The sequence below is a fragment of the Monodon monoceros genome, unplaced genomic scaffold, assembly GCF_005190385.1.
Source record: "Monodon monoceros isolate NGI ecotype Baffin Bay Population unplaced genomic scaffold, NGI_Narwhal_1 Super_Scaffold_8, whole genome shotgun sequence".
In the NCBI taxonomy this organism is placed as follows: Eukaryota; Metazoa; Chordata; class Mammalia; order Artiodactyla; family Monodontidae; genus Monodon; species Monodon monoceros.
In genome coordinates, this window is record NW_021703785.1 from 71,122,399 (window position 1) to 71,266,577 (window position 144,179).

The following is a 144,179-nucleotide window of genomic DNA, read 5'->3' on the forward strand; positions in this document are numbered from 1 at the left end:
GCCTCACCCCACCCCACCCCGGGGCTGGACTCCCCACGCACTCCTTCTGCTGCTCTGTGTAGCCTGGGCCATCCGCTCACATTTTTATGGGGAGGTGAGGCCTACTGGGGTGCGGGGCCGATTTCTGGGCCATTCAAGCCACTGGCTTCCAAGCCTTGGTGCATCCAAATCACCGGGGAATTTAAAATACAGATTCCTGAGCGCAGCCTAGAAGCCAGATCTCTGGGGTGGAGACTAGGAATTTGATTCACACCCTTCCCTACTCTTCCTTCGCTCCCTGTGGGCCCATTTTGTTTTGCTTTTAGTGTTTGTGAACTCTGGAGGGTCTGACACTGGAGTATTCGGTAACCCCTGGGTTTGGTGATCACCTGTGAATTTTACTTGTGGAAACACCTCTGCCCCCATGTGCAATTAGGAGTGAACAACACCAGATTTATAGCCTGATGCAACCAGGATTTTCTTCCTCATTTCCACGAGCTGAAATACAAACTGAACATAGCAATCATTTTAAGGCCACGGAAAAGCTGATGCCACGACCAGAGCTTTGGGCAACCACAGAAAGAGCAGGACCTGCCCCAGCACCCAGGCATCTGTCCTGCAGGGTGGGCGGGCACTGCCCAGACAGTGGGCATCCGGGCGCCCCCGACCCTGCAGGTTCTGGGACCACCAACCCCTGCCCAGGCACAGTGCTGGATTCCCAGCCAGCACCTGTGGGTGACCCGTGTTCAAATCCCTGCACTGCAGCTGCTCAGTGGCACCTCTCAGGTTCTCATCTGCAAAAGGGGGCGCTGGCGGCTACTTTATACAGTGCTTGGGGCAGCCCTGCCTGCTGAGCTGAGCTGTGAGGCTCAGGCCATCACAGTGTCCCTTGGTGCCTGCCCTTGAAACCGCCTGGCTGAGGGCCCTGGGGTTTGTGTATCACAGAAGCAAGAAATGCCACCTCCCCACACCAGGCTCGACCGAAGTAGGTCTGACCCCAAGGATTGCACACAGTCTGCAGGGAGAGAGGTGGGTTTACAATCCATTATAACGCAGTGACTTGGTGCTGAGCTAACAGGCGGGGAGGGTGGGGTGACCAGGGTCAGGAACAGAAGTGCTAGAAGTGTCTTCAAGCTCCACCAGGAGTTTTAAGGCGAAGACCAAGGGCCGAAGGGTCCGCATGCTGGGCAAGGGTGCCACGTGTGACACGGGACAGGGTGTGGGAGCTCAGGAGGTACGGCCACTGGACTCAGGGAACAGCCAGTCTCCACCGGACCCAACAAAGGCTGCTGGAGAGTGGGCGGCACCAGGAGGGTGGCGTGCTCTCGTTTCCTCCGCAAAGCAGGCAGATAACTGTTCAGTGGTAACCACACGGCCCGGGGACCACTGGCTGGGAGACGGCTGGGGACGCGGAGGTGAGTGCGGGCCAAGCGCCTGTGACAGTGTAGGAGCTCTGTGACCTGTTCTTTGATTTGTGGACCTGGATCTTGCCCTGGGACCCCCAGGGTTACAGGAAAGGGTTCTCTCGACGACTGCATTAGCCCTAGATTCCGAGCAGCTGGCAAAACCCTCTGCATCTTTGCCTGATTCTGCGCTGCCTCCTCCTCTCCCGGCCCGGATTCCAAGCGCAGAGCCTCAGCTAGGGCCACACGCTCCTTCCTCTACTCCCCTCAGAAGCCCTGTAGGGCAGCGTCTGTATCTGACCCTCCTGGAGGCCAAGGTCCAATAGCCGTCCCGGCCTCTAAGCGACGGACTCCCACCTTGGTCCTCTGGCCCACACCTCTCCGGGGCTCTCCCTGCTCCTCAGGGGCCCTTCACCACCCCCACCCCCCATTCCCGGCCACCCCCAGGGCCCCCTCCTCCCCGCCCCCTTCTCCATCCCTCCCCAGCCCCGCCCCTCAGGCCTCAGTAGCCGCTCCCCCGACCCCACGCCGCCCTGGGGAGCCCAGGGACCCCCTTTCCTCCAGCTCCCACTTCAGGGTGGCTGTTGAGGCCCGCGAGCACAAAGAGGAGACACAGGACGCGGGGCCCTGGCCTGGAAGTGGTGGCGCCAAACCACAGCCCTCACGCCTCTGGCCGGGCCTCGGCCGCCGGGAACCCAGCCGCCCCGCCGCCGCTGCATCCTCCATCCTCCGCGCGCGCGGCGGCGGCATCCCCCATTCTCCGCGCGCGCGGCGGCAGCACCCTTCCCGCGGCGGCAGCATCCCCCATTCTCCACGCGCGCGGCGGTAGAATCCTTCCCGCGGCGGCGGCAGAATCCTTCCGGCGGCGGCGGCAACCTTCCCGCGGCGGCAGCGGCAACCTTCCCGCGGCGGCAGCATCCCCCATTAAACGCGCGCGCGGCGGTAGAATCCTTCCCGCGGCGGCGGGCTCCGCTGAGCCGCGCCCCGCACTGTCCTCTCCATCAGGTCCCGGGCCCTCGTTGGTCCCGGGTGCAGCCTCTGTAGGTGCTTTGTTGGTGACCGCGAGAGTGTTCAGCTTTGGGAAGATGCAAGTGGAGGGTGTAACCGTGAGTCAGGACAGCCGGAGGAGCCGGGCAGGACAGCTGCTTCTTCCTCTTTCCTGTCCAGGAACCAGCCACTGCGTCCCACTGACTATACCTCCTTAACGCTTCTTTTTAATGCGGTAAAATATACGTAACATCAAAGTTACCATCTTAACCATATTTAGGTGTACAGTTCAGTGGCATTAAGGATATTTTCCTTGTTGTGTAACCATCACCCGCTCCGTCTCCAGAACTCTTTCCATCTTGCAAAACTGCAACTCTGTCCCCATTAAGCATGAAGGCCCCATCTCCGCTGCTCTCCAGGCCCTGGGAACCACCATTCTACTTTCTGTCTCCAGGAATTTGACTTATAAAACAAGAAAGAAAGCAAATTGCCATAGAGCTTTTATTGACAAATAAAAGTCAATAAGTGGTAACAGTATAATTTTTTGTGAATGAGGGAGGAGTGGCTGGATCTGGGAGCCCAGGTCTCCATGACCTTCACCTTCCCTGGGGGGCTCTGTGCTGCCTTGGAGGGGGCTCACCCCTTCACCCCAAACAGCGAGGGGCCCAGTGCTGGGGGACAGAGCACTGGACACATCTTCTCCTGTGCTCCCTGCGGCTGTTAGGAATCACTGGGTGATCTTATGCAAAGGTGCAGTCCGTGTTCTGAACAAGTTCTAGGCGAGGCAGACCTACTGGCCCAGGGACCACACTCTGAGCAAGGCCTCTCTCCACCTGGGTGAACCTTGCCACCCAGGCCAGGCAGGACCTCTTTGAGGTTCAAAAAGGCCAGGCCCGATTCCTTTTTTACTTTTTATTAAATCACCTGATATATTTTTTAAAATGAAGAATGCCAAAGCAGTTACAAAAATATTGGAGTATTTTAACAGTTCACAGTTTAACAAATCAACAGATTTGTCACGCCTGCACAGATACAATGCATATAATTGTGCCTGTCACAAAATAATTACTGCGCTAAAAAAAAACAGATTAATTCCTAGGGCCCGGTGGGTGTGAGGAGTGGGGATGGGATGCAATTTTAAGGTTATGGGATGAGTAGCTTCCACTCTTGTCAGTTTTCTCTGGGTCTGCGTGTGTAACTTCATTGGGAAATAGTGTTGAAGGGTCTGCACTGGAGGCTCCTCAGGCACCAGGGGGCCCAGCGGTCCTGCAGGCTCCCGGGCATACACCTGGTGAGCGAGGCTCGGAGACCAGAGGCCTGGCCTTTCCAGCGGGGCTGTGGTTGTCCTGGTCCCGGTTTGGGGACCCTCTCTTTCCAAAAGATTGTCACAAGCCATGTCTACTTCCTCCAGGAAGTCCCGACGCTCTTTCATCCGCAGAGGTGTGGGCTGACTCTGGCCTCAGCTGGACATTGCAGGCCATGTCACAGCAAGTGGGAGAGATTCACTCGGAAACCTCCGGGAGGGGGCCTGGAGGCCATGCGGCAGGCACTCTCCAGGGGCTGGGCGGGGTCTGGCGCACATCTGGAGGATGATTTCAGAAGCTGAATCCAGCTGCTCTAAGGCTTCCCAGCCCCTCCGTGGGCCTGTTTCTCAAGCCCCTGGTGTTTACAAATGGAATGACTTTGTGTTATAAAATTTCTCATTTTAGGAACGGATTAGGACAACATTTCTGTGAATAAGAAGCTAGTTTAGCACATGCAAAATATTATTCGACTCGTAACACAGACCACCTTCCCCTCACCCACCCAACAAACACACACACTTATTCTCCTTCATCCTTGGAATCTAACACGATGTCTGGCTGGCCCCAAGGAATGAATGAAGTTTTAAGGGCAGCCCTAGGAGACTCTAACATCACAGCCGCTGTCTGTCTTCAGTCTTCACCTTGCCGACTCTGTGGGGACAGGGCCCTCCTAAACCCACAGAGGGGTGCAGGCATGTCAGGACCATGGGCCAGGGTCATCTCGCCTGGTCAAGACTCCATCAGGGTGCCTGTCCTCCTGGAAACACCTGGTTCCGTTGTCCTGTTCGCTGGCTGTCCTTGTCACTTAAGCAAATCTGAGCCATAGCACTAGGGAAATCAGTCCTCTGTGGGCGCTGGAGCCCAAGGTGCTCCCCCCACAAGAGCTGGGCTTGCTGTGAAGACCTTCATTCACCCACATCTGTAGGTCTGTCTTCTCCAGGTCACACGCACCATGGGCACTGCCGGCTCATGACTGCCTGCTCACCCCCCTCTCTCCAGCCAGGACAATTAGAGCTACCCGGGGTGTACCCATTTGGAAGTGTCCGGAATCCTTCCCTGCCTGCCCATCCAATTTCCCAGGCAGGGCTGAGCAGACTCCTTAGTAAATAGGTTAGCATAATACCAAACTCTTTCAGCATTCAAACCCATTTTCTCCCAAGCCACAGCTCACCTGGCTGTGTGATTACCCTTTAGACTGCTGCTTTCTCCCATCCTCGGGGCTGGGAAACAAATCAAGTGCTTCCTCGTGGACTGAGAAGGTGGGTTCTGTGTAAGGATAAGAGCACCATTTAGACATAATCAAGGATCCAGAAGAGACTTGGCTTGGACAAAGACAGGCCATTTCTAAACCTGTCACTGCTGTCTGAACATGGTGGACTCTTCCCACAAGGCTGCGACTGTGCAGCTCGCAAAGAAATAAATCACCCTGCAAGTGAGTGTAAAAGGGCTTTCTGCCCAGACAGCATGCCTGTGACGCGCCACCAAGAAATGAATGTTACCTCTTTTTCCATGTAGAGCCGGACAGTTTCATAAACTCTTAGGGGCATGAAATAAACACAGAAGTTGAAACAGAAAAAAAAATATATTCACGAGAACAAAAGCACGTGAACACATTTTTAATCATGTACTGGTGTAGTTTGATTTCCAACTGGTATATGATAAATATTTGCTAACATTTCATTAATGAATATGTTCCTGCGGAAAAGAAGCACCTCTGTAAATAATTAGTAAGTGGAAGACGCAGCAGTAATGAAGGACTGCAGACCCAGCTTGCCCAGTGTATGTCAGTAAGAGTACTTTCTATTACAAATAGCCAAACACCAACTTAACATGGCTTCAAGAGTAAGGCTAGGGCTTCTCTGGTGGCGCAGTGGTTGAGAGTCCGCCTGCCGATGCAGGGGATACAGGTTTGTGACCCGATCTGGGAGGATCCCACATGCCGCGGAGAGGCTGGGCCCGTGAGCCATGGCCGCTGAGCCTGCACGTCCGCAGCCTGTGCTCCGCAGCGGGAGAGGCCACAACAGTGAGAGGCCCGTGTACCACAAAAAAAAAAAAAAAAAAAAAAAAAGAGCAAGGCTATTTGGAATTTGCAAGTCCAGCGAGGGGACAGCCTTCCAGCGTGGTAGATCCACCTCCAGCCCCCCGGCTTCTTGTGGTCTCTGCTCTGCCATCCTCGGGGTCAGCTTTGTCCCAAGACTGCTGCCCCCCTCTCCATTGACTTAATGGAACAAACTGACATCACTGATTCACTGTGGAGGTAAAGATGCCAGCTCCAGAGGCAGCTGGGCCTCAGTGGAATCCTGGCTCTGCCGGAGCTGTGCATCCTGGGTAAAATGCGAACCTCCTAAGCACCAGCTTCCTCATCTGGAAAATGGGAATAATAATAGGGCCTGTGGCCTAGGATGGCTGTGAGCATTAAATGAGATGGTGAGATGGTGGCTGACATGAACAAGGCACTTATAAATGTCAGCGCCCACTGTGTCTTTACGGAACGTATTCAATGCTCACAGAGCGTGGGGCATCGTGCTGGCTTACGGAGACAAGAGCCAGGGAGAACACAGGGGAGGAAGTAGGTGCCCTACCCTTGATACCCTCACCCCCAAGACAGGAGCAGGAGTGGGGACCTGACGGCACCTGGTGAACAGTGGACAGAGAAGCAGGGAAGCAGGGGGGAAGGCGACACTGGCCTCCAGGGCTGCTCTCAGGCTTTTGGGCTCCTTTATGTTCGGCACAGACAAACCAAATACAGCCAGACCTCAGAGACAGCACGGGTTCTGCTCCAAACCACCAAGAAAGGGAAGATCACAAGAGAGCAAATCACATGAATGTGGAGTTTCTCAGTGCATGTGAGTTAATGTGTACACCATACTGTGGTCTATGAAGTGTGCCGTCAAATAGCATTATGTCTAAAGAAATGGACATGCCTTAATTAAAAATAATTTACTGCTGAAAAATGCTTACCATCGTCTGAGCCTTCAGTGAGTCACAGTGGTAACATCAAAGATTCCTGATCACAGACCACCATAATCAGACGTAACAGTAACGGAAAAGTTTGAAATATTGTGAGAATTGCCAAAATGTGACCCAGAGACAGGAAGACAGGAGCAAATGCTGTTGGAAAAACGGCTCTGACAGACCTGACCAACACGAGGTCGCCACAGGCCTTCAGTTTGTAAAAAACATAGTATCTGTGAAACACATTAAAGCAAAGTGCAATAAAACAAGGTCCGCCTGTACTGGTATCGTGAAATTAGAAAAGCAAAACCCTCCTACACTGTTGCTGGGAATGTAAATGGAGCCAAATGTAAATGCAGCCACTATGGAGAACAGTATGCAGTTTCCTTAAAAAACCAAAAATAGAATCACCATATGATCCAGCAATCCCATTCCTGGGCATATACCCGGAAAAGATGAACACTCTAATTTGAAAACATACATGCACCCCAATGTTCACAGCAGCACTATTCACAATAGCCAAGAGGTGGAAGCAACCTAAATGTCCACTGACAGAGGAATGGACACACACATGAATACTGTTCAGCCTAAAAAATAGAGTGAAATATGCCATTTGCAGCAACATGGATGGAGCTAGAGATTATCCTACTAAGCGAAGTAGGTCAGACTGAGAAAGACCAATATCATATGATATCACTTACTTGTGGACTCTAAAAAAATGATAAAACAAACGTATTTACAAAACCGAAACTGACTCACAGACATAGAACACAATCTTATGGTTACCAAAGGGGAAAGGAGTGCAGGGGAGGGATAAATTAGGAGTTTGGGATTAACACACACACACTACTATATTATAAAATAGATAAACAACAAGAGCCTACTGCAGAGCACAGGGAACTATGCTCAATATCTGTAATAACTTAAAATGGGAAAGAACCTGACAAAGAATATATACATACATATGCATAACTGAATTACTTTGCTGTATACCCGAAACTAACACAACATTGTAAATCAATTATACTTTAATTAAAAAAAAATAAGATAAATTTTTTTTTTTAAAAAGCAAGAAAGAATTTTCTTGACTCAAAGGGACCAGAATACCCTTTTTTTCTTATCCCAACACAAAGGAACACAACATTTTCTAGGATTGGAGACAAAAGCAACCACACCCTGCTCAAGCCCAGAGAACCTGTGTGGTGCAGAGCCACGCGAGGTAACAGGAGCAGGGAAATTATGTCCCTGGTTATTTATTCTGGACGATGTTAGGCAAGTACTTAACTGTGCTTGGAAATGTTCCATGCTTTTAGTACATAACGAAAATCAAAATTTTTGATATTTAAGCAACTTCCCCCAGGAAGAGAAAAAGCAATGAAAATCTATTTAAAATAACCATAGAAGTGAAGACATTTGACCTTGCATCTACTGCTCCCTTCTCCCTGCTGCCCGATGCCCCCCATTCTGAGTTCTGCTCCGTGCGGGGGGGCGGGGGAAATGTCGACTAGAAACTGTAGCTGTAAACATCATCTTTGTAGATGAACTAGTTAAACTGACGTTTAACCATCAAGTGCCCCCTCTCTGCCTGCTGCCATGCCGGCTGCCACCCCTGGATGCCAGAGTCCTCGGGGAAGCACATCAGGCTGGGTACTGCTCCTGTGAAGCTCGCAGAGGGTGGGCGGTCCACGCAGACAGAGAATGCTGTGAGCTCAGGAGATTCCTGCCCCAGACCCTCTGGGAGGCTCAGCTCGCCCATGCACACGGGTACTGGGACTCTGTCGAGACGCCAGCCACAGCTTGGAATTCACGAGCGGCCCTGGAGTCCTCCTGTTTGGACCTGTTACTCTCCACACTCCCTGTTTCATGCAGGAAAACCCGAGCCCCAGAGCAGCAGACTGATTTGCCCCAGTGCTTCCCCAAGAGACCAGCACAGGTCGGAACACAGTTCCACATTTCTTCCTCCAGAACTTGCCATTCCCTTGGGCAAGGAGCAGACGGCCCATTTTCAGTCTCACTCTGGACCACAGGTCATCATTCAGTATAAACTACTGTGAAAGAAATCAAGTTGTAAAGGAAAGACCGCCGGGCATCTTTTCAAGTTGGCTTGATAGTTACAGGATGAGAGAGGATGCTGTGAACACACTGGCCCCGGGAGCACTTGCCCTTAAGAATGGAAACACCAGAGCACCAAGGAAGTGCCATTTGTTAAATTATAGTTTAAAAAATTCTTTCTTTAAGAATGCTGAAATCGATCGTATAAAATGAGTCACCGGTGTGGGAGAGGGTGACAGGGCTGGTAGGGCTCTGGTTAATGTCAGTTGTCTGGCTGGTAGGGGAAGAACTGTGCTGGAAAGGAAAGCAGGGATGCTCTTTAGGGATAGGAATGTGTTGGAAGAAATGCCTTTTAAGCCAGGGCATGAAGAAGTTTCTGGCCCAAGCACTCAGCTCCCCCTACCACCTTGCATCAGCCTCCAAGGTGGGGAGCTCTCGAATTTTCCTCAGAACTAGTGGTGTCATCTGCCAGCAAGATCAGCAGCTACTTTTCTAAGTAAAAAGGAGGAGGAGGAGGAGAAGAAGAAAGTAAGCAAGCAAGCAAGAGAAATCACTGCATTAAAGAAGGCAGTGAATATTTTCACTGTGTGGAAAGGATATTTCCAGCACATCTGGGCAAGAACTTAAACCCTCCAAGTGGTTAATCTAAGATTCTCATGGTTCCCAGGGATGTTTTATTGTGTTACTTCCAAGTTTTATCACTTTACTTCCAATTTGTATCCTTGGGGATGGAACAAAAATGATTTTCTGAATCATAGGAAATGATTCAAGCCGGGTACAATTTGATATTAACCGAGGGTATTCAGGAACCACAGATGAACTTAGCAGTTTTTCATAGATTCTAAAATGGGATTCAAAGTGGCAAACATTATTTTTTCCTCCTAATTCAATAAAGTGACAGAACGAGTTAAGTTATTAAAGATCTGACACCCCACCAGGATTCCGCAGTACTGGGGTAAACTCAATTACTCTTTCTAAATAATATAGCAGGGGGAAATGAAAGCATTATTGTGACCATGCCCAAGAATAAATGAAGAAAACATGTTTAGTTTTATGAAGAAACTCAGTCCTCAAGACTTATGTTTTTGTAAAACAAAAAGAAAAAACAGTCAATTGGATTAAAAAGATTCTTTAATCCTAGACTTCCTCCTAGATCCTACCGACTTGCTATTTAAATTGCCTCGCAAGCATGTGTGGCTTAGGAAATACCTACCTACACTTTGTGCAGTCAGGATGGTGGTGAGAAAGATGACATTTGCCTTTGAAAACTGTCCGTGTGCCGAAAGGCTCAGGGAAAATAAAGCTGAAAATATGAAAAGAAAAGTGAGCACGCTCACCCAGTCCAAACCCGTGTTAAGGACATCGTGCTTGAATTAGTAATACGGGTTCTGGCGGCATATTCAGAAAATTGGTGAACTGAGTTTCCTAATATTTTATTCTCTGAATTAACTTCCACCTTCCAGCAAGGGAAAATGCCTGGAAATATATTTAAGGGTGCTTATGGCATTACATACTCAGGAAGAAAATGACGGAGGACATTACTGTTCCTGCCTAAATATAAAGTGAGGTCGTCTCTCAATATTATCACTCAAAATAGAAGGAATCATCTGATAAGCAATATCTTAGAAAGATTAATTGAGGTAGGCATTGGTCTAAAACAGGACTGTCGGATTTGACAAAGAAAAATCTGTAGTTGGGCATTCTGTATGCCCAGTTAAATCTGAATTTCAGATACAGAACATTTTTTTTTTCAGTATAAGTATGTTCCAAACAATATGTGGGGCATTTTTACACCAAAATGTATTTATTGGTTACCTGAAATTCAAGTTTAAGTGGACACCCTATATTTTATCTTGCAAGCTGAGTCTAAAATGACCTTAAAACACTAGCTTTGGATGATTATAGAGGTCATTTGATGGAATGGATTTTGAAAAACAGAGACAAAAAAATTGAACAGGTTTAGTATTTAGTAATTATTCTTGGGGCTGTGACACTCGATTACAATTGTTTATATTGTTAACAATGCTTATAAAAATCACTTACAAAAGCCACAAAGTAAGTGTTTTACATGTGGTGATCACTAAGTGAAAACAAACAAAAAAAAGACGAGCACAGAAAGGCAAGCCATTTCCTTGTGGCCTGGGTAAAATTTCCAGAGAGAGCAACATATATTGAAAGTCGAAAAGGGCTGTGCTTCATACAACTCTGATGATATAAAATGATGTTTTAGGAAACTCAAAAAGAGATAATAGCAAGGACAAAATTACTAAAGCCAAAGACGCATATAAGTGATCGAATAAAATTATTTCATGTTAAGTGAGAGCAGGAAAAAGCAATATTCTAAAACCATGTTAGTTTATCTAATGTGTAATTTACATACTTATAACTGAAAGCAGACATTTAAGCATTCCATCTCCGTCTCTTAAAGGGTATCTATATCCACGTCTAAATCGCTATCATCCATCTGTATACCCTCTATCTATCCATCTAAGCTTTTCCTTTTTTAATCTTCTCTTTGGGAAACTAGAGGATCACATTATATACCAGACTGCCTTATGTTTGGTCATGTATGACACAGAGTACACAGATTTTAGGAAAATGTACGGACTGTCTTATCAAGCTCAAACTCACTTATATCATGATGCTAATAAAACTTGTGAATCTGCCTAACGTTTGACCCACCTAACAAACTGTTTCCGGGTGTGACCGCTGCTTCCAGCCAAGATGGAGTAATGGGACCAGGTTTACCCTTCCCCCTTAAACAATTCAAAAATTGGACAAAATATATTTCAAAACTGGTTTTCAGACATCAGACAATGGACAGCACAAGTACTGTTTCCCCAAGAAACAAAGTGAGTCTTACTGTTGCATGAGCTTACTGCTTGAAAGCAGTTCCCAGTACAGGAAAGAAGAATCTGAATAAAGTCCAGTGTGCTTGGTGTTTTGAGCAGATGGAAGTTGCACTGCATGGAAGCTAAGGTGGCTGGAATTTAAGGGCAATGTTTTGGAGAGCGAGAGCTGCACAGAGAGCGAGCTTTGGAGATCTGCAAAAGGGTCCCTTCAAGTCAAAGTGATGCATGAGAGGCCTCTACCAGAGGTTGAGAACCACTTCCTTGAGTTCACACAGGGCTGAGAATAGTCTGTGTCCTACCAGTCAGAGTGGTAGCTGGGGCTTCTGGCAGAATTCTCAGAAGGACATTTCTTTAGTAGTGGGGACTAATTAGCCCTAGACTTAAAGGCAGTTCTAGACTTGATATATAAGCTTAGAAACAAGTATCAAAAGGATCCAGTTAATTTAACAGCGTGCCAAAACAAAATTCAACACTAAACAAATATAACGAGGTCTAGCAACCAACAAAGCAAAATTCAAAATATCCAGCATCCAATTAAAAAAATTACTAGGTTGAGAAATTAAGAAGATGATACCATAACAATGCATCAAAAAGAATAAAATACCTAGGGATAAAGTTAACCAAGGAAGTGAAAGATCTGTACACTGAAAACTTTATGATTTGATGAAGGACAGTGAGACACAAATAAATGGAAAGATACTTTGATCGTTTTTTTGAAAGAATTAATATTGTTAAAATGTCCATACTACCTAAGTAATCTACAGATTCAATACAATCCCTATCAAAATACCAAAGGCATTTTTCACAGAAACAGAAAAAATAATCCTAAAATTTGTATGGAACCGTGGAAGACCCAATTGCCAAAGCAATCTTGAGACAGAAGAAGAGCAAAGCTAAAGATATTATCACACATCCTGATTTCAAAATATATTACAAAGCTATAGCAATCACAACGATATGGTACAGGCATGAAAAAAAGACATATAGATCAATGGAACACAATAGAGAACCCAGAAATAAACCTGTGCATATACAGTCAACTTATTTACCACATGGGAGCCAAGAATATAGAATAAATGGGGAAAGGACAGTCTCCTCAATAAATGGTGTCAGGAAAACTGGACAGCCACAAGCATAAGAATGAAACTGGACCCCAATCTTATACCATGCACAAAAATCAACTCAAAATGGATTAAAGACTTAAATTTAAGACCTGAAATCATAAAACTCCTAGAAGAAAACAGAGAGGGTAAGTTCCTTGACATTGGTCGTGGCAATGATTTTTTGGATTTGACACTAACCAAAAGAAAAGGCAACAAAAGTAAAATAAAAGTGGAAGTATCAGGTTAGCCAAAAAGTTCATTTCGGTTTCTCCATAAGATTTTGGCCAACCCAATACACCACGCTAAGAAGCTTCTGCACAGCAAAGAAAGCCATTAATAAAATGAAAAAGCAACCTACAGAATAGGAGAAAATATTTGCATATCATATCTCTGGAAAGGGTTTTATATTCAAAATATTTAAAGAACTCACACAACTCAATAGCAAAAAACCAAAGAATCCAACTTTAAAATGGAGAGAAGAACTGAGACATTTTTCTAAAGATGGTATACAAATGGCCAACAGGTATATTAAACGGTGCTCAACATCACTGCTCATCAGGAAAATGCAAATCAGAGCCATAGTGAGATATCACTTCACACCTGTTAGAATGGCTATTATCAAAAAGACAAGAGATAACAAGTGTTGGTGAGGGTGTGGAGAAAGGGAGCCCCTGTGCACCTGCTGGTGGGAGTGTAGTGGGTTGGCCAAAAAGTTTGTTTGGGTTTTTCTGTTACATTATCTTATGGAAAAACCTGAACTTTCTGGCCAGCCCAATAATTGGTACGGCCACTATGGAAAAGAGTATGGAGGTTCCTCAAAAAATTAAAAATACAACTACTGTTGTATTCCCACTTCTGGGTATCTATTTAAAGGAAATGAAATCAGTATCTCAAAGAGATATTTGCATCCTCGTGTTTATTGCAGCATTGTTCACAATAGCCAAGGTATGGAAACAACCTAAGTGTCCATCAATGAATGAATGGATAAAGAAGATGAGTGTGTGTATATATGTAAAAATACACATACACACACATCTTCTTTGTACACACACACACACACATTGTTCCCATACTGTTCAAGGGCCCCAACTTCTTCATAATCCAATCCAATGACCCACCTGTAGCTCATCCCAAACTACCACAGGGAAAATCTTAGTAAATTGATACTACTGCAAAGCACATCCTAGCATGACCTACTTGACCAACAATGGCTTCCTCACCGCTGACATCTTTTGAACACACTTTTTTAGCCTGGATTCCATGCTACCCCAGTGCTGAAGCCAAGACAAAGCATTGTGCGCAGTTGATTTACGTGTGAATGTGATCTCAGGGAGCAGTAGTGTGAGGTGAGGGAGGGAACAAGGAAGGAAAACCAATTCAAGGATGCATTATTCGGTTGGCTGCCACCGTGGGTGACTGGTGCTCAATTCTGTCAAGACCTTCTAAAGTGCCTTACGAAATGCCTCTCCAAACTGTTCTGCTTCGGGAAATCAAAGGAGGAAGCATCTATATATTGATCCTTTTTTAAAAAAATTTGTTTAACTCTTTATTTTATTTTTCAATTTAATTTTATAAATTAATTAATTTATTTTTGGCTGCGTTGGGTCTTCGTTGCTGCACGCGGGCTTTCTCTAGCTGCGGCGAGCAGGGGCTACTCTTCGTTGCAGTGCGCGGGCTTCTCATTGCGGTGGCTTCTCTTGTTGGGGAGCACAGGCTCTAGGCACGTAGGCTTCAGTAGTTGTGGCACGTGGGCTCAGTAGTTGTGCCTCACGGGCTCTAGAGCACAGGCTCAGTAGTTATGGCGCACGGCCTTAGTTGCTCCGTGACATGTGGGATCTTCCCGGACCAGGGCTCGAACCCGTGTCCACTGCATTGGCAGGCGGATTCTTAACCACTGCGCCACCAGGGAAGTCCGCCATTGATTCTTTTAATCCATTAGTCAAGGGTAACCCCCTGGGCATCAGTTGCACCTCGTATCCTGAGTTCAGAGTGGGTCCTACGAGCATTCTGCACGGATGAGGCATCAGAGAAGCTCCACTGCCGTGGGCCCCGGCAAAGCACCTGCCCAAACATGGCTGCAGCCCATGTGGACACAGTCACTGTAATAGCAGCTGGAGGAAGAAGGGGCCCGGAGGAGTCTGACGTGCACAGGAGTCCTGCGTAACTTGGCACAGTGAAAGCCTCTGACGACATCAGAGAAAAATTTTAGTTGTCTGTTTTTGCCTATGTAGAGCATATTTTCCGCCAGTGCAGAAATTCAACTGGAAAAGCAACTACCGCATATTAATCAAGCAGATTTTAGGGCCTACTGAACCAGCGTCAGGTTTTAAAATCCCTTATATTGTTGAGTATGCTTTCAACAGACATTATCAGTAACTAGTAAAATACAAATTCTTTTTGTATTTGTATTCTTTGTAATTTAAATGGGAAAGCACACCAAGAAATGACTTCATTTGAAAATAAAACAGCCCTCGCTGGCAGCCCACAAGCTTATTTATTTCATCTCTGGCTACTGCTGCCCAGGACATGTTCTGTGCTCTGGACAGATGCACACTTCACCCTCTATGACATTCCTAGGCTTATTCCTTTCTCTGAGTCCTGGAAGCTGAGGTAAAGCAAATCTGACTTGGTCACATAGCTGAATAAGTTTGAGCAGGGCAGGGTCTCTCAGAACTTCATTATTCTCATTTGCAGAATGGGGGAAAATAATACTTAACTCACAAAGCTTTCGTGAGGAGTAATTCTACGTGTAAAGTGCTTCACGTAGTGCCTGTCACATGGTAGGCATTCACTGTAACTTTAGGGTCCAGGCGAGATAATAAAGCTAATTACGCAACTTTGAAGCGTGATGCATAGTTTGCTTTACACAATGCCTTCTGGCATTTCTGTGACAGTGAAAACATCATTGTTACTATTACAATTCTTATTATTGACAGGGGCTTGGAAAAGGTGAATGACTTGACCAAGGCTGACATTAAGTAAGCGGCAGGGCCAAGACCTAGGTCTTCTGACCCCAAGCCCCGTGTTCTTCAGATGCTCCACACCAATCCTCCCCACCCCAAACCCTTCCCACGGTGCCGCTTCCTCTCAAGACGGGAGAGTCATGGTTCCAGCCCTTTGCTTAGTGCTTGATCCCGTCATGGCGTCCACTATTGTGTTTCCTGTGTGTATCCTGACTCCTCAATTAAATGTAAATGTAGTTCCTTGAGTGTTTGAGGACGGCGATTGAGGTTTGTTTCAGTTCTGTTTGGCTACAAGTCCTAACGGACTATCAAACACATACCAAATGCTCAGTAAATATCTAGTGAATTCAACTCTCTTGCTCGCTCAAAGAACATTCAGGTTATGAGCAAATTCATACGCAAGATGAAGATTGTATTAATTGTTTAGTAACACTTTAGAAAAGCAGGAGCCCCAAACCCTTGCAGAATTAAAAAAAAAAATCTTAATGAAGACTACTGAATTCAGGGGGACCTTTGAATATTCCAGCCTTGGGATTATCAATGCGCTAGCTCTCCGTTTCGCTCACTTAAACACTCTAAGCTGATTCATGAGAGGCTAGGAAACGTCTGGTCATGAAATGACTCCAAATTTAACTTACGCTAGAACTAGGTCATACTATAAGTCTTAAGAAAAAAATCGTATTTCCATTTGGAGAAAACACTAATAATAGCTAACACTTATGCACGCTTAAAAGCTAGGCATGTGCTAAAAGCTTTACAAATACTAAATTTTAAATCAAGTTTAAGGCGCAATTTACATACAAATCACCAATTTAAAGTGTACAGTTTGATGAGTTTTGAAAAACGCATATATGTGCACGTGTAACCACCACTACAATCAAGATTCTACCAAACTTTCATTTTTATTGCTGAATAATTTATTTCACTGCATGGATATCTCACAATTTATCTATTCATCTGTTAATAGACATCCATTTGCGGGCTATAATATAAGGTATTTTGAACATGCATGTACAGACTATTATGTGGACATGCTTTCACTTCCACTGGGTAAATACCCTAGAGTGTGATTGCAGGGTCATATGGTAAGTATACGTTTAACTTTATAAGGAACCATCAAATTGTTTCCCAAAATGGCTGTTTTTTATATTCCCACCAATAATGTATGAGCATTCCAGTTGCCAACACTAGATTTTGTAGGCTTTTTTTTTTCCTTCTATTTGTTTTTTATTAAGGCTGAATTTAAAGCCACTAAGACTCACCTACACAGTTCTGAGGATTTCTGCATTCACTTGTGCAGCAAAAATCAAGACACAGAACGGCTGCATCACTCAGAGAAATTCCCACACGTCCTTTTGCAGTCAATCCCTATCTCACTCTTGCACCCCGGCAGCCACTGCTCTGTTTTCCGACCTCATGGTTTTGCCTTTTCCAGAACGTCATATAGGTGGAATCATGAGTATCAAATCAACACACTGTACACTTTAAACTTACATAGTGTCGTATGTCAATAATATTTCCATTTTAAAAACAAAACCAAAAACCTGTCTTTGTGGAGTTTACCTTCTGGGGCGGGGAGAGGAAAAACAAGAGGCAAGTGTACGTTAGTGATGGTCAGTGCTATGTAGAAAATAAAGCCGGGCCAAGGGGGCAGGATGCTGGCTGGGGTGGGGAGACGAGGACAGACTGCAGTCTTATACACAGTGCAAGGGGGGAACCTCTAATAAGATAAGATCTGAGCAGACCTGAAAGAGGTGAGGGAGGAAGCTGAGAAGCTGGGGAGAGACAGATGCAGATGGAATAGGAAGTGCAGAAGTCTCGAGACCACAAGCGCGTGGCAGGTTCCAGGAACAGTGAGGACAGCGCTGGAGCTGGAGCAAGCAGGTGACGGGGTGGGAAAGACACGGCAGGACACGCAGAGCCTTGTTGGGCACAGTAAGGGGTCTGGCTGCCACGGATGGGGGTGAGAGGAGGAACGGCAGGAGGACCACCCAGGCTGCTGTGACGAAGCAGACAGGTGCGCGGAAGGGGGAGGAGACAGCAGCTGGGAGCCACTGAAGGAAAAGCCGGGTGTGGGGTGGGGGGGGTCGTGGGCGTGCGCGTGCATGGAACCAAGGTCTCCCTGTAGCTTGGACAACTGGGAAGGCCGGTAAGTCTGTAGGACGGCAGGCTAGACAGTCGAGGCAGGAGGCAAGTTTGGATACGTTCAGTCTAGAGAGAATCTGAGTCATGGGTCAGATGTGCCAGGCAGGTCTGGGCTGGGAATCTGGGACTCGGCAGCCAGGGAGCAAGTGTGAAGAGGAGAGGCCTGGGATGGAACAGGGAAGGGACAGAAAGCAGTCAGGTGTGGATGAGAGGTGCTTCGTGGAGAAGCAGAGCCAGGGAGCAGGCTAGAGAACCACGGCAGGTGTGGGTGTCTGTCGTCTGTCACAGACGCAGTTAAATATATGAGTCTGCAGTTCAGGGAGGAAAGAGGCTGGACTTGTGAATTTGATGGTCACCAGCAAGACTGGGCAGGGCTGCTCAGCGAATGGGGGTTGATAAAGGAATAAAGAAATCTGAGGACCGTGCCCGAGACGTTTCCAACACTTCAAGTGGAATTTGTTATTGTGGGTTTTGCTTTTTGAAATTCACGCAGGAGAAGATGGCTGTCAACAGAGCAGCCCTCTCTCCGAGCCACTTAACTGCTACTGTTTGCTCAAGCTTTAGACCAGCCTGGGAGCGTTCCTCGTGCGTGTCCCTCAACTACTGCATCGGAACCAACTGGGGACCCTGTTGAAATCGAGGATTCCATGTTCCACCCCAACCCTACCAGAACAACCTCGGGGGCCAGACCCCGAGAAGACAGAAAACTCCAGATGATTCTCATACACACTAAGTTTAAAAGCACTTCATTAAAGGCAGGGAGAAGAAAGCAGAAGACAATCAGAGCGGAAGGGAAATACAGGTAAGACTGACGGCAGTGACACAGCGGGGGAACTCTGTAGCCAGATCTGGGGATCGTGTGCAGAACTGGGGCAGGAAGACTCAACACGGAAACACGGGTTCAGCTCCTAAAGACCACCGTTACCGTTAGGGTCAGGCCACTCACTATCGGAATTCCTCAGTTCTTAACATGTTTTAGAATAGCTTTATATGAATGAGTTGAATTTTTAAGAAAAGGAGTATGGTAGTTTCTTAATCTTCTGTATTTTGTGTTGAAGGAGGGAGTAAAAATAATTGTTTGGGATAAAAGAGTCAAAGTAGGCTCAGCATATCACAGAATTCAGCATTATTCTAGAAATGGAAGGCTCATTATGATTTCTTTCTACTAGAAAGGTGTCTATTTCACATCTTGTATTATAGCACTAAGTGTAACAGAGAAACGAATCCGTATCTAAACCATAAGTCATTAGTTCATTATGGAGGCAGAAGATATAGATATTATTAATGAAAACAGCTGAAGAGATTTATTTGGAGGCCACCTGTTAAGGCACGTTTTAAAATAAAACACCTTTGTGTATATAAAAATACAACTGACTCCATATTTTGATTTATGAAAAATAAATTTATTACATAACACCTTGTTTTTAACAATGTTCAATTTCTTTAAATTCAGAATACTTGTGTCATTCATGTAAAATAGTTTGATACAGTACATTGTATGTTATAGGTTTTCTTTTTCCTCAAAAATTCTAAGGCTCTCCTACTCCTTCTCCTTTGCTGAAGTAAGGGCACCCTAAACAACGTGCGAACAAGTTTTTAAAAAGAAAATGAACTGAACAAAATTTTAGTAGCACTACACCAACCAGCTTTCAAATCAGGACAAAGTATCTGAATTGGATGCCGCACCTTTTTAAGGAAGTTATCATTCATGCTTTTTTCATCTTTAAAGCATGCTCACAAGTCAGCAACACCAACAGGAAAAATGAAACACCGTCTATGACAATCAGTTTAGTTTGTTTGCTGAACCAAACAGGTTTATATCAATGACAACATATTTAATTACTATCAATAGCAGCTTTAATACCAGTCAAGTCATAGATTAAAAGTAAAAACAAACTCATAAGTTGGAAATCAATCTTTGGGAGTTTTGAAACCTTCCTGGAAAAACTATGTGGCTTCTTGTACTTTCAAAAAATTCCAAGCAGTATTCTTGGTCAAAAAACACTGATTAATGTAGAAAAGGAATCAACCCACTGTTAAGACACTAAAATGAACGGTGTACCGAAATAATCTCATTTTGAGTCTTGGTTACTTTGTTAACATATACTGTATGTTTCAAGTACCAGTTAAACTTTTGTGTGTGTGTGTACTATTGATCAGATAATGTTGTTACACTGGAAGAATTCACCACATACAACGACAAATGCTCGCCCCTAGCACGTTTCACAGCTTCAACTGCTACAGACTGTCACTGAAAAAAATGCATTGGTCAGTCTGAACCATGTCAAGTAAACTATGGAAGTAGCAAACCCACAACACAAACTGTGCTAGCACTTTCTTCTCAAGTCTAACTCCAAAAAGGTACAACTTGGAAGCCACTACCCCAATCTGTGAAAAGTGGTGGAACTCGGCTACCGGACATTTGACTACGTGGCTGCACAGTACATTCTCATGGCCCATTCCAGGTTCCCGCCGAGAGCCGCAGGCAGCCCTGCAGCACAGCGACAGTGCATGGACAGTATCCGATGCAGCTCAGTACCGGTGTGTCTGATGAGAGTACTGTGGAGGCTGCTGGGAGGTAGTTGAGTATCCCATGCTGCTCTGTGGCTGTGATGTGCTTGGTCCAGGGTTGGGATAGGCAGCATGTGGATTGGAACGCTGGAAAAGGAGAGGGAGGGCAGATGTGACTCAGGTGTTCTAAGCGCTGGCTGTATCCTGAGCCGGCAAGGCTTATGTGTGTTTGAAATGTCTTCTATTTTACGGCAGTAAGAATTTTAAAAGTCTTGTGCTATGTATTGGCTTTAGAATTAAAATGACAAAACCCCCAAATCTTTTAATATCAACTTTTCTTTATGAAGGTCTGAAGTATTTCTGGTAAAATAACACTAAGCTGAGTCTTACTATTGTGCTGTGCAGTTCATTTTTTTTTCTGTAACAGGAACTCCCTTTTATGCTGTTTTGTATCTACCTGAGAAATGATAACTAACTTGCCTGGGATGCTTACTCTTGAACTCAATGATGTGTACATTAAGAAATTCAAAGCTAATCTACATGCTTGTTTCTTCAATAGAAAACTCTCAACACACACGCATGACTAAAGAACAGAAATGAATGTGACAAAAAAGGGGACCGCAGAATCGTTTCTTCAGCATTAGGTATTTTTATGCCCTTTACATTAATGAATCTTACTTTCTGCTACAAGTGATATACAAAAGTAAAGTTACAATTATTAAAATGTAGGAAGAGTGGTATTCTCAACTCTACAAGCAGCGCAAGGGGCAGCGTTCAGAGTCCTCTAGTTTTGATCTCTCCTATTGCTACTCCCACTCCTGCACCTCTCTCTCATACTGTTAGTTCCCCAAGACAAACACTACGAAAGAGTAACCGTGATTTAATACTTTCTTCTTTCAAAGCATGTTTAATAAATCATGTAATTTGAAATTCTGCCAACCCTAGCGAAAATAACATTTTAAAAAGAGTGGACATGTGAAATTGTAGTCAGAAATGCTATTTTTGAAACCACCACAATAATAACTTCAACAAACAGAAGCACAGCAGCATGCTCCACCTGCTCCATTTTCATGCTCAGGATGCACCACCTGAGCGTGCAAACAATCCTTGTGCCGAGAGGTGCGTTCTTTCCCTCCAGGTGGTGAGGAAAAGGTAGTGGAGCAAACATCAACCCGCAAGACGCCTGTCTGTGAGCTTACAGGAGGACAATTACTACTCGGGCAGACAATGATTCCCAGGGTTTGGTGGGCTGGACCTCCCGTTAACCATAGCAAAGAGTTCATGTCTAGTTCTTGAGGTGTAGCCGCAGGCTCTGGGAGCCGTATTAGTTTACTAAGACCTCTTTCTCTCTTTTAGTAGGGAAATAACTCTAACTGGTCAAGTTTTCAGTATGCTTCCACACTGAAATCCAGATCAGTTGAGAACAGGATTAGAACCAGCAGGGAAGTGGTACACGATGTTCAAAATGGGTCTGTCGGCAAAGGACCTGACCATGTCACTTGAGAGGACCCACAAGTGGCATCGGAGCCACCCCCAGCAGATCTGAGTCTGCGTCCTGAGTCTACCTCCAGCTCGTGGGGTGAACACGGGAAAGGGGCTTAACCTCTAGAGCCTCAGTTTTCTGAAACGACAATAATGCTGACCTCACAGAGTTGTAACGCTTGGAGGAAATGATGTCTGTTTCATACTTAGTAGAAGAGCTGGCACATGGTAAGTACTCAGCAAGCTCTTCCCATGATTACAGTCACCACCAGCACCACCACCAGCACTCAGGAAGTGTGTCCTGGGCACTGTGAACGCTACTAAGAATTCTAATGATGACGACGATAATAAGAACGAATAGGTGAGTGGTGTCATCTACTAAATGCCTGTCAGTCAGGCCGGCCACTGTCCTTAGCTCACGTCCGCTCATGGAATCCTGACCACAGCCTCACGCTGACCATCATCCACATCCATCCGACAAATGAGGAAACTGAGAACATCTGAACCACCTACTCAAGGTTGCCCAGAAGTCAGTGGCGGGGCTGGGATTTGGAAGCCTGAGTCCTTAAACACTGTGGTTTCAGAAACGACAGGCATCACTTCCTGAGCGCCCACTGTACGCTGGGTGCTGAAGTTCACCACAGCTGTTCCCACGGCAACGGCAGGTTAGGCTTCGCCCGTCTCATGTTACAGATGAGAAGCTAAAGCCTTGTCCAAGGTCACAGAGTTAATGAATGGCATAATTTACATCTGATCATGTTAAGTCTGGCTAAGCCCCCTCTACTGTACCACCAAGTGCTTTCAATGCCAATAACTCTTCATGTCAACGTGTCTCCCAGGCATGTAAAGGTCGGTATTTTCTTAACGACGTCGCATTTTCCAGTGGTCACAAGCCCACATGCAATACTGACAAGGCAGGTCAATGCGAAACAGACGGGAAGTACCTGATAGTCTGAGGTCATGATCAGTCCACCTGAGGTAGTGGTAGGAGGGACGACTCTCACTTTCTTCAGCGGGGGCCCCTGGGTGTGACTGCTGTCTTGATTCCCTGGGTGGCCGGTCCCATTCGTGTGGTTATTGCCCTGCTGCTGCTGCTGGTTCTTCTCAAGTGGTTAAACACAAAAATAAAGCTCAGCTCAGGAGGAGAACAGAACATGTCCAAGCCAGGAAATGGCAGAGTGGCACCGAATCAAACAAGAAGCGGCCAAGCGCACTTTAATACTTACTTTGTCTCCTTTGTCATCAGGCTCCTCTTCTGTTAAAAATTCTCGCTTGGGGTAAGGGATTTGACAACCGGCAAAAACGCTGATCATAAGAAAAAAGAAAAGTGATTTCGGGTATACTAATCAATATTTCAAATGCTGCATTTAAGTGGTTTTTGTTTCCATCTTTTAAGATGGACCCTCTGCCTGCTTATTTGTGATATAAGCACCTTTCATGCCGCTGTGACACAATGAATCTCTTCTTCTAAGCAGTGACGTCACAGCAGGCCAGGGGAGGGCTTTTCATTGTATAAAAATAATCAATGATCATCTGATAGGACTCAGCTTTCTTCTTTGATCCCAGGCTCCTTTTTTATCACCACAACCAAAAGATAGATTTCAGCTGGAATGTCACTATTTTACTCTCCAAACTGCATTTAAAATGAGAATATGGAAACACAAATATACTTGGGAATGGAGTCTGCAACTGGAACACAATACTGTAACTGCAAGCAGTGAGCCAGCTCAGGGAGTCTGAAGGAGTGACAGCTGTAAAACCCCTGACGACACTTCAATCATCAGAGCTCATTTTTCACTTCTCATAAGGATTTCCTTGGGTCCCCATGTAAGAGCAATGGCAACTTGGAGCTGACAACTAAAATAAAGCATGCACCAAAAAAGTCTATCATGCTAGTGAGTTAATAAATTGATCACTTACTCTGATGTAGGAAGTGGGTCTTCTAGGAAATAGGGGTCCTGCATAGCCTGCTCTGAGGTAATTCGCTTTATTGGGTCCATGGTAAGCAACTTCTGAAGCTGAAACCACAAATCATAAATACATCACTGCATTACTTCTCTTAGTTTTATACTCTTTGGCACATTTTTGGGAGGCATGTTTTCTGATGAATAACACCAGAATTTGGAGGGTATTTATTCCCCCAAACTAACAAAAAAAAATCTCCCAATTGTCCCATTTAATGTAATAATTTACATTTTAGTCATTCTAAGACTCATTATCTCACTTGGTTCTCCTACAAGAAGTAACTAAACTTATGTCTTCTTACTCTAAACCAATGACCTTCTCCCTAAACTGCTATATCCAATTTAAAATGAGACTAAAATTCTTGTATTTTCTGTTAAGGGGAAAACTTATTATAACACAAATAATACACCAGCCACATGTGGCTATTTAGATTTAAATCTAAATGAATTATAACTAAATTAAACCAAATTAAAAATTAATTAATTAATAACCAATTAAGAAATCAGTTTCTCAGTCATGCCAGCAAGCACACGTGGCTGGAGCTGCCCTACCAGACAGCACGGGCATCCGAGTCCTCCTGACAGCTCTGCGCTGGTCTGAATAAATGTGGTGGCTGGCACAGAGTTCGTAAAGTGCAGAGGTGTAGCTATGAATTTATTAGTTGAGAGATTCTGAACAAGTTACTTAACCACTTTGTAACCCCATTTCTCAAATGGAGATTAAAAACAGTACCTTTTATCATAAGTTTATTTTCAGAATTAAACAAGTTAATATGTGGAAAGCAATTACAGCAGTGCTGGGCACAAAGAAAGCACTATATAAGTGTTAGCCATTATTATTACTATTATTACATAAAGCAATGTCACACTAACGTGAAAACTCAGTATCTTTTGGCTGAAATATAATTTACTGAAGGCTCTATGAACTAGAGTATTTGATGTAAATATGTGATTTAAGAGATCTAAACAGTAGTCTCTTAGCTTAGATCTCTGATCTAATGCAGTGTTTTCCAGGCTTTAGAGTACACCAGAGTCATCCCTGGAGCACTTCCTAACAACTCCCAGATGTCTCTGGTGCCGCTAACCTATGACCATACTCTGAAAACCAAGCAACTAGCAGACATGTGGAGACAGTGGGAGATGACACAATCAGAGAACAAATGGACAGAAAATATTTTTAAATGCAGATGAAATCCTGGGATGCTGAGGCTTTAATTTTAATGAGCTGATATTTCAGTGGAAGCACAATTTATTTTGAGATTGAAAGGAAAAGCATGCATTTGCTACTTAAAATACTCAACAGTTTTAATGGAATTGTATTAGAGCTTTCAGATGGAGCCACCCAAGATAGGTCACCCTAGTAAAAACAAGCAAGTAAGCTGTAAAGGAAGCCTATCTCTCTACACTTTTTGGTGGTGGTGGTAGCGAGAGTCTCCTCAGACTAGACTGAGTAGCAGTGAATTGGGGGGGTGTAAGATAATTCCCCTAAATTGTGACTTTTGTTCTACCACTATTATCATTATTTTGTTAGAATAAATAAGGCCATAACCTTGAAGGATCTAACTTACCTTCCAATTTGGGTACTATTTTAAGTACATTATAAGAAGCCATGATTTGGATAATAATACACTGTGTGGTAATATGGTCAGTTAAGCACTGCTTTTTAAATTGCTGATTAGATATGAAATGTATGATACACAACATGATAAAAAATTACTGAAGAAGATGCAGAAGCAGAAGAGGAGAAGGAGAAGAAAAAGCAGAAATACAAGAAATATTTGCCAAGGGGCTGGGTACTGTAATAAAGGAAAGCTTAATCCTTTCAAAGTAAAAGAATTCCCATTTAATGAACTCATTTAAAAATACTGGGAATAAAGGATTAAAAGAATTTAAAGCCAAGCAAAATATAACCCGCTTCCCCAAATTCCCCCTTTATATTACTTTTTTTGAAAACCATAAAACTGAAAAACATTTTTAATTGTTATGATGTAAAAATGGAAAGTTTACTGTAAACAAGTTTAAATTGACAATAGTTGAATATAATGTCACAAATTACCTTGATAGCGCAGATTCATTTAGATTCTAGGTCAAATCATTTTTCCATTATATACTATCTACATACTACATTTCTCATATTCTTCCAGAAAAAGCACATAAAGGTCCCTGAAGGACCTTTAACAGCCAAGTCTATAAGAGGTAAACTTATAAAGAGGTAATCTGTAAAACTTATTTCTGAACAGTGGGATTGTTTTCATCTTGATTCTTCTTTGAAATTTTAAAGTAACTGATGAAAACCAATAAATGGAATTTTTAAAATGACTTGACAGACTTGGTACACTGACTCTCTTTAGAAAATCTAATGTAACCAAACATTAAGTCTGTGAATTAATGTTTAGAAAAATTAGTATTAATTTTTCTAATTAGTTAGAAATTCTAATTAATTTTTCTAATTAATGGGTTTAGAAAAACAAGTATTTGATATCTTTACTATATGCACCAGCGAGATCTCTGCATTAGTATTACTATTAAAGAATTCTAAAAGTGCTGAGTAACCACAGAAATTGACTCAAAAAAGCCTCAGTTGGGCTTACCAGGAGGAAGAAATGCATTAGTACTGTTTAGTACTTTTCTCTAATGCTTACCAAGTGGAATGCTTTACTATCTGGTTTAACTTTATGTTTTTCCATATACTTGATAAGGCTGCAGTTGGTATACCTGAAAGAGAAATACTATGAAATAGCTATATTAGATATGAGGTTAATTTTACATTGGCTGAAGTTTTTCCGAACAGAATTATTTTAATGATAACCGACACAGAACATACATTGAAAATGGTATTCAATCAATTTTATATTTCATTCAGTATTCACACTAGTCACTTCTGAATGGATACTATGGATTAAATGCAAGATAATTTCATGAATAATATACACACTGTTTGGCTTTGTTCACATGAATGCTATCTCAACAATTATCTTAAATAACATATGGGTCAAGAGTTTAACTCAGCCTTACTAGTAAGTTTAAAATAAATACAAATTTAAAAAAATCTGTCACAGGTCTATAAAATCCCTCTCCCAATCCCCTTGATCTTACATTGAGAATAAATGAAATATTCCTTCTTCTCCATTAAAACGTACTTAAATTTACAACCAACCTGGGTGGGTAGGCAGGTGGCTATCAGCAAGGTTTGTTTATTTCAGTCTCTTACTGCTTCAGCTATGATACTTTCCATGGATGCACAGCTTCCAGAAAGTAATAAATATGGAAAGAAATGAACTGACTTTTTTTCTCATATCCAAATCAGCTGCTAATATAAGATATTCATCTTCTTTCTATCACCATTCAAACATCTTAAGAAATGAAGACTATCATAATGCAAAAGTATTTATTAGACTAAATAAGTAAAATTATTTAATAGAATGATCTTGTGTTGAGTATTCTACCATGTTGAGTATTCAACCTTATACTAAGAATTCTAGAAAAGCAAAAATCAATAAAAGGTCTATTTTCTTTCCAACTTACGTATTTCTTCTGAAATCTTTCATTAATGTTGAATGTTCAGGCATCTTTTTTATATCTTCCCAATCTTTATCTGTGAAATACATTGATATAATTTTATATTGTCTAGGTTCCTATTCTCAAGAATTTTAATAAAGGTTACTTCACTTTTCATTACCTGTCCTATACTTTTAACTTCCATGAAAGCACAGACTTCAAATAAATGGTCAGCTATAGTAAACATCTTAAACATGTAAATGCAATTCCCCATACCTTGTACTGAGTTCAATCTATCTCTTTTTAACTTTATTTTTTGAATGCCTACTTTCTACATGTTTTACTATAAGTTACCTCAATTTCTGTAACAACAGAGGAACAAGTTATTAACAAATATTTCTGTTATTTAATAGTTCTATTTCTATTCGTAAAACCACTCTTGTCCCACCAAATTTCTTGGTTAAATCAGCACCCAATCTCCTCAACAATAAGTGTACTATCTTCCCCCCTCAGTAGCTTTAAGCTGTGCCTCTTTTCCCATGGCCCTCCTCACTTTCCCCTCATTAAATACACTGGTTTCTGTGGTCATCAAGGTAAGCAGGAGCAGCTCTTTGAAATGGAACAGAATAGGATGCAACTAGCATATTAACAAGTCAGCTGGTGCCCTGGCTAGTTTCCAGCTACTGGATACATTAGGTGGGAAATGCCTAGATCAGTCTTGCTGGCATTAGAGCTACTCAGACACCACACGCTTTTTTAGAAGCTTGCTGTCACCCTCAGGGCACTTCACTGCGAGCCTACAGGTGCCCGCACTCTACCAGGTAGCTTCACAGCACTTCAGCTTTTAAATGACCTTCAGAGGTTTGCTTTTCTTTCAACTGACTTATAAAAATATTTGCTACCTAACCTCCAGATATCACATATTGTAAACTAAACACATGCTTTAAATTCCTAAATGGCATTTTCTCCTTAACTACTTCCTTGTTCAATTTCTCTGTTTTTGTCAATTTCTCAAGCTAGAAATCCTGAGATAATCTTTTATTCTTTCCTCAATTACATGCTTCCTGTCAAAAATTATATCTTTATTCTTTCTTCTCCATCCAAATCACTTTATACCTGGAGTACCGCTACAGGTAAGCAGCTGGTTTCCTGACTTGAGTTACCTTTCTTAAATTGATTTTTACATACCCCTGCCATACTAATCTAAGATTGAACATAAGCCGTGTCACTAGTTCTCAAGAACTTATCACAGAGTCTCATTCTTTAGCACAAGTCTAAATTTTGCTGCCTGCCTTTTAGGTTCCTTATAAGCTAAGCCTACCCTAACTGTGGAACCACATACTAAGAACCATTTTAGAACCATCACCAATGGAGGCTGCCCCCCAACTCCACCCCTGTAAGCCATGCTCTTTCCCCTGGGGCCTCTGAAATGATGGGTACATTCAGAGGTGGGAAGAAAAGGCCATTCTCCCCATTACTCGAACTACTCCCATTCTCTCAACATTCTCCTTAGAGCAGTTCAATGTCAACTCCAAGAGGGCAAGAGTCATGTCTGTTATATGAACAATATTTCATATTTAACACAGTGCCTGAAACATGGCAGGTGCTCAATAAATAAATATTTAGTGAATAAATGAAATTCCCATCACAACAAAGCAATCTTTGTAGAAATGTCAATTTTGGAGAAAGATAGTTATTCTGCATTTACTGATAATTAACACTTACAAGGGATGTGGAATTATAACTCCCAGATATTTCTGTATTAGTTTTGAGTTACAGACCTAAGAAAAATTCATAATAAGAAATAACTTCTAATAAGTACTTGACTAGCCAGAACTATGTAGGGATTTTAAACAAATTTTCTTTATTCTGGACCTCTGGGCAGAGTTTCTGGTGGGTGATGAACGGCTGTCTTGTGGCACAAGGGACAGGGATGCAGCTAGAGATCTAAAACCTGTGACGGGACACCCAACAACTCCCTCCCTGCTGCAATCAGTGCAGGCATGGTCACTGTGCAATGTGAGCCCTTCACTCACATCCTGACTGTTCTAACTTCAAAGAATGTTCTTACTGACAAGAGTTATATAGCAAAAAACGCTATTATTCAATACAATGTACTGCACAGTGCCCTAAACAGAAATACTGTTCAAAATTTGAAATCAAATACCAAGTAATGAAATTATTATATATACTGCCAGACAAAAATATATACTACTGAATTTTATTTCATCTCCAATGGTGAGAACTAAAGGCACCTTTTAAATACAGATATTGCAATCATTTTAAATATGAAACAAAACAAAACCCCAAACCAAAATGAAACAAAAATACACCCTGCAAATTCAAGAAACCCCTAAATATTTTATGCTAATATGTGAACTCTACAAATTTTGCTATTTCTATGGGTCTTTGATTAATGCAAGTCATCAACACAGAGAATTGAGTAAGAGTAGCTTTCATCAGCTAAAAATATACACCTTTCCAATAAAGATTATCGAAGTTCAAACAACAGTGATTTAAAAACAAAAACAAAAACATAATGTGTACCTGCAGGAAATCCCATTACATTGAATATTCTGTCCAGCTGGTCATGGTGATAAGGATTACTAGTTTTGATGTCCTCTTGTCGACAGTGAAATATTGGTTCTGACGTTAGTAGTTCTGCAAATATACACCCTATAGCCCAAATATCTTTAAAACAAAAAGAAAGAAAAAAAGGAAAAGAAAAGAAAAAAAAGGAAAGGAAAAAAGAAAGGAGGAAAATAAAGTGGTTCTTTCCAAAAGAAAATGCATTTTTATGTTGGCAGGGAGTGTTTTTTAGTTCTTTTTCTCCCCTAATAAGCCATATTAATTCCTAGCAATTATAAATATCAAGGAATATTGTCTGTACATACATATTCCCACCCCACCCACCCCAGTGTTTCATTCCCTGTTAAACCTCCATCCCACCCAGTGGTCTCAGTCCAAGTTTAATCGAATTTATTACCTAACAATTTTGGTGAGTTTTAAGTGCTTCAAACATTACCTTATCTGTGAAATACATACAAAGCTGCAGATGGAACATGGGAACCATAAACAAATAAAGCGAAACAAAAAAATAAACAAACAGAAAACCCAAACAGCCTGTGAAATTGTGCATACTTGTGCAAAATTGTGCAAATTTTGTGCACAATTGCACAATTGTGCAAAAAACAATCAGCACCATTTTTTGAGGTAAAAAATATTTTTTATTCCTATCTAGTTTATGTACTTATTAATTTGTGAAGCTTAACAATTATCCTGCCATGTTAGCACTAGTTAGCAAGGTACTGTTCCAACAAGAAAAAGACAATGCCTAGCCTCAAATATTCTAATGAAACAGTATTTATACTGGAAGAGCTTTTTGTTCAAGTGTTTCTCCATGCTATAGCAGAGTCAGACTTTGCAAGTTTAAGTGTTTTATAAAGACAAGAAAATATGGGGCAAAATACTACCTTTAAATAGGCACAGAGGTGACAAATTCATAAGAATTATTTAAAAGCCAGGCAAATGGATTCCTCTTTATACAACAAATTTCCTTCACTCACTTTAAGATACAGGCTAACTTTCATTCACATTAAATTCTTACTAAGAGAACTATTGGCAGTGGAAAGATATACATGCCAACCTGGAATCTGAAGCTGAAAGCCTCCATTTCTACTCAACAAATCCCTAAATCGACCACGGTAACTTCCCTACACTCAGCACAATGCTGTGCACACAGCAGCCACTCAGTAAGTGGTTTCTCACCGACCTAACCAATACCTGTGGTAAACACAGCTATAGAAGGACAAAGTAACATCACTATTTTATTAAGGCCGATTATTCAGGTATGTTAATAATGGTCACTTAAATAGAAAGTGGGGAAAATGTTAATTTATAAATAACTGAAAATTCCTAAAATCTACAACTGGAATATAGATAGTTAATTTAATGTAAAATTATCACACTTACATTTCAAAGTAACAAGGTAAACATCTATTTACTTTAAGATGACCAACGAGACCACAGCAGGTGATTTTAAAAATGACACTGTCTGCCCATCAGTTTTCTCCCCCATCAGAGAACCAAGTCTGGCCAACACTACCATATGGAAAAGTCTCATCAAGAAATAAAAGCCAAGCTATTTTCGTTTTACTACCAGAGAGTAAGCGGGAAAATTAATTATTTTGTGATTATTCTTTATACATGGTTATCCCATAGGAAGCTAACCTTTGATCATCTCAATCCAAGGGAAGATAGGCAAGCTGAGTGGGGTCACCAAGAGGGCCGGGGGGTCAGTCTGCATCTGTAAAACGCTACTCATAGCACCCAAGAGACACTGTAACAACTCAGCCTCGTTATGAAAACTCGAACAAAAAAATAAAACATGTAAAGGAAGATGAGAGGTAAGTAAATAGTTTAGCTATCCTATGTTGCTTTAAAAAAAAAAGTCAGGAAAGTAGGATTTCCATAATTACTTTACTGAACCTTGCTTAACTTTACCCTAAATAACCTCTCTTCCTATCTTTTCTATTATCTTTCACCTTCTATCAATTTCACCATCCTTCCCTTCTTCAAATCCAGACATTAATCACGAATTTGACTTAGCTGATCAGGCTATTACTTCGGATAAATTTCTAAATCTTTGTAAACAAGTCTCTCCTATCTTGCCTATTTTTTCAGATTGTGCCAAGGGAAAAGTCCCTTCCTGCTCACCTACCTGTCAAACTCCTTCTAGAAAGACTTTCCAAATTAAAAACATACAAATCCCATCTATTTCTCAAAGTATGTGATGTTCATGTGTAGCTACTGAGCTAACCAGGCAAAGTGGACCGCAACTGGGGGCTACACAGAACCAAATGGGGGGCGGAAAGATGTGTTAAATTTGTTTTCATCAACAAGTGTACTAACAGTTAGCCTCTATCTCAACGAAAGAGTAAACTCACATCCTCCCGGTTTCATTGAAGTTCAGACTTTAGTAAAACTTTTAAGACTGCCCTAGTTGACTATTAATTAAAGATTGATACCCCTCTTTCAGCCTTCTCCACAAGGTCAATCAAACAAAACCCCCAACAGTCAAAACTGAATTAAACTTTGTCCCCAGGAGCACAGTGTTGACCAAGCTATCATTTTCTCTCTTGGGTTTAATGACTCAGCCTGCAGTTCCATACAATAGAGTGAATGAGCACAGCACTAAGATCTATTCGCCACGAGGGTGGGAACATGCTGGCTGATGTGCTCAGATTTCCCCTATGCTCTCTTGCTTCTTCTTAGCACCTTCAGTCTAACATAACCCACCAAACTCCACTGGCAGATTTAACCCTTCTAAATGAGACCACTAAAATGAACGTATATCCAGCAAATAATAGGTAAATTCAACCACAAAGGTTCTTCTATCTGCTGAGCCTACTACAACTACCAGACAGGGAAGTCAAAACGCTAGGCAAGTGCCTTCAGGGTGGTGGTGGGGATGTGCTGAGTGCTTTACTGCACGCTCAGGCTACCCACCTGTGGAGCTGGACGAACGAACCGTGTGAGAGAGACTGGAAGCAAGGAAGAAGTTTCATTTTCTACTCCTGGATTCTGTTTTTTAAAATTTATATTTAAAATGGCTTATATATGATATCTGTCTCTCTCTCAAACAAAAAAGCAATTTGTAAGATATCTACATTATCACTTTTTTGAGCAAACATTTTGATAGAAGAAAGCATTTTCCAGTATTGCTCTGGGCCAGGCCAGGCATATGCGGAGGGACTGGGACTGACCTTGGTCTCAAGTCATCTGCCCTCAAGTCAGTTCCCTCTGTGCTCCCGCTACCTCAGAAGGCAGTGGTTTCTATCCAACGTCACAGAACTTTCAGAGTTGAAGGGGATCTAAGAGATGATTTAGGCTAAATTCTCATCTTCAAAAAATGAGGCCATAAAGGACTAAACACCCTGCCTAAACACCGTCCCCCTCCCCGAGTGGCAGAGCTAAGGCTACAAGTCAGAGCGTTAGTCTTGGTTACTTCTGTTGTTCAAAGATGACAACATAGTTTATGCACACAGTCATACTGTTGTCTCAACTGGATGGAGAACCCTTAAGGGTAAACGACATAATCTGCGTTCATTTTGGTTTCTCTTAAGTTTTAAAAAGTCTAACGGTTATCCAATAAATTTTGATGCTGATGAGAAGGAGGAAGCCCTTCTCTTTGCTAAATTATAAAGCCATTTGAACAAAGGAATCTGTCTAACAGCTGGTAGTCTAGCTTTGTGACAAACAGCCCTGACCTAAAACTGCTAGACTGCAGACTGTCCTGGTGAATAACAGCTTATACAATTCTCAATGCTCACAATAAAATATAGATTTCTTAAGAAAAAAGTAATAAATGATGAGCCAGAGTCACAAACCTATGTTATAGTTTATTTTTTACTCAATTTAAACCAATTCAGTGTTGAGTTTTCTGTTAACAGCAGCTGAAATTAGGTAATTATTTCCTTATTTGTATAGCCTCTTAATATGTCTTACCAAAAGTAACACTGCTTTTAAATATTCATTTTCTAGGTGGAAAAAATACCTATGTATCATATTAGTTTTCATGCTTAACCATTTAGAATACCTTTGTAAAAAAGATAACCAAATGTGTGCTTAGGTAGTAATATACATTCAAAAACAGGGCTAGCTTCAATAACTTTTATTTTTCCTCCTAATTGGCTTTTAAAAAAATAAATATTTTATTTTGGAATAATTTTAGATTTTTAGAAAAGTTGCAACGGTATAGTACAGAAAAGTCTTATACCTGACTAACTTAATCTACCTTTATTTTTCTATACAATAAAATGTGATCTCAAAGCAGGTATAAAGATTAGTGAACATAAAAGATTTTGTGAAAAAAGACATGCTGGATTCAAGATTAATATGGGGGAATGATTACAGGTATTTTTCCTTTCCTCTTCTTGAGTATATATTGAAATGACAGCAAAGAAATAAAGGTCCAAATCCACAGTAATAGAGAGAACCAGAGAAGACAATCAGGGACAAGACCCATTCACTCACTCAGCAGAGTACTCAGTTCTCACCATGCAGGCAATGGCCTCCAGTGGTGAACAGCTGGTCAAGGCTTACCCATGTAGGGGATTTCAGACAGGAAGACGGAAGTGTGATGGGTAAGGCTGATGGTGTGACCAAGGAAGTTCTCTCTGAAGAGGGAGTATTTTGACTAAGATATGGATGAAAAGAGACTGGACATATGCAGACTTGATCTAGCAGAGATACAAATAAAAACATTTCTGCAAACAGTTCAGAAGGCCCCAGCCCGCAGTATTACTGCTGAGTGGGAAGCAGACTTGCCCCGCACTGCTCTGGGGAGATTCTGTGCTTGGAGAATCAGCTACAAAGTCTGTATTTTGAACACTTGATCCCTGCCCACCCACTACTGCCCTGGGGCTACCAGGTACACAAAGCTTGGGCCATAAGTTGGAGATTCTTCCCTTAAAGAATCTGAACGTCCTCAGTGCAAAGACTTGTGCATACTGGCATTTAGGATTCCCCAGTTAATGGTAGTTCTCTGCTGGATCACCCTGAAGTAAAGCCTGCCAATCTATGAGCCCTCTGATCCATGTACACTAAGTTCCCAAGCAGCTTTTTGTAACCTGATTCTCAAATGCAAAGAGACATCAAGGGTCAACAAACAGTTCAAGAACACCAGCCACATGAAAGGGAGAGAACAAGACATATCAGTAAAAAAAAGCAACTACAAAGAAAACACAGATAATTATTCCAGAAATATAGCAAATTACAAACAATTCAAAAGCATCTTTATCACTGTCCTCACAGTGTATTTAAGAAGCTTTTTTTTTCCATAAAGCAATACAATATGTTAAAAAAAAATAATCAGAGAATAAGAAGGGGTTCTTAGAAATAAAAAAGACAAAGGCAGAAAAGCATGAGAAGAAAAGTGGTATAAAGGATCAATCCAAGAAATCCAACATCTGCCTATACTCAGTTTAGGAAAGAGAAATAAAAACACAGAGGAGCCAATCAAGACTAGCTCAAGAGGATTTCCCACAGACATGGAACATAAACTTCGAACTGAATGTGCCTACCAAGTGGCCAGCACACCACTGTGAAATACAAGGGTGAGAAGTCCTATTTGTTTTCAGAAAGGACAAAACCCCAGGTAATTCACCACTGAATGAGAACAAGATCAATGTGAGACTTTCCATTAGTAACACTGATGCTAGAAGACAATGGATGAGCATCACCCAATTCTGAGGGAAAATCATTTTGTACCTATAATTTTAATCCCTACCAAACTGGAAAGTATCATGAAGGCATTTTTTTCAGAAATACAAGAACTAGAAAATTTACCTCTAAGATAGGTTACTTAAGAATATGCTGTAGCAAAGTAAGGGATGAAATAATGAAATCCAGAAAGAAACAGATCCCACCCAGGGGAATAAAAAACGGAAAAACTGGGATGAAAACCAATCCAGAATAGAGCAAAATACAGAAGACTTGTGGGTGGAGTTATCCAAAAAAAATAAAAATGGGTTTAACACCATCCTGGAGAACACAGAACAAGTTAAGTAAGCAATAAAGGCACACAAAAAAGGAAAAAAGAAAGGCAAAACACATAAGAAAAAACTACATGATGATAACATTCTACCAAATAAAATGAAGCAGAATAAAGATGTCATTAATGGAAAAGTTGTGATAAAAGGATTGTGGTAGCTGAACATCAAATCCATTACAATATGTAGCCTAAGTATAAACAACAGTGGGCATTACGGTTTGCAAACAGAAAATAAATGCTGTAAACATCAACAAAGTGGTAATAATAATAATGATGACAATGGTACTATAAAGTGAGAGGTTGGTGGGGGAAGAAGTAGAAGAGCACTAATTTCCTAATTCTTCAAAATAGGGAGATAATCAATACTATCAAAAATTGAAAAGTGAACTAAGATGTTCTAAACGCCTACTTATTTTCATAATCTTTTTTCCTTAATTTTAAGGGGATGTTTTAGAAGCTAGTATTTCTTTTGGTGAAAGAAACATTTGTCTGAAGTTCAACGATTAAGAAATTTTACTGTATTTATTTCTCTTTTCAAGTAAAATTAAAGTACTTTTTACTTAGAATTCATAGTACAGTCCCATATATTTAAAAACTTTTTTAGCATCTATTTATCTATCAGAAAGGGATGTCTGGAATGGTACACCCCTAATGCTAATGATGGCATTTCTAGAGAGTAGAATTTTATGTTAGCTTTTGCTCTTACTTTTATAATTTTCTATATTACTTGATTTAAAAATATACAGAAATATGTATACTTTACAACAACAAAGCCACTTTTAAAAAGTCATGGAATTTTAATTAGTTCTACTCACCAATAGCTTTGGTATAATGTCTTGCTCCAAGAAGTAATTCTGGGGCTCGGTACCAGAATGTTACGACTACTGGATCCAAATCTGCTAAAGGCTTCAAAGGTGAATTAAATAATCGGGCAAAGCCCATATCAGCTGTAAAGAAATAACGGCAATGCTAAGGACACAGATTTTTACAAATTTCATTGATTACTCTAATTTTACTATTATTATTAAGATATGAAAAATGTGAATTCCGGGGGGAGAAAACTAACAAAACCAACACAACATCTCACCCCTTTCAGAAGTCTAAATATAAAACAAGTTTGAGATCTTCATTCATTGCCAACTGTTGTCACTCGCTCCTCCACTGGGTTACAGGCACACTCTGCTGCCAGAGGTCAAGGGTGACCCTACCCTCCGGGCAGCTTCTTTCCATCTGCCTTACCACCATTGGGACGGGGCTGTGAAGCTGCATTCCCATTCTTTTCATCGGTCACGAGCACCAAGAAACTAGATCGGTTAGGGTGAGGCTTTCCATTATTTGCACCAATAAGCATGTTCACTGGTATGACCAGAAGCTGACTGTACAGTATCATAATGCCACTATTTCCCCCATTTATCTGGGTGGAGTTTTTTCTTTAAAGAATCATGCTTGTTCTTTAAGCTGGAAAAGATTTTAAAGATCATATAATTCAATCACCTCCTTTTTCAAATGAGGAAACTGAGGTTAGAAGAAATTAAGTGATTTGACAAATGTCATAAACTCGTATCTCGGAGCTGGAGCTGTAATGAGATACAGTTCACGGCATTTCACACGGTTTAATATACAGCGTGGTAATTCGGGCATGGACATTTTTCCTAATAAACTGCCACCTTCTCATAGGCAAAAACTGTCTCTTTTTCATCTCTCTCCCCCTTTTAGCATCAAGTACAGTGTCATTACACATTGCTTTTGCCAAACACACGCTGAATGAACAATCACTATTCATACCACCTATTCGAAAATTTCAAGATTCATCCACCATTTGTTTAATTTTGCTCTCCTAATATATATTTTTAACGAAGTAGGCCCCAGTCTAATCTACTTAATTACAGAGGTTAAAAAGAAACCCACAGAAATTTGGCAAAGAATTAAAACCATGAGTCAGATTACTAAATACTGGTTTACAGAAGAACTAATATTTCTTCTTAAATGTGAATACTTTAAGCCGTTAGTGGCCCCCAAACCTGCCAACATCATACATGTTACACAGAAGTATAATTCCAAACTAGATTACTTTTAACATATAAAATTCCCCTAAATCTTACAGTAAAGAACACATCTGTAAATACTGTTTGGCTGGGTCTTTTAGATTTTGCATGCTTGGAACTTACATTTGACTTTGATACCACCAAGGTGGATTGGATGAAATCCTTTAAAAGCACATGTAAGGACTTAACAGGCGTTTGATACTATGGTAAGCACTGACAGGGCCTGGTTCTCAAAGCAAGTCAATGACTAGGAGCATTTCGAGGTGCGTCAAATGTTCGCACTACTAAAACACTTGCAAAATTTATATCAAGAGTATTTCAAGAGTCTAATTAGAAGTAGAAAATGAGATTTGGGGAATTTATAGGGGAGGGTAGGGAAGAAGGGTTAAGAATACCTGGGTTTTTCTTTGTTGGTGAAGTGGTACAAATCAGCTGATTATTCTAATTCATATTAAATCTTACAATCAGAAATTCCTATTTACTTTGTTATATACTCCCATAAGCCTGCTTGCTGCTTTTAAATTAATATAATTTAGTTACTACATTTCTTCTATCCACACACAAAACAAACTGAATAAATGTGACAAACACAACTCTGAAATGACAATGAAAAAATAACCAGTTAGGAAAAATAAATCTAGTTCTATCCTTATAGGTTATCAGACCAGGAATGGGTAAAATTTTGCATTGATATATAAGAAAACAGAGCTATTAGAAAACATGCCGAGGTAGAGAACGCTTGTTAATTTTTTCCCTTCAGGCAAAGGCTCATTAGAACCTACTCAGCCTCAGTGGTATCCTTAGTTTGTAATTCCTAATCTAGATGAGGCTAACAGAGGCATATGTTCTGACCTAATGTGGCTCAGGTAAACAGAACCGATGGTATAATTACTAGTACACTGTATGCCCTTGTGACTAAAGGTGAGGCTGGCTTCTAACATGGATAGAAGCCACTCACCTCTATAGGCTATTTTTAATGAGAGCAAAATTTCTAAGAAACTTGCATGGCTTATTTTATAATTAGAACACTTCAGTCTCTAAAGATTGTCTGACACCTTTCAAGAGTGTGAAACATTTTTCACTTTTAATGTATACTCTTTAGAAATGGCTTCGATCACATGGAACTATATGAATAAATGCATATTATTACAGCAAAAATTAGAAGTGATAAAGCTGCCTGCAAAAGTTTTAAAAGAGTGCTACACTGTGACTTATCAAAGATATAACATACCAATTTTTACTCTTCCTCGCTCAGGACCTTCACCCATAACTAAAATATTAGCAGGTTTCTGTGGAAACAAAATAGTGTTTTTTTTCAGTAGACAGTAGTGGTTTCTTTTAAATAGACAATATGCCAATATAACATAAATCCACCTTTAAAAAAACCACATTTACTCAAAAATTAAAATCAAACACAGGAAGTCACCAAAGAAACTTTATGTGTATATATGCAAAGCAATATGCAACTTCATGAAGGCCAAATATGGCAGTGCTTTTCTCCAGGCAGAGCTAAGGCTTTTCTTGGCCCTGTTATCAGTCTGCTTTCACTACTGCGGAACAGCTGGCAGAAAGTTAAAATGCTGTGCTTCCTTCTAACTCTTTCAGTTACATAAAATGTCCTGCAACTTCAAGGGAAAATGTATCTTCAAATATAATTCAACACTAAGCAGCAAGTTAATTACAGGGAAGGGACCACCTGATACCCTTTTTTGGAAACCGCATAATATGTACCTATGTTTCAAATAAATTATAGAGAAGTCAATTTAATAAAGTCTTTTCTAAATGAGTTAGCAGAGTAACAGGAATTTTCCATGACCTGAACATCTTTGAGGTTTTCATTTTTAAATAAAAAAGGAAGCTAACATTTAAAGTGAGATTTTACAAAAGTAATATTTCAAACAGTTCTTAAGTCTCTAAAGATAACAAGATTAACTGCCATCTAAAATCTGTCACAGTGGCATCTACTATACTAACACATAAGGGTTATCCCTCTTCAAGGAGGAGAGAGGGAAAGGAGGAAGAGGCAGTCCCCAAACGTCTCTCAGGCTGCCACCCTGCCATCCGCCTGGTCTGACTGCAGTTCTACCAGTCTGCCAAATAAAAGTGAAACCAGATCACGACGCCTTTCAAATACCCATCAAAGCAATCTTGGAATCAAGTTAAAGATTTTAATGAAGGCTGTTTACAGTGGTAACCAATTCACAGGCTTCCCTGACCATATTTAATGACAGCCCCTATGCTATTACTGATAAAACATAACTTACAGTACATTATTCTACCAACTACCAAAGATCAAAATTATTTTTTTATCCTCAGTGAAAAAACACTGCTGAAACGGTAGCACATACATTTCAAAGGCTGAAAATTCCTACAGTTTTTAAGATGAGGAAACTAGGCACCAGAGCGAGTGCATGACTTGCCCCAAATACAATCACAGAGATGGGGGTGGGGGGCAGTAGCAGGATGAGCCCCGTCTCTGAGCAGTGCAGTGCCCCTTCCTAATAGACCCTTCTGAAGGTAATTTATGTAGCAAGCTTTAAATGGACGTGTATTACCATAACTATAATGTTTTGTTCAAGAAAATGTTTTCAGAATGTCCATCATCACACACACGCTCCACGCTCCCGCCCACTGAGATAGCTGGTGAAGCACCGAGAGGAAGTGCAGCACTAACAACATTCCCTGTGAGCCACGTGGAGCTGCCAACAAAGCTGCTCATCACGGACACTGCAGAGCTCAGCCTGCTTCAGAGGAAACCAGGTCTCAGAGACTCGTGCGAAATGCCGACAGCATGGCGGGGGGAGTGCCCTCCAAGAGAAGAGGCAGCCCGTCTGTCTGGCTGAGGGAAAGGCCTGCTCTCAGTCACAGTGTGGCTCAGGAGGGGACTTGATATTTGGGCTAGAACTCTCTTCTCATGGTTCATCAGGGCAGGACTCCCTAGACATCTCTTGAACCCCATTTTGATTCTCCTCCCGTCAATTCAGTCTTCTGTACTATTGCCAGGGTTACCTTCCTAACAGACAAAGCTGATCACATCATCACTCCCTTGTTTAAAATCTTCCACAGTAACAGAGGAAATGATTAGGAAAACAGTGGAACAGAAAATTATATATAGACTGTGATTACAACTGGGTTAAAAAAAAAAGTGTTGAGTAAGGACTAGAAGAACAAAAAAGGTTAGAGTGACAGAGGTAGGGACGACCTTTTCAAAGTTTCTTTGAATGCTGTTGCTGTGCTTTATTACTAAAGTATTTCACCTTTACGTGGCCCCTCACTGCCTGTGAATAAGGTAGAAGTCTTTATGATGGAATGCCAGGCACCTACAAGCTCTTACCCACTGAGCTCTCCTGCCCCACGTGTGTTTGCAGCGTTCTGTGACTAGACCTTACACAACTGTGTCAGTGCTAGCCCGTTATTTCTACCGTAAGAACTCTCCTCTGCATTACTGGGGAACCTGATTCTCCATGCCTACCCTCTAATGATGTAAGTAACACACGAATACACTCTGATTATAAACAATTCAAACTATGAGGCCACACAGAGTTAAGCGTTAAGGGCTCTTTTACCACCCATCACTCCTCCACCACATCCCGAATCCCACTCCCTCCTCCACAGTTACAAGCTGATTAACTGGCTTGCTGTGATGGATTTTTCTAGCACTTAAGTGCTCCTAAAAGATTACTTCCATATCTGGCAAAAGCACAAGCACACATGGGCATCACTTTCCTCCTATTTTAGATGGAGTGGAAAAGCTCGCTCTCTCTCTCTTTTGCTTTCTTACTCATTCAGCAGCCGGACCCAGATATGAGAAGCCCTGGGATGGGTGGTACTGGTCAGCCTGCTACTAGGCAAAGGGGGAAAAACTCCCTCTCTTGGTCTTCATTTTATTATAGACTCACTGGACTGGCCAAGTCCCAAGCCTGGGTTTGAGCATTGGTGGGGAACAGTTTCTCTGTCAAAGTCTTTCCTAGTATTAGGGTTTGGGGCCAAAGCTCCAGCTAATAATTAAAACTTGCTTTGCAAGACAACTCACTGCCTATTGCATGATCTGAAGTAGATCTTGGGGCCGAGAGTCACCACGCACACTTAAATTAATGGATTTAAGTTCAGTTTGGGCATGGTATGTAGTCATAAACAAAAGAGAATGGTTTTAAGTGCTGTTTTAATAAAACTGTTTTTTAAACAATGAGTCCCTCCTCATGGTGTCTCCCATGGTGGTATCCACATGCCCCAGGGCGTGATACTCTGATTTAGTAGACACATCTCACACTAAATTTCTTTTGTGAATGTGATCTAATGGAAATCTCAAGAGAAACTGGCCAAAAAGCCATAGAGATCATGAATACTCTTGTCAGTATTTGTTTTGCTGCTTAATCAGTTTTAAGGAAGTCTTCAAAAGACTTGACGGGTAATTTTTGTTTTCGTACTTAATGCCACGTTGAAACAATATTATATTCTCCAAAAAGCTAATTTCTTTTCTTTCTTTTTTCAGTGGGAGAATTCGGTAGCAGTTTTAAGCTCTAGAGCCAAAGCATCCAAGTAACTGGTGATAATTCATGAAACAATCAGTAATAACCATGACTTTGGTAAATAGTCTGCGATCTTTCATGTGCCATCAGACATAATCACCTTAAAAAAACATACTTTGCTGGTGACATTTTGATGAGGCACATACTCCATTAAACTATTTGTTGCTATAGAGAGCAGAGGTCCAACATGACTTAAAAGTATTATAACATCATGATAACATCTTCGAGAATAGTTATCTTATGCACAGAAATGATTACAGAACACCCTTTACTGCCTGCTGAACAATGAAATAGATCAATGAGATACTTGTTTGAAGTATAATTATTTGATTGTTCGAAACTACGATAGCCTTCTCTTGCTTTATTTCTCCCAGAAAAAAACTGTTTGTAATTAAAAGAACATGCCCTTGTCTTACAGTCTCATGGTTTTTCTTCTTGTTTTATGTTGTTGTGCTCCAAAAAAAAACCCCACTGACATTTCCTAAAGCAAGATGTCTGTGTTACAGAGATAACCATTCCTGTAGAGGCTTTCTGTTCTCCAGGCTCTGTCACGATGGGAAACAGCACACTGATGATTCTGGCATACAGCAGGGATGGCGAAGTAGTTTCATTTAAGGGGCCAACTCTGGTAGAAGACTAAGGACCAAAGGGAGCTGCATCTTGAGAAAGACAGGAATTGGGCTGGTCCGGAAACTTCCATCACCAATCAGAGGTACCTCACACAGGTACGGAAGTGCAGAACACTGGCATCTCTGTCAAGTTAACAACTTGTTATTCTAGGAGTAAAACCAGAGTCTTCATATTCACTAACGTTATCAAGGCAAAATGGAGACTCTGAGTCAACAAGAAAAGCTGGTTTTTAATGGATCTGTCTATGAAAAGAAGACAGGGATCCCTAAGAAACCACTGTTAAGTGCTGTTCTCCAAGATTTTTTCAGAACTAAACTTATACACTATAAACAACACAACCTGGTGGCACACTTTCTGGACACTCAATGACTTTGTTTCAGTTTGGTTGTTAATCATTTTGTACTACGACACATACTGATCTGTATCTCAAATGGCACATTTTCAATTGATGTCTAATAGCTAAAAAATATAATTCTGCTTTTACTTGTTTTTTTTATTGTGTTCTGAGAGATTAATGTAGAATTTGTGTCTTTGTGAATACTTACCATGAATATCTTCATCTTCTAGTACACACTGAACTTTTCTAGACATACATTTTTAGCAAATGGTTTTTCTTTTTTTTCCTATTCTTTTTATTTTTTGGCTGTGCCACACGGCTTGTGGGATTCTTAGTTCCCCAACCAGAGACTGAACCTGGGCCCTCGGCAGTGAAAGCTTGGAGCCCTAACCACTGGACCACCAAGGAATTCCCAGTGAACATTTTAAAATATGTTCTTTTATATAGTCCTAAATGCCAAGCAATTCTATTATATCACATTGCTTCATTCTATAATTTTTGCTCATTCTTTATTTAAAAAATTTTGTCAAAATCTGATTTAAAGAATGTCAAAGTACACAATTATATATTTCTATTCCCTTTTGTACAACTGCCAAATTGAACAAACCATAATTCTTTGGTGTATATCCATTATTTTAATCATTCTGCTGTTACAAAATATGTTTCAGTCTTTTGAAATAAAAAATACTTTATCTGACACTATAATTTTTTTCTATATTTGAATAGACACAGACTTTAGACCAATAGTTCTCAACTTTTTTCTTCCACTAAACATTTGAGGAATATAACAGACTTCTTCAGAAGATGAGGAAGTATGGTTAAATGGTTAAGAACAGGCTAAAAGAAAATCAAGGATGCTATCAGCTATTAGTTCTGGGACTTTCACCTCCATTTTCTCATTTATAAAATATGGATAAAAATAATGACAAGTTAGTGTTGCAAAGATAAATGTTACTAATGCACACAGAAGACTTAATATGATGCTTGATATATTAAAAGTCCAAAATATATTATAATGACAGCTAATACTATAATCTGTTAATAGTGACTCACAACTGAAGTGATTCTTAACTGAAGACTTCTGGGGGGCGAGGTAACCATGCATGACTGGATAATACCTCCAAGGTGATTTCTCTACATCACCCTATGAGATGTCCCTAATCGTTTTTGATCACCTTTCTAGCTTCTAGTTACTTATGCCTTTTATTGATTAAAAAACTGTTTATTATTAGCAACAGCTTTTTAAGAGTTAAAGTAATAAAAATACACATCTTGTAGGAAATTAAAATACAGAAAAGTACAAAGAAAGTAAAATTTATCTGAAACCTCACCTCACAGAGTTAGGTCATTACAAGTATTTTAGTGGACATAATTCCAGATTTCTCTATATTATTTACATTTATATAAATATCCTAGAAAGGCTTTTTGTTTTTTTGCGGTACGCGGGGCCTCTCACTGTTGTGGCCTCTCCTGTTGCGGTGCACAGGCTCCGGACGCGCAGGCTCAGCAGCCATGGCTCACGGGCCCAGCCGCTCTGCGGCATGGGGGACCTTCCCGGACCGGGGCACGAACCCGTGTCCCCTGTATTGGCAGGCGGACTCTCAACCACTGCACCACCAGGGAAGCCCAGAAAGGCTCTTTTGATTCCTGTATTTGATCACTCAACAGTGAACAAATAATAAATAAATGCATAGTACTATTGTATTGATCCTATTTTATTTAGCCTCCCCTATCATAGTTACTTAGGTTACTTTTAGACCAGAAAAGTTTCAGGACATTGTTAAATAATAGTGGTAACAGAAAGGTTAGAACAGAGGAGATAACAGAAAAGGTAACAGAAAAGATAACAGCTGTTGATTTGGTATGTACACTTTTTATGCTTAGAAGTTTCCTTCTTTCCTTATTTTTATAAAGAATTTCAATCAGAAATGAATATTAAACTTTGTCAAACACTGAATTTTGCAAAAGTTTTATATTTATAACTATTGAGATAACCACAGTGTTATTCTCTTAGCATTATTAATATGAATTCTGTTAATAGGTTTCCAAAGACTGAATCATCTTCACATTCTTGAAATGAACTTCATTTACTTGGAGCACAGTAGTATTCTTTTAACATTCCTCTGGATACTATTTGCTAATATTTTATATAGGATATATGTATAAATATTTATACATGACACTGACCTACTATCTTTATTAGGTCTGTGTCAGTGTTATGCTTTCTTCCTACAAAGTTATTAAGGAAACTTTCTTTCTGGAACAGTTTATATAATGCAGGATTAACTGTTGCTTCATGGTTGAAGCAACTGTGAAAAATGTGCATTTGTTACATTTTTTTAGAGGTAGCCCTGGGACAAATGTCTTTAAGTCTTCCACAGTTGCTAGTCCATTTAGTTTTTCTACCTTTTCCAGGGTCAATTACAGTAATTTGTATTTATATTAAAATGTTTATTCTATCCAGGGTTTTGTAGAACACCAGAATAATTTAACAACTATTAAAGAAATTTAAATGATAGTCAAAAATCATCCATCCTCATTTCAATGCACCAGAATCAGTTTTACAGATGACTTTTACCAACCTTTCAAGAATAAGTAATTCCTCTATTATACAAGCTATTCCAGAGACTAAAATCATTTTCTGAAGCTAGTATAATCATGATAACAAAAAAAAGAGTACAAACAGATCACTGACCAACTTCACTTGAGAATATAGACACAATAAAGTATTGGCAAAGGGAATCCAACAGCAACTGGAGAAAAAAAGATCAAAACCAAGTAGGGCTGATCTCACTAAGACAAGGATGGTTCAACATTAAAAATGAAATAAAACCTTATAAATGTAAGCTACCATATTAACAGATTAAAGGAAATAGCCATATGACCATCTCAAAAGATGCAAGAAAAGCATTTAATAAAATCAATTCTTGATTTAGAAACAAACAACTTAATTGGATACAGAAGGGAACATTTTTAACCTGATAAAAGGTAACTACCAAAACCCTAGAACAAACATCACACATAATGATGAAACTTAACAATTCTTACTAAAGACAGAAAAACAGTTACCTCAATCATTTGCCACTGCACTAGTAATTAAGTCCTAGCTACTTACCATTACCAAATGTCAAGGGAAAAATGCACTTTATGTATTTTTACTTTCCTTTTAAAATTTTAATATTTCTGTAACTGGGTTATGTCTTATAACTTCCATGGTATGACAGTCAAGTTGCCAGCATGTTTTCTATCTTACTGATATATAAAACAATGCTGCAGCTTTCAGTTCTCCAGTCTTTGCAGCAAGAAGATATAATAAATGTTTAGGATAGATTTTGAGTACACCTGTCTCACAAGTAGGAGGCTACTGAGGAACTTTAGGTAGGGGAATGACATGGTGTGATTTGCTTTTTAGAGCGATCATTCTGATTGCTATGTAGACACTGGACCATAGGAACATAAGACTGCAAGTAGGGAAGATTCACTTGGACATTTTTTCAGTAATCCAGGTACCATGGATTAGGACAGTAGTGACAGAAATGATAAGAAGCAAAGTCAAGAGGCAGTAAGTGGACTGCAAAAAACTCAACTGTGTAAAAAACTCAACTGTGTGAACTGTATGAACTGGGAGGTCAGGTTACTGTAGGGTTAATGAACAGGAATTCACGAATGAGCACACCTGGAAGTCCACCTGGAAAATCCAAATCCATATCCTGGCAGTGAGGGGTTTTGGAATCTCCCTGTTAGTCGGCACCTGTTCATTGGACTGACCCAGAGACACTGACCCAGAGACACTAGGAGGACTCCAGAATCTCTGCTAATTTGCTCTTCCCTTCATGGCTGTCTCTTCCCACAGCTGTTTCTCCCTGAAAACAAACACTACAGGTCACTCTTATTTGAGAAAAGACACTGGTCAGATGACTGGGACCAATGCCAACTGCGCCACATTCAAATCTCAGTTATAGGACGGTCTTATTGTAGTTCAATCTGAGATATGTTTTGAAGGTAGCATTGATAAGAATCCAGTTATTCAATCAATAAATATTTATTGTGCAGCTAATATGTGCTACTCTGGGTAATAATGATACAGCAGTAAATGAAATGGATAAAGTTCCCACCCCTAAGGTACTTATTCATAGTTCTAGGGCAATGTGATGATGGACTGAAGTAAAATGCACTTACTGAACATTTATTATGTGCCAGACAGTCTTAATATTTCAGATGACTCTGTATCAAAGAGATGAAAAGACAGGTCTGGCTCCATTTTATGTTAAAAAAAGAGAAAAGATACCAATGTATGTGACTTAAAACTCAGATAATCCTCTACTTCTAGTCAATTTTTAGGATTACTCAAAAGATATTGTCTTACACTCCATTTTTTAAAAGTTCAATTAAATTATTTAGAATATCTGTTCTTGATTGGTGAGAAATCTGACTTAAAAGATTCTAGCATTGTGCTGATAAAGTGTCTGAAAAGACTCAGACTCTAAGGAAAGTAGATTAGGAGCAATATGCAAACTAAGTAACATAATATTTTCATAATCAACTTGTAATCTGCCCATATAAGCAGGTACGGTATTTGCAGCTGTGCTATACAGTAAAATTAAGTAGGCCACTTTTTCATTATGTAAAACAATAGAACACAGTTCACTGTGTATGCTCAACATCAATATCAAAATTACACAAACATGGCACATATCAAGAAATCAAACAGACTGTTTACAAACAATCAAATACTTCCAAGAAAGAAAACTGCCCAATTGGTCATTTAAGTAAATATACTATAGAATAAACACAATTCATTATGTTAACTAAAATTAATGCAAACCTCATTTAAGTTTGCCTTAACCCATTCTTATCAATAAAACCTATGCTTTATCTTCAAGCCTAAATTTTATGATCACAATTTTACATGTTTTACTAGTTATACAATTAGACAAATAAGAAAATTAGAGTAAATCCTTGGAGATTTATTTACTTTCATTCACTCCCAGTAAATGAAGCAAATCTCAAGTAATAAGCAGTGATTAAACCTGACAGTCACAAAGCATTTTTCTTCAAAAAAGCTCTGTTGTAAAGAAACATGCTTAATATATTCCCAACACTCATTTCAAGGAACTAAGCACAGAGAAGGGGCAACAGCAGTTAGAGCAGAGGCCAAGAACGCAGGCTCCTTTCTTCCCAGCTGGTCAATTATTTTGTTGCTTTGCCTCTTTCAGCATTTGGACAGTGGCAGGGTCCTTTCTGCCTTTTTCTTTCTTTTTTTTTTTTCTTTTTTCTTTTTTTTACCCTGAAGAAGGTACTGTCCTCTTTTTTTAGGCAGAAAAAAAGTGTATGCATGGCTTTTTTTTTTTCTTAATAGCAATCATCCTCTACCATAAAATAAATACACTAAAGCACACTCAATATTATGTGTGAACTTTTAATAAAGACTAAATAGAATCTTCCTCTGTTTTCTTCTATATAACAATAATATATGTTAACTGCAAACTATGCAGACAATTTAGAAAGGTATTAAAGGAGGAAGGTGAAATTTGCCTGAAATTCTCCTACTCGTAAATAAACCCTACTTAGAAAAACATATTTCCTACAGGGCTATGGCTATTCAAAATTATTTTATTATCAATGTCAAGAAATTTGCATAAAACATTAAAGTACTTATAATTTGGGACAAAGTGTTTTCTAAAGATTTGACTACTTTTTTTTCCTTGATGTTTCTCTTTTCCTAACCATATCAAGTACCTTTTGGGAAACAGTCTAGCGCAGCAGCTTTCAAACCTTTTTGAACACAACCCACAGGAAGAAAATCACTTAATATTGTATGACCATATTCACATATACCCATGTATAACTGAAACAAAAGTTTCATGAAACAATAATTTCCCTCAAGATATATGATGCACTCTGATATTTTCTCTATTCTACTCTACTCCATTAAAAAAATAAAAAGGCTGGTTGTGTTGTGTGATTTCCCAACTCATTTATGGCTTTTACAACCTGCAATTTAAAAATCACTGATCTAGAGGAAAAATTCCCTAAATTCAGTGACCCAGCTTTGAAAACAGTTCTCTTAAGTAACCAGAATCAGGTCACTTAACCTCTTTCATTCTGAGTCTTCCACTTATTGTACAGAGCTCAACAGTCAATAAGAAAATGCATCTAGGGAGATCAGCTCGGTGCTTTGTGTCGACCTAGAGGGGTGGGATAAGGGGGGGGTGGGATAAGGGAGGGTGGGATAAGGGAGGGTGGGAGGAAGACGCAAGAGGGAGGTGATATGGGGATATATATATATATGTATATATACACATATATACGTAGAGCTAATTCACTTTGTTATACAGCAGAAACTAACACAACACTGTAAAGCAATTATACTCCAATAAAGATGTGAAAAAAAAAGAAAGAAAGAAAATGCATCTAAAAAACCCAACAAACCAACTAACCATATCATTGTGGGCAAACTTTAGTATTAGTAAGCAAAACTAATAAACCAGGCAATCTCACTCAAGAAGAATCAGATCCAAAATACCCCAATAATTCATCATGTTACCATCAATACATAATTAGGTGCCTTCATAAAGTAGGCCCTAAGAAACTGAGTTTGAGTCAATGGCTCACTCCAAGATTTTGACTGTATTGAACAGGAAACCAACTCATCCTTCACCAAGCAGCTAAAACCCCACCAAGTGATTCCAAGTTACCCAGTATAATTAAAATAAACTGCATGGCAGCGGCACTATCAGATTTTTTTTTTAATAAGTCAGATTAAAGCTCTGAAATAGCTCCAGCATCTTTTAAATACGTTTATGCAATGGCCCACTGGGCTATGTCACATCACATACTACACATGACAGCACATCCCCACTGGGATACTCCAAAGGAAATCTCTACAAAGATTTATTTTCTAGGAAATTTTACTATGGCAAACAACCACACAAAAAAACAAAGAGCCTATTTTGCGGTCAAATGCTCTGCCACTGAGCTATACCCCCCCGCCAAAAAAAAAAACTACTTTGAATTGGTTTAGGGCAGGAGTGACCAACTAGCAGCTAGTTGTAATACTCCAAAACACTCCAAAGTTTGTATACAGCCTTGTAATGCAGCTTAAATGAAAAAAGAAAACAACACAGTGAAAACTCATATTACAGTATATCTCACTTAATACTATATTATAGTATATAATACAATACACTATGTTATATTATCCACTTAGTGCCACAGGACAAAAATACAACCCTATGTGTCTGGTAGTTCCAAGTTAATTACCACTATGATAAAACCATTAAGGTAATAATTCAAATGAAATTTTGGACATTAGATTTTTTTTAAAAGTAGAACACATTAATGATCATATGAGAACCTGATATATACTTAACGAAAATTAATGGTAAATAGGCCAGTCATCATAACTACTTCTCCACTTTCTATTAAGTTCCTTAGGAAACATGCCAAAAGCCCAAGTCTTTAATACTTACTTAAATACAAGTCTGATTTGAGTGTAAATCATTTCTATGGTATATCTGATACACTGGATGAATATTTTCAACAAAAAGCACAAAATTCAGCCAACATTGAGTTCACTAGAAAATTTCAAATGAACAACTATTAGCTAGAAATTAAAATATTTACATTGTGATTAGTAATGAACTGGTCAATTAAATGTAGTATTAAAGTGAAACATGAGAGCTGCCAAGTTCAGAACAGCTGGAATGTACAGGAGAAGGGAGGTATGGGCCCCTCACCTACAATTAAAGAATAATTCACACAGAAGGTACTTTAAGACGTTCTTGAAAAAAAGTGAGGGATGTAAACAAACTATGATGGAAATGTTTGACCCTTAAGATTAAAGGAAAAAATTGGAAAAAATAAATGACATGAAGAGAAGAACATCAGAACAGACAAAGGGCCAGGAAATAGGTCTCAGTGGAAGGAACAAAAATATGGGGTAGATGAAGAGTGCAATGGAAAAGGTCAACAGATCAGTATCATTAGCTGAATGGTCTCTGAACTGACTGCTAAGAGCGAGCTGAGCTCTTTTAGGTGGAAAGAGGAAGGCTACTGAAAGGACTTAAAATGTAGTATGAATAGAAAAGAACTTTTTCTGCACTGTTCCACTGCACTGAATCACAGCAGAGATAAGAGGGAGTAAAAGGAAGAAACACAGCAGAGTCTCTGTGTGTCTGCAGATACGGACCAGCATCAGGTAATATCAGAGATAAGCTATGGAGAATAACCTTGGAGGCCACTTTGCTTCTGTTACAAATGGGCTAGTTCATTCATTCAACAAATATAAGCAATACTGTATACATTAATGTGCATTTTGCTAAGCGCTGGGCAGGATACAAACATATACAAAGTCACAGTCTTTGCCCTCAGGACTTACCATCAAACAGAGGACATACAATTACCAAAACTAGCAAGTGCCCCAGGGGTAGTTCAAAGTAACTGCTACAGGGTGTAGAAGTAAACATTCTCCCTCCCAGCTAGTGTGACTGGGGTGGGAGTTGGGGAGTGGAGGTGGAAGAGGGGTGCACTTTACTGATGAGGTAGCAGGAGCAGAGCTTTAAAGTATGAATAGAATTTCAGATGCTGGAGATGAAGGGAGCAGGGATTCAGGAAGGCAGGGCAACCTCGGGGTTGGCTGGAAAATAACTATAAAGAAAGACAGAAAAGAAAAAAAGGAGACTAGAGCCAGACTGTACTGGTGTGGGTTTTTTTTTTTTTTTTTTTTTGCGGTACGCAGGCCTCTCACCGCCGCGGCCCCTCCCGCCACGGAGCACAGGCTCTGGACGCGCACGCCCAGCGGCCACGGCCCACGGGCCCAGCCGCTCCGCGGCACGTGGGATACTCCCACACCAGGACACGAACCCGCGTCCCCCGCAGAGGCAGGCGGACTCCCAACCACCGCACCACCAGGGAAGCCCTGTACTGGTGTTTTTAATCTCCAGTTCACTAACACCAGCATGCATACGTTTGACAAGCATTTTTCAAATTCTTAATCTATCACAGAATTTCTCCTAGGAAAAGAAAAATTAACTTTGAAATTTCACGATTTCACAAGAAAACCATCCCTAAATTTAGAAAGTTTTATAAAAAGTAATCAGTTCTCGGCTTCCCTGGTGGCGCAGTGGTTGGGAGTCCACCTGCCGATGCAGGGGACACGGGTTCGTGCCCCGGTCCGGGAGGATCCCATGTGCCGCAGAGCAGCTGGGCCCGTGAGCCGTGGCCGCTGAGCCTGTGTGTCCGGAGCCTGTGCTCCGCAACAGGAGGGGCCGCGGCGGTGAGAGGCCCGCGTACCGCAAACAAAACAAAACAAAACAAAACAAAACAAAACATCAGTTCTACTGAAAGAGGCCAGCTAGAGTAAACTGGCTGGATGTCCTCACACAGGTCACAGTGGAGTCACTGTTAGTGAGAACTTCTCACACTCTGTCCGTGTGCTTTAACTCAATCCAGGAGGACTACCTCTCACAGGAAAGAGTTCAGTCACTACTGCCAAATCAAATTTAGCTTCTACACAAAAAGTATCAAATATGATTTTGGTGCTTCAAGTTTTTTACTAGACTGGGCTCAGAAAAAAATCACCAAACTCAATACAATCCGGCTAACAGACTTCAAACCTTTCCTTATTCTGAGTCACTTAAACATATCTTTATTTGAAGCTTTCATAATATTTCACACTTAGTTTCTCTTTATGGTATCTGGCAAAAAAATCTTAGTATTCCTTAAGCCAACAGAACACTCCTATTTTAAATAAACAGCAGATAAGGGGGTGGGGTGGGGTGGATGGACGACGTGACCCAGCAATGCCTTTTCTCACATTACCTTAACGGGCGTCTTGGCTAACCGACTTGTATGGGGTGCTTATTTTATCTGTCACCTTGGCTGGACCACAGTGCCTGCGTATCTCGTCAAACAGTATCCTGGATGTTTCTGTCAAGGTGGTTTTGGATGAGATTAACATTTAAATGGGTGGACTTTGAGTTAAGGGGATTACCCTCCATAACGTGGGTGGCTCTCATCCACCAGGTGAAGGCCTTAATAAAACAAACTGACCTCCCTGAGCAAGAAGGAATTCTGCCAGCAGACTGAGTTTGGACTCAACTACACCTCTTCCCTTGGGTCTGTCAAGCCTGCCAGCCTACCCAGCAGATTCTGACTAACCAGGCCTCCACAACTGCCTGAGGGAGCTGCTGAAAAGAAGCCTCACTCTCTCTAAGATACACACATTCTGCCTCTCTGGAGGGCGCTGGTTAATACAGATGGTAATGCCAGAACCAGGACTACAGGCTATCAGTCAAACGAGTTTCATTTCCAAGGAGAGGAGAATAAAGAAGAAAGGAGAAGGGTGTAGTCAAAGGAAACAACATAGCTAACTTACACACACCTCTGTTTTTATTTCTCTCTACTTACAGCAAACAGGTTAAGTGTATAAGCAAACCAACTTATACATACATATTTTAATGCTCTAAAACTAAAAAGTTTACGTTGGATTCATAAATTATCTCACAAAATAAATACTGAATGTTTTTCCTTTCTAGCCCGTTTTTCTTAAAGCATCCACACATGTGTACACATCACCACCTTCAGCCCAACAAGAGTTCCAGAATTATTAGATCTCTATTTCCTGCCAAGGATGACAGATCCCAGTTACTGAGTTACTGATCTGCTACTACATAATCATTAGTAGTGACAAAATTAATCTTTATTTATTAAATAACAACTATATATATCAAAGAACTTCATAACTCTATCATCTCAAATCAGTATTTCTATTAATAATAAAGCCAATGCTATTAAGCAAAAGCTTCAGTAACATTCTGGGCTATTTTCAAATGGTGTTTTTAGGCTGTCTATGCCAATTATCCACCTTAATATGAAGTTTCTTGTGGCAAGTCAGCAACTTAACCAGTTGGTTCAATTATTAACATTAGAAATCTATGTAGGGACTTCCCTGGTGGTCCAGTGGTCAGGACTCCACGCTTCCACTGCAGGGGGCACAGGTTCGATCCCTGCTTGGGTAACTAAGATCCTGAAAGCCATGTGGCACAGCCAATAAATAAACAAACAAACAAACAAATATCTACGTAGACCTATTAAGGTTGGTATCGCCTCATTTCATCTAAACCTGACTGAAAGGAGCACAGAATATAATTAACTCGTAATTATATTCATTCTCATAGGGTAAATATCTCATCCGCAAATCATAACAACTATTTGAGAAGGGGTTAAAAAAAGGCATATCATACGGCTTCTAAAGAATGTTCTTCAGAGTAAATACTTGATTACTCCATATATGAATATCTTATGTAGCTATCGTTGAAAAACTATATAATATCAAACTCCAAAATTTAATTTTCAGCTGGCAGGAAGGTGGGCACGTATTTTTAAAAAAACTATGATAATGAATCTTTCCTTCAAGAACTGAAGAATAATTCAAGAGGCAGGTACCTGAAACAGTAAGATCCAGCCTGGGACAGAGGTTATAGTTTTAAGGAGACGATGGTGCAGTGTGCCTGTGATGCACAGAAGGGTCAGGAGTTTGGAAAGATCACTAAGAAGTCACGCACAGACAGTACAGGAAACTGCACTTCAGATGGGAAAGCCAAAGGAGGCAGCAGCAGAAAAACAACCGCTTACATTTTACAAAATATTTTGGATGAACACACTTTTAAACAGAGAGCAGTGGCATATCAAGAGGGGCACAGGAGTAGGAGCGGTTTGACTCAGTGAACAGGAATATTTTATCACTGATACTGTTCAGAATTGCCAGCATACGGTAACAATAAAAAGTAACGGGCCTCCCTGGTTGCTCAGTGGTTAAGAATCCGCCTGCCAATGCAGGGGACACGGGTTCGAGCCCTGGTCTGGGAAGATCCCACATGCCGCGGAACAACTAAGCCCGTGCACCACAGCTACTGAGCCTGCGCTCTAGAGCCCGCCAGCCACAACTACTGAGCCCGCGTGCCACAACTACTGAAGCCCGCGCACCTAGAGCCCGTGCTCTGCAACAAGAGAAGCCACTGCAATGAGAAGCCCGCGCAGAGCAACGAAGAGTAGCCCCCGCTCATGGCAACTAGAGGAAGCCCGTGGGCAGCAACAAAGAACCAACACAGCCAAGAATAATTAATAAAGAAATTTTTAAAAAGTAACTACTTTTCGTCTGTTTATTATTTTTAAATCAGCTACAGACAGTGCATCCCTCTGTCACCTGCACCTAAGTGCACTGCTCCACTGCATCTGTCTCCTGGTACACCACCAACAGAGACTTCTGAGATAACCTGCTCTATACTGTCTCTGTGCCAAAGACAACTTGTTCTGGCCGTATCAATAGAAAGAGCTCTCCCAAGAAAGACACAAAAGAAATCAGACTTTGAAATTATTTTCACTACTGTAGTTAATACTAATGTGAGTAGTTCAGGGATATTATACATTAACATAAAAATTAAATACTGGTTTAAAAATCAGTTTGTATTCATCTAATGAACATACATATTTTAATGATGAGAAAATACTTACATTAGAAAGAAAATGCAGCGTTATCGTAGCATAATTAACTCTATGGGGAAAAACCAGATTCTATTCTTCTAGAATCATAAAAAAGGTCAGTAACTCAAAAGTAGTAATAGTTTTTCCCTAAGTTGACTCTACCCCTAAAAGCTGAAATTTATATTCAGCTTCACAGAGCGACAAAGGATTTTCTTTTTTTTTTTTTTTTTTTTTTGTGATACGCGGGCCTCTCACTGCTGTGGCCTCTCCTGTTGCGGAGCACAGGCTCCGGACACGCAGGCCCAGCGGCCATGGCTCACGGGCCCAGCTGCTCCGCGGCATGTGGGATCTTCCCGGACCGGGGCACGAACCCGTGTCCCCTGCATCGGCAGGCGGACTCTCAACCACTGCGCCACCAGGGAAGCCCACGACAAAGGATTTTTCACATTCATGTTCTATAAATTCATTGTTTATAAATAAAATAACCTAATTCTATTAAAAATAAAGGAAAATTTTTTGCATAAGGGAAAAAGTTATTTCAACCAAATTTCTGATGTGTTATTGGTCCTACTCTAAATGGTTTCTAGATTTGACAACTGGAGATAAAATAACTACCACTAAACTTATTTCAAGGAGATTTACTGAAGACAGATGAAAGAACTAGAAACTAAAACACCTGACTGAAGGCCAGAGACTGAATGCATTAAACACAGAGCAGCCTGGAAAGAATATCTGCGTGAGGGGCAGAGCAGCTCCACCTCCAAGTTGGCGACGGGTTTTTTCCTAATGTACACATGTGACTAGAGACCAAGTCATCACTTCCAGCATTGTGTTTATAATTGTTTGAAATGAAGGCACACTTTACTAGAGTTACTACATTACGCAATATGAAAGGGGAAAAGGGGAATTTGAGATTTACATAATTTAAATCTATGAAGATTTAATGAACAATGCACCATTTAATCACCAATTTAATGCTATATGGGTTTTTTTAAAAAGGGCATAAACTATTCTGCCATGTGAAATAAAAATAAAGTCAGTTTCTGAAGTTTCTAAATTCGTAAAAATTTATTGCAGCTTAACATGACAAGGCACTCAATAATGTACTCAATCATGATTATTAAAGGCTGTTGGCAGAGAGACTGCTACTAACATAGTGGGTTTAAAAATAAGCAGATGAATGCTCCTCTTCTAATATACAACTTAGGATACAGTAGGCTCCAAAGGGTTATTTTCAAGTTACTCATAAACATACCAACTTCTAGAGTTTGTCTGGCATATAATATTCAATGTAAAGCAGGCCAATACGTTATTTACAGACTTGAAAAAAACCCCGAAAGCTTAGCAAAACAAATGTGCCCTCTTTCACCTCTTAAGCACCAGCTTAACGTATGTCAAGAAGCAGGATGCATTACACAAAAGCACAAGGCTAGGCTAGTTTTGAGACTAGCATTCCCACTTCCTCTATAAGGTTTGCAGGCCTGTATAGCACAGATATCTAGAGACAACTAAAAAATCATCCAACTCCAAATGCATCTTTCTGGCTTAAACCTAACTACATTTCAACTTACCAAATCCCTGTGCAACACCCAGTTAGCATGCAGGTAGTGAATCCCATCTAGGATCTGATACAATAGTGACTTCACCATTCCCCGAGGTAACTGTACTGGCTTCTTGTTTGCTTTAGACGCTCTGTGAAACTTGATTATATGCTGAAAGAAAGAAAAATATCACCAGAAGCTTAAAAAAGGAAAGACAGTTTGATATATAATATTTTCCCAACAGAAAAACACTCAGGGATTTCCGAAGATTTGAAAATATAATTTCACGTTCTGCTGGATAACATAAATAACCTTAAATTTTCCAAATAACTAGAGCTAAAATGTCATTTCCTAAGCATATGATACAGTCTCAGAAAATAAATGATGACAACAGAGAAGTAATGTGATTTTATTTTTAAAGTATAATTAAAAATTACTTTCAGAGTTACTTGACCCCTGTTTATCTGGTGAAAATTTTCAAGAAAAGAGTATTTTTTATTCTGCAGTGATTAAATGAAAAAAAAAAAGAACAGATAGAGTTCTGGCTGGCTGACATAGCATAGATGTGGTACCTATTTACAATACATGAGTTATAAAGAAAGCAAATGGGAAAATATTTCAATTAAGTACACCCAAGCACAAAGGAATAACACGTAAATGACCAATTCACACTGGACATAATTAGAAATATGAAAGCTTCTTCAGACGAGAAAAAAAAACAGCCTTGTAACATCCATCAAAGGTTTCTAGGTATCAATATAATGTTAGTGGACATCCAGTAAACACAATACCACTTTATAAACAGAAAAATCATTTTACAAATAAATGTACCTCAACAGAAACAAGATCCAATGTTTCAAACTCTTGACAGGTTTCGTTTTAATTAAAGCGCTCTTAAACTGCAAGAAAATCTACAAGTCAGCTGCAGCCAACTCTGCTGTGTGCACCACTGTGCACATGCCTGTGTCTAACATGCGCAAGAGCAGACTCCTGACCAGTATTTGTGAGGGAATATCAGGCGTATTCTTGAACTTAATAAAAATAATTAAAAGAGGAGTGATATATTTAATATTATACATTAACCTTTTCATTTCTACTTTCTTATGATATAGAGGTAGAAAATGGGTAAGAAACAACTAATGACTAATGAGTGAAGCAGTTTTATCTTCCAAAGAAAAAATAAAAAGCAAAGGTATATTTCAGAAGGTAAGGGGTATCAGTCAGTACATATGTAGTATGATTAATCTATGCTTTCGTAGCAGCATTACATTATGTTAACTTCCTTCTCAGTAATTTTTTTAAAGTATTTAATAAAAGGCAAACAAAACAGAGCTACAATAACTCTTAATGATCTAGACTGTTTGTCACCTATCCTAAGAAATGATGTGACAATCAAAAGTCTGTTCACCTTAAGAAGAACCAGTGGCCCTCAGAGCTTAAAAAAAAAAAAGACTAAAATACATTAAAAAAAATTAAAACCTGCGAGAGTAAGAATGAAAGGAACAAATATTTAGGGAGGTAAGATAACCAACTGATGCCATATACCACTTCTTTAGTTATATTCTCATTAGGGTATTACTTTTTAACCAATATTTTATAACTACAAAAAACTACAGTAAGAGAATTTTTTACCTTCATTTTTATTCCAGGGCAATATAACAAATATGCAATATGTATACCATAAGATTTCACCAACACCTAAGTGATTTTTTTAAATGACTCTTTTTACTGCAACTGTTTCCTTACCCTCTGCTGCCTTACCCCATCTAATTCATTTCAATATTCAAATTAAAATAAGAAAATAAAATGGATAAAGAATAGGTTTTAATAAAATTGAATCACCATTTGGTTTTTATTAAAATGAGCATTTAAAGTACTTATCTGGCTTAAATGAGTATTAATAAGATGATGATGAAGCCAATGGTGACTATATGCACAACATTACACGCAGTATAATCTGCGAAAGCATAATTATACCTACATATAAAATTAAATATTACATACCTGTTTGTGAGAAACCATAGTGAATACAATGCGATCTCCTACGCTCAACTATGTTTTATTACAAATCACGTTTATAAACCAGCCTGGATATTTTCTCATAAATTTGGATTATATAATTTGATTTTGTGTTAGATTTCAGTATGATGAATGTTCAATTCAATACTGGCCACCCTGATGTAATGAATTTTTATTAACAGAATCCTAATTTGATTAGATTAGATCTCTTTTAAAAGAACAGAAGCCAACAAGAAAAAAATATTTACAACCAGTATGAACCTTGGACAATAGTTTCATAAAACAGAGAAAATTTCATGTGTCTATTTTCTGTTTGAAAACAGTTCTTTCCAGATAACTTACAAAAATAATTTGAATCAAACCACATTTAGTCATGGAAAACAGGAATCTACAAACAGTATGAAAATATTTTTTTCTAAATCTGAAAGCATATGACACCAAAATAAGTTTCAGTTTCTGAAGTCTGTTAAAGTTAAAATTATGTAAATGAGGATACTTCTGGAAATTAGCAAAAGAGTTTAAAACTATTTAACTATTTTCAGAAGGTGAATTTACTTTTAAACAGTTTTACTAGGATTTGTGCTAGTTTTATTTCAAAATTTTGTATTTGCATTTACGAACTACAGCTGAATGAAAGAATTATTTTGAAGATTTTGAAATTGAGCCAGGATACTATAATCCCTTGCATATGTTTTCTCTTTTATTTAGCTCAATAAATGCACAGTCACGCTAATTTAGTAAATACAGATAGGATGCAAAACACAGTGAAATATTTAAAGACCTTATTACTTAGTAAATATCAGAAAAATATATCTCACAGTACTGAAGTAGTTGCTAATGAATTAACTTGATGTAATACTGGGTTTTGTTTACTTGTTTTGTTTTTTAAACTGAAATCTGTGTTAACAGGTTCTTCACCCAAGACTGATCAGGATATAAGTTTTCTATGTTTCAAAATTATTTGGGCTATCCTATTATAGATTTTCATCTATATATATCATTAATCTTAACCCCAAGATGGCCTTTCAGGTTTTTTTAAAAAAATGTAGCTGTTATATTTAATAAAGGAGTAAATTTTATAGTTACTTAAGGCTTCTGTAAATCCTATTTTAAAAATAATCTGCTGAGGGCTTCCCTGGTGGCGCAGTGGTTGAGAGTCCGCCTGCCGATGCAGGGGACACGGGTTCGTGCCCCGGTCCGGGAAAATCCCACATGCCGCGGAGCGGCTGGGCCCTTGAGCCATGGCCGTTGTGCCTGCGCGTCCGGAGCCTGTGCTCCGCAAAGGGAGAGGCCACAACAGTGAGAGGCCCGCGTACCAAAAAAAAAAAAAAAAAATGTAAATCTCATACAAAGATGAGCTCCCAAAATTGTTTTCAGTCAGTCCCTCTTAATCTCCAACTGAAACCATGGCTCCATGTCCACCAACAATTCACCTTACCCAGAGGTCATGTTCAGCGTAGTCAAACAGAAGCCATACTTTCCTATCAGCATGAGACAGAAACACCTTCTGAAGAGAGATGACATTTGGATGCTTAAGTTCTCGAAGTAACTGCAAAACAAAGGAGATTCATTAAAAATCTTTGCCATAAAAATAGCATTAAAAACCCCATACCATTTGTAATTCAAAGGCAATACAAACCTAATGGCAATCAATCCTAAAATTCTAATAAGTACCCATACAATTTTGAGATGCCCATAAAAATGAGTAAAAATCAGTGGAGAAAAGATACTGAAAAGATATAACTGTGTAAATCTGTCTGTATGGTTGCTATTGTTTAGTTGGTTTCTTTTTTTGTTTTGTTTTAATGTTTTTATTATGGTAAAATATACACATAACATTAAAAACCACTATTTTAACCATTTTCAATTCAGAAGCATAAGTACACTCACCATGTTGTGCAACCATCCCCACTATCCATTTAGAACTGTTTCATTATCCTAAACAGAAACTCTGGACCCATTAAACAATAACTCCCCACTTTCCTCTCCCCCTCAGCCCCTGGTAACCTCTATTCTACTTTCTGTCTCTATGAATTTGCCTATTCTAGGTACCTTATATAAGTAGAATCATACAGTATGTGCCCTTTTGTGTCTGGTTTATTTCACTCAGCATAACGTCTTTAAGGTTTATCCATGTTGTTGCATGCATGAGAATTTCATAGCTTTTTAATGGCCAAGTATTGGGTTGGCCAAAAAGTTCCTTCGGCTTTTAAGTATAAATTAAAGACACATTTTTCAATTTCACCAAGAACTTTACTGAACAACGTATTCACCGTTTTGCTCCACTACTTCTGCCATTTTTCAGGCAACTTCATAATTCCATCTTCCCAAAACTTTTTATCTTTTTGAGCAAAGAACTGTTCCAGGTGCCTTTTACAGTCTTCCAGGGAATGGAAATTTTTTCCATTAAGAGAATTTTGTAAAGACCGAAATAAATGGAAATCCGAAGGTGTAACGTCTGGTGAATACAGCGGATGAATCAGAACTTCCCAGCTAAGCTGTAACAGTTTTTGCCTGGTCATCAAAGAAACATGTGGTTTTTGCATTATCGTGATGGAAGATCATGCATTTTGTTGACTAATTCTGGAAGCTTTTCGTCAAGTGCTGCTTTCAGTTGGTCTAACTGGGAGCAGTACTTGTTGGAATTAATTGTTGGGTTTTCCAGAAGGAACTCATAATAGAGGACTACCTTGCAATCCCACCATATACACAACCTTCTTTGGATGAAGACCAGCCTTTGGTCTGGTTGGTGGTGGTTCATTTCGCTTGCCCCACGATCTCTTCCATTCCACATTATTGTACAGTATCCACTTTTTTTTTTTTTTTTTTTTTGCAGTACACGGGCCTCTCACTGCTGTGGCCCCTCCTGTTGCGGAGCACAGGCTCCAGACGCACAGGCTCAGTGGCCATGGCTCACGGGCCCAGCCACTCCGCGGCACGTGGGATCTTCCCAGACCGGGGCACGAACCTGTGTCCCCCGCATCGGCAGGTGGACTCTCAACCACTGTGCCACCAGGGAAGCACTAGTATCCACTTTTAATCACCCGTCACCATTTGTTTTAAAAATGGAACGTTTTCACTACATGTGAGTAGAGAATCGCCTGCAGAAATACCTTCAAGAAGGTTTTATTCTCTTTAACTTATGCAGAACCCAAACATCAAAGCGATTCACACAACCAAGCTGGTGCAAATGATTTTCAACGCTTGATTTGGATATTTTGAGTATGTCAGCTATCTCCCAAGTGATGTACCGTTGATTGTTCTCAATTAAGTTCTCGATTTGGCCACTATCAACTTCAACTGGTCTACCCGACCGTGGAGCATTGTCCAGAAAGAAACCTCCAGCACAAAACTTCGCAAACCACTTTTGACACGTTCGATCAGTCACAGAACCTTCTCCATACACTGCACAAATCTTTTCTTCGTTTCAGTTGTGTTTTTACCTTTCTTGAAATGATAAAGCATAATGTGCCAAAAATGTTGCTTTTTTCTTCCATCATCAATATTAAAAGGCTACACAAAAACTCACCAATTTTGATGTTTTTTTTAAAATGCATACTAATATGACAGCTGTCACAATACAATCTAACAAAATTGTTTCTAATGAAGTTAAAGACAACTCAGTGTTACTAGAGCTGTCTTACGGGAAAACTGAACAAACTTTTAGGCCAACCCAATACATTCCATTCCATTTATATACCACATTTTGTTTATTCATTCATCAGCTAATGGACACTGATTGTTTCCTCATTTTGGCTACTGTGAATAATGCTGCTATGAACATTGGTGTACAGGTACCCGAGTCCCTGCTTTCAATTCTCTGGGTAAATACCTAGGAGTGGAATTGCTAGATCATATGATAATTCTATGTTTAATTTTTCGAGGAACCACCAAACTGGTTTTCACAGCAGTTCTACCATTTACATTCCCGTCAGCAATGCATAAGAATTCCAATTTCTCCACACCCTCACCAACTTTTAGTTACCTTTTTATATTTTCTTTTTGTAATAGTCACATCCTAATAGGTATGACGTGGTATCTTGCTGTGCTTTTGATATGTAATTCCCTAATGACTAATGATAAGCATCTTTTCATGTGCTTACAGGTATATCTTCTCTGGAGAAGTGTCTATTCAAGTCTTCTGCCTAATATCTAATATGCGGGCTCTAGAGTGTAGGCTCAGTAGTTGTGGCGCATGGGCTTAGTTGCACGCGGCGTGTGGGATCTTCCCGGACCAGGGCTCAGACTGTGTCCCTTGCATCGGCAGGTGGATTCTTAACCACTATGCCACCAGAGAAACCCTCTCTGCCTATTTTTGAATTGGGTTTTTTGTTGTTGCTATTGAGTTGTAATTCTTTACATAGTCTAGATATTAATCCCTTAGCAGATATATGATTTACAAATATTTTCTCCCATTCTACTAGTTGCCTATGTTTTGACATCACAAAACAATTAAACTTAAAACAAATTTGTAGCTTTAATTATTTTAAAAAACTATCTACAGTCGTCCCTCAATATTTGAGGGGGACTGATTCCAGGACCACCCCTCAACCCCACCCTGCCCTAGGAGGGTACCAAAATCCCCGAATGCTCAAGTTCCTTATACTTTAAATCATCTTCAGATTACTTATAATATTTATTACAATGTAAATGCTATGTAATTAGTTGCTGGAGCATGGTAAATTCAAATTTTGCTTTTTGGAATGTTCTGGAAATCCCCCCCCCCAATATTTCCTATCCATGGTTGGTTGAATCCATGGATGCAAAGGGACAACTGTAACAGCAACAATAGAAAATACAACATTCATCGCCACCAAATATCAGATAAGAACTAAGATCTGTAACTCTGTGAGATACAGTACGTATTTTTTCTATAAATTACAAAGGAAAGTTGAATAAAATTTTGTAAACTTTTCACAAAATAATAAAGAGCTTATACAGACAGAAACTTGCAAGTAGAACACATTTGCATGGGTTTATTAACCCTTCTCATCTCCTAGAAAGACATTCTTCTATTTAAAATCTTTTATCTCCTTATTTTATCTCCATTTAATAACCCAAGTGGCCCTAATGATCCGTAAGTTAAAAAGCATTCCCACCCCACCATGCAAAAACAAATACAACAGCAACAATGACAAGAAAAAACTTCTCATGAAGCCTGATATTCTGTCTCTATCAGTTAGAACTGACTTAGTGCCTTGCAAATGTGTTCCAAATACATGACAGACATGTGAGAAAGTCAAGGTTTTAGAACTTAGGACTTCAGTACCTTTTCTAAGAACACTCTTCACCAAAACAAGTATCAAGGTAAATGTAATGTTAACAATATATTAGGGGCTCTGAAATGAATTCAGCAAAGGAAAGACTATGAATGGACTATATATTAAGTCATTTATATTAATGATTACTCACTGGAAGTGATGGTTATTTTATTCAGGAGCAAGATTAAATTCAAGTTATATATTTCTGCTTTTAGAATATAATTTACAACTTATGAAACTCCAGAGATATACACAAGTTCTCAGAAACTTAAGGTCAATATCTAAAACTGACCATTTGCTAATTAATAAACAAGGCAAAGAATGTGATACGGGAAAGCCTGGACTTCAGGGTCGCCCAAGCTCAGCCAGTTGGCTGGAAGAGTGGACCTGGCCCTAAGTGCATGTCAGTTCTGGGTCAGGGTTTTCTCCATTACCTCGCAACTGGAACACACTTCTCAGCTGGGCAGCTATTTCAAATCCTTTCTGGAAATCAGCAGGGTAGAAATTATAACAAACAAACTCCAAAGCTTTGGCAAAAGCTCTCTCCAATTATTAGAAACCTACATATAAAGCTATTCTTAGATGTCACCTCCATCTCACCTCCAAGATGAGGTTTAGCTCTTGTATTAAAAAGGAAACAGCAGCAACCATTTTATTAAGCTCTTCCTAGGTGCCAAGTATGGGGCTAAGCATATGACATGCACTATCTCACTTAATCATGAATTACCCTATGAAATATTTATACTCTTACTTTACAAAGAGGAAATGGTGGTGTAAGGGGATTAAATAATTTGCTCAAGGTCACATTCCTAGGTAGTGGTTAGAATCAGGATTCAAATGCTTTTAAAATTAATTAATTTCTAAAATACAAAGCCAGTAATTTGGTCTAACAACAACACGTCCCAAGATCTAACACCCAGGGGGAGTAATTCTTATCATCCAGAGACACAGATATTTTAAATATATACTAGGTTATGAACTGGACAATGGTAGGCACTGTGTCTAGCTCAGCACCGCACTGCTAGTTTCTAGCACACTGCCTGGTACGTGCTCATTAAATACCTGGTAAAGACATGAATAACTGAGTTCACGAATAAAGAAAATACACCAACTAAAGGGCATCATACAACACACTCTTTGGCTTCTAAACTGTGGACTAAGATCAATGCTTTCATCAAAAAATCAATCCACTTTTATTTTTAAAAAATCTGATTAGTCAAATATTAAGTCTTTGAGGGCAATGATTTTAATAGTAAGTGCTATTACTATGGTAGTAAGTAATGGTAAGTGTTATGGGCTGTCCTCCCAAAATTCTTGTGTTGAAGCCCTAACCCCCGGAACTTCAGAATGATTCTATTTGGAGATAAGGCCTTTAAAGAGGCAATTAAGTTAAAAACAGGTCAGTAGGATGAGCCCTAATCCAATCTGAATGGTGAGCTTACAAGAAAAGAAGATTAGACGCACAGAGAGATGACCACATGAAGAGGCCACAAGAGGGTGGCCACTTGCAAACCAAAGAGAGAGGCCTCACAAGAAACAACTCTGCAGGTGCCCTGATCTTGGATCAACAGCCTCCAACAGTAAGAAAATAAGTTCCTGTTGTTTAAGCCACCCAGTCTGCAGTATTTTGTTATGGCAGCCTTGGCAAACTAGTACAGTAAATAGCTATTACTACTGAGTAAGTACAACACGCTATGCTGGGAGATGGGTCTCTGCGGGATTGGAGATGGAGCTGAGAGTCTCAGTGGCGAAATGCCTCTAAGTAAATATTTACGCTGAAGCACTTCCAGAAGACCAGGAAGCTGGGCTACATTTAGCAGAGCTAATGCCTGCCACATGCCAGGCCCTGTGGCAGATGCTGCACTAGGTGCCGGGATATAAAATGCGCTGAGACCTTCCACTGAAGTCCTCTGGCAGCAGACAAGTTCAAGTGAGCAGGCAGTTCGCGTGCTGTGGCTGCAGCAGTGCTAACTGGCATTGACTGAGGAACTAACGTGCACCCAGAGTTTCCTGTGTCCCAGAAGTGACCTACGCTCCTCATGCACTAAAACCCTATGAGATAACTATTATTCTCATTTTACAAAGAGGAAACTACAACACGGGGAAATTACATCACCTGCTTTGGGTCCTACAAGCCAGTTGAGTGGTAAAGCCAGAATGGGAGCTCAGGTAACCCGGGGAGGGTCTTAAGTGCTCCATGGAACCCCGTGAGGCGGGTGCTCAGACACTGGGGGTGGCGAGCAGTTTTCACACCTGATGGGCTTCAGCACCCCACACAGAGCCCATGGGCTGCAGATGCCTCTTCTTGGCACTGTGTAAGATGTTTTTGCCTTTTTGAAAATTTTATGTCCAAAAATGTTTAATGGAAAAAGGTTTAAATAAATTTATACAATGGTTTCATCACAGAAACCACCTAAGTTTTCCTAATTCTACTGGGAATAAAATCTTATAATTTCCTGAGTACTAAGATCACTGGTAAAAATACAAATGTTTTAAAACATCATTCATCATAAACTTAATTCATTCTAATTAATGCCACACAATATCACACTTAATCTGAACTCTAAAAGTACAAATAAAAAATAAATAGCATTTAAAACTATCTTGTCAATAAATACCACTTACATGGTGAGAAATAGGTAAGAAAACCTCTAATATTCTCAAAATAACATTGATTTCTAATACTAAAATTTTACAATATAGCAAAAATAATAAATTCTAAATGTATGCCCTAAGTATGAGAGTTGAGTTGAAATTACTATAAAAGCATCAGTAAAATTATTCCAAAATTATTTGTTTTTTTTTAAACTGTGGAAACTTTTCTTCAATTGAATTCTTGCAAATTAATTAAAGAAAAATTTTAAAAACCTGAGGTGCCTAGGTTAAAGCAGATGTGGGCTTTAACAGCAGCTGAACTACAAGGCAGCCCCTTGGTACACAGAGAGCCCACTGAAGAGTTCTGAACACCACTAAGCTAAAGGGATCATGACTCACAGAAAGCTCTGGAAATACACAGCAGGCCTCTTAGAATACAGTGAGGATGAAGACATGCAAAGCTCTTCACTTCAGTAGAAAGTCTCAGAGTTCTTTCCTTCTTCCCTCCCTTTTACAATTATTTACTAAACAAAAGACTATGTGTAAGAGCTAGCACACACTGGTGAAGAAATGCATTCCAGTCAGGCAAAGGTAGGACCACAAACAGAAAATAAGTTAACAAAAAATAAAAAGAAACTCCTTATAATTTGTAATAAATGCTATGAAAGGAACAAACTGGGTGTAGATCGTAAGAGAATAATGGAGGTGACTGGTGGGGAAACCGGACTTCTCAGACAATGGACTTCCATAATAAATGTGAGGTCTGAGAAGACTTGTCAGACAGATGGGATCCTTTTTCCTTTTGAATTTTTATTATAGAAAAATTTTCAAAAGTAAATAGAATAGTAAAATAGAACCACCCCCATGTATCATCATCCACTCACAGCCTATCTCATTTTATCAATATTCATATCCGCTCCTCCCACCCCACCCTGAATTATTTTGAAGTAAATCTCAGACATATGATTTCATCTATAAATATTTCAGTATATATTGCTAAAATATAGTCTCTTTTCTCTGACCGCAACAGAAAAAAATTAGTAGTTAACAACAATAAATTATCTGGAAAGCCTCACATATTTAAAAATTAAACAATATATTTCTAAATAATCCATGAATAAAAGAAAAAAATCACAAAGAAAATGTAAATTATTTTGTACTAAATGATAATAATAATACAATGTGACAAAATTTGTGGAATGCAAGTAAAACACTACTTGGAGGCAAATTTATAGTTTTAATTGCTTATATTAGAAAAGAACTGTTTTAAAAAAATCAATGACCTAATGGTCCACCTTAAGAAGATAAAAAAGAGGGACTTCCCTGGTGGTCCAGCGCGTAAGAATCCATGCTCCCAATGCAGGGGGCCTGGGTTTGATCCCTGGCCAGGGAACTAGATCCCACATTCATGCCGCAACTAAGAGTCCATGCCACATCTGAGAAGTACGCATGCCACAACTAAGAAGTCCGCAGGCCGCAACTAAGAGTCTGCATGCCGCAGCTAAGCATGCCACAGCGAAGATCCCATGTGCCGCCACTAAGACCTGGTGCAGTCTAAATAAATAAATAAATATTTAAAAAAAGAAGAAAATAAAAAAGAAATGCAGGCCAAAAGTAAGTAGAAGAAATAATAAAGATAAGAGCAAAAATCAATGATACAGACAGAGAACACAAATTACCAAGTCCACAATGAAATAGGGACACCACTATAGGAGCCACATTTGTGAAAAGATAATAAGAATGTTATTAGCAACTTTGTGCCAATAAATTCAGTAACAAACAAAATGAACAAATTGCATAAAAAATAGGACTTATCATACACAAGACCAAATATTAAATGTGAAGAGCTCTATATCTATTAAGGAAATAATACTGGTCGGTGAATTCTGTCCAACATTCAAGGAAGAATAACTGCCAGCCATACAGAAACTCTGTCAGAATGCAGAGGATGAAGAAAGGCTGCCTAACTTTTTCCGTGAGGACAGCACAACTTCGATACCAAAGACAAAAACATTACAAGAACGATAATCATAGGCTAACATTCTTCAAAAGACCTAAAACTCCTCAGCAACACCTTAGTAAATCAAATCAAGTGATATATAACCAAGCAGGGATTATTTCAAAACTGCAAAACTGCATAAATGTTAGAAAATTAATCAATGTAGTCTACCAATATAACAGAATAAGAGAAGAACTATATAGTCATTTCAGGACATGTAGAAAAAAAGCATTTGATAAAATTCATTACCATTTACAAAAAAATAGAAGGGAACTTCCTAAGCCTGACTGATGATATCTATAAAAAACTTATAGCTAGCATTTAACTTGATGGTGAAACACTGAAAACACTTTCCCCCAAGACTGGGAACAAGTAAGATGCCTGCTCTCACCACCATTCAACATCTTCTGAGAGGCTCTAGCCAATGCAAAAGAAAAAAATCAAAAGCATAAAGAGAGAAAGAAGTAAGACTATTCCTATTCATAGATGACACAATTACTTATGTAGAAAATCCCAAAGACATCACCAAACCTACCAGTGAATTTAGAAATATAATTTATATATTTTTTAAGAATCAATTCTGAATACAGAAGCAAACAAGTGGAAAACAAAAATTTAAAAATAATCCCATGTATAATAATGTCAGAAAACATAAAATCCTTAGGAATGAATTCAACAAGTGTGTAAAGCCTCCACACTAAAAAACTATAAACATTGTTGGGAGAAATTTTTTAAAAACCTTAAAAAGTGGAAAAGTATGTCTTTCTAAGCCATGAAAGAAACACATACTTTCATGGCTTAGAAGTTCCAATATTATTAAGATTCAGTTCTCCCTGAATTGATGCAAACCATAATGTTAGCAGGCATTTTTTAGAAATAAAAATTACTAGCCAATTCAACAATGTACATGCTAATGCAAAGGACCTAAAATAGCCCAAACAATCCTGCAACAAAAAATAAAGCTGGTGGCATTATACCACTTCACTTCAAGTCTTGCTGTATGTAAAGTAGAGTTATCTGGTATTGGCTGAGGATAGACAAAGCGATCAATGGAACAGAATAGAGCCCAGAAATAGTCCAACACTTACAGTCATTTAATTGTTTACAAAGATGCCAAAGGAATTCAATGGGAAAGAATCTTTTCAAAAAATGATGCTACAATTGTACATTCACATGGGGTGAGGGGAGGAGATGCTCAAACATTACATCAGACTACAAACAGAAATGAAGTGAACAGATCATAGACTTAGAAGTAAAGCTAAAATTGTAAGGCTTTAGAAGAAAACAAAGGGAAACATCTTCACAATTAGTGAGTAGATAAAGATTTCTTCAGCCAGACACAGAAAACAACAGTCATAAAAGGAAAACACTAGTAAATGAGACTTCATCAAAATTAAAAATTTCTGCTCACCTTAGGTTGAAGAACCACAATCAAGTACGTTAAAAATAAGCTTTCATTCTCCTTATTGTGCTTAACTGCATTTACAGTTATCAACATAGATAAAAAGCTAAGAATGTCTGTTCCTGAAATGAATGGAGTTTTGTTTGATTTTAAAACTTTTTGCTGAAGAATAATAAAGACAGAGGAAAGCACATGACAGCTCAGTGAGTTTTCACATGTGAAACCCACATGACCAGACCCAGAGCAAAACCAAGAAACAGAATAGCACCCTGAAAGCTCCCCCTTGTCTCCCCTCTGGTTCCTCCCTGCCCCTCTAAAGGTCATCCCTATCATGATGCCCAACATCACTGACCATAGTTCAACAGATTTTAATTCTTTAAAAGCGACTAGAACATAGAGAATAGTAGATGCTGCAGAACTGACAGTTAATGTACAGATATCTTGCCTCAAGATACAAGAGTATAAGAATTTTATCAATGAAATGAAATATAATTTCCAATACAGCATACCTTTGGTTAAGAATGCCCTCCATCTCATTCCTATTCTTCCTTCATCGAGGTAATTCTTACGTGTCCTCCAAAATCTGAAACCTTCCTTGATTCTCTAGTTTAGATACATATACCCTTTTCCCATTCTCTATTCCCTGCTACCACAGTGCTCGGCACACCATTCCTATTATTAGAAGAATTATAAGCCTTTCCTCATCAGTGTGCAAACGCTTAAGGCCAGGGATCCTGACTTGCTCTATGTGTTCTACGTTTACTTCTTGGTCTAGTTCCTGTCAACATGATACACAATAAATGACTCTTAGTTGAAAACCCAGCGGTACAGAATCTGTTAAAAGAGTAATATTATTTAAATTAATACCTCCAGGTCGCAACAGCCTATATCTGTGTAGACAGAGGGCTGAAAGCAATAAAAGTAAAGATTATTACAATATATATTCTAGAATATTCTGATTAAAGACAGAAAAGACAAGTTTGGACCCATAGTTTCACAATAGTAAAAGCTGAAGTAAAGTCTCAGAGAATACTCACTTTAAATGTAAGAATAATTATTTAATAATGCATTAACATGAAGAATATTTTCCTTCAGAATCAAATTGAGATTCTAATTACCATATGGCAATGGTATGCCTCCAAAAAGGGGGGGTATATAATTTTACTTATTCAAATGAACAGAAAGATACAATGAAAATCAAATAATCTCATTTTAAGTTCATAAGTAATGACATTAATCTCATCTTATTAAAATAGAAATATTAATTTTATATGAATTAACATATAACATAATAAACAATTTTATTGCACTCAATGAAATAATAAGAATAACTGGATCCTTAACTATTTAGTGACATTTTTTGGAAAAATATATAGTTACATAAACAACTGAGATTTACTTAACCCGAAATAAGTGAATTTACATAGAAATTTTTACTAGAACTACATGCCACCTTTACTTCTCTTTAAAAAACAAATGTATTTTGCTATAGATAGTAGATATGAAAAATATTTCTCAACTTTCAATTAATGTGTGTATGTGACAAATACAATTCAGAGACCTATATAGGTGACACCCATAAATCAGCTGACAATAATGATGATAAAAAGAGCTTCACTTACTGCTATTTCTCTACATGCCGACATAGAGATCCCGGTTCCTTCTATTTGTTTTAAAGCATAGTCTTTATCATCTTTCCTGTAAAAACAAAGTTATTTTAATATACAGATAAATCTAAATGTATGTGCATTTTTAATAAAATAAAAAAATATATAAATCACATACACTTTGACACCTTTCAAATATAATCACATAATTTCATATGGGAGAAACTTGAGGTAATCTATTCCAATCCCATTACTTGATGAGGGAAGTTAGATTCCAAGGAATAAAAAGACTTGTCCAAGGCTCTATGGTTATTTGCAGAAGAGAAAGATTCAGAAATGAAGCTCCTGACTTCCAATAATAGGTTCTTTCTGCTCTAGTATGTATACACTTCCTGTGTGTGTGTGTGTGTGTGTGTGTGCGTGTGTGCGTGCATATATAAAACATGGTCTCTTAAAGCCCATTTGGATATTGGGGTGTCAAAAAAATTAAGAAATGAATGCATCATTCATAAAGTACAAAATGGTTATGATTTAAAACACGTTATATAGTTCATATCCCCAAATACCTTCAAAGGGATTCACTCGACATATGTTTACTGAGCACTTACTGTGTCTCCAGAACTGTGCTAAGTCCTGGGGATACAAGGGAATTCCTTCCTTTATGGAGCTTTCTGTGGCTACTGGTGGTGAGAGATAACTAACCCACCACAAGACAATATGATAATGCTGTGACAGAGCAAGTACGAACCGCAGAGCTACCCAAAAGTCACTCTTTTGCCTGGAGACCCAGGCAAAGCCTTCTCAGAGGAAATCCCATCTCACTGAGGCCCAAATGGCAGTCCTCAGACTTTCTGGACTCAGGACCCTTTTACTCTCTTAGATGTCTCTGAGGACCCTGAAGAGGTTCTGTTTGTTCTATCAATATTAACCCTCTTAGAATTGAAAAATGGGAACTCAAAAAACACAACCTACAAAAGCACATATCCATTATCCACCAGAGCAATGGCATCATCACGTGTCACGTCACCTTTGAGAAAAACCCACTGTACACTCGCGAGAATCAGCGTGAAGAAAGGCATATAACATAGCACTGTTATGAAAACAGTGTTGACCTTGCAGACCCTCTGAAAGGATTTTGAGGACACCTAGAGCTTCCCAGATCGCACTTTGAAAACTGTGCTGTGTGTGTGTGTGTGTGTGTGTGTGTGTTAAGAGGGGAACAAAGTGTGAGGGCACATGAGGTGAGGGGAAAGCACTTGAAGAATATACATTAAACAACGGGAGATGAGGATGGGGATACAGTTAGGAACCAGATCATAAAAGTCTTTTTATACTCCAAGAACAAGAGGAGACGCTCCGTTAACAATTTTTAAACAGGAGAATATCAATCCTCCTCTGCTTTGGCGGCCTTTTAAATGTTGGGGGGCAGTAAATAAAGACAGGAAACCGAGAGACCAGCTAAGTCCACAGTGTCCAAACTACTCAGGTGGGAGATGATGCTGGCTGCTGCCAAGGGGACAGACTGGAGTGACGGAAGGCAGACCAGCAGCACAAAGGACAGAACCCTGGGGATGAGGAAGGAGATGGGGTCAGACATAATGACTCCTGCCCCAGGGAACAGGCCAACACAACATCATCCCCCGGAACAGGAAACACAGCAGGAGGAAAAGGTCGGAGGGAACAGGAAGATGATGGCTCCACTGTGTGCAGGCTGAGTCTGGTACCTGTGAGACACCTACGTGGGGATGGCAAGCTGAATGAGCACGTCTAAAGCTCAAGAGAAAGCTGAAGATATCAGCATATACATACTGTCAACCAAGCCAGGAGAGTACATGAGGGGAGGCCAAAGAGCAGGACTGGTAAGAAAAAGATTTTCCAAAAAGGGCAGAATAGTAAACAGTATCCGAAGCCGCCGAGAAGTCTAGTGAGGTGAGGAGTGAGCAATGTCCACTGAATTTAGCAACGATGAAGTCACCAGGGGACACTGGACTAGGCAAAAATAGTCGCAGTGACGTACTGGCAGATACTGCAGAAGGCTGGGGAATGAAGGAGGCATAAGTCAACTGAGACAATGAAAGTAGGTAATTCTTTGAAGGTGATAAAATAAGGCAGCAGCTGGAGGAATACACAAGGTTAAAGAATTTTTTTTAAGATGTAAGAGGCTTGATTATGTTAAGTACTGAAAGGAAGAACTCAGAGAAAAGGAGATGAGAGGGAAAAACGAGAAGAGCAAAGACTGAAATGCTGGGGGGAGATTAGATTCAGAGCGAGAAGGAGAAATGTGTCTTCCATTGTTAACAGGAAGACAAAGGAGGGAGGAAAGGATAGATACAGGTGCAAAGAAGTTGGTTCAGAGGCAAAAAGTCAGGGGAGTTCTCATTTTGATGGCTTTCATTATTTTTCTGATGTTGGAAATGAGGTCAAATACTAAAAGTAAGGGGCTTCCCTGGTGGCGCAGTGGTTAAGAGTCCGCCTGCTGATGCAGGGGATACGGGTTCGTGCCCCGGTCCGGGAGGATCCCACATGCCGGGGAGCGGCTGGGCCCATGAGCCACGGCCGCTGAGCCTGCACATCCAGAGCCTGTGCTCCGCAACGGGAGCGGCCACAACAGTGAGAGGCCCACGTACTGCAAAAAAAAAAAAAAAACAACTAAAAGTAAGGGCAGAGTGACAGAGCCGGAGTTAAGGTTTGACTGAACAGATGAGTAACTCCTTATAAAATCAATAAGTTTAGTACTTTATCATTTTAAGTTATCCATAAAGTTTACGTAACTTTATCTTTCCTTTTATAACATATTTACACCATATCCTTAGTTGTAAAAACAAATCACAATTACATTATTTTTCTGAAAAAAGATTTGTTTTACGACAATCAGATTTACAAGTACTTTCCTGTAAAGCACCATGGGCACACATTATATTAAAAATACACTAAGAATATCTGTACTTAATGTTCACCAAGTCTGAATGATTTCTGAAAGAATTAAAGGAGACATTAAAGAGGGTGACACAAAAATAAAATGAAATTGGGATCAGAATAAATCTATTAGAGATTAGACAGTTCATGTGCATGGTACTGATTTAACCAGATGGTCAACCCAGGAGTGTAACAGGTTCTGTTATATCTACTGTTGAGGATAACTTCCTAGACTTGAGCCTTCTAATGAGAGAGAGAGAGAGAGCGGTGGGGAAGGAAATAAATTAAACCAGAGACTAACTCACCTCCTTGACAACACCCCCTGGACTTTCTCTTTGTTAAAGACAGCCATGTGAAAATGTCTTCAAAATGAGCTAAAAAATTCTAATCTGCAATCAGTTCTCTCCCCCATCCCAAGTAGTTAATGTTTTATATTTTATAAAAGTAAGTTATCAGAAAGAAAGGTAAAATGGGAGAACAAAAAAACTTTGAAAAGATGTGTGATTATCAAAAACGCAACTGCCTCTTAAAAATCACCTAATAATAATTACCATCATAACATAATAGTGCTTTGTGGTTTACAGAGCACAGTTATTTATCTAGCCATGCACACAACACTTTTTTGTAAAAAGGCACCCTGGAGAGGAAAAAGATTCGTCCCCTACGTTCAGTCATGATCCAGTCGAAGTAGTCAGATTGTATCAGTGATAACTGCAGTACAGTGCTCTATATAATAGTACTATAAACAGAGGGAATGATCAACTAACTATACCTTGAAGGGTTGAAGGAAGATGAAAGAAAGCTTCAGAAAGAGTCTACTTAAGCAGAGATTCTTAAGACTTAAGAAGTTTGTCAGGAAAGGAAGGAGGGGCTGGGAAAAGAAATCAGTAGTTATATGAGGCATCCCAGGGAGTGGGAAAAGCATGTATAAAAATACAGAAGCACAGACAGGATCTGGCATGCTCAGAGAATAGCAAAGACCGGCAGCAGCTTAAAATCATGGAAACACATGGACAGCCCTGAGGTTTGCCTACCTTAGAAACAGACAGAGGTAGGGTGGGAGGGGGACTTTCATGCCAGCTCTCTCCAAACGGTGCAGAATACGTATACTTCACTTCAAGGTGTGTACAAAACAAATGAGTATGACAAGAAAACATCACATTTAAAAATAAATAAAGTTGAGAGAAAGTGTGTCATGTGAGAAGACCAAAAAGAAGAGAGCGCAGCCATGATGAACACTTGCCGTTAACAGATGGGAGGGGAAGTCAAAAATATAAAATGGCTATAAAGGAGTGGTTAAAAAAAAATGAGTAGTGTTTTGGTAAAATAGAGTACTGAACACATATCAAACTTCACTCCCCTCCTAACACCCTACTAAAACTATGGCAAAGAAAAAATTTTAAAGACATAAACCCATAAGGATGAAAAATGAGAGAGAAGATAGCATAAAAATTTGGAAACTAGAATGTAAGTGGACAAACAGTAGAACAGTAGCTGATGACAAGGATCCAAGAAAACCAAATAAGAAGCTGATAGCAAAGAAAGCTGAGAACCAATTAGATTTGCAGAGCCAAATCCTCCAAAGCAGAGACTTGAGAGGACAAGATCCATCTGGAAGCAGAACTGGCTGGGTAGAAGATAAACTGAAGAGAGAGCCTAGAAAACAGAGCAATAAAACAAAGTTAGAGAAATGTGAAATAAAAATAGGGAAACTAGAGAATCAGTCCATGAAATCCAACACACAAATAATTAGGAGTTTCAGAAAAAAAGAACAGAGAAAAGAGAGGAAGAAAACTTACAAAGTAATTCAAGGAAACTCCCCAAACTGAAGGACAGGATTTGTAAACCTGGAAGGGTTCAGTGAGTTCCTATCACAAATGAATTAAAACAGATGCACATCAAGACAATATTTAGGCATTTCAGAAAAGTGGAGACAAGCAGTAGATTTTACAAGCTTCCAGTGAAGATGGGTAATGGGCCACTTAAAAAGGGTCAATATTATTCAGCCACGAGAAAGAAGGAAATCCTGCCATTTGTGGTAACATGGATCATGGGTAGACCTTGAAGGCATTATGCTAGGTGAGACAAGTCAGACAGAGAAGGACAAATACTGCATGCATATCACTTATACGTGCAGTCTCTCGCAAATACAGAAAGTAGAATAGTGGTTACCAGGGGCTGGGGGCTGGGGGGCTGAGGAGATGTTGTTTAAGAGTAAAACTTGCAATAAGAAGATAAAAAATCCTGGAGCTCTAATCCCGGAGATCTACTGCACAGCACAGCAATTATATACAGCAATACCATATTACAAACTTCAAAGTTGCTGAGACTATATCTTAATTATTTCCATCACAGAAAAGAAATGATAATTATGTGACATAATAATTCTGGTTAACAAAATAATTTTCCAGAACTGTTCAACCTTACCACTGATGTAAACAACTATCTTCCCTTGCCAGATACTTAATCAGCTCTACATGCGCTCGGATTAGGTGTTTGGCTATTTTTGAAGCATCATTAGGGAAAGGCTGTACTTGAACCCCCATGGAAATGACCTTGCCATATTCTGCAGTAAAACTCCTTGGATCCATAGCTCTCAATTACAACAACACAACACTTCCTCAAGTTACTGGAAGACTGTCCAGCCAGAGACCCCAAATTGAGGATTGCTAAGAATCGTCCAGAAGATGGTCTTAGAATGAGAAAGCTTATGCCCAAGACCTTTGGATCAAGCAGCATGAGAGAGAGAGCTTCCACCCCCAGGGCTTATGGAACAAAATCTAAATGGCCAGAACCAAAGACGGTCAGGCTTTAATCTGCATGCTTTCCCCACCTCCCCCCACCGCCAGCTCTTCCCTTCCTCTCTGCTGCTTTACATTTCTGAATTGTTAACAGATACTTGTTATCTCTAACAATGATACCTATAATATTGCTCTTTGCATCCCCAGTCACTCCTTGTATGAGTCTCATACCTGGCTGCAATTTGCTCAGGATTTCACTAAAATATGCAAACAAACCAACTGTTGAGATTGTAGCCACTTTCTTTTGGGTGCAACTAAGCTCACTCTAGTTCTTGGGCAATTACACTCAACTACTAAGCAACTCTTTCTTTTGTTTTGTTTTGTTTTTTATTTCTTTTTGGCTGCGTTGGGTCTTTGTTGCTGCTCGCAGGCTTTCTCTAGTTGTGGCGAGCAGGGGCTACTCTTCGGCACGCGGGCTCTAGGTGCATGGTCTTCAGTAGTTGTGGCGCGCGGGCTTCGGTAGTGTGGCTTGAAGGCTCTAGAGCGCAGGCTCAGTAGTTGTGGTGCACGGGCTTAGCTGTTCCGCGGCATGTGGGATCTTCCCAGACCGGGGCTTGAACCCACGTCCCCTGCATTGGCAGGCAGATTCTTAACCACCGCACCACCAGGGAAGTCCATAAAATGGTAAACTAAAATAGTAAATAAGACAGACAGCCCCTCTGATGTCAAACCTAGGAAAGTTTCTGTCTACACCAAAACCACACTTGGGACCTTGGCTCTTGGCTTAGAAGTAGACTACAAACTGTCCATAATCTCTCAGCATTTGTCAGTGTTCTAGAGTTCAAATGTGATCTCCAGAGTCTTATATGTGCACAGCCATTTTTGCTTTGCATGATTCAATAACTGACCCCACAACAACAAAAAGTAGTCACAAAGAACTGACTGCAGTCCAACAGTAGATGAGACTCTCTGAAGTCTCCTGATCAACAGAATTCCAGCACAGAGAAGATCTGGATTTCACAGAACAATATCCTCAATGGCTGAATCTGGCCAAAAAGAGGGACTAAGTAAGTGAAAATAAACCCCACTGAAAATCAGATTGTGATCTCCCTAACAGATTAGCGGCAAGGCCTCTGTAGAAAAGGCAAACAGGAAATAAAGTTTTGCCCAAGGCCACACCAGAATGGCAAAATGACTAAAATGGCCCTTTTTTGAGTGATTACTGCTCTCTTACCAATGAGTCCCCAGCTCTGCTTCATTCCGCCTACCTCTGAACAGAATACTCAGATACCCAATTACCAAACTGACCCCACCTCACAACAGTATCCAATGCAGAGCTGGTCTACTTCCCAGTCTCTCCTTAGAATCATTCAGCCCTACCGACGAAGCCCCACTTGCTCTGGTTCCCAGGTTGTGCACTTGCCCTTGCTGCAGCAGGCAAGTAAACTTTCCTACAGGTGCATTCCGGTGGCCTGTAACATTCATGATGCCCAACTACCTTACATGAAGTCACAATGCATTAAAGCAAATTGAAACAACAGTCCCTTTAATTTACATCGGGTCAGCTCTCAGAGAACACATTCTAACTAGCCATGCTATACTTTGCTTAAAATTCCTTGTCGTAGTTAACATGTTTTGCTCTTTTGATCATTCTGACAAATGAAATCCACAAGTTAACTTGCTGGTTAATGACATAAGCTTATTTAAAAGATTATTAGACCTACTAATTCTTGATTTGGGGGCATTCCTGTGCTCGGCACGGCTATAGTACCTGAGATACACCAGTGAGCAAGATAGACCCAACAGGAGGTACTTTCAAGTCTCTTGGCAACTCCAGAGGCCAAACTCCAAGAAGTTACAAAGCTTCTTGTAAACCTAGCTATGAATCTCTCTCCTCTGCATTATCTTGTGGGATTTAAGCTCAATTTGTTAGCTCTCATACTTCAAACACATCTTTACCTTGTTTGGAAAAAAAGCTAACGCAGAGCTTAAAAAGTATTTCTAACCTTGGAAACTGGAAAGAAACTCCTGGTCCCTTCTGTCTGTTTAGTTACAAGATTACAGTAACATGATCAGATATCACTAAATGTAGGGGGTTTCCATCAAAGACAACTACCAACCTATCTTTCTTAGATCACCTTCCCAGTGTCATTTTTCTGAACATAACTCTACAAAGAGTAAAGTTATATAATCAGGCATCCTGACTTCAAGAACTATATTTTGACACTGGTCATATAATCATTCTTTTTCTCCTTAATATTCGTGCTAGAAGAAATGAGCAACACTGAAAACAGAAATTAATGTGTAATATTTTCCTCCCTAATAACTGGTCTTCCCTGCTATTTCGCATATCTGCCTAATTTATTTCTACTTGGCCCCAAACATTTTCTCTTAAAAGTAGCATTACATCGGGCATGTGAATACACCTGAACATTTCTTAAATATTAACGTGTTGTACTCCAAGTATTATTGTGAATAAGTACTCAAGATTGACGTGCTATTAAGGTACTCTATAAATGTTTTTCCCTTAATCTACCTTTTAAATTCATAAGAATGGGAGCCTATTATAATAGAAGAAGAGAATGGGACAGAGATGAGAGGATGAAAAATAAAGAAAAACGTAGGGCCTTGTACAGACTGACAATGCCAGGATGCCATGTATCGAGCAGTATTTTCAACTCAATTCCATGTACAAAAAACAGCAAAAACAAGCAGTTAAATGGAACTATCACTACTCAAGTACAAAAATAAAACTTCCTAAAATTACGCGGAAAAAATTATGGTGGGAGAAGAGTTAAATTTGGCAAGTGCCAAAGATATGTAAAATTTATGAAAATTTCAACAGAATTACATAGATATTTGACAATGTTAAACACAATAAAATAAAGATCTGATTAGATTAGACTTAAAAATCACACAACATCAGCACACACTAGTAGGATCAAGATTGGAGGCAAGCACATAGCACAGGGAGATCAGCTAGGTGGTTTGTGACCACCTAGAAGGGTGGAATAGGGAGGGTGGAAGGGAGACGCAAGAGGGAGGAGATATGGGAATATATGTATATGTATAGCTGATTCCCTTTGTTATAAAGCAGAAACTAACACACCATTGTAAAGCAATTATACTCCAATAAAGGTGTTAAAAAAAGAAAAAAAAGTTGAATCACTATGTTATACGCCTGAAACTAACATAATATTGTATATCAACTATATTTCAATTTTTTATAAAGTGTATTAACTCCATGCAGTTATACTTTATATTTGTTGAATACCATAATGAATAAGAATTGTCAACCTCAATCAGAATTAATCTCAAAATCTAAAAAAAAAAAGATTGGAGGCAAGAATGTTAATTAGGAAGCTACTGTCAATAATCCAAAAGTCAAATAACAAGTACCCAAACTATAAATTTTGCTATTTTCAATACATAAGTGAACAGCAGTGGAACTAAAGAGTGATAAACTCAAGCCGGCTGCCTAAGAACAATCCCAGATACAGGTGCTGGGCTTCATAGGCAAGAAGAAACCTGTCTCTTTCTCCCGTTTCCTTCCAGCCCTGCCCCACCTCGATCACACATAAGGTAAAATTGGCCAGGGACTCGCTGTAATCAGCTAAGGATGTAACAGCTCACCAGAAACGAGATGGCTGCACAGAATAAGAAAAGATGCAGCATATCTCCAAGTGGGCAGGGCTGGGGGGGGCACTAGCTGCTGGCCGGGGTCGGGTCAGATTGGAGAAGCTTAAGTCTTGCAGCAATATCAATAGTAACCTTTTGTATTTGGCACTTTCATACCATTCTGCAAAAGATCACTCTACTAGTAGATTTATAAGCCCTGTGTTCTCCTAATTCTGGGAGCAAGGTCACCTGCGGGGAGGAAGCAGAGACATTTCCCAGGAGTGGGAAGCATACCTCTGCCCCCAACTTCCCCAAATACCAGAAAGCCTATTTCTCCACAAGTGGATATTCAACAAATATGACTTCCAGACAGGGAGACAAAGAGTGGGACTCCCAGGAGATGATGACAATGCGTAACAAGCACTTTCCACATACCAAGTACTACACTAAGCACTTAAGATAAACGCATGTTAAAGTCCATGCCTCACATGATCTGGAACAATTTACATAAAATGTGTTTTGCATGTATGTAGTTATGTATAGAGAGGATGCATACATGCTTTCTGTATAAATATTTATGCACGTACATAAATATATTTAAAATACATGTGTAAATGTGTGCACATGTATACATATATAGTGTATACATATATACATGTATACTTACCCATATATACAGATATACATCCAAATATACATGTGTGTATATGTATACACAGAGGAAGAGGAAGAAGAAAATAATTTTTTAGTATAGTTAAGTTACTAACTGGCCATGGTACTATTTTAACTCAAATAGACATGAGAATAATTATACAGGTGTTTCATGAAGAAAAAATGTACCATGGTTATTATACAGTTTACATAGCTATGACAGATTATCCCTTATACAGCAAGAGTTGTGTTTAATAATGACTCACAACAACTTACAATCACTATCCTATCTTACATACAAGGACAGAGAATCCAAAGTCACAAGGCTAGACAGCAGCAAACCTGGACCTCAAACACAGGCAGTCATTCCAGAAAATATCTCCCCACAAGGCTATATCAGTTTGTTCTGAAAGTGTGGCTACCAACTCGTTTATAAATTGCTTCCATTTAAAATACTCTCAGGCAGCTTCACCACAGTGCAAATGGGTCACGTGTGAATGAACACACCTCCTCTATCTACATGAGCTAACACACTATTTTGCTTGTCATTAAAACACACAAACACACACACACACACACACACACACACTCTCAAACTCTGCTCCTGTCAGTGTCTAACTAACAACTTATCTGGCAATGAGCAGATATAAGCTATCAAAAACTTTTCATTTAAAGCTGTTGTCATATATTCTATGAACAACAAAAAAATAGGTCTGATACCTTAAAACAAAAGACCACCTGAACGTTCAAGTTTTATTTGTAGCATTCACATATCTATAATCTTTCAATTGTATAAAACTGAAAGAGAGCAAAGAGGTGAAAAAATTTTAATTGTGTATAAAACCTATGATTTAACAAATTAACATTCTGAGTGGTTTGAAGCCAAGAGAAAAGGCACAATAAGACTACAGGAAAGGAGGGAAGTACCCATAATTATCAGAACTAGACTAATCCCAAAATGTAAAGGTAGTGGGAAAAATTAATTTCCCACTTGGGAAAAAAACCAGCTTGGAGCTTTTCACCATTGAGTATGATGTTAGCTGTGGGCTTGTTATATATGATTCATTATTTTGAGGTACTTTCCCTCTATACCCACTTTGTTGAGAGTCTTTATCATTAAAAAACGGCTATATTTTGTCTAATGCTTTCCTGCATCTATTAAGATGATCAGATGATTTTTATCTTTCGTTCTATTAACATGGCGTGTCATACTTACTGATTTGCGTATGATGAAGCATCTTTGCATGCCAGGGATATATTCCATTTGATCACGATGCATAAACCTTTTAATGTAATGCTGACTTGGGTTTGCAAATATTTTGTTGAAAATTTTTGCATCTATATTCATCAAATATTGAACTGTAGTTTTTCTTTCTTGTAGTGCCCTTACCTGGCTTTAGTACCAGGGTATGTTGGCCTCAAAAAATAAATTTAACAGTGATCCTCTCCTCTTCAATTTTTTGAAAGAGTTTGAGAAGAACTGGTGTTAATTCTTCTTTACATGTTTAGCAGAATTCCATAAGGAAACCATCTGGTCCTGGGCTTTTCTGTGTTGGGAGGTTTTCAATTACCGATTCAATCTCCTTACTCGTTTTGGTCTCTTCAGATTTTCTATTTCTTCATGATTCAGTCTTGGTAGGTTGTATGTTTCTAAGAATTCGTCCATTCTTCTAAGTTATCCAATTTGTTGGCTTATAATTGTCCATAGTAGTCTCGTATGACCCTTTGTATTTCCGTGGTACCGTTTGTAATATCTCCTCTTTCATTTCTGACATTATTTGAATAATCCCGTCTCTTTTTTTTCTTAGTCTAGCTAAAGGTTTGTCAGTTTTGCTTATCTTTCAAAAAACAGCTTAGTTTCATTGACCTTTTCTATCGTCTTTCTAGTCTCTATTTCATTTATTTCTGCATTGATCTTTGGTATTTCCTTCTTTATGCTAACTTTGCTCTTTTCCTAGTTCCTTGAGGTGTAAAGTGAGATTGTTTATTTCAGATCTTTCTTGTTTCTTACTGTAGGTGTGTATCACTATAAACTTCCTTCATAGAGCTGTTTTTAATACATCCCATAAGTTTTGATATGTTGTATTTCCAGTTGTGTTTGTTTCAACGTATTTTCTTATCTCCTTTTCAGTTTCTTCTCTGACCCATTAGTTATTCAAGAGTGTGTTAATTTCCACATTCTGTGAATTCTGCAGGTTTCTTCCCGTTACTGATTTCTAGTTTCATACCACTGTGGTCAGAAAAGTCAGGTGATATGATTTCAATCTTCCGAAATTTGCTAAAACCTTTTCTTTTTGGAGTGAAGCAAGTAGTGTTTATTAGGAGGAAAAAGAGTACAATACGTGTGGATAGACACACAGGCAGGTTCAGAGAGGGAGTCACACCCTTGTGGTAGTTGCTAATACCTGTTTTATAGCTTAACATATGATCTATCCTGGAGAATGTTCCATGTGTGCTTGAGAACAATGTATATTCTGCTGCTGTCTGATGGAATGTTATATATATATATATATATATGTCTGTTAGGTCCATTTGGTCTAAAGTATGGTTCAAGTCCAATCTTTCCTTACTGATTTCTGCCTGGATAAAAGTGGGTTACTGAAGTCCCTTACCATATTGTATCATATTTCCCCCTTTGTATCTGTTAGTTTATACTTAATATATTTGGGTGCTCCAATGTTGGGGGGTATATATTTATGATTGCTATATTATTCTCTTGGTGAAATAAACCCTTTACCATTGGCTTTTAAAGAATCTCTTGCTACAGGTTTCGAGTTAAAGTCTGTCTTATCTGACATAAGTATAGCTACTCCTGCTCTCTTTTGGTTTCTACTTGCATGGACTATCTTTTTCCATCCTTTCACTTTTGTGTGTGTGTGTGTGGTACGCGGGCCTCTCACTGTTGTGGCTCCGGACGCGCAGGCTCAGCGGCCATGACTCACGGGCCCAGCCGCTCCACAGCATGTGGGATCTTCCCGGACTGGGGCACGAACCTGTATCCCCTGCATCGGCAGGCGGACTCTCAACCACTGCGCCACCAGGGAAGCCCTCCATCCTTTCACTTTGAGCCTATGTGTGTCCCTTGACACTAAAGGGAGTTTCTTATAGGCAACATATACTTGGGTCTTGTTTTTTAATTTATTCAGTTACTCTATGTCTTTTGATTGGAGATTTTAACCCATTCACATTTAGAGTAATTATTGATAGATAAGGACTCACTAATGTCACCTTAATAACTGTTTTCTGGCTTACTGGTAATTCTCATATTCCTTTCAACCTCTCTTGCCGACTTCCTTAACGAATCAATGATTTTCTGCAGTGGCATGCGTTGATTCCCTTCTCTTTACCTTTTGTGTATCAACTGTAGGTTTTTGTTTTGTGGTTAACATGAGGATTATAACAAAGATCTTAGAGATATAACTGTCTACTTTATACTGATAACTTCAATTGCATACAAATTGAAAGTAATATGCCCACGTCTACGAAAGGTAAGAAGGATCAAAACAAGATGAGCACAGAAGTACCAGAGCATACGAAGAGGGTTAGAGGTTAGAAAGGAGAAGGGACACCTTCAGGGAAAAGTGACAAATACTTGCTGTCACAGGGCCTGGCACAGCATATATGCAGTTGACACTGTTGGTTACTTACCCAGTATCCATTCCTCCTGATTCCTTCTTACAGAATGCTGTTTTGTTCAGGTTTATTTACTTTTCCTTAATGTAACTATGTGCCTCAAAAGAAGATGAGCCCTGGGGATTCCCTGCTAGCGCAGTGGTTAAGAATCCACCTGTCAATGCAGGCAACACAGGTTTTATCCCTGGTCCAGGAAGATTCCACATGCCACGGAACAACTAAGCCCGTGCACCACAACTACTGAGCCTGCGCTCTAGAGCCCGTGTGCCACAGCTACTGAAGCCCACGCGCCTAGATCCCATGCTCCGCAACAAGAGAAGCCACCACAGTGAGAAGCCCGCGCACCGCCAAGAAGAGCGGCCCCCGCTCGCCGCAACTAAAAGAAAGCCTGTGCACAGCACCAAAGACCCAATGCAGCCAAAAACAACTAAATAAAACATTTTTTTTAAAAAAAAGGAGGAAGACAGGTTTGGTGCACTATATTAAAAAAAACAAAAAAAGAAGATGAGCCCTCCCTAGCCCCCAGGTGGGCCAGAATGGTCCAAAAGTAATTTTACTTCCCTTGCCTATGATTAGTTCAGAGACAGGCTATGAATCAATTCTGGCCAATGAGTCATGTGAAGACTGCTGGGCGGCTTCCCTGAGAAGGAGGGGCGGGGGCGTGACTTGATCATCAAAGAGCCTCTGGAAGAGAGAATCTCTCTCTTAGGAAGCAGAGCCCCACGTGCCTGTGGTAACTATTTTACCTGCATGAGAGGATCTGCCTCAGGATGAAGCTAATGCTGAAGACGACAGGACAGAGAGGGAAGGAGCCTGGCATCTCAATGACAACAGTGAGGTGCTGCGCCTGGAGAATGGCTGGAGGCTGCCTTAAATCTTGATTTAAGGGTTTTGTAAGATATCGAAACTTCCTTACTTAAAAATCATTTTGAGATAGAATTTTCTATTATTTGAAGCCAAATGCATTGTAATAGAAGAAAGGGCAAAGAGGAGAACAAGAACAGAAAGCCACAGTAAAGAACAAAGAAAATGTGAGGTAGTTCTTTAACAAGGTCTAAGGTGAAAAGAAGGCAGGATGAGAAAATCTCTGCTGGGTGGCCCCCTTTTTTCCAATAAAATATAGATAGAAAGTTTGTTTTCACTTATTCAACTGTTTTAATGCATATTTATTATTTGCTAGATCTTATTCCAGATGTTAACATCAGCAGTCCACAAGGCACCAGGTTCCCTGAGGCAAGAAGGAACTTGGTGCTTAGGAGGGGCTGAAACTCGTCCAACAGGGAAGGGAATGATGAGAGGTGACAATGGAGGTGAAGCCCAATCACCCAGGATGGGGAGGGCGTGTGAAAGATTGTGAGTCATCACAAAACGCAATGAGAAGCCAATGAAGAGACATGATCAAAGTGACATCTTAAGAATATCACACCAGCTGTTATGTGGGGAAAACTGAAATGAGGGAAATATGATGGAGAGAACAGGTTAAAAACCTATGGCTCACAAATACTGTAAGTCCACTTACGTAAGGTACTAGAGACAAAAAATGAAACGGTGGTCTTCAGGGGCTGGGGGAGGGAGAATGGGGCCTTAGTGCTTAATGGGGACAGAGTTTCAGTTTTTGCAAGATGAAAAGAATTCTTTGGACAGATACAGGGTAAGTACCATTCAATACCCTTTACATGAAGTTTAAACACATTCACAGCACTACTTAACATATATATGGTATGGAGGGATAAAGGCATCCATAGCAATTTTAACAGCAGCATGTTGGTTACTTCTAGGGTGAGAGATGTAAATTTGATGAGGGAGGGTGTATTAGCTTCTTATTGCTGCCCTAACAAGTTACTGCAAACTTGGCTTAAAATAACACAAACGTATTATATTACAGAGCAGTAAGCTGGAAGTCCAACATGGGTCTCAGTGAGCTAAGATGAAGAGTGCCAGCAGGCTGCACTCTTTTTTGGAGGCCCTGGGTGAGAATCAGTTTCCTGCCCTTTCCAACTTACAGAGGCAACCACCACATTCCTTTGCTCATGGGCTTCTTCCTCCATCTTCAAAGCAAGAAACAATGGGTGAAGTCCTTCTCATATCACGCCACTCTGACCTGGCTTCCGCTGTCACATCTCTTCTATTTCCCGCTTCCACTTTTAAGGATCCTTGTGATTACATTGGGCCCACTCAGTTAATCCAGAATAATCTTCCTATTTTAAGGTCAACTGATAAGAAACCTTAATGCCATCTGCAAATTTAATTTCCCTCTCCCAGTTAACTGAACATATTCAAAGGCTCTGGGGCTTAGGACATGGACATCTTCTGTGGGGGTAAGCATTACTCTCCCTCCCACAAAGGGCGCACAAGGAGCTTGAATTTTCTAATGTTTTATTCCTTAAGTAGAAAAATTAAAGTGTTCATTATGTCTCTTTATATGCCTCAAATATGTTTAAAGGCTTCTGATGTGAGGTTTTCTTTCAAGACAAATTTTTTTAACTTTCATAGAGCCTTAAGATTTTAATGAGATCACTCAGGAGCAGTAAGGGGAAAAGGGAAGGAAGTACAGATGAATCAAGGCCTTGGCCCTGCTTCAACCTAAACAGATCCTCTTTTTATTGCTTCTTACTTTTCTACAAAACATTTCATTTGAAAAGAAAAAAAAGGATTCCAATTATTCAAACAAACAAATAAAAAGAGAATATCACTGGCCTGAGACTGTAAGAAAAACTATAATAAAATAAAAACAATTTATATGGTACAAAAAGTAGATAATTGACAAGCTAACTCAGGATTTAATGATAGCCAAAGAGATATGTTTAGCTCTACAAAGAGGCTACTGAGGAGCTGAATGATGCCTCTGATAGCCTTGCACGACTACGGAGATAAAACTTACAGTCCAAGGACCACTAAAGCCAAGGAGAAAGAAGGAAAGGGTGTCAAGGAGTGCCCATGCACTTTTGATTGACACCCTAAAGAGCAGTACTCTAAGAAACAAGAACTATACTGACTCTCACGAGGACTGAAGCTCAGCTTCAAATATCAAAGCTTGAAAACAGATTAATGTAGTCCCAGATTGCTAGCTCCTTCAGGCACCAGATAAAGGTGCTCATTGTTAGAAGATACTACCTCCTAGGCATAAAGTTATTTCGACAGAAAAGTTTCAAACACGATGTCTAAAACACAGTTAAAAATAACCAAGCACACGAGGAGACAAAACAACTAGCAGAAGCTGCAAACGATACAAATAGACTCGTAAAGGCTAACTAAGCATACAATATTCAAGACAATGAAACACTGAGAATTCTGACAGAATCTCAAATGCCCAAGAAAAGAGTACAACAGACTTTTGAGGAGAAAAAAAAAATTTCTAAAACTGAAAACATGACTGCGTTTAATAATACAATGGACGAACTTAAAAACAGAAGAAGTACAGCAGAAGGGATTATTAATGAACTGGAAGCTATATCATAAGAAAATATTCAAAATAAAGAATAGAATGACAAAATGATGAAAACCATGAAGGAGAAAATAAGAGACATAAGTAATACAGATGAGAAGGGCTAGCATGCATATAATTGGATCCCATCAAGAGAGGAGAAAGAAACAAAAGAGAGACAGAGGGCACAACCAATATTTAATAAGACAATGGCTGACAATTTTTCAAAACTAATGACAATAAATTACAGATTCACGAAGCATTACGAATCATAGCAGCCTAAGTAAAAAGGGTGATCTTCAGGTAGAGAAAATGATCCAAAAGGAAGCATGATAATGCAGACACATTACCTGCAAAGGAACAGTTCATTAGACTAACAGCTGATTTCTTGACAGAATCAACACAAAACAGAAGAGTAACAATATCTTAAAATACTGAAAGCAAAAAACTGCTAATCTAGAATTCTACACCCAGTAAAATGGTGGCATTTTCAGACAAACTAAAAGGGAGAATTTGTTAAGAGTACCACAGTAAACAAAATACTATGGAGTATTCTTCAGGTAGAAAGAAAATGATCCAAAAAGGAAGCACAATAATGCAGGAAGGAATAAGAAATGGAAAAAATGGTTGTAATTCTAAAGGAATATTAACTGTATACAACAATGGTAATATCTTGTAGAGTATAAACTTACAGAATTAAAAGATACAACACTGTCATATTAAGTCAGGGATGGGGGGAGTAAATGGGGTTGAAGTGCTCTAATATTCTTGTACTATTTGGGAAAAGAGTAAATGCACCAATTAATATTACACATGGTTAAGTCAAAGATGCATCTTTTAATATCTAGAATAACCATCAAAAGAATAGCAGGAGTATAGAACCTCCAAGTTAATAAATGAGTCTCTTGATAAAGACACTTGTAGATACTATAATTAGAAAGGACAATGGAAAACCAATAGTTCTGCCATTGTTAAGAAAGTGAAGGATTAAAAAAAAAGTGGGTGATCAAGGAAGGGGATATGATGGAGAATGTCACATTTTATCCTTAAACTCACAAGGAGAAATTTCTCTAAATATTAAAGGACAACCTTGCAAAATCCGTATTACTGCTAGTGCTGTAACAATCTTAATTAAACCCTACCACTATTACGGAACCTCTCCCTTGGAGCTGACAAACAACTTCAGTGGTGGCACCTCTAATAACCTTCAGATATTCCCACGTACTACCCTCAACTCACTGGCAGGCCTTTAACAGGAACATTTTCTTTCTCCTATATGATACCACTCCAGGGAATTTAACAGGGAGGAATCTATTGGTAAAAGGAATTACCAGATTAAATGTTCTCCTAATGGCCCATTCCTTGAAATCTTCCTAACCAATAATCAGGTCATAGCTAATTTACTCGTGTCTCCTTATTTAAACCAAGCCCAAATTCAACACTGTTAGGAGTTTGACTTTTTGTGGGGAAAAAAAAGTCTACTGATATTGGCAGCTTTATTAGGGCTAAACCCATCAAGGCCTGGATTACCTCATCCAAACGTCTACCCAAATTTAGACAATACTCTCTAAAAGCAGAAGCTAAAAGGACTAAAACCAACAATTGAAAACCTTGCAAAGAACTCATACCTCACACTAATCCTTGTAATACTCCCATCTTCATGATTTAGAACAAAAGCAAAATGGAAAGGGATATAAATTTATTCAGGATCTCAGGGTCACAAATAGGATAATTCATTTCCCCTCCCATCTCACTTTCCTACAGAACCAAAATATTATATTCACTGCCTCCTGAAGCTGTATATTTCACACTTGTAGATCTGTGTCTTTCTAGTGTTCCTTTAGATCAAAATAGTCAACACTTGTTTGCCTTGGGAAAATCAACAATACATCTGGATAGTTATGCCCCAAGAGTTCACACAGGCACCCTCCAATTTTTCAGCAAGTCCTCAACCAGTACCTCAAGGATCTTAAATTTGCATGGGCTTCTACTCTAGTCTAATATGTGACCGATCTTTTGTTGTGTTCAAAAAGTGAGGTAAGGGACTTCCCTGGTGGACTCTGCACTCCCAATGCAGGGGGCCCAGGTTCGATCCCTGGTCAGGAACTAGATCCCACATGCATGCCGCAACTAAAGATCCCGTGTGCCGCAACTAAGACTCGGTGCAGCCTAAAGAAATAAATATTTAAAAAAAAAAAGGTGAGGTAAGATCTAAGATTGATTACATTTTTCTATTTTAGCTCAGAAAGGACACAAGATTTCCAAAGAGAACTTAGGACATTATTAAAGTATACTAATACATGATATATCCTACGGAGGTAGATCCCTTATTATTGACAAATTACAAATTGTTCAAAACTTTCCAAGGCATGTAACTAAGAGACAATTACAAAGACTCTTAGATCTCACTGAGTACTGCAGGCAATGGGTTCCCATTTTCCTATAATTGTATGATTATTAAATGATTTAACCAAGTCCTCAATGATTACAGCTCTTCCCTGGAAACCTAAACATGAACAGATCTTTTGCAATTTAAAATGAGCACTTCAGCAACTTTCTACTCTGAGATTACCTAATCATCATAAACTTTTCTACCAATTCATCCATAAGAGATCTGAACAAGCCCTCAATGTACTGACTTAACTTCATGGGAGTCATAAGAGATCAAGAGGTTACTAAAATTTCTCTTGACCCAGTGGCAAAAGACTACCCAATCTGTCTAAGAATAGCCACAGTAGTCAAAGTCTTCTGTCCACTTCGTTTGAGGATCTTCTTTCAACTCCAAGGTCCTCCTGCTGCACAATCTTTATTGCTCACTGGAAAGACAGAGTATGTCTCAGCAAGAGGATAAGCTCATATAAAATCCTATTACTTTATCCCTCACACATTTCCATTCATTGTTGTAATACTTCAAGGGTCAGCAAACTATGGTCCATGGGCCAAATTCAGCCCAAAAGCCTGTTTTCACACTGCCCGTGAGCTAAGAATGTTTTTTTATATTGTTAAAGGATTCTTTAAAAAAAATAAAGAATACACAACAGAGACTGTTATGTGGCCCACAAAGCCTAAAACATTTACTGTCTGGCAGAAAAAGTTTGTTGATCCTTGCTACTCCTCCATTCCATAAAAAAGGGGAAATTAGTCTCTGTTGGCAAACTGTGCCCCAAATAGACTTAACAGAAACTCTTCTAGAAAATTCAGACTTAATCTTCATTGTTGATGGGTCATATATTAAGAATGAAACAAGAAAATATGAGGCAGAATATGCTGGGACAGATCTCATCTCGGCGCCTAGAATGTGACCCCTGGCTACAGGCAAAATATGCCCAGATGACAGAAGTCAATGCATTCACCAGAATTTGCCAGTTAGCTAGCTGGTTAGCTAGAGATAAAAGGATTAATATATATAAATTGAGAGTAGTATGCTTTTGGGTAGTCCATAATTTTGTAATGCCTTGGAAACAATGAGGATTCTTGATTTAAACATTAATGCTTCCTAAAACGATAACTATTATAAAGATAGAAGCCCATTAAACAAAGAGAGATAACACAAAGGTAGAAGAAAATGTCCCGGCTGATCATTATGGCAGACAGGCAACCCTCACTAGGATCCTAGCCCTCATGACAGGATAAGACTAAATCTTTAAAGAGGTTCAAAAAGGCTAGTACAGAATGCCAGTGGTTATCTCCAGAGTTGGAAAAGGAAGGGGTATTGGGAGAAGCCTGGGTGCAAATTACCCAAGTTAACCTCTGGGGCTCTCAGGACAGTCTGTGGCATCAGAGGTCCTCAAATGGAACCTGTGAAAATTTTTTGCAATACATAAATATTCAACAAAGATCAGGAATTCCTACAAGTCAGTAAGGAAAAGGTAGACAAACCAGTAGAAAAACAGGTAAAAGATCTGAATGAGATTTCACAAAAGAAGATATTCAAGTGGCCATTAAGCATATGAAAAGGTGCTCACATTCACCAGTTATCAGTTAAAAAAAAAAAATCACACTGAGGTACCACTACATGCCACCTGTGGCTTAATGGCTTAACTTATAGACAGATAACACCAGGTTCCTACGGGAATCACTTTGAACTACTCACTCTTATAGAACCATGGGACCTGTATAGTTGCTAGTGCCCCCATCTTACTGTTCCCAAAGCTTTATCAATGCAGTCTTCTGAGGCACTCAGGGCTCAGCTGCTAATGAGAACAGGATCTCCAAGGAGAAATACGTGAAATATTCATAAAGTAACACAGTCATTCAAGGTTACTTTTAGCGCTACCTTTGTTATATTATAGGTTTCAAAGGAATATTTGAACGTTTAAAACCACCATTTATAAAAATCATCCCTATAAAATAATTTATAAAAATATTTATAAAAATAATCTCACTGAAAGATTTATATTTAACAAATTGTCATATACAGCTATATTGAATTATGATGCAGTCATTAAAAATCATGCTTTTGTGAAAATTAATAAAGGGAAACCTCACTAAAATGGAGTCAGAAGCCAGAAGGGGAAGCTTTTAAGCAGTGCCACTTGACTTCAAATAGAGAAGAACTGTCAATTACAGACCCCAAAAGAATACTCATCAGGACTTCCCTGGTGGTCCAGTGGTTAAGACTGTGCTTCCACTGCAGGGAGCACGGGTTTGATCCCTGGTCAGGGAAGTTCCACATGCCATGCGGAGCAACCAAAAAGTTAAAAAAAAGAACACTCATCAACAGGAAAGAATCAAGTACCGGCCCCAACAGGAAAAGTGTACATTGCATCTCCTACATCAAATCAACTACCCCAGCAACTCAGCCAATAAGAAAATGTCATCACCCTGAACTCTCACTTTTCTCCAATGGACTTTCATTCAAAACAAACCCTCCCAACTTCCTCCTTTTTCTCTATAACATTCCTCTCCTTTGTCGGATTTGCCTGATTTTTGCTATGGCTTGCTTGTCCCAAATTGCACTTCTCTACTATTCCCAAATAAACCCATTTTTGCTGGCAAAACAGCTGTTTTAAGGTCAACACTTCCAAAAAATTTATTGTTTGAAAAATTTTAAACCTAATGAAGAATTGAAGGAATTGTATAATAAATACCTATGGATTTAAGTTAAACATTTGGGTGAGAATACGTCATAGGTGATTTTTTTTCTTATTGCATCACATCGGAAGATACATGATATGGGCTCTCCCACTACCTGTGATGCTGAGATTGATAATTTTGTTAAGCTGGTGACCGTCAGATCTCTCTGTAAATAAAGGGACATTTCTCCTTTACAAGTAGTAAATTATTCGTGAGGTGATATTTGGAGACAAAAGGAGTATTCTATTTCCCAAGAAACTTTTACCAAATGACTTTAGTATCCATAGATGATTCTTGCCTGAATCAAGTATTACACTGGGAGTTACAAAATGCTTTTTCTGATTCTATCATTCCTTCTACATTTATTGATTGGCATTCTTGTGTAAAGAACTCCCTCTCCCTCCGTTTTTTACTACCAATGGGGATTCATGGATTCTTTATATAACACATTATAATCTATTATTCTTTTTGATGCTCAAATCAACCCGAATTTGTCCAAAAAACCCTCTTCAAGTCAGCTCCTATTCCTTTTGAAATAATTTGACATCTTTGAAGACAAGATGTCACTAGAGGCCAATCAAAATTCAAAACATAAAGAATTAAATCAGACAAACAATATAAGACAATTTAATAAGACTGCCCCACACAGCTTCTTGTTCTTCCAAGTCTTACCTCATCTCTTCATTAATGGCACCACGATCATTGACTCAGTTGTTCAGGCCAGGCACCGTGGAATGATTCTCCACCCTCCCTTTCCCTTACTACTAGCTGGAGAAGGAAACATGATGGTTGGAGGAGCAGAGAGCTACTACTTTCCATTTCATGCCCTTCTGTGTACTATGTATATACTGTTTATACTTTTCCTATGACCATTTCATTATTTTTTTTAAAATTTAAGTATTGTTTAAAAAATGTAAAGCAAGTTTGTGGCTCATTAACTTTTAAAGGTAAAGCAACCATCTGCAGGTTTCAGCTTACCTTACCATACTTTTTCTAGATTTAGCCCATTTGGTCCAATGTTCTCCAACTGATCACGGTTCCTGATATTTTATTATAAAAACTCAGAGCTGACAGGACTATACTCGAGTTTCCTCTACAACTCCATCAATCTGTCATTCAGGATATACTGAAGCCATGTGTAGAGAGAAAGAATTTCCTACCTTTCATTCCATGTTTGGACAACTTTGTTACAAAACTGCTCCTCATGTTAACAGTGACAAAGTGTATCTTCTTTAGTATTCAGTCACTGGTCACAGTTCTACATCTTGGGTCACAAAGTTTTGTTCCTCTTCCACATATTTGAAACAGCACCCATATGGGAAAGTAGGCTTATGCCCCTTGATTTAAACCTCAGAAGACTGGGGATAAAGCCCCAAATTCCATTTAGTGATTAATTATAGATCTATCATTCATGAATACATCTAAACTTTTCTAGAAATTCATTATGTTTTCAGCAGCAAAGTAAAGTACTGTAGAGCTTCTATCCCACTGTCATATTTCAAGATTGGGATAGAAGGAAACAACACGTCATAAGCCTGAGATCTAGAAACAAGCCCACATTCAACCTGTCTATATAGTCACAGTTTTCTCTACAGTCAGCCCTCAGTATCCACAGGCCCTGCATCTGTGGATTCAACCAACAGTGGACAGAAAAATACTCAGGAAAAAAAATTCCAGAAAGTTCCAAAAATCAAAACTTGAATTTGCTGCACACTGGCAACTATTTACACATGATTTACATTGTATTCATTACTATAAGTAATCTACAGGTAATTTAAAATATGGGAGGATATGTATAGTTTATGTGCAAATACTACACTTTATTTATTTGTTTATTTAAAATTTTTGGCCACGCTGCATAGCATGTGGAATCTTAGTTCCCCGACCAGGGATCGAACCCACACCCCCTGCAGTGGAAGTGCGAAGTCTTAACCACTGGACCACCAGGGGAGTCAAAAAGGAGATGAGCATCCTCGATTTTCGACATCCAAGGGGTCCTAGAAACGACCCTGACCCCCTCCCCACCGTAGCGAGGACCAACTATATGTCAAATCCAAGCCTGTAACTTCCAAGCTGAAAGACCAAATCCTTTTAGATTAAATACTATGGTACCCTTCTCGCAATCATTTTATTCGCCTTTCTCCAAACCTATTCTAGTTCTTGTCTTCCTACAACGTGACGACACTCGTCAAAAGTAAAAAGGTACTATGATTTTGTACAACGGTAGGATTACATTTTCTACTTGGTTTTCAACACATGATCTAAACGATACAGTGAATATAGTAGTCCCCCCTTACCAGTGGTTTTACTTTCTGTGGTTTCAGTTACTCGTGGTCAACCACAGTCCGAAAATATTAAATGGAAAATTCCAGAAATAAACAATTCATAAGTTTTAAACTGTGTGCCGTCCTGAGTGTCATGATGAAATCTTGCGTCTTGCCAGGGATGAGAATCATCCCTTTGCCCAGTGTATCCACTCTGTGTATGTTAGTATACGGAAAAAACATAGTAAATACAGGGTTACATTACTATCCGTGGTTTCAGACATCCACCAGGAGTACTGGAACATATCCCATGTGGATAAGCGGGGACTACTGCTTCATCTGCACAACTCCCACCTCCACACATGTGTTTTTCTAGAGACACCCTCCCCCTGGAATTTTCAAGCCATTCAAGTGCTTTAACAAGAACAAACATATTTGTACAACTAGATCCTATCAATAAGCACAGTTTACTGAGCAGAGCATCAACACCTGCACTGAGCTAGAACAATAACAGTATCTCAATCTACAAAATGGGTCATCTGGTCACTTGCAATCAACAAATATTTACAGTACTTACTATTTAGCCTGTACTGGCAAATACAGGCAAGTCTCTTATAGCATGAGTTTTTACAACATAATATGGTTATACCACCACTGATTAATTAGGGGTAAAAAATCACCACACAAAGGCGTTATTATTAGGATGCAAACTGGAATCAGCACAGAGTAAACAGGAAAAATAACAGTTGCATGCAAAGAACAGCCACATACAGATGCATTGTTGACTGTCTGGGTGTTCTTCTGGAATGGAATTGTTTTGTTTACCCAAGCATTCTTTTATTCTTTTACCACTGGCAATGGTAACAGTACTACAAGCAAGACTGCACAGTCAAGGACAAAGATGATAGGGGAATCCAAGAACCTTCTGAGTAGACTACATGGTAAAGGAGGAAACATTCAGTTTATTTCTATCATTTTTAGTCAACAGACGTATTCCTTTTAGATTACAACTATAAAAATACTTGTATCACAGCAAGTTCAACAGAAACCCTCTAGCCCCCTTACCCCAGTGAAACAGCTGTTTTTATAAGGGATTTTTCATAAGAGATTTCTCAGAAACACAACCATGACATTGTAGGCAGAAGCACTATAAGCTACTATCTGCAAAAAGACATACTTAGGAAAATTAACTCCTAATACACATCACAAATTCTTCTTGAAAAATATAAATTAACATAATTGGGTAATGGAGAAACAGGGAATCACAAATGACTGAACAAGTGAGATTAATTTAATAAATACATTAAAATATATGTAACTTACATGTAACTTTTCAAGCTCTTATGAGAGCTTGAAAACTTTCTTTACGTGTCTTGTCTTATTATACTACGCAAAGGATCTCTGTGGGATGAATTTATTTTACAGACAAAAAATCCAAAGTGCTCAAAGAGATTAAATGAATTGTTCAAGCTGGTATACTGCATACATCAATCTCATATCTAATAATGTTATGAAAATAAAAATAAGAGTTCTTACCTAACAGAGAAACACTAGAAACATTCCCATTTAAAATCAAAAGTAAGGCAAAAATACCCGCAACACTACCATTATTAAAAAGTTACAGTCGGAACTTCCCTGGTGGCACAGTGGTTAAGAATCCGCCTGCCAATTCAGGGGACACGGGTTCGAGCCCTGGTCCAGGAAGATCCCACATGCCACGGAGCAACTAAGCCCATGCGCCACAACTACTGAGTACACGTGCCACAACTACTGAAGCCCGCGAGCCTAGAGCCCACGCTCCGCAACAAGAGAAGCCACCGCAATGAGGAGCCCATGCACCGCAACAAAGAGTAGCCCCCGCTCGCTGCAACTAGAGAAAGCCCACACGCAGCTACAAAGACCCAACGCAGCCAAAAATTAATTAATTTTTTTAAAAAGTTACAGTCAATGCAATAACATCAGATTTTCTAAAGTTGAAGTACTAGAAAGGAATTAATAATATTTGTCAGTATTTGCAGTTGTTATGAATATCTACCTAGAAAAACCAAGACAGTGAACTAAAAGTGTTCAGAACTAAATATAAATATATGAGAAAATAACTATTTTAAAAATATAAGATGAAACAGTCACAAATACAATTAAAGATTTTAACTAGGTAAGAACAGTAGAAAGGTAGATTAATGGGGAATCACTGAACTGTCTTTACTTTTGGGTAATATTTTTTAAATTGTATAATAAATAGCCAAAGAATCATTTTTTAGTATGTCAAAAATACTACATGAGACCAAATGACACATGAACTTATGTGTGACTACCAAATAAAACAAAATACACAGTAATAAACAATATGTAGGCTCTATATGAAGAAAACTACAAAGCTTTATCAAAATTCATTAAGATAAAATTTGAACAAATGAAAAAAACATAGCCATACCGCTGAGTATGGAGAGTAATTAATCAACACATTTAACACAGTTTAAACCCAAGTAAAAAAGTATAGTTTTTAGAATTTAAATTGTTGATTTTAAAGTTTAAATGGAAGGGAAGTTTATGGAATAAAAGGAAGAGAAAGACTATCATTTTTTTAAAGAAGAGTGATGAAAGGGTATGGTCTTACCAGGTATTATAAATCTGCAAGACTTAAAACAATAGGGGAGTAACACAGGAATCGATCAATGAACCAGGAGACAAGGTCCAGTATTCAAGAGAACTTAGGGTAATGGTGAAGGTGGCATTTCAAATCAATTGTAAAAGAATTATTCAACAGTATTAACAAGACTAGAAAAATTACAGTTAGAACCCTAATAACATCTTATACTAAATAAATTTAAGATTAAATAATTTAACTGCAAAATTTTTTTAAACTTTAAAAACGTTAGAAGGAAATGTAAGAAAAAATGTCTACAGTGAAGAAAAATCAGAAGCAAAGAAAGAATGACCGATGATTACATATGAAAATAACATAGAGTCAAATATCATAAATACAGTCAAGTCTGTGTCCAGAATCTGACTTTTGTACTTTGTATAATCATAGAATTCACTGCTGCTGATTTCTATCATAATTCACATGGTCATGCGAAGTGTTTCTTAATAACTGAAGGCTGTCGATATCCTGTGATTTCACCTTTTCTATAGTCTTACTCCCATGGAGAACTTCGGTTCTGATGGAGAAACAGTGAAGAGCTTTAGTTTTTTTCTCCAGATATCTTTATATTTCTATTGGATTTTTAGTTGTGTACTGTGTGCTACAGATTTCTTTCAGTTTGTTACAAACACAATTTGGTAATTTCCTAAATTGGTTCTGCCTGCCTTCAAAGAGAAACATCTGTATAACCTTATAGGTATAAACTACTTTCTGGTAAAATGATCAGAATAAAATAAGCTCATGTCTTCCTGAAATTTGTGAGAGGATATACGGTATTACATGTTCCAGCAAATCTCGCTGTTTGAGTTTGACACTTGATTCAATATTTCTAGTATTCAGTAACATGTGTGTTTGTTAGTTATTCTAATTTGGGTCAGTTTAAAAGATACGTTGCGGGCTTCCCTGGTGGCGCAGTAGTTAAGAATCCACCTGCCAATGCAGGTGACACGGGTTCAAGCCCTGGTCCAGGAAGATCCCACGTGCCGCGGAGCAACTAAGTCCGTGAGCCACTGCTACTGAAGCCCGCGAGCCTAGAGCCGCGCTCCACAACGAGAAGCCACTGCAATCAGAAGCCCGCACACCACGATGAAGAGGAGCTCCCACTCGCCGCAACTAGAGAAAGCCCGCGCACAGCAACGAAGGCCCAACACAGACAAAAATAATAAACAAAATAATTTTTTAAAAAAGATACGTTCGTTGCAAATTATGCATAGAAAATGTGGGCACCGTTCCTGTTTGCCTCTTTTGTTTTTTTTGTTTTGTTTTGTTTTGTTTTGTGGTACGCGGGCCTCTCACTATTGTGGCCTCTCCTGTTGCGGAGCACAGGCTCCGGACACGCAGGTTCAGCGGCCATGGCTCAGGGGCCCAGCCGCTCCGCGGCATGTGGGATCTTCCCTGACCGGGGCACGAACCCCTGTCCCCTGCATTGGCAGGCGGACTCTCAACCACTGTGCCACCAGGGAAGCCCCTTGTTTGCCTCTTGATCAGAAACTTCAGCAGGGCAGTAAAGAAGTCCATGTGATTCAAACCGATCTTTAGTTGCTGTAAGAAGTTAAATGTAAAAAACCTTTTTTAGTTTTAGGCCCCTTTGAAAAACCTTGAAACATGGAGTAGAGGCAGGGAACGGTACTCACTGAAGTAGAAATGACTGCCCACTTCAGAATCTTCATTGTATTTATACACAAATGCGCTTACATAAATCAGAGGCATTTTGCAGACGCTTTGCTGACTTGTTCACCTCTACAGAAACACAGAAACCAGACCCATTTTGTAAAGCAGAAAGTCATGTCACGTGGAACATGTCCTGTATATATTTCCTACATGGTAATGGAGTCTTAATGATAAGTGCAAGGTGATAATTTAATGATGGGATTAGTCTGATCACTTAATATACACAATCCTGGAAGTGAATTACTTGCATCAGATATAGTGGTATTTATTATTCTGTACAGAGAGGAGAATACATATAAAATATATGCTTACGTTACATGCACGCAGATTTCATGCTCCATAAATCTTTTCTATTTTTTAATTTACCTTTCTCTAAATGATGTGCATGGAATATGCCTTATTACAGAAAATGCTGTTCATAATTTGACTATGAGGAAAAGTGCCTATATGGTGGTAATGCTAGTTAAGGCAAATGAGACCAATTATCAGTTTACTACATCACCAGTTAACATTTTATATTGTGATGTTCAAAAAAGAAAAGTTTAAACCTCAAATGTGTATTTTATTTTACAATCAGTTGTGGGATTGGGGTGGGAGTATGGGAGGGTTGGGGAGGAAAGGTTAATTCACCATGGCCACTGATGGGAATCTTTTTATATACCCACTATGAATGTTTCTATGTTTGCCATTTCTGGTAACTATCATGACTAAATTGGATAGCTCTATTTTACAAAGGTATGGAAAGTTTACAGAGCAGTGTCTAAATCTACATTAGTTGCATTTGCACTATATGTTAATGATATACTTTTGCAAATTATTCTGTAAATAAAATTACAGTAAAAATATCTGTATTAAAAAAAGAAGAAAAAAAACAGATACATTTTACCTTCAGATAATTGCACTGGTACTTCACTAGGGTTAAACCTGCCCAACCAGATTTAGAAATGAGTTGGGGAATATGAAAGGAGTTTAAAAGAGATCAAAATTTGGAGAGGTACCAGCCCTTTAGACAACATTCAGGCCCTCTAGAATTATTTCCATATGGCTAATTCCTACATACTGAATATACATGATGTTTTCTCATCCACAGTTATTTCCCACTTCTCTTCCCCAAGCAAAAATAAATCATCTTACTCTCTTTTCTACTCAGTTACTCTTTTGTACTGTGATAGAAACTTGAAAAATATTGGTGATGAGGGGTTTTGTCCCTGAGTGTCCACTGTACAGTTCAAGAGAGCACAGTGCTTCACCTGGAATTCAGGGCTCCTGATTTTCTGGTGGAGGGTGATCACAGCAACTCTTGATTTGGGTTCGCCACAGGGGTAGCCAGACCAAGGAAGAGGATGACTGGGAGGGATGCAGGAATACAAAAAAAGGGAAAGGAGGAATGGGACCCCCATTTGCTCAGTTTCATTAACTAATTTGTACTCCTATACAACATCAGTGTCAACTGCTATTAAGAAAATCTTAGTTGGGCTGAACTGGTTCTCTTGTGAAATTGTGCTGGTTATCTTTAAGCTTATCAGTTGTTTGTCCAATTAAACACTTTCATCAGTATTTGATCCAAGTTGTACACACAATGTATTTGGATTATTGTCATTGTTCATCTACAAACTCAAAACAATCATTTTAAAGTATCTTGGGAGTGTGTAGAGTGTAACTATTCTAAATACCTTTATGATCCTGATGATATTTTTTAAAAATAATAAAGTTGGGAGGTTCCCTGGTGACGCAGTGGTTAAGAATCTGCCTGCCGGGCTTCCCTGGTGGCGCAGTGGTTGAGAGTCCGCCTGCCGATGCAGGGGATACGGGTTCGTGCCCCGGTCCGGGAAGATCCCACCTGCCGCGGAGTGGCTGGGCCCATGAGCCATGGCCTCTGAGCCTGCGCATCCAGAGCCTGTGCTCCGCAACAGGAGAGGCCACAGCAGTGAGAGGCCCGCGTACTGCAAAAAAAAAAAAAAAAAAAAGAATCTGCCTGCCAATGCAGGGGAACGTGTTCAAGCCCTGCTCCGGGAAGATCCCACATGCCGTGGAGCAACTGAGCCCTTGTGCCACAACTACTGAGCCTGCACTCTAGAGCCTGTGAGCCACGACTATTGAGCCCACGTGCCACAACTACTGAAGTTCGCATGCCTAGAGCCCGTGCTCTGCAACAAGAAGCCACTGCAGTGAGAAGCCCTCACACCACAACGAAGAGTAGCCTCCGCTCGCCGCAACTAGAGAAAGCCCGGGTGCAGCAACGAAGACCCAACACAGCCAAAAATAAATAAATTAAATAAATAAATTTAAAAGAAAAATAATAAAGTTGGATCTTCCATGTTACAATCACAAAATTAAAACCAGTATTTAAAAGTGGAAAAGTATTAAAATATTATGGGAAAAAAAAGGAGCAAAGAAAGAATGACAGGTGATTACATATGAAAATATCATAAATAGAGAAATAAAAATTGGAAATACTTGCAACATGAATAAAAGAATTTAATATTCCAAGAAGCAAAGTACTTCACAAAAAAAAAATTTAAGAAAAATATTATAGGAAAATGGGTAAAATATGATCAGGCAATTCACCAAAGAAATTAAATAATGAAAAAACAAGAAACTGTAAGTTTAAATATTAATGAAACAAATGTAAATAAAACCATGATTCCATAGCTTTCCTATCAAATTTACAAAGATTAAAAGAAAATTATTTTAAAGATTAAATAATAAAAACACTGATCAAGGGAGTGGCAAACATTACTCCTGTTCATTATGAATGAGAGGATGAATTAGTTCAAACTTTCTAGGAGAAAATCTGGCTAACTAACTCAAAACGGATCCATGGCCTAAAGAACTAAAACTACAAACTACAGGCTTTACAACCTTGATTTAGCAATGATTTCTTGGATTATGACAACAAAGGCACAGGAAATAAAAGAAAAAATAGACAAATTGGACTTCATGAAAATTTTTCACATTGATGTGTCAAAAGACAATATCCACAGAGTAAAAGGCAACCTACAGAATGGGAGAAAATACTCGTAAATTGTATATCTTATAAGGAATTAGTATCCAGAATATACAGAGAACTAAAACTCAACAAAAAACCAAACCACCAGATTAAAAAATGGGTAAAGGACCTGAACAGACAGTTTTCCAAAGAAGATATACAAGTGGCCAACACTTTTTTTTTTTTAAATAGTAGCCATCCTAACAGGTATGAAGTAATATCTCATAGTTTTGATTTGCATTTCCCTGATGATGCATCTTTTCACGTGCTTATTGGCCATTTGCAAATCATCTATCTGATAAGGGTCTAGTATCCAGAGTATAGAAAGAACTCCTATGACTCAATAATAAAAAGATAAATAACTCAATTTTTAAATGAGCAAAGGATATAAATATGTTTTTCCAAGAAGATAATCAAATGATCAATAAGTACACGAGAAGTATTTACTGATACTGAATGATACAATAAGTACCATTCATCATTAGGGAAATGCAAATCAATACCACTTAATAGCCGTAAGGACAGCTATATTAAAAAAAAAGGGGCGGGATCAGTGTTGGCAAAGATGTGGAGAAATTGGAACACTTGTGCATTGCTAGTGGGAATGTAAAATGGTGCAGCCACTGAGGAAGCAGTTTGGTGGTTACTCAACAGTTAAGCACTCAGTTACCATATGATCCAGCAATTCCACTCCTAGGTATATATCCAAGGAACTGAAAGCAGGGACTCAGATACTTGTACACCAATGTTCACAGCAGCATTATTCATAATAACCAAAAAGTGGAAATGACCCAAATATCCAACAACTGATGAATGACTAAACAAAATGTGATACATGTTAAATCATGGATAAGCCTTGAAAACATTATATTAAGTGAAAGAAGCCGATCACTAAAGACCACATATTAGATGATTTCATTTAAATGAAATGTTCAGAACAGGCAAATCCAGAGGCAGAAAGCAGATTAGTGGCTGCTCAAGGCTGGAGGGTTGGAAGGACAGGGGAATGACTGCTGATGGATACCGGATTTCTTTTAGGGGGGATAAAAATATTCTAAAATTAAACTGTGGTAACAGCCACACAACTCTGTGAATACACTAAAAGATGGTGAACTGTACACTTAAAACAGGTAAACTGTATGGTATGTGAATTATAGCTCAATAAAGCTATTAAAAAACCTTATGAAGTATAAATGTGTAACTTCTTTAAAGGTTTTACTAATATTTCCTCCATGAAGACAACTGGTATTTAATTTCCCTACTTAGTACACTGCAACTAAATCAAAACTACTTTTTAAATACTTTAAAATAAATAATGAATACCTAGTGGTAAATGTTATCTTACATTCCAAAACATTTCCGGGGTAATCATAGCACAGAATCTCACTAAGGAAAAATGTAATTGTACTGCATTCTGATTTAAAAGCAGCAAGCATACTTAAACTCAGTGAGTCCAGTTCTTACAAAGTGCAACAGAAATAGGGCAAATGCTACATGATCCAAGTCAAATAAAGGTTAAAAAGTGGTATACTTGGTTAGTGTTTTTTGCTTGCAATGAAAACTTCAAGTACTTAAAGAAGATCAGGCTGAATCACCTTCCGAAACTGAACGGTCCCATCCCACCCCCACAAAAAAAAATCCGGAAGAGAAACAGATGAAATATGTGAAGTGTGTGCTACTTTGACAGACTTCCTTATGTTTTCCACGTCTGCATGTCCAAGCCTAGCACATGTCAAAAGCCTAAAGGGGCTCTGCAGGTCAGCTAGTCTTGGCTAAAACAGGACAGTAGTAACTTTTGGCTACAGGGTACCTGGTTTAAACTCTCAAGCAGCCCTGGACTCTTGTGTACTAAAATAGATTTTCAGATAAAAAGATTAAATGTTTGCGTACTTTTTCAGCTTCTTATCTATCTATAAGGAGTAAGTACTTTCCAACTTCTGTTGAGGAGAAATTATGTCTATGGAGAAAGAGTTATGTTTAGCAGTACTTAAAACTGTTCTTAAAAGTCTCTTCCAAATTAATAAAGTACATCAGAACTGTCTAGTGGGTAATCAGCTGCCTGCTTACCTACATAAATGATTCCCTCTGCCGAATACACAAAGTCAAGAAATTCCACTGGCAGCAGAAAAGGAGGCCAGCCCAGAGGGGAATCCTACTGAGACTGGTGACAAGGAGCAAGGCCAAAGCCAAAATCAGTACCAAACAGAAAAAGCAAGCCAAAAAGGGGAGGAAAGGAAAAGACTGGGTATAGGAAGGTCAGTGCTGGTCAGGAAATGAAAGGATGACCAAGGCCAAGCAACAGGAAACAAGAGAGAAAGATCATCTGATGAAAGTGAACATAAAATAACATGTAAACTTAATAATGACTGTAATCTTAAGTATCCACAAGACTCAATTTTTTTATGCCAACCAGTAATCTAAAATACATAGGACTATGTGGGAAAAGAAAACCTAAAGCAAAATTTCCAAAAGAATAAACAATTCCAACTTTACAATGCATTTGCCCCCAGGACTCAAGCATGTCATTATTATATTTATTTCCATTTCTTCCTTCCAGATTAAGTTTTGTTTGGGGAGTTTTGATGGGAGTATAAATGGTGCATAAGATTGGACCTCCAAAGAGCCTGAAGCCTAGGCCTGTTAAAGAGACATTCCTGGGAAACTGACCTGCACTGCAGCAGTCTAGCAGTTATGTACTGGGTCGTTACCAGTAACTTGTGCTTGGGCGTGATGATCAGTCTCTAGAACTTTTGAGAGAAGCCAGGAGGGATAAAACTCCCTGTGGATATAGCAAGGGAGCTTCTCTTGCTTCATGAAGACTTTGCTCCTTGCCAGTGGTATCATCCACAGCAAATATCCCTGTGGGGGACTTTCTGGGTACCTGCGAAGTTCTGTCTCCATCTGAGAGAATGTTGTGTGGAAAGACTGATATAAAGGACATTTACTGCAGTACTGCTTAAGGGCATAAAAAAAAAATGAAAGCAACCTAAATGTCCTTCAACTGGATATGCATATTACATTATGTTCATAAAAAAGAATGACAAGCTGATGAAATGAATTACGTTACATGTGCTGTTATCAGTCTCTAAAACATGAACTGAGAAAAGCAAGAAACAAAATATACGTATACGCCATCATACATTTTGTGTTTAAGGATGATGACATAAAGTCCTTTCTAACTAATTCTTACACATAACCCAGCAGCCATTGATACATGTGACTTTATAAAAATAAAAGAGTTATGCATGAAAAATAATACCATAAAGTCCAAAGATGTTTGTGTCCACAAACTGGAAAGCATACACAAGAAACGTTATCAGTGGACAGCTCTGAAAGAAGAAATGAGTGCCTGGAGGAGACAGAGGTGAGAAGACTTAAGTTTTCACTTCCTCAGTATATTTACATTTTTGGCATACTCATGTATTATTTGCTCAAAATGAATGAAATATTAAAGTAAATTTTAAAGTGGACCCAGACATGTATCTGCTCCCATACGCATATATACAAAGAGGGGCTGACAATGATCTTCCTGCATATTCTTACACACTGTTTGAATTTTTATCCTGAGAGTTTATTAATTGTATAATCCAATCTTATTTTATAACAGAAATACAGCTGTTGAAAGTATACAATCTTTGACCCTAAAATTCCACTGCAAGAGCTTGATACTATGTTGAAGAACTGTAGTCATATTTTCTAGGAGGTACTTCCCTAACTGCAATGGCTAAAATTTAGAGACTACTTATATTTCTTCTATCACTAGAGAACTGGTTAACTGGATACATATCTACTGTGTGTGTGTGTGTGTGTGTGTGTGTGTAATGTGATGCCAGCAATAATTAAAACTGATGATTTAGAGCTATATTTACTGACATGGAAAGATGCATAATATGCTTTTTTTAAAAAAATCAACATTCTCCATCCGATGGATCTATTTATTTATTTTTTGGCTGTGCAGCATGTGGGATCTTAGTTTCCCAACCAGGGATCGAAGCCACGCCCCCTGCATTGGAAGCACGAGTCTTAACCACTGGACTGCCAGGGAAGTCCCGCATAATATTCTTGAATGAAAAAAAATAACGTCACAGTAGATTTCATTAATCATTTTCTCCATCACAGCTGTATACCACTGTATTGTAATTACCTGTTTATTTGCCTGTGCCCCTCAAAGTCTTTAAGTTCCCTAATGACTTACAACTATGGCCTGTTCACTGCTGAATCACCTATACCTGGCACAGAACCTGGCACATTAGACATTCAATGAACAGAGACCAAATAAACTGTAAATACACACATTTGCCCCCCCCAAAATTACAGCTAAAGAGAGACTATGATGGAACATCAAATATTTAAATGACTTAATTTTACATTTAAAAGAACCTTCAATGTTAAGTCAGCACTAGAAAACAAATACAAGTACTCCTTACTCTGTGCTTAACATTTTCTTGGAAAATGTGTATAAACTGAACTTTTGGCAAACTGAGTCACAGGATAGGTATGCTAGGAGAGCTCCCTTACTTAAAGGGCTTCTTTCATAAAGTGAAAAAACTCCAAACAAATGTATTTATTCTACACGAGCTTAAATTTTGCACGATTTATTGGCTTTCCTTAAAACAGAAGCCTCATAAAAATAATTTTTCAATACCTACCTCCTCTTTCCCCTAAAATAATGACTTGCTTAATATAAACCATAATACCACTGTTTGACAAGTTTGGGTTTTGTTTTTTTTTTAAATCCCTTAGTTCTCTACAAAAGCTATAAAATTCAGGTGTACAGAAACACCCAGAGTAGGCATCATGATGTGAAGAATTCCTCTCCTTAGGATTATTTGTTAGAATTCATGGGCTATAATAAAGTTATGGATTTTAAAGAGCTTGTCTAGAGAGAGGAGTAACTGAGTTACCTTGAGTAGTTGTTAAACTATATAATTTTTTATTCACATAACAAAAGGAAACTTCAAATATGAAACAACCACAGAGTTTAAAGAAAACTAAATGTCAACTCTGGTTCAGAGACTAATTATATTTTCCTTAAGGTTAGAAATATAGGTCTGATCCCCATGTAAACTGATTCATTTACAAGGTATACTTTAGAAAATACTTTATTCTTTGTAGTGGCTCAATTTTTCAAATACCTGGGACTTCTATTTGGTTCAGTCAATTAACAAAGCTTGCATCTGCCTTTGGCCTTTGGTTTTGTTCAATTCTGTTCCTGGTATCAATTTAGCCAGCCCATCAAACTTTGCTTCTCAGGGTATTTTCACAAGGCACTGCTTTTCTATTCCAAAATATGCTCAAGTTTTTAAGTCTAGCAAGTTTAAAAGGAAAATTTTCAAGTATGAATTTTAGGTACACCAAAAATTTTAAAGTATTAAATACCTGTCGACATTTGGCAATATGCCAGGAGGTAAGGGGAACACAATTACTGCCCTAGAGGAAATCCATAATATCTAACCCATAAACCTTCACCAGAAAGACCCAAAGGACATATAAACATTAACCACATATACACTAATGTAGTTACATAATATATCTATGAAGAACTAACTATGTTTTGCGGGGTGGTGAGTGAAGAGAGAATTACTGGAGTTGTATGTTAAGATAAAGTAGTTAAGATTTCTGAAGCTAAATGTTAGAACCAATTTCAGCTGAGGGAAAACTGCTCCCAGCACAAGGTGCTGCCTGAGAACAAGCTCGGAAGGCGGTCTGATTTGATGGAGGAGGAGCAGCTGTATTAGTCTGTATTGCAGAATCGCCACAACAGACTAGTGTGTGAACACTTCCTGGGAATAAGGTGGGCTACTGATTAATAAGGTGTCCTGGGAATTAAGGTGTCCAGGTCTTGTGGACAGAGGACAAATCATGGTTCTAAACCAAAGTCAAGGTAAAGCCACTCAAAAGTGGTTCTCAGCTGCTTTCAAAAGTTTGGCAGTTTCTCAAAAAGCTAAACATAGAGTTACCATATGACTCTGGGTATTTGCCTAAGAGAACCAAAAACATATATCTACACAACAATTTGAGCATGAAGGTTCATAGCAGCATTATTCATAATAGCCAAGAAGTAGAAACAACCTAGATGTCCACCAACTGATAAATGGATAAACAAAATGTGGTCTATCCATACAAAGCAATATTTTTCAACCATAAAAGGGAATGAAACACTGACACATGCACAACATGAATGAACACTGAAAACGCTACGCTAAGTAAAAGACAAATGGCCACATACTATATATTTCTATTTACATGAAATGTTCAGAATAGGCAAATCCATAGAGAAAGAAAATAGATTAGTGGTTGCCAGGGGCTGGGAAGAGAGGGAATGTGGAGTGACTACCAATTGATACGGGGTTTCTTCTCACACGATAAAAATGTTCTGGAATTAGGTAGTGGTGATGATTGCATAGCCTTGTGGATACACTAAAAGTCAGTAGACTGCACACTTTAAAAGGGTGAATTTTATGGTATGTGATATATCTCAATTTTAAAAAGGGGATTCTCAGCATTTTTTCTGTGACAACACACCTGAAGGACAAGACGTAACTCTATCAGTAAAAGCAGCCTACTACAGCAGGGACTGGTTTTGTGACTTTGACAATCACTATACTAAAGAATCTTGAGAAAATGATAACTTAAAGGTCTTTAAGTATTAAGATCAAACTAACGGGTGAAAGTCACTTTTTAGTGACAACTTCAAGAACTGCCTTGAGGTGACAACAGATATTTTAAGACAAAAAATATCACAGTAGTTTCTAAATAACGAAGAGATGGCCAAGGCCTACTTAAGCTGCTGTGAAGGAAAGGATTTACAAATTGTTCTGAAAGAGGTAAGGACAGTAGGATTTTCATTCTCTAGCAGCAGCTAAGAACAGAAAAAGAATAAAAACATAAAGAGACAATGAGGGTTGGATTCAACAATTCACCAGCCACGGGGAAGAATATATATTTATCAACACTGATTTGGCATATACAGTCCCAACTTACATATGGATCATATTTCAAATGTTTGTAAATCATAATTCTGAACACAACTGCCAAGAGAACTAATTTTTGAAAAAGTAGGTAAGCTTGCAAATGACCTACAGTAACTTCTAATAATTTGTCATTATTTCTATTTTCCTAGCTGAAATTCAGTTGCCGGAAGCCACCTCCCTACCATCTTCTCACACAACTGAGAGTCCCAACAAGAGGAATTCCCCTCCGACCTGTTGGCCACCACCATCTCAGCAGCACAGAAAATTCTGGATCCCTACTCCTCATGGAGGTGAGGCCAAAGGAGAGTCATCTGCTATCCAGAGCCACTGTTCTGCCATGGCAGTCTTACATATGAGAGATATTCCTAAATCAGACAGTTGGATTTCAGAGGCTGCTTGTACCCTGATTCACCAATGTTCCTGTGATGAGAAACTGCCACAGAGACAATTAAGGTGCTCAGTACATGCTGATAAATGTATCCCCATATTGAATCACAGAGACTTCATCATGTCCAATGGGTACAATGGAACACCTGTAGCACACGTATGTAGCACTACACAAGCAGCAGGAGCTCAAAGATGCCGGCAACAGAAAAGGTGCGGCAAGGAAAGGCATGGGAAGAAATAATTCAGACCCACAAAAGTTGTTGGGGTCTTTAAGAGCACAACAAAAAAAAACCCTTTGTCCTATTCCTCTTGAAATGCCCTTTCTGGGACTTCCTTGGCAGTACAGTGGTTAAGACTCCACCCTTCCAATGCAGGGGACACGGGTTCAATCCCTGGTTGGGGAACTAAGATCCCACATGCCCTGCAGCACGGCCAAAAAATTAAAATTAAAAAAAGAAGAAAAGAAACTAAGTTAAAAAAAGAAATGCCCTTTCTGATGAGATCTTCCCTGTCCGTCAAGACTCAACGAAGTGCTGCCACCTCTGAGAGGTTTATCCTGAAAACCCTAAGCAGTTGGGAGCTTCCATGTCTGTGTTCCAATAGCACCTTGTATTAATTATCATAATGCTTATTAAATTGCTATAGTTTATTTACGTTTGTTTCCTCAGTAGGTGTCTTCTGAAATAATGGAATATTTTACTCATCTTGGCATTCTCAATACCTTGTACAGTGCCTGGCAGATAGAAGGGTCCAGTAAATATTCGCTGAGTGAATGAGGGAATGGATTTCTTCCAATGTTAGAAAAAACAGTAAAATAATCAAATCAGCAAATCCAAAAATGAATTAATTTGCCAGTTTGCTACTAAGAAAATGGGCTCTGGGACTTCCTTGGTGGCACAGTGGTTAAGAATCCACCTGCCAATGCAGGGGACACAGGTTTGAGCCCTGGTCCAGGAAGATCCCACATGCCGCGGAGCAACTAAGCCCGTGCGCCACAACTACTGACCCTGCACTCTAGAGCCCGCGAGCCACAACTACTGAGCCAGCGAGCCACAACTACTGAGCCCGTGAGCCACAACTACTGAAGCCCATATGCCTAGAGCCCATGCTCCGCAACGAGAGAAGCCACCGTAATGAGAAGTGCGCGCACCGCGATGAAGAGTAGCCCCCGCTCACCGCAACTAGAGAAAGTCCACGCGCAGCAACAAAGACCCAACGCAGCCCAAAATTAATTAATTAATTTAAAAAGGAAAAAAAAAGAAAATGGGATCTAAGCATGAAACCTCAAAGTGGCCTACCCAGTGGATCTGAATGCACTGAGTATTAAGGCAGATAAATTCAACTGCAAGTAGATAAGAAATGCATAGTGAATATTCTGCTTGTCCCTTTCCATCACATTTTTTAAATGTTATAAGGAATATTCCTTATTGGGCATGCAAAATCCCCACTGATGGGGATTATTACATGTTGTATTTGGCATTTCTGACATCTAAAGAAATACTTAAATCAAACTGAGCCTAGATACAGGGTTCAGCAATATTCAAAAGAAAAACTATTCAAATCCTTCAGGGGAAATAAAGGGTTCCAATCAAGTTCTGATCACAGCTAAGGAATTAAAGCTGACTTAAAAGCTCTAGTGCAGATCAAATCAGAAGCGTTCCTCATGCTAGCCACCAAATGAATGGTTCACAGGATGGGAGCAGCCACATAAATCCCACACCTTAAGATGTAAACAGGAGGGAATGCCACAGTGGTACAAGGCATGTTAGGTAAGGGAGCTGACAAGTCTTTGGAAGCTACTTATTTTCTTTTTGGCAGTTGATGAGAACCCACATTAAAGCATGAGACTAAGAAACATGGATGTGTATTACTGTCTAAAGTAAAATTTTTGTCTTAGTGGTTGCTTACCTGATCTTTCGAAAGTGTTTTATATTTTTACTTCCTCAAATTATAATACTTGGAAGGCCCTAAAAATGATCAACTCAAACCCCGTAATTTTAGAAATAAGGAAACAAAGGTCTACAAGGGCAAATGATTTGCCCAAGGTCATACTGGTGATCAGAGGCAGAGTCTGAACTCAAACTCAGTTCTCCAGTCTCCCCAACTTAGAGTTCTTTGCACTACACGAAGAATTTTCACATCCTAACATGCCCTATTAGAGTCTGGTCCTACACACACACACACACACACACACACACACACAAACACACACACAGACATACACGTATATGTGTGTGTGTGTATACACCACATAGCTACACACTTACTTTTGCAGCACTAGAAAAACTAGGGCTGTTCAGAAACATACTAAAAAAGTATCAGTTAATTGAAAAGACTAGTCCTGTGATAAGGCATTCATGCTTTCTGAATGACCCACTAAAACACCAAATCCCCATGTCTATGTTTATATTTATCTTAATATGAAGCATAATGGTTAAGAGCCTGGGCTGTGGAGTAAGAGACCAGCCTGTAATCCCCCAATTCCAGCTCTGACATTTAATTAGTCATGTAACCATGGACAAATTTGCTTAACCTTTTTAAACTTCAGTTTCCTCAACTATAAAACTGAAAAAACACAACTGACTTGTATGGTACTTGCGAGGATTCAACAGATGATGGCTGTAAAGGGCTCTGCCCAGGTCCTAAGACTTACTCAGTAACTTAGCTATTATTATCATTACCACTGCCTACTAATCTCTGTGCTGTCTACAAAAGTGCCCCAACAAAAGTTTTCTGTATATTTCTCTCTCTCTCTCTCTCTCTCTCACATTCACACACACACAATCCCAATTATATAGTATCTGTTCTTTTGAACACAGAGTACAGCAGCCTAAGAACCCTATTCAAGAAAAGTCTTTTTGCTTTTCTTATTTGGAAATCAAACTCTTACCCCAAATTAATTTTTAAATTCTACAATGTTCAGTGCCAATAATGAGAATTTAAAAACACAAATTGTTTTCTGGTTCTCACACTTTTCCATTCCTTTAAACAAGATAAGTTTGGTTGCCTAAATTCTGCAAAGAGGAAATGCAATTGACTCAGAAAGAAAATGAATCCCCCTGCTTCCCACTGAGTACCCTTTTGGTGTTCAGACACAAAGGACACTCTCTATCTCATTTATGGTGACAGCGAGAGTGAATTATTCCCAAGATTTACTGTGCATTTATGTTTTAACTCTATTAGAACCTGAAAATAACACAACTATAAAAGGCCCCCTTTCCATGTACATAATCATGCCTCAAATAAAGTATTCCGCCTTCCCCACATTCCTTAAAATGCTGAGTTTACCAAAAGTGTAGTATACTAGCAGGAGAGTATTATTAATACTTAAAATCAAAGAAATGACCTTTCAAGCTGTTTTATTTCCTAAAACAATAATTTAAGCAGCTAACTCCTCTGGTCTAAATTCCATTACTAATTATTCATGTCTATGATGCTCACTGGACAACTGAAAGGATACATTTAGATACCTTCATTTTAATAGCCAAATACAAATGAAATTTATTTCATTTTATTGTAAATCTCAGTATTCTCTTTGAAGGTGTTATTGTCTGGGTTCCTAGAGTTCTCTGAAATTCCAGTTGCAGAATATATAATTTCATTTGAAAGTAAATCAATACTAGAAACAAATTATTTGATCATCATCTTTTTATAAAAGATTAAACAGCCACAAATTTTATTTTACCAGGACTAAAATGCACTAAATTACATTTCACTGACATAAGATCAAAAGAGCTTCATAAATACAATGCTTCATTTTACCAGAGTGAGGTTATAAGGAGCCGAAAAACATTCCCTCTGGAGCACAAAAACTGTTTTAAGTAATTTTAAAACTCTCTTGACATTTCATCCATTTTTTAAAAAACAGTTCTTCCTATATACAAAATCATTAGAGGCTACTGGAAAACAAGCCCAAAGAATTATAAACAAAAAGTTAATTTTTCCAAAATGCAATGCTACCTGCTTTTTGGTTATCATGAATGACAAAGAAGTGTTCATATATTATACATTCAGCTAATTTTAAATTGTATAATTTAATCTTCTAAAATTATTCTTAGCCTAAATTAAAACTTGACCATGAGATATAAAATGTGGTCAAAAGTACCTCTTGCTAGTAAACAATATTATAGTTTTTCATAAAATGTAAATTCAAAGTTAATAAAATTTGTATGTTTTATTAGCTTAAATTGGTAATTTATGAAAATAGAACTGGTTTTTCTCAGAGAGATTAGAAAGAAATTAAGATCACCAGAATTTTATTAAAAAGATGACAGATAGTCAAATGCACTACAATGTCTAATCTCATGGGATCAGGGATTTTATGAATATGCCCCAAATTACATAATATTGGGGGACAGGGAGATGGTGTAAGTCCTTTAAAAAATATTGTATGGGAAGTTAACAAGGATAACTTTTTAAATATGTACGTTATTACAGAGTAATACTTCAATGAGAAATATAATTAAACAACAGAGTCAACAACATCTCCAGAAGCTGATTTCTCAAGTGTCACCAGACTATCCATTCTGCTAAAGAGTACTTTTAAAGACATGCAGCACCCACAGTATCAAGTTTTCAAATCCGTACCTTTTGCATATACCATCACTGCTTTACTGCTGCATATAAGCACTGAAATGCACATTCCAAATTAATGAGAATTACTATCTTCTCCCTCTTAGAGTCCATTTTAAGTTATTTTAGAAAGATATCTCAGTAAATCTAAGAAAAAATGTTGATTAGGTAGATCCTTCCTTCGCCAATATTTAGAATACTAAAGTATTTATAAATATGGCTTCCCCCCCAACCCAGGTAACTTCAGCTTTTTGAATGGTTTCATTTTTTTAGTGCTAATATAGTTCTGAACATACCCTCCTGTGTGATTTGGGGGGAAAAAAAGCAATTATCTTAAACGTTAAACAGCAGCTAACCAAACTAACAGTGATGTTCAAGTAAACCTACTTTGTTTATAATAAAATCTAAAGATTATATAACAAGCTTTGACGTTCTCTTTCCAGCAGTTTCCTACAGTGTCAAAGGCGATAAAGACAACATCCGTTTTTTGAAGAGGAAAACAGGAGTTAATAAATTATATTTTCTCAACTAAGAAATGCCTTCTCTTTTGTCAATATCACAAGCTATTCACCTAGTGACAAAGGAAAAATGAACACTTCACCTGCCGGTTTCGGAAACTAAATTGGGAGCGTTACCAGTCATAGACTTAATATTTCTCGGGAAGAATATCTGAAGCAAAGAGATTATTGAAAGTTCATTGCCAGCTGCTACATCTGGGGGGAACGGCCTGAACAAGACTCCCCTATTTGTCATCAGCCTTTTTCTTCACCACCCACCCTGCACCAAACCCCCATTGTTCTAGGTAAAACTCACAGCTAATGATATCGAAAGAGTAACTACTACGTTTCTGCGGCAGGTGATCACCAAGAGGAACTCTTCAGAACCACACTGACTTGCTGATTTCTTTCCCCAAAATAAAATCCGAATTTGATCGTAAATCAATCACAAACTGGTGGGGGAAAAGGATCCCAGCTTCCCTTCCAGACTGATGGATGTCAGTCCAGAGGCGGTTGAGGAAAGCCCCAGAAGGTTCCCATAATAAATCGACCCCCCTTAAAGATCATTTAAACTGACGTTTCATAACGAAATTTTAAAGAAATCTGTACCGAAACCCCTGGATAAAAAGTACACAGCTCCCTTGCCCGACGAGCGGCGCCAGGAGAGACAGAGGCAGCGGCTCGCCGGGTCTCGTGCGGGCCCGGCCCCCTCGGCACCAGCTCCTCCCCGAGCCCGGCCGGCCGGACCCAGGCCGGAGGGAGGGTGCCCACCTGCCCGGCGCCGCCGCCCGCCCGACGCCGACACTCACCCATCCTTCCGCTTGGCTTTGTAGACGTGACCATAAGTGCCTCGGCCAACTTTGCAGCCCTCGTATTCAAACAGGTCCTCGACCCGCTCCCGCTCGCTGCTCAGCTTCACTTTAAAGTCATAGTCCATTGTCACGGCCTGCGAGGCCGGGGAGCGGGGTCGCGGCGCCGCGGGGCGGGGGTGGGGACCGGGGAGGCTCCGGCAGCCGCGGCCCCCGGGAACCCGCCCGCTCTACGCCCGGCGGCCGCAACGCCGGCCCGGCCGCGGCGGCAGGAGGAGGCCCCGCGAGGGCGCCGGGGACATCCAGGGGGGCGGTGGGGCGGGGGCCGGCCGGGGGGGACGGCGCGGTCCCCGGGCGCAGAAGGGTGAGGGACGAGGGCTGGGGGCGGGGAGCGCGGTCGCTGCCCTTGTCCCCGCAGGCTCCGGGGCGCCGGACCCTGCGCTCCGGCCGCGCGCTGGGCCCCCGCGGCGGGCAGCGGCAGGACGGCGCGGCGAACTGCCCCTCGGGCGCTCGCGCCTCGCCGCGCTCACACACGTTCACACTCACTCACTCACTCGCTCGCTCGCTCGCTCTCCCATCCACTCAGACAGAAAGGCAGCGCTGCACAACAGCCGGTACCTCCTCAGAGAGCGGAGGGAGGGGACTCGCGGAACACGGCCGCGCTGTCGCAAAAACGTCGCGAAGCCTCGGGGTGCTCGGCCCTCCCTGCGGCCCGCGCCGCGCCGGCCGACCGGCGTCCCCCACCGGGCCCCGCTCCCCGAGGGCTGCGCGGACAGAGCGCGGTAGCCGCTGCCCAGAGCGGCCGCCACACGCACCACGTGGGGCGTCCCGGCGGCGGCTGGGGCCCCAGACTACAACGCCCAGAATGCACGCGACGCTGCCGTGGCCGGCCCCCCTACGGCTCCGCCCCCCGCGGTGGGGTTGTGGCAGCGTTGCATGATGGGATTCGTAGTCCAAGGGGAGGTGAGTCGTTTCAATCTGTAGGGGAAAAAAAATTTTTTTTTTTTACAGCGATGTCTTTAGAGTCTGATTTGGGCTAGAAATTTAACCAAAGAAATTCAAGTGTGAAGGAGGCTAGTTTGTATTAGAATCACATTTTGCGCCACTTCCGAACTCCAGAGTTTAAAGGGCATTATCGTTATCGAAAAAAGTCGAAGTATTGGTCAACAGCTCACAGACTATTATCTGGTGTATTCTTGTCGTTCACAGTCTGATAAGGGCTGCACAAAGATAGCAATGTGTTGACACACATTACAAACATCAGTAAAAGTGAGTCAGCGAGGTGTGGCCACGCTGCTCCTGAAGAGCACCAGTCTTGTGACAGACGACCATCCCAGTGAGCCCCATCCTTTCAGAGGGGACGTTATTTTGAGTATGACCTCTGCACCACTGCCCATACGCGCAGCAATTTTTAGCCATGATTACAGCAATTGATCTAAATCCATGGAAACCGTTGATAATTTTAAGGTAGGAAAGGTGTCAGCTGGAGGAGTCCTGATATCTTGATAATAATCTCTCATGTTGCTTTATCCCCCTTATTTAGACGTCTGTTTTTCATTTTTTGATTTTATATTAATTTTGTATTTATATTTATTTTACTTTTCCCAATTGCTATCGTTTCCACGAAAGCTCCCCAGCTCCCAAAGGACATATAATCTCTCCCATTTTTAACTTCCATCACACATTTTTTTGATTTTTCCTGTGGTACTCATCAAATTCTGTTTTGTCTTTTATTTCCTCTCCCTTGCTCGATTATAAATTCCTATAGGAAGTAATATTTGCATCTTCCATAACACCTAGTATCATGGCTTGATTTTGGTGCACAGTAAACATTTGTTGAATTAATGAGTAAGGATGTTTGTGTCCAAAATATCTATGTACAAATGATGACCATGATACCATTTTATGAAAAATCCTCAGAAGGGATCTTATACAGATTTCCCTGGAGAAAAGAGTGACTTCACCACTGGTTTAAACAAAGTTGTTTTTCCTAGTACATCAAATACTGTTTAGTGTTTGAGCACACTGACCGGTTAGGTGGGCCTGGGTTTGAATCTTGATGTGCCATTTATTAGCAGTATGTCCCTGGACCCTCAATTCCTTTCTTTGCAAAATGAAGATATAAAAGACCTCAGCTTAGGGTAAGTGCACCAGAAAATTAAGCTTTCATGAATGGGGCGTTATATGTTTCCAGTCAGTGATGTCAGTTGGGTGATTCTCTAGCGGGACTGCTTCTTTGCATAATTACAGAATTCAATTCTTTTTCCTAAATATGATTTTAGAATAGACTTCCTGAAACATATATATTTTGTATTTCTTCAGTGCTGTCTTTTTGTCCAAGTATTTACTCATAGATCTTGAGAAACCAAACCACCACGCTAGAGAAAAGGTTGTGAAGAAGCATGAGACTGGGCTTGCCCCACCTCACCCCTGCACCTGTCTCCCACAGCCCCTGCACACGATATTCCTGAACCCTGAAGGTCTCTGCCTTCTTAAACTGTACTTTTGACCACTGCTTTGACTCTGTCCACCCTGTGGATGAAGATAAGACCTTCCCATGAAGAAACGGAGTGTTTTTTAAAAATAAAAATTGTATGGATTTAAGAGGTACGACGTGATGTTTTGATACACATATACATAGTGAAATGATTACTATAGTCAAGCTAACTAACAGTGTTCTTACTATGAATAATCCCGGGACAGGAAAGGACGCCAGCCTAGGACCAGGGAAGAGAATGGCTTGCTTTGCTCTCTGCACCTATGGTGTGAGTTAGGGGTCTGGACTCCAGGTCGGGGGCACACGGTGGTGTGAGGTAAGCTGGCCCCTTAAAGGAGCATCACGATGGGGAGCAAAGGAAGAGAGGGCCACGAGGGCCCCTTAAAGGGGAGCTTGGCTAATGTGTTAGGAGCAGTACTATCTAATATCCAGCTTGAGGTTTTTCTTTTCTGCGTGGTAATTCCCTTCTGTTATCCCCGAGATATCAGCTGGGTCTTACCTGTGGAGCCTGTGTCCAGGCTTGGAGGAAAGGAAAGGGCAGCAGCCGGAGACTCAATTACGGGAGATAAGAAGTAGCCTGCAGAGCCAAAGCAATGAGCTGGGAAGCCCTTGGGGCACATGCTTGTATTCCAAAAACTTGAGGGAGGGAACCTGGTTTTGGAAAGGATTTCCTGTAGATCGGGGGACCCCAACCCCCAGGCCATGGACTGGAACCCCGTGGCCTGTTAGGAACCAGGGCAGGTGAGCGAAGCTTCATCTGTACTTACAGCCGCTCCCCATCGCTCGCATTACCACCTGAGCTCCGCCTCCTGTCAGATCAGCAGTGGCTTTAGATTCTCATAGGAGCGCGAACCCTCCTGTGAACTGCGCATGCGAGGGACCTAGGTTGCGCGCTCCTTATGAGAATTGAACGCCTGATGATCTGAGGTGGAGCTGAGGCGGTGAGGCTAGCGCTGGGGAGCGGCTGCGAATACAGATTCTCATTAGCAGAGAGGTTTGACTGCACAGACACCATAATAAATCAATTGCTTGCAGGCTCATATCCGTGAGTGGCAAGTGACAAATAAGCTGCATCTTACGGAGTAGACTGGACAGAAGCAACACACTTCAGGTGTCGCTGTCTCCCGTCACCCCCAGATGGGACCATCTAGTTGCAGGAAAACAAGCTCAGGGCTCCCACTGATTCTGCATTATGGTAAGTTGTATAATTATTTCATTATATATTACAATGTAATAATAACAGAAACAAAGTGCACAACTCACCATAATGCACTTGAATCATCCCGAAACCATCCCCACCCCTGTCCGTGGAAAACTTGTCTTCCATGAAACCTGTCTCTGGTGCCAGAAAGGTTGGGGACCCTGCTATAGATCAAAGAATCAGGTTCAGACTTAACTGTCATTTGACTGAATTGAACACATCAGGGACCTAAGAGCTGCTGTTTCAGTTTGATTTTCAGCCTCCGGTCATCCTGATATCATGTCTCTTTGCTCCACGATGACCTCCAGTGACACCGGAGAGTCTGTGACCCTCGTTGGTCCATGTCCCAGACAATGCGCAAATCATGCTCATGCTTCTTTTCTTAAAATGTGGTTCTTTTCATTCTAAATTTAACATCTCCAGTCTAAACATGCCTCTCAGACACCAGCCCCACATTTCCACTGCCTCCTGTTCAGCCTCAGGGGATAATGTGCTGTCATCGCAAACGTAAAATTTCTGAAACTGAACATACCATACCGTGTCCTGAACCTCCCAATTCCCCAGCACAGCGATGCCAGTAGACAGACGTTCTGTTGTTTTCCTGCCAACCCTACGAGCTCAGGCCTTCATTAGCTGCTCAGTGTGCTTCGTGCTCATGCCAAGTATACCTTTGTCCAATCCTCAAAAGCTGGATGCTTCCTCATACCATCTCTGACCTTTGCAGGCCTACCCACCCTCCAAGATACAGCTCAAATGCCTAAGTTAGTCATGCAGCCTTTCCTGCTTCTTACAACTGAACATGAACTTTCTCTACCGTGAACTCCTACCCCAGCCCTGGCGCCATTGCACTTTATTTGTAACTCACATAGAAACATCACACCTACCTTGTATTGTAGTCATTTATTTTATGTACTTAAAAAAATATCTTTCCTTTAATAAACACCTTAATGACTGAGTCTGTAACTTATCTTGTGTCTCCCCACAGTGCCCAGGACATAGTTTGCATAATTATTTAGAATTAGAATGTGTTTCACTGGCTTGGTTTCTATAAAGATTGAAATGGACCTTAATAATAATAAAAGGAGGGGCAGTCATTTTAAACCATTTGGCATTTTTCCTCAGTCCTGCCTCTGAACACATACTTTTTTGCAGCATGCAGAAGGATTTGGTGCTTCGTGATATATGAACGTAAGAGAGTCCTACTGGGCCTTCTCAGTGTTGATCACTTGCTGTCTCTACAACTTTTAATTCCGTTTTCTCACTCAGTATCAAAGTGTGATTTAAACGGAAAATATCTACTCTCCCTTCCTGCAGGTAGAATACTCATCACCTTTATTATCGAAAAGCACATATTAAGCATCTATATTTGAGTGTAATGTTAGACACAAGAAATAGCAAGTTAAAGCAATCAACGCTCTAGTCTTCTATAATTTTTCAAAGAAAATCCTGATGCAAAAAGTTTCTCAACTAACTCTATAAGCATCCAGAATTTAATTCAGACCTTAGAAACAGTCAGAACCAAAAAAACACTTTCAAAAATAACTTCCTTTCTCCCCTTCATCATGTGAGTGTCATTTGTTCTCACAGTCATTAGCTCCACATGACTCGACACATGACCACCAACAGTTGCTGAATTTGATGTAAGATGCCTGTCATTAGAGAATAATGGATTCTGCTTCTCAATTCCAGTTCTGAAAATCCCAGGAAGGGCTCTGGACCAACTAGGTTAGGGGCCCATCCTGGACCAGTGAAGTGTGGCCACAGAGGCAGGGTCATATAAGAATATGAGAGTGCCTTCATTTGGAGGGATGAGGAAGCAGGGGGTGGGGAGCTCACAGGAGAAGGGAGAAAGCTCGAAGTACCACGAAGAAGTGAAACAGGGCAATGAGATGGAAAGTGGGTCCGGGAGGAGATTACTTAAATTGGGTGGATGGCCAAAGACGCTCTGAGATGAGGCTTCAGCTGAGATCTCAGTGATGAGAAGCAAAACGTGCTAAGGGGAGGGAGCAAAGTGGTCCAGGTGGATGGATCAGAGGGACAGCAGGTGCAAAGGCCTTGAGCTGGGAGCCAGGGAGCAGAAAGAAGGCCTTATGTGATAGGAACGTCATGAGTGAGGGGGGAGGTCGTGTGAGATAAGGACAAAGAGGTGGGCAGGCGCAGGTTATAGAGCCTTTTAACCCACTTCCCCTCTCAGCAGTCAATCTCACCCTTCCTTACATTGCCTGGAAGGGCTGTCAAAGGGCAAAGGTAAAAGCGTAAGGTCTCTTGAAGCCTGAGCTCTACAACTGACACAACATCACTTCTACCACATTCCATTGGTGAAAGCAAGACTCAAGACCAGCCCAGATTCAAAGGGTGGGCAAGTAGACTCCACCTCTTGTTAGTAGGAAGTGCAGAATATCATCCATGCCTTTCCGTCTCCCCAGGCACAGATACATATGAATCTGTAGATTTGGTGCAATTAGTTCCCTTGCAGATGGCTTTGGTTTTCTCTCGAAGGTAAAAGAAAAGTTCACCTGCTGTGAATGAGCAGATGGGGTGGAAGGAGAGAAAGCAATGGTTTCATATCTGAAAAGGCTGTGGGTTGAAAACAATCTTTCGGCAGAATCAGAGAGATAGCTGGCAGATCATCGTAGGACTTTCTAGCCAATGTCAAGGGCCCGTTTGCAGGTGCAGCTATGCATTGTATCAATATCCATCTGCCTTGTTGTGAGATTTTCATCACCAGCACTCAACAGCCCAGGTGGAGACCGGGAAAGGACAGATGTTGGATTCATCCGGGGTTAGGGCCTTGCCAGCTGGGCATGATGAAAAGAAGATGAGGGGTGGGGAGTGAGGATTACTGGCAGCAGAGTAGTTAGAATAACAGACCATGACATTAAGCTGGGTAAGGAGGAAAATGAAGACAGGATTTCCCCTCTTACATCCTAATACCAGCTTGAAGTTTTTCATTTAATTTTTTGCAAAGTAACTTTAAAAACAAATACCTACCCTCATTCCTTGCTTCATTAATATCTGTGCATGAGGCCAAGACCCTTCCATCAAATACATACTAAATAAAACAGACAGCTGAAAAAATAATATAACAGGTTAAAAATGATTTCTCCTTTTCTTAGCTGAGGGATTCCCATTCCAGTGACCGGTAAGACCATCCCAAACTGAAAACCTCTCCCATGTGTTGATGACGAATTCTGCTCTCACGTTCTATAAGTATTAAAGAAGGTTTACCTCTTTAAATTGATATTCAGTACTATAATCTTGTCCTTTTCTCCTTGAATAAGCATATGACTTTAATTTTCAGTTCAAAATATACTTTGCCACACAACAGCATAGCAAGTAATCTCTAGAACACCATTTAGGTTTGTGTTCAGTTTTTCAAGGTGTAACATTACTCTGGATTCTCCTCTCATTCCAATATGTTTCACCTTCCAGGTAGCTGGACTATGTTACTCAGACCCAATCACGAGAAAAGCTGAGTCTTTTCTGGCTGGTTTCTGTGCAAAACTGGATCTCCTGTGAGCCACAGAGCTCTCTTTCTACCGAACATAAACACGCCTAGGTCATTTCTGCAACCACCTGATACTTGATACCTGGGTTTATTTGTTTCCATGCAACTCCATGCCCAGAACCTCTGGGACTTTTTCACCCTTAGTAGCCTTTGCCCCTTACCAGCCAAGGTCAAGTTCCATCAGGTATTGTCCTTCTTGCTCTGAAACCCTACATCCTGCTTAAATTTTAAAATGCTGTTTTATTTACATCATTACTCTGCTCAGAAATCTTCAAGGACCCTGTGTGACCTTCCATCACCTACAGCATAAAGTTCAAACTCCTTCCTCTAATATTCCAGCCTCTGTATTTACTTTAGCCTGACTTATGAAAATACCTTAAGGCAGCTTGCAATAGAAACGTTAGAATTAGATTAATCAGCTCCACATAGCTAAGTTTCCCACAATCTGAGCTCCTCTGTTATCTCTAGTAGGGTTCTAGCCAGTTTCCCCTGTGCTGCTTCCCATCAAATAAAACAGTGGTTCTCGACCTTGGGTGTCCACTGGAAACACCTGGTGAATCACCCCAGCAATTCTGGTGTAATTGACCTGGGCTACAGCTGGGTGTTGGGATTTTTTTTTTTTTTTTTTTTTTGCGGTACACGGGCCTCTCACTGCTGTGGCCTCTCCCGTTGCGGAGCACAGGCTCCAGACACGCAGGCTCAGCGGCCACGGCTCACGGGCCCAGCCGCTCCGCGGCATGTGGGATCTTCCCGGACCGGGGCACGAACCCGTGTTTCCTGCATCGGCAGGCAGACTCTCAACCGCTGCGCCACCGGGGAAGCCCCTAGTGTTGGGATTTTTAAAGCTCCCTGGTGATCCTAATGAACGTTCAAGGTTGAGAACCGCTACATTAGGACAAGTTTATTGATTCTCCCTGAAACATTCATCATTCCCCTCCTTCCCTATCCACACTCTCCCTTTCTTCCTTACTTCTCTAAACCCTACCCCCTCTTTGATATCCAACTCAGGTACTGCTGGGATCTTAACTTATCACCCAATGCCAATACATTCCCGTAGCAATACCGTTTACACTTATTTGGCACTTTGCATATACTTCTTTTTGTGTGTTTATCCTGTCTCTTCAATGGGATTCTAAGGTGTAGGAGGACAGGGCCTGCATTTTATAGCTCTTTTTGTCCCCAGAACCCAACACAAAACCTTTCCAACTAGGTACCATTGTGTGATTTATGGGAGATGGTGATGGTGATGACGATAATGATGACAGCGATGGTGGTGATGATGGAGATGGTGAGGATGGTGGTGGTGAGGATGATGGAGAGGTTGAGGATGGTGATGGTGGTGGAGACGATGATCATGGAGATGGAGATGGTGATGGTGGTGATAGTGTTGGTGGTGTAGCAGATGCCAAGTCAATGCTCTGACCATATCCGTTCAGATTTCTTTCTCTCTTTGTAGAGCTACCACCCTTAGGCTACTGGAACGCCTTTTCACGCACAAAACTGAAGTTCTGGGAATTAAGCTCACCCCCACCTTAGTGACTGTGAGTGCAGGTATGAATACTCCAGCTCCCATGACCTCCGATTGGGACCACACTGGGGTAACCTGCACTGCCTCCTGTGTCCCGCTGACTTCAGGTCCAAACTGGTATTAAAACCCTGACTTAGGCTTCTTTTTTCCCCAATTCTACTCCCCCACTCCCTTACTGGTGTTTCCTGGGAACACTTCCTAAATCATTTTCAAATGAATCCTTGTCTAAGGTTCCGCTTTTTGGGGGGTAGGAGGGAGCCAACCTAGGACAGACGATAATATAATAGTAATAGCAGCTAATATTTATAGAATATTTTCTACGTGCAAGGCATTAACTCATTTAATCCTCAGAATTAGGTAGGTACTATGGTTATACTCACTTTACAGATTAGGAAATTGAGGCATGCAGAGATTAAGTAATTTGCAAAAGGTCACACAGATAACCAAAGAAGGAACTGAAAAAAGAAAAGGATAAACCTACAGGTCAGGCACAGTAGGGGATCAAATAAAATGAAAAATGAATTTCAATCAATTACCACTTAAGCTTTATGGGCAACTTAGAAACCAAACCATCATGTATAATAGTATCAGTTATGGCCTTGGGACCAGCTGCAGCAGCAGGGACTGTAGTTTGGCCCATCACCCTCCTCTTATAAAATTTCCCAGATGTTGTGGCTAATAAGAATTCTGGAGAAACTGTGCTAAGGTGGAGTACCTTTATGCAAAAAGCAAGCGATCTGAACATTGCAAAGGTGGAAGACAGCGCCCTGCCCAAACCCACTTATAAGCTAGTGCATCTGTACCCCAGCTGCTGTGAGCATTGGATAACCATTCCAGATGCCACCTTCTCTTGTCCTCCTGCATCGAAGACCTCATCCAGGGGTAATGGGGGTACAAAAAGCTGGCCTTCTTGGATAACACTTGCTGGTGAATTGTGTGGGATCAGCTGAGGCTCATTCTTATTTCCTTGTCTTCCTGGCCAATCCTGCTTCCTTCACTCGCCTTTTCCAGAGAGCACTCCCCTCATAAAATCACTTGAACAAGAATCCTTGTTTCAGGCTCTGTTTCTAGAGAACCTGACCCAAGACAGTCTCTGGCTGAACTGGATAGGTGAGATTGATGAGAATGACATTGGGTACTTTCAACCTCCTTGCTCAACCTCCATTCTTCCCTTCTTCTGGTGTGCCATCTTGTATAAAGCCTGGAACACTAAAAATGACATTACCCAGGCTTTCTTGCAACCACAGCTCTGGATGCAGATTAGGTTCTGCCAGTTAAAAGTGTTCAACAAGATGTGGAAAACTGAGCTGAAGGAGAAGCTGTATTTCTACCCGCTTTGGGCTGTTTTCCTGTTGGTAAGCAAGGCTCTGGAGTGTGAGGGTTTTCTGCGGTAGTGATTCAGCATGGTTACCAGCTTTGACGGTGTTAAGAGATAACCCATGGCTCTGGGAACAGAGGATTTCTGCTGTTGGCTTCCAGATAGCTGTATTACAGCAGCTGACGCCGGACATTCCTGAACCCAGGACTCCAGTGGCAACCTCAGAGGCGGTAGCTCTCCTCCGAGGTCGGTCCTGAACGTATGTGGGAGTTGGTCTGAGGCTCAACCCACAGCCCACACTCCTCTGTCCATTGCAATGATTTTGTAGGTACCTAATTCCCTGTAATAAATACCTTTCTGCTTTAAAAATGTAAAGTGATTTTTGCATCCTGCCTTGAATCCTGGCTGATTCAGAGGAAGAATTTTTAGCTGCAAGAACCCCAGTAAAATAACCTAATTAAAGACAGAGAATGGGGCTTCCCTCGTGGCGCAGTGGTTGGGAGTCCGCCTGCCGATGCAGGGGACGCGGGTTCGTGCCCCGGTCCGGGAAGATCCCACATGCCGCGGAGCGGCTGGGCCCGTGAGCCATGGCCGCTGAGCCTGCGCGTCCGGAGCCTGTGCTCCGCAACGGGAGAGGCCACAACAGTGGGAGGCCCGCGTACCGCAGAAAAAAAAAACCAAACAAACAGAGGATGATGTAAAGGAATAGGAGAATCACACAGACCCATTTGTTGACAAAGTAACGGAGCCCCTAGGGAACTGGCAAGCTCTCTGTTCCTTTTCTAATTACTGTTTACTTGCTCATGGGCGCCATCTGAGAGGTCTTAGCCTTTTCGTCTCTATGACCTTTCAGTTCTTTCACTCACAGTTAACCGACAAAACCTCCATGACAGAATTCCAAATTCCCAGAAAATCTGGAACATGTACCTTATCTCAAATAGCCATGGCCAGAGAGGTGGGGTCACATGGTCTAGAGTGGCTCCTTGCAAGCAGCTGGCAGGTTCTCTGAAAGGAAATGACGGACTTCTCTAGAACACAGGTTTAGGAGCTCGACTGCTCCATTTCCCTGGGCACATGCTTCTATCTGGAGGAGTTTCTGATAGAGTAAAACTCTAAGCTGTTGATGTAGGGGGTGCATTAGTTTGCTAGGGCTGCCATAACAAAACACCATAGACTGAGCGGCTTAAACAACAGAAATTTATTTCTCACTGTTCCGGAGGTTGGAAGTCCAAGATCAAGCTGTCAGCAGGTTTCGTTTCTTCTGAGGCCTCTCTCCTAAGCTTGCATATGGCTGCCTCCTTGCTGTGCCTGTACATGGCCTTTCCTCTGTGTACACACATCCCTGGTATCTTTTCACGTATCCAGATTTCCTGTTCATATAAGGACACTGGTCAGATAGGATTAGAACTCACCCTAATAGCCTCATTTTAACTTAATTAACACTTTAAGGCCTTATCTCCAAATTAAGTCACATTCTGAGATGGGGGCGGGGTGGGGGGGAGATTAGGGTTTCAGAATATGAGTGGAGGGGCACATTCAACCCATAACAGGGGGTGTCCTTGGAGGTGGTTTTCATATGCAGAAAAAGGCTATTAAGAAGTTTCTGTTTAGGAATGGAGCACTGACCCAGGCTGCAATATGGATGGCCCTTTAAAACAGGGCTAAGTGAAAGAAGCCAGGTGTAAAAGGCTGCTCTTGGGCTTCCCTGGTGGCACAGTGGTTGAGAGTCCGCCTGCTGATGCAGGGGCACGGGTTCGTGCCCTGGTCCGGGAAGATCCCACATGCCACGGAGCGGCTGGGCCCGTGAGCCGTGGCCACTGGGCCTGCGCGTCCGGAGCCTGTGCTCCGCAACGGGAGAGGCCACAACAGTGAGAGGCCCGCGTACCGCAAAAAAACAAAAAACAAAAAAAGACTGCTCTTGCATGATTCCATCTATAGGAAATGTCCTATAAGCAAATGCACAGAGACAGAAAGTGTCTTAGTGACTACCAGGGGCTGGGAGTGGGGTGGGAAGGAATGGGATGACTGCTAATGGGTGTGAGATTTCTTTTAGGGGTGATGAAAATATTCCAAAATTAGACTGTGGTGATGACTGCACAACCCTGTGCATATAGTAAAAATCACTGAATTGTACACTTTAAATGGGTGAATTTTATGGTATGTAAATTATAGCTCAATAAAGCTCTTTTAAAAAAATATTTTAAGAGGAAATTAATAAAATACTCTTTTAAAAAATCTTTCCTTTAAACAGTTAATATTCAACTTATCAAATTCCAATTCAATGCCCTACTTAAACCTTAGGCTTTTAAATCTAGTTTACAGCTCTCATTATTCTAGTAATAAGTAAACTTTAACAGTCATTTGGAATTAGACTCTGACTAAATTTAGATCTCATTCACATACTTATTTAATTAATACTTATTTAATTAATCATCTTCAAACAAACATTTTAAACTGTTTATAAATGTAATATTTTTTCATTCATAAGTACTTCAAATGTTGGATTTAATGTCCTCCTGAATCCTTAAATAATAATCTTAAAATTAATCAGAAAACAATATGATGAGCCTAAATTTCTCTTAGCTGTTCTTATACTGTCCACAAACTTATTAAGATTTCAACTTAAGGGAATTCCCTGGTGGTCCAGTGGTTAGAACTTGTGGCTTTCACTGCCGTGGGCCAGGGTTCAATCCCTGGTGGGGGAATTAAGATCCTGCAAGCCAGGCAGCATGGCAAAAAAAAAAAAAAAAAAAAAAAAAGATTTAAACATAGAAGTCTAAATCAACATCTCAGTTTGGATTTTAAATTTTAATTAAGGCTGTCATTCTAAGAAGCCAAAATCACTTAAACACTATAAGTACATAAAATAGCAAATATACAGAAAATCCTTTTAATGTTATGGTTTTCTTTTATACCTTTTTATTCTTCACTGTAAAAAGTCCTGGAGTTAAAAGACGCCTACACACTAAAAAGGCCAGGTAGCATCCCAGTAAACGAGGTTAATTAGACCAAAGATTTTGGCAGGTTATGAGAGCTGGAAATACAGATATCCAGAATGATCCACCTCTCTGTCCCAATTATCATATGTAGAACCCTTTTATAGTCACTTTGTCTTGGGCTACAAAATTGAAGCAAGGTATTGGATTAAAGTTCCATACATTACCTGACTATCTATCCACAGAAATCTGCAGCCTGCCACCAGGTAAATCACTTGATTAGACTTTGTATTTTTTGACTCTTAGGATATATACACGTCTTTTCCGTTTAACGTTTTAAAGTATTTGCACTTGATGGCGTATTACACTCATTACAACTCGTATAGGTATTTAAAATGATTTCTGCTTGAATTTTGGATATCTCACATGTGATTTTCTCAGACGTGTACTCGGAATTCCTGAGGTCATTGTACTAACATGCATTAATCCTGTTTGTAACAAGTTTGCATTTTTCTCTGCTCATCCATGCAGTTGGCTGAGGGGCATTTTGTGCCAGGTGCCATGCTGAGCTCTGGGACTCTAAAAATGAATAAATCCATTTGTTTGAACTGAAGGAGTTTGGACTCTTAGATGGGAGAGAACTAAAAATGAACAGAAAATCATTGTAGGTACTCGTTCAGTGGCTGTCTTTTTCCATTCAAAAGGAGGGCACGGGCCTGGTTTGTCTTATCTTCTGCTGTTAGCATTAGCACCTAATTCCTAGTGGCACCCAGTAAATATTTGTTAAATGAGTAAGTGCTAAAATAATTATACAGAGGAAGCTATGGGAGCCACCGTACTAGGGACATGGGCCTAGTTTTATGCGTGGCTGGACGATGGGGTTAGAGTGCCACTTCAGAGGTATCAGAAAAAGAATCCCTTGACCATGAGATATGAAATGAGTCCTGGGAGATAAAGGAAATTAGGTAAAAGTGGGGTTGGGGGTTGCTTAATTGAACTTCAAGTAGTTCCAGAATGCCAAGAAGCACCCAGTCTGTAGTGGTATACAGCAGAGATATCGTGAAGGGCCTTGAAGACTGCATCGTTTATATATTTCCATTTTCGTATCTATAACAATATGCCGATTTTTTAAAAATCTTGTCCCTTCTACCCGTACTACACTGGTAGCTCATGGATGCTAAAGTTTGTTACCCAGGCGCTAAGCATGAGAGCCGGGATAGATTAGCTCCTCCAAAGTTAAGGCAGGAATGAATGAACAAATGAATGAATGAACGAACGAACGAATGAAGAATCACAGCACGGTGAGCACGATGCAATGATTAAATCTTCTAGAGGGTAGGGAAGTCGGGGAGCCTATACCAGGCTGGGCAGGGACTCAGTCAAGGGCGTAACTAGTGGTGAGGCGAGTTTGGTAAGCGTCACATCTCAGAAATAAAACCAGAGACACGACTGTGGGGAGGGGTTGTGGGTTCAAAGTGCATTCCTAGCGGCAATTCACTTTTTTCACTGAAACCCGAGTAGAGGCACTCGAGAATTGATTAGGGTTTGTAATTTCCGATTGGCAATAAGGGAAAGCGCCTGGGTGGTGAGCTACGTGGTACCCAGGCAGTCAAGGGACAAGAACAGACCGCTGGGTTGCACTCCAGCCCAAGTCGTCCTTGGGCCGCCGCACCCCGGCTGGAGAGGCGTCCACGTGACATCAGCGCTGGCGCAAGCGCCGAAAGCCGGAACGCGGCCCGCGGCATCCGGGATCCCACCGGACGCAGTTTCCACTCGTACAGGCTAGTGCCCGGCGGCGGCTGAGCGTCTCCTGTTGCGCAGGGGGCGGCCCGGCCGCAGGAAGAGACGGGTGGGGCCTGCCGTCCCTCCTCCAGAGCCTGCGCTCCGGCTGGACCGTCCCGCTGCAGCAGGCTTCTGTTCAGCAGACGAGCAGAGGGCGCAGCGGCCTCCGGAGGCGCGGATGCGAGCCCCGCCCGCCGGCCGGTCACAGCCTCCGGGGCCGCACGCTTCTCTCCAGCTAGCGGGAAGACAGCCAGGTCCCCGGCGTAGTGACCTCGGGGGAAGCTCCGGGCCCTCCGCGGCTTCCGGGAGACGCGGTGACCGCAGGCCCTCCCTGGGCCCCGCCTCTCCTGATTGGCTACGTGCGGTCTAGATGCCCTGCCCTGGCCGGTGATTGGCTCCGAGTCCCCGCTGTCACTGGCTTCCTTGTGGGAATCTAGGTCGCTAAGGGAAGCGTTACTCCAGGACCGGTTGGGGAGAGGTTGGTTGGGCACGAGTGCAGTTTGTTTATTTTACTGGGGGCCGTACCCCGGCGCGAGCTTCTGTCGCAACTTCCAGGAAGAGAACCAGTATCGGGACGGAGGGCAGGGGTGGCGAGCGAGTGAAGGTTTAGAAGTAAGCTGGAGGCCCCTAAGCCTGGCAACACCCGAGTGGGAGCGGGGTGGGAAGGAAGGCCTTGAGAGAGGAGTTGTCATCCCAAGAGGGGTGATGGTGGAGGAAAGAAAGGCCTAGTTTCTGTTGTGGCAGAAACGGGCCGTGCGGGAGATTTCCATGACCTAATTGTTTGGGGATCTCATTTTCTAGGTGAGTTTCTAACAGAGTCTACTGGAGAGTTTGCCTTAACTTTACAGTAGAGTTGGGAGACGACTAGCCGTTCCTAGCCTTCAAAGAGGCAACTTACTGAATAATTCGACTCTCTTTTATCGCTTCAGATGGGCAGCTGTCAAAAAAAGCACAAACAGTGGAAGGATGGATACCATTGCATATATTAAAAGTATGTTGAAAGGCAAGTAAGGTATTCACGTGGATTTAATTGTGGTTAATTGTACGAGAAAATTACCACTTAAGGAGAAGCTCTTAAAGTTTTGAATAATATTAAAGTAGCTTTACTTTATGATAGGTTTCAGATATTTAAACTGTTTAATACAAAAAGCTTATTACTGCTGTACCTACCAAATATGCTCTTTGCTAATGATGGTCTAGTCCTAATTATTCTGAAAATGGAAAGAAATCTGTAGTTTTTGATAATGTTAATTTGCATGTGACTGGATAGTGCTACTAGATCTTAAAAAAATGACATAGGGATCACTGTGAAAAAATCCTTTGAAGTTGTAATTTAATGTCAGAATGTGCATGAGAGTGGTTAGTTGCTAACTCATACAATAATTTAGACTTGTAGGCTAATTTCACTCTGTTTTTAAAGTAGTTTGCTTATTAAACACTGAGTCCTAGTTACCGAAGTTGCTTCCCTGGTCACCTAGTCATTCGATCCTGCAGCCTTTATTAAGTCATGTGCTGTATTACACATACCCTTTAATGACATACCAGAAATTGTCAAGGGATGGTTTATTTCAGCCACAGAACACCCAGATTAGCTCTCGAAGGTAGACCTGGGCCCTACCCTGGAAAATTCTGACCTAGGATTGGGGGTGAGCTCTGGGCATCTGTATTTTAAAACATTTCCTCAAGGGTGTTTGATGTGCATTCCCAGTTGAGAACTGTAGCTTTAACGACTTAGTAAATAGATGTGTTTAAGAAATTCTAAGATATTTATGAAACAATTACTTTCCTCCCTTGATTTCCTTATGGTTTAAAAGTAAACTTCTCAGGAATGACACTTCAGTATAATCCAAAAGCAGTGTTTGCCTAGCGAGGTCAGGAAGTTTCACTGGCACTCAGAGACCTCCGGGACTAACCATTCCAGGCTTAGGAACAAGGTTTCCTATGGGGAAACCCAAAAGCTCTTACGTGCTTTTACAATCCCCAGAGCTGTGCACAGAGTATTGTTTCCTGTTAGCTGTAAGAGAAATCAACTCCAGGTCTGTTCAGCTAAGTTATTTTTACCTCAGCAAAGTGCAGGGGGGGTAATATTACGTTTATGAACTTTTTTGGGGAAGAATACCCTTACTGGAAATAAATGTAAATGATACCCTCTTGATACCCAATAGTCCTTTGCTTATGAAGTAAAGAACGTGCATAATTCAAGCTTAAAATTTGTATGGTAATGTGAAATATCCAGATATTTGGAACATCAGTGAGGGCTTTTGGGCCAACAGGAGAGTCAAAGACGTAGAAAATGAGATAATCACTTTGATTTTCAGCTATGAGAAATGTGTGGTGAAACCAAATCCAATCTGACTTAGAGGATGGCTTTAGGCAAAGAAGTAGGTCCAATTGTGTTCTATCACCTAGGAGCTGTTATTCATTTTATATGTAAGTTCTTCACTGCAAGATTTGGCATATGATGTATTTGAGTAGTGGACAGAATTTTAAAATGAAAATGAAAAAACTAAGTTAAAATATGAAGCCATGTGTAGTCCACGGCTAATACCTTGAATTTTGTGTATACTGTTTGAACAGAAAGCCAGGAATCTCAGCATGAATTGGTCTAGATCTAGATCAGATGGTGGTGGTGAAGAAACCTCATCTCAAGACCAGAATCATCATGAAAACGAGAGAAGGTGGCAGCAAGAGCGTCTCCACAGAGAAGAAGCCTATTATCAGTTTATTAATGATCTCAATGACGAAGATTACCGGCTAATGAGAGACCATAATCTTTTAGGCACCCCTGGTAAGAGATGGGTAAAAGAGGAAATACCTTTTTAAGCATTATTAGAAGTTTCAAAATAAGGAGGGGTTTTTACCCCATCTTTCCTCTCTCAAAATATAGTGTACTGTTTTTGTGACTTTAAGAGCATTGTAACATAACAACATAGAAAATCACTGGCTTACTTCTGTATTTTATAAGTAGGTAAGAATATTGAACATATAGCACTGTTACACAAGTGTCAAACCAACAGGTTAACGTACATGATAGTGTCAGATATTTGTGTAGTCCTATGTCTCTTAAGTAATATTTGTACAAATAAAATATTATTCATTTAAAACCTAATTCTAACTCATTTGAGGTCTTATCATTTATTTATTTATTTAGCTGAATTAATGACTCCCAAAAAGTTCAATGTGCTCCATTAATTTTTTACAAATTAATTTCACAGATGAACTAATTGAAACTGTATGCTTGTATATATTTGTGTGTTGCATATTTGCATTCTGTATACACATATAATGAAGGGCATTCATTACCCATATAATGAACTAGGTAGAATTCAAGTAAATAAAGATTTGAAATTTTCTCTACAAGTACTCCCTTCTTAATTTCTTTTTAACTCTGACGAAAATCCACAGAATTATAGCTTGTAGGTTCCTAAGTATATCAACTAGGAGCACTTCATTAATGATTCAAATTAAATCTTATTTTAATAAAACATTAGTAAATGAAACAACGAAAATGATGTGTATTTGCATGAATTAAACGTTTTTTGCTGTCTTCAATTTATAGAACATGAAGACAATAGAATGTCTTCTACAGATTGCTAAAGATTAGTCTTACCCTTCATGAGTTTTCATAAAACTTAGTAATTTAAAGATTTTAATTTTAGTGGGTACTTTTCCATTGTTTTAGGAGAAATAACATCAGAAGAATTACAACAACGTTTAGATGGAGTCAAGGAGCAGCTAGCATCTCAGCCTGACTTGAGAAATGGGACAAACACCAGAGGTATTGTAGACTCCTTTCCATAAGGAACAGGTTTGATTGGAGTAATTGCAGAAATGAACTTACAGGACCTTGTACAATGTTTGTTTTTAGTGTTTTCCAGATTAAATGTGATAATCATTCAGGTGGTATTTACATATTATATGCTGAGCAGTATAGTTAGGTAATACAGGACAGGGGTTGCATATAAAGATGTCTTACACACCCATTGCCTTCAGGGAGCTCATGTGTATGAAATAGTATACAATTAATTACCAGCAGAGTTCTTTTTAATCTTAGACTTTACACACTACTGTTTTTTTAAGTAATATAACTAAACTTAGCTTCTAAAAATTTATACAGAACAATACAGAAAGACTGAGTCAGGAAAACCTATTTTTGTTGCTTTGTTTTATTGGTTTTGTGTTGTGTCATTTTACTGAACAGACACTAAGTCATAATATAAGAAATTCTTATAAAAAAACAAATCGGGGCTTCCCTGGTGGCGCAGTGGTTTGGAGTCCGCCTGCCGATGCAGGGGACACGGGTTCGTGCCCCGGTCCGGGAAGATCCCACATGCCGCGGAGCAGCTGGGCCCGTGATCCATGGCCGCTGAGCCTGCGCGTCCGGAGCCTGTGCTCCGCGACGGGAGAGGCCACAGCGGTGAGAGGCCTGTGGACCGCAAAAAAACAAAACAAAACAAAAAAAACAAATCACTTGTAAAAAAACAAAATTCAAACTAAACAGAAGTGTAGAGTTAAAAGTAAAGCCAACTTTAAGGTCCCTCTTACCAGTTCTACTTCCTTCTCCAGAGGTGTTCGTTAGTAGTGGTTTCACATATTACCTCAGGATCATGGTATTGGTTAGGGTGAAGACTATTAAACACCCCAAACGCATTGGCTGATGAGATGGAAGTTTACTTCCGTTCTGTGCTCAGTCCAGGGCAGACACACGTCAATCCATAAAGCCTTCTGGGACCCACGCAGCCAGCACAGTGCTTCTACAACTGTGCTGTCCAGTGCGGTAGCTACCGGCCACATGGGCCTATTTAAATTTAATAAAGTTGAAAATTCAGTTCCTCAGGCACATTAGCCACATTCAAGTGTTTAATAGTCCCCTGTGGCTAGTGGCTTCTGTACTGGACGGCACAGGTACAGAACATCTCCACTGTTGCAGAAAGGTTCCCTGGGCACTGACTGCTGCTCCAGGTATGGTTTGCATGATCGAGCTAAGTCACAGCCACTTCTAGGTTCTAGCTGGCAGTTCCAGGTTCCAGGAGAAGGCCCAGGCCCCTGCCCGGAAATGAGCTCTCTCACTTCTACTCCCGTTCCATTGATGAGAACTTAGTCCCGTGGCCACACCCAGATGCCAGGGTGTTCACAGGACACTGCAGTGCATTTCCAGTGGAAGAATGGGGTGACGGATTTTGTGAGACATGAGTGACCTCTTTCACACACTGCCATCACTATATTCTAGTAATTAAAGAAAGAAGTGGCATCTAGAATGACTTAATGTTTACCTGCCCTTTACTTACATCTTTTTGCAAATTAAAATGGAAAGTGGATGTTAACCCTTTTTCTTCTTTATGTTTAGATATGCAAATTGTACTATATTGGTATAGCTGGTAATACTGGTCCTTTGAATACGTTTTAATGGAAAATGTACTCATCACGTGTGAAATAGCTTATACCTTTAGAATATGGCTGAGGTTGCTGTTTTTATTGATGCCAGCAGCCGATTAACAGGTTTAACTTTAATATTTAAAAAAGTTTTTTTGTGAGAGATTGCAGTAATGAAATAAAATCAAAGCAGGCTCATTTAACAACTGTTTTTGAGAAGAGCGAACTTGGTAAAGTCTGTGTAGTTAATGTGCATTAGAATGCTTTTCACTGAGTTTGGTACTTTATATAATCCACTGGTTAAAATGGAAAACTTAAAGCTTCCCACAGTAGCAGTATCATACTCAAAGAAGTTTATTAGGGGCACATTTCTTTCTTTCTTTTTTTTTTTTAAATGTGTATATATTTCTAATTTAATTTTATTTTTGGCTGCGTTGGGTCTTCGTTGCTGTGTGTGGGCTTTCTCTGGTTGCAGTGAGCGGAGGCTGCTCTTCGTTGTGGTGTGCAGGCTTCTCATTGCGGTGGCTTCTCTTGTTGTGGAGCACGGGCTCTAGGCGCACGGGCTTCAGTAGTTGTGGAACATGGGCTCAGTAGTTGTGGCTCGCGGGTTCTAGAGCGCAGGCTCAGTAGTTGTGGTGCACAGGCTTAACTGCTCCGCAGCATGTAGGATCTTCCTGGACCAGGGATCAAACCCGTGTCCCCTGCATTAGCAGGTGGATTCTTAACCAGTGCGCCACCAGGGAAGTCCCAGGGCACATTTATTTCTAAATCAGTTCATTCAACAGTATTAATTGAGAGTCTGATTTGTCCCAAATACTGTTGTAGAGGTTGGGGATTTAACAGTGAGTAAAATAAGGCAAAATTCATTGTCTTCATGCAGCTCATGTTCTAAATGAACAGAAAATGTATTTTATTGTATTATATATAATGGCTAACATTTATTGAGTGCTTCCTATGTGCAGATATTATGCTAATCATTTTATATACAGTGTCTTATTTTATCCTCATGATAATCCTTTGACATCTATACTATTATTATCAAGTTTACAGATAAGGATTTAGCCAGAGAACTTAAGTAACATGCCTGAAGTCTCCTATCCTCACATGAAGATATGATGTGGTTCTAACATTTTACTCATGAAGCCATATTTCTTGACTTATACATTTTTGGCAGTTTCTGAGAAATAGGACAAAATTCTTAAGGTTGCCAAAATACCTAATTGCAAAAAAGATTGAGTTACCTTTACCAAAGAATTCTAAAAATTCAAGATAAATTATACATAAGTTTTGCCACTGTATTTTATTGATACTGCCATATGAATAAAGCAATTTTTAAAATTTTTATTTAGTTGCAGCAGGTCTTAGTTGTGGCAGGTGGGCTCCTTAGTTGTGGCATGCGAACTCTTAGTTGCAGCATGCATGTGGGATCTAGTTCCCTGACCAGGGATCAAACCCAGGCCCCCTGCGTTGGGAGCGTGGAGTCTTATCCACTGTGCCACCAGGGAAGTCCCAATAAAGCAATTTAAATGTACAGTTTTGATACTGGATATATTTTTCATTTGCCTTAATATTTTGCCAATAACAGGCATATAGAAAGCAAGAGTGAGGATTTCTTCACACCTTTGCACAAATAGTATTTAAAATTTTATAATTTTGATACAGTGTGTATTATAGTATGCTTATAGTATACACCTTTCTTTTAGAAAGTTCAGTTTTTTGGCCATTTTTCATTCATTAAAATGCACAGATGTTCTTAATTATATTTTTAATTTAATAAATACTTAGTTTATCTTACAAGCTTTCAATAAAGATCTAAAGATAGATTTTAGGAATTGATGTTAAGTTGATTTGGTTTGCTTTCCAGACTCAGGGGTCCCTCGAGAAAGTTCAAATGAAGAGTCTCTTCTGGAATGGCTCAACACCTTTCGTCGCACGGGAAACGCAACTCAAAGTGGACAGAATGGGAACCAGACTTGGAGAGCTGTGAGTCGAACAAACCCACACAGTGGAGAGTTCCAATTTTGTCTGGAAATCCACATAAATCACGAGAATAGAGGATTTGAAATGGATGGCGAAGATTATGTGGGCGTTCCACTTTCAGATGTTAGCCAAGATCACACCACAGATGGGCCACAGAGATCAAGTAGCCCTGTGGCCAGGCGAACAAGGAGCCAAGCTGCAGGGGCTGTCAGTGGTAGTAGTGCCAACGTTCCGAGAACTAGGCTTGGATCGAGGGGGCGGAGTTCAGTAGAAGGATCTTTGTCAGCACTGGGAAGATTAAGAAATGGAATTGGGGGGGCAGTTGGCACCCCTAGAACTGGTGCTGCACGCGCTAATCCATCAGGTGGTAGTGAACTCAGGCAAAGGGAGGGGCAGCGATTTGGAGCAGCCCATGTTTGGGAAAATGGGGCTAGAACTAATGTCACAGTGAGGAATACAAACCAAAGATTAGAGCCAATAAGATTACGGTCTGCTTTCAATAGCCGAAGCCGATCACCAATTCAGAGGCAAAGTGGCACTGTTTATCATAGTTCACAAAGGGAAAGTAGACCTTTTCAGCAAACTAGTAGGCGGTCTGTTAGGAGGAGAGGTATAACTCGTGTCTTTCTAGAGCAAGGCCGAGAAGGCAGAGGTACCGCATATACTCCATTCTCTAACTCAAGACTTGTGTCAAGAATCACAGTAGAAGAAGAAGAGTCCGGCAGGTCCTCCACTGCTGCGCGACGACATCCAACAATCACACTGGACCTTCAAGTGAGAAGGATTCGTCCTGGAGAAAGCAGAGACTGGGACAGTATTGCAAATAGAACTCGATCTAGGGTGGGGCTGGCAGCAAACACAGTCACTATCGAAAGCAGTAGTGGGGGCTTTCGGCGCACCATCTCTCGTTTAGAGCGCTCAGGTATGCGAACCTACGTTAGTACCATAACTGTTCCTCTTCGTAGGATTTCTGAGAATGAGCTCGCTGAACCATCATCAGTGGCTCTTCGATCAATTTTAAGGCAGATCATGACTGGATTTGGAGAATTGAGTTCTCTAATGGAGGCCGAATCTGAGTCAGAGGCTCAGAGAAGTGGTCAGCATCGGCCAGAGACACGCTCAGAAGTGAGCCTCCTCGGTGAGGCCGTCAGCCAGCACAGGGGAGGGTCCCCCCAAGGCAGGTGGACCCGAGAAGACAGCCCTGACACCCCACCTCGTGCCCCAAACAGAGGTGGCAGGCAGTCGCAAAATTCAAGTAACTTGGTCGAAACTGGCACCCTACCTATCCTTCGCCTCGCTCACTTCTTGCTTAATGAAGGGGAGGATGATGACCGCATGCGTGGTTTAACCAAAGAGCAGATTGACAATCTTTCCACCCGGAACTATGAGCACAGCAGTATCGATAGCGAACGAGGGAAAATCTGTAGCGTTTGCATCAGTGACTACGTAACTGGAAACAAGCTCAGGCAGTTACCTTGCATGCATGAATTTCACATCCACTGTATCGACCGGTGGCTCTCAGAGAATTGCACGTGTCCTGTCTGTCGGCAGCCTGTCTTAGGGTCCAGTACAGCAAACAACGGGTGACATGCTGGATCCAGTCAAATGTTGCATCTTAGTAGAGCTGAGTACTCAGGCATTCTTTTGCTGAATTATTCGTGATGAGCCAAGCAGGATGAAAAATAACATGATTATAGTTTGAACTATTTCTTTGTGTGCTTTTTTAACTTGTTAAAAAGAGAAGATTTATAGAAAATTTAAAATGCAAATATTAAATTATCCTAAAGTACAGAATAGCTAATATTGCTAGAACCAAATAACTTTTAAAATGTTTTTATTTTGGTAATTTTCTCATGCTAAGCACTTTTGTATCTGCACAACTCAGTAGGTTACAAATCAATATTCTTTTTCTGAGAAGTCCAGAAGATTTTGCTTGGACTTTCAGGCTTCGTACCGTGTCCAGACATGGGTGTCTAAATAAGCCTTTCTTTAACTTTTTATTCTAAGGACAGTATCTTTTCATGAAAGAATATTTGGCTGAATGTTTGCTAAATGCATTAAAGTTACTTGAAATGTTAAATTTAATATGCAGCATATCACATGTGTATATATAGGTATATAATTTTAAGGTTGAAGTATTCAGTCTAAAAACTACCAGTTTGGTTCTTATTTTAAACTGTTGGGCTATTACTGAATATGGCACAATGTTTAATACTTACAGGATCATCTCTGGGAGGAAGTAGATTAAGATATTTAAAAATAGACATAATTTATGAAGCGTCTCTGACAATCTGACTTATTAGACAGCAAGCAATATATAACACTGAACAAGTATTTCTTTTTTCAGAAATGGAATGTGGAAATTTTAGAACATAGAGGTTATTGAACTTGAGTTCTACCTTTTTGTGACCTTTTTGAAAGTGCAAACAATTTTTTGGATTACATTAAGTAAGATATACAATATGCATGGTTTTCAAATTTAGTTTAAAATCTAAAAACAAGGGTCTATAAAGAATCAAATGCATAGATAATATGTTAAGTTCAATTGGAGATCAAAAAACTCCAAATGAAACAATAACAACAACAGCAAAAAAAGTTAAGAGAATGTAGACTTTAAAACACAAGGTATGCATTGAAGATCTGTTTCCACCAATAAATATTAAAATGTGTCAACTGTTCTTCTCTATTGGTCCACCGTGGTTTATTCACTGAAAGAAGTAGTTATTTCGCACTAACTCGATGCCAGGCAGTGTTACAGGTGTAGAGGATTCAGTAGAGGACAAAGTGCCTGTCTTCATGGGAAAGACATACTTGCTCTTAGAAAATTGGAAATCGAGCAGTACAATGAGTTATTGTTCTGACTTTGATGTTTGTTCATGAATAAATGACATAGTTTGCTATGGTGATACCACTTGGACAAAATCACAAGAACAAATACCTCGAGGCCGATTCTGTGAAATTTAGGTATATCTCAAGATTTAGTTTTTGTTTCCAATTAGTGACTATATGTAGTTCGTTCAGTAAGATGCATGCACAGGACTTGTTAGGGGGTGCATTTAGCCCGTGGAGTGAGAGGTTGTAGTAAAGGTAGTGACTTTGTTTGGAGTAAACGGTTTATGTAGGTCCCATATGGGACATAGGACTGGGGAGTTTGATTTGAAGGCTTTAGATACCAGACTTACGGGATTTTTGCTTTACAGAGTCTAGATGGCTCTTGATAAATCGCATTGGCGAAGGGTAAGATCACTTTTCATGTTTCAGGAAGATTGGTACGGTGCAGTGTGCAGAACGTGGTGGAGTGGAGAGAGATGGGAAGCAAGAAGCCAGTAAAGGAAACACTATGATCAATTTTTACTATCGATTATCATCATCATCATTTGTTATCTAACCGAGGTTGATGGAAGTGAAACTGGAAAGAAAGAAAAGGGCATAAAAATGTTGAAAAAAAAAGACATTATTTGGTTTCTAGATCACTGTGAGGAGGTGGGAGAGTCATGTGTTCACAGGTGGAGAATCTCTGAGTGGAGGAGGGCGGACAAGTTACAGGCTCGGCCAGTGTAGACATTGACCTGAAATGGAGCCATGTTCATGTATCTATATCATACTCACTTTCGTGGCACCATTTGTCCCCAATATGACAAGAGACTAAATCCAGCAGTTACTGCTCATATGGAACCTTCCTCAGGAAGTTCTACCTCTCCTGGTTTGAGCAGTTCGGAAAATCAAGAGGAGAACAAAAGGGGAAATGAACAAAGTAAGGATAAAGAAGAGAAAAAAGCATGTTGATCCTCAGGCGTTCGCAAGACATGGGAGGACCAGCACGTGAAGGGATTCCCGAGTAGGCACTGGAAATAGAATTGGATTGTGCACTGTATGGAAAAGTCCCTGAAAGCAGCAGGAAAGCCTAATGAATTTGGTAGATTGGTACCCTAGTTGGGAACAAAGAAGTGTTTTCTTTAATATTTTCATTCATCTCCCAGTAAACAAGGCTGATGACAAACACAAAGGCTCATTATCTATTTATAGCATCTACTCAGCAAGGATTGTACCCTTTGTGCTTCCAATAAAGAAAGGAACAGATCATTTAAATTCTTCATTTGGGGGCTTCCCTGGTGGCGCAGTGGTTAAGAATCTGCCTGCGGCGCAGTGGTTAAGAATCTGCCTGCCATTGCAGAGCCCTGGTCCGGGAAGATCGCACATGCCACGGAGCAACTAAGCCCGTGCGCCACAACTACTGAGCCTGCGCTCTAGAGTCCGTGAGCCACAACCACTGAGCCCATGTGCCACAAGTACTGAAGCCCACACGCCTAGAGCCCGTGCTCTGCAGCAAGAGAAGCCACTGCAATGAGAAGCCCACGCACCGCAACGAAGAGTAGCCCCCGCTCTCCACAGCTAGAGAAAGCCCGCATGCGGTAACGGAGACCCAACGCAGCCAAAAATAAAATAAATTTATAAAAAAAAATTCTTTATTTGACTATCTTCCATGACATGTCCTTAGAGCTTGTTCTATATAGTGTGGCTGTCTTGTGAAATTCTGTTTCTGAACTGTCAGCTTCCTAGCTGCCTTCCTACATATTACATCCTTTTACCCTCTCTTTCTTGTATCCCAGAGTTTTATAATTTCCACTAGCATTGTTATGACTTGATTATCTTTCACTCTTAGGTTGTGTTTCTTTCAGTCTTTAACATGAATTCCTAGTTTAAATCTCCCATGCTCTCCTTGAAATATTATTGCCACTTAACATGGTAGGAGGCAGAGTTAGAGAGTCAATCACAGGACCATTTGCCTCCAAAGCCTGTGCTCTTTCCACTACCCTGCATCCTGGAGAAGCTGAAATGCTTTGGGAAGTTTTCAGCCTAACTCCTTCCCAAAGATACTTGTCTAATTTTGTAACTTTGTTATATCATGTGTTTGTTTCCATGTGCAAATACACCTTTTCTTTCCCAAGAATGAAAAGAGAAGGACCACTCCTGAAAGATATCAAAC

General features: G+C 40.1%; 2 protein-coding genes across 10 annotated transcripts; one reads left to right on the top strand and one right to left on the bottom strand.

Moving 5' to 3' along the window:
* Positions 1–2,870: 2,870 nt before the first annotated feature.
* Positions 2,871–117,715, bottom strand: CDK8 (cyclin dependent kinase 8). 5 transcript variants are annotated; one of them, XM_029210231.1, is made up of 14 exons: positions 117,070–117,226; positions 72,219–72,294; positions 60,778–60,888; positions 57,351–57,491; positions 39,029–39,086; positions 36,568–36,699; positions 29,746–29,889; positions 27,226–27,295; positions 26,343–26,415; positions 23,657–23,754; positions 22,963–23,041; positions 22,681–22,836; positions 4,845–4,939; positions 2,871–4,028 (listed from the first exon to the last, which is right to left on the bottom strand). In XM_029210231.1, exons 1-14 carry the CDS (start codon positions 117,195–117,197, stop codon positions 3,965–3,967), a joined length of 1,425 nt encoding a protein of 474 aa, XP_029066064.1. In that variant the 5' UTR covers positions 117,198–117,226; the 3' UTR covers positions 2,871–3,964. The 5 variants fall into 5 exon arrangements, with proteins under 5 accessions (XP_029066064.1, XP_029066063.1, XP_029066066.1 ...); XM_029210230.1 differs by having other exon boundaries at positions 22,681–22,839; XM_029210233.1 differs by lacking the exons at positions 2,871–4,028; positions 4,845–4,939 and adding an exon at positions 19,125–20,401 and having other exon boundaries at positions 117,070–117,715.
* A 14,183-nt stretch (positions 117,716–131,898) lies between these two features.
* RNF6 (ring finger protein 6) lies at positions 131,899–143,374 on the top strand. 5 transcript variants are annotated; one of them, XM_029210467.1, is made up of 6 exons: positions 131,899–132,317; positions 132,769–132,830; positions 134,417–134,627; positions 135,522–135,617; positions 139,077–139,195; positions 139,824–140,124. In XM_029210467.1, the coding sequence occupies exons 3-6, from the start codon at positions 134,435–134,437 to the stop codon at positions 139,896–139,898; spliced, it is 483 nt and encodes a 160-aa protein (XP_029066300.1). In that variant the 5' UTR covers positions 131,899–132,317; positions 132,769–132,830; positions 134,417–134,434; the 3' UTR covers positions 139,899–140,124. The 5 variants fall into 5 exon arrangements, with proteins under 5 accessions (XP_029066300.1, XP_029066301.1, XP_029066299.1 ...); XM_029210468.1 differs by lacking the exon at positions 139,824–140,124 and adding an exon at positions 142,454–143,374 and having other exon boundaries at positions 131,900–132,317; XM_029210466.1 differs by having other exon boundaries at positions 131,901–132,451; positions 139,077–140,828.
* Positions 143,375–144,179: the final 805 nt, after the last annotated feature.

Excerpts from the sequence above, each read along its gene's own strand:
- RNF6 (XM_029210465.1), top strand. The coding sequence starts at position 134,435 with ATGAATTGGTCTAGATCTAGATCAGATGGTGGTGGTGAAGAAACCTCA. Across the intron at positions 134,628-135,521 it reads TAATCTTTTAGGCACCCCTG|GAGAAATAACATCAGAAGAA; the intron begins GTAAGAGATGGG and ends CCATTGTTTTAG. Across the intron at positions 135,618-139,076 it reads AAATGGGACAAACACCAGAG|ACTCAGGGGTCCCTCGAGAA; the intron begins GTATTGTAGACT and ends TTTGCTTTCCAG.
- CDK8 (XM_029210230.1), bottom strand. The coding sequence starts at position 117,197 with ATGGACTATGACTTTAAAGTGAAGCTGAGCAGCGAGCGGGAGCGGGTC. Across the intron at positions 60,889-72,218 it reads CGGCATGTAGAGAAATAGCA|TTACTTCGAGAACTTAAGCA; the intron begins GTAAGTGAAGCT and ends TTTGTTTTGCAG. Across the intron at positions 36,700-39,028 it reads GCGAGGAAGAGTAAAAATTG|CTGATATGGGCTTTGCCCGA; the intron begins GTATGTTATATC and ends ATTTCTTTACAG.